Here is a 121,896-nt window from a genome sequence, read left to right as displayed (position 1 = left end):
CTCTCCTAAACCAAAGCAGTAAACCAAATAAACATCCACGGTAAGAAAGAGATCATAAAGGTTAAAAATCTTCTCAGGAACAAAAATCTAAGGAGGGAAGAGTTATCAAAAATTGGAACCAGAACAGACTAGACTTTAAAAATCTCAATTACTTTCCCAAGAGATGTGACGCTTGCATGAGTAGAAGAAGCATTCCATTAATGAGAAGCTTCCAGCATAACAAACAGCAGTACTGCCTTATAGGCTGCAACTACTTTAATCATCCATCATTCTACACTGAGTTCAAATACTGACCATAATGCTTCATCACTTACTCATTTTCATTTAATGGCAAGGGACAGAAGGGCTGGGGAATTAGAGATATCTTTAGCCAACAGAAGATGAAAACAAAGAAAAAAGGTCCAAGTCTGTCATGGATGCAGTAAGAAGACTCTAGGCTACTCATTATCTTCTTTCCCCAAGAGTAGGCTATCAGAGTCTATCCAAGCTGAATGGCAAAGCAATGGTGGACTTACATACTGACTGCACCTAACTGGAAAATTTATGATCGCAGTTAATTATGAATTGAGAAGAATTTCATAATGTACAATCACCTACAGTGTCTCTGGCTGTAGAAGCGTTGTTTAGTAAATTCATCATAAGAAGGGTCTACCCTTCTTCCATGAAAATGTGTATAGGTGCCTAATTTGAATCTTTAGATAACTACTTAATAAGAATGCAGGAGTCTGACAAATTCCTTTTTAAAAGGTACACGAAATGCTCCGTCAAGAAAACGGGCCCCTCCATGACCGCATGGTTCTGTGGTCATCTAATCTCCACAGAATAAAGGCTGACCACCCAAAACCAGTCATGAGGGGATACTAGTGACTAAGGGGGTTGGGCGGGGGGATGGTCCGCTCTACTCTTCCCTGCTGGGTCTCTTTAAGATGAGTCGAGAGGGTGTCAGACAGGAGAGGAGCCAAAGCAGCCATATTCTGTAGCGTACACTTGTACCTTGGCAGGCCACCTTTTATTCCTCTGGGGACCCACCACCACAAAAGGAAAGCATAACAGTCAGAGCTTGCCGTGGGGGGAATGCATCTTCTCCCCAGCATCCTCGTCGCCCCCCTGCCGTATTTAAGACCAAGTAGGGATTCTTTGAATATGAATTCTTCCCATCTTCCCCTGCAGGCCAGAGAACAAAACAAAACATTTTACTATTACTGTTCATATCCGCAGTGTATGACCCCAAAGTTTCCCAGCTCCGTAACTACAGGCAGTGACTGTGTCCACATGACAAGGTCCAGGACCCTGGGGACCGGGATGCATGAGGAGGAACCCCTGCTAACGCAGTGTAGGTACCATGAACCACCAGCAAACTGGCCATCACAAGAACAGGACTCTGTTGGCTCTGAAATTCTTACCAGGAAATCCTGGTGGGATTGAGGAGAAGGATGGTTTTGAGGAGGGTAGGGTCCTTAGCTTCTCCCTTCTGAACAGCTCTAACTGGCCCTGAGCCATTCCTTGACATTCGGAGCCAGACGAGGGCCACACCAACACTTACAGCCCAGACGGGAGTGACCCAGTATCCTAGGGAGCATGTTCAGCCCTGGACAACAGAGGGATTTTGCTGGGTTGTTGTTGTTTCTAAGTATTGAAACTTCCTCATCTCATAATAATTCACTTGCAGTTTTTAGGGAATCCGGGTCCAACAATATTAAATCTCGAGACACCTTTGGCTTCTGGATTTGAGCCTTGGGACCTGATGGTTTATCTATCTGAAAAGGAAAAAGGACTGAGAGGAAGGAGAGGTTTATTCTCCCCATTTCCTTAACCAAACCATCCAGGCCCCAGGTTGAATTTCACTTACTCCTTCTAAGGGATTTGTTTAGTTTTCTCATATTTTTCCTCCGGTCTGCTGCCCATTTCCCTTTCCCTGGAATCATCATCAATGGGGATTCACAATCTCCTCCCTGGTATTAGGTTTGGCTGATGACATCAGGCTGTAGGCTGCGAAACACCGGCAGGATCAGAGTTAGTCACACCATTTGTGTGGGCCTGTCTTTTTTTAAAGCGACCCAGGAACACAGGAAGGAATCCATAAAACACGCAGAGCAAAATGTCAACAGCTTTTCTCTCTCTCACTCTCTCTTTTTCCTGTTGCCAAGGAGTGTCAATCCCCTTGAGGAGTGACCATTTACTATTCACACCCAGATATTATGCAGCAGGGTCATGGTTTAGGGTGGGGGTTGGAGTCAGTGGCGGATGACCTCCCTTCCTCCTCTCTCGCCCCGCTCCGGTCTATTCTTCACTCCGCTGCCCGGCTCATCTTCCTGCAGAAACGATCTGGGCATGTCACTCCCCTTCTTAAACAACTCCAGTGGTTGCCTATCGACCTCCACTCCAAACAAAAACTCCTCACTCTAGGCTTCGAGGCTCTCCATCACCTTGCCCCTTCCTACCTCTCCTCCCTTCTCTCTTTCTACCGCCCACCCCGCACGCTCCGCTCCTCTGCCGCCCACCTCCTCGCCGTCCCTCGGTCTCGCCTATCCCGCCGTCGACCCCTGGGTCACGTCCTCCCGCGGTCCTGGAACGCCCTCCCTCCTCACCTCCGCCAAACTGATTCTCTTTCCCTCTTCAAAACCTTACTTAAAAATCACCTCCTCCAAGAGGCCTTCCCAGACTGAGCTCCTCTTCCCCCTCTACTCCCTCTGCCATCCCCCTTTACCTCTCCGCAGCTAAAGCCTCATTTTCCCCTTTTCCCTCTGCTCCTCCACCTCTCCCTTCCCATCCCCACAGCACTGTACCCGTCCGCTCAACTGTATATATTTTCGTTACCCTATTTATTTTGTTAATGAATTGTACATCGCCTTGATTCTATTTAGTTGCCATTGTTTTTACGAGATGTTCTTCCCCTTGACGCTGTTTAGTGCCATTGTTCTTGTCTGTCCGTCTCCCCCGATTAGACTGTAAGCCCGTCAAACGGCAGGGACTGTCTCTATCTGTTGCCGACTTGTTCATCCCAAGCGCTTAGTACAGTGCTCTGCACATAGTAAGCGCTCAATAAATACTATTGAATGAAAGGTCAGCCCAACCTAATGCACCCGGCCAAGAAGTTAGCTGGGCAGTGACAAAAACTGTTAAGGGTGTTCACAAGCTGGGCACCTCCAACCTGTTGACCATTAACTGCTTGGATGTCTGCTTTTAGCCAGCATGGCTTGAACAAGTAAAATGAATGAGGAGGAAGAATACGGCTAACCAAATCTAAAAACAAAACTCATGAGAGAGAAGCAGCGTGGCCTAGTGGAAAAAGCACAGACCTGAGAGCCAAAGGACCGGGGTTCTAATCTGGGCTCTGCCGCTTGCCATTTAAGTCAGTCAGTCAATCATATTTACTGAGTGCTATGTGCAGAGCACTGTAGTAAACGCTTGGGAGAGTAAAATATAACAATAAACCGACACATTTCCTGCTCACAGTGGGCTTACAGTCTCAAGTTAGAATCTGAATAACTTCTCAATGCCTCAGTCAATTAGTTAATCAAGTTAATCAGGATGGCTACAGTCCCTGTCCCCTTTGGGGCTCAAAGTCTAAGTAGGAGGGAAATCAGATATTGCATCCCCATTTTACAGATGAGGAAACTGAGGTCCAGAGAAGTTAAGTGACTTACCCAAGGTCACAAGGCAAGCAATTGGCAGAGCCATGATTAAAAACCTGACTCCCAGGCCCGTGTTCGTTCCACTAGGCCACGCCGCTACTCCGACAATCCTTGGGTCTGCTCTGCTCTGAAGAAAGTCAGCATAACCAGGCCCAGAAGAGGGGAAAAACAAAACTTTCTGCACTCTCAGAGAGCACGTTTCGCTTCAGGAATAAATATTAAAGGCTGATGGGGAGCAGAAGGGGCTGCCTCTAGGTGCTACTGCCACTGCCTTCTCCTATAGAAAACTCGTCATAGGTCTGATTTTATTCAGGTCTTTAACGGTATCAGGCACAAAGGAACTCAGTGTTTGCTCGGCAACTCCATGGGGGACACTAAGTCGGCCAGGGCAGCAACCAGTCTGGAGGATGGTAATCAAATTCAAAAGGAACTTAATAAATCAGAGAAAAGGCCCATCAGAAACAAAATGCAGCAGAATGGGAGCAGGCCGATACTCGCTTCAACCCTCTCATCTAGACCCCTTCCCTCCTGGCCCTATGGGGCCTTTGTTTGTGCTGTGACACCGCAGGTGCGAACATTCAGCTGGGCCGGTGGCTTTAGCAGCCTGGTCAATCATCATCTCATTCAGAGAGAAAAACTGCCCCATCAACCAATTTTAATAATAAATAATAAAAATAAATTTGGTATTTGTTAAGTGCTTACTATGTGCAGAGCACTGTTCTAAGCACTGGGGGGATACAAGGTGATCAGGTTGTCCCACGTGGGGCTCCCAGTCTTCATTCACATTTTGCAAATGAGGGAACTGAGGCCCAGAGAAGTGAAGTGACTTGCCCAAAGTCACACAGCTGGCAAGTGGCGGATCCGGGATTCGAACACATGACCTCTGACTCCCAAGCCCGGGCTCTTTCCACTGAGCCACACTGCTTCTCAAAAATTTTACCTTTTGACCTCTTGAAACTGCTATTTGTGGAGCACTTGCAATGCTTAGCTGCCACCATTATTATTCCCGACTGTCCAGACTTTCCATTACACACATCGACTGTGTGTTCCCTTCAATGGATGGATTAAAATCCCACTGGCAACAACAGTGACATAATCAGCTCATATAAATTCCACTGTGTTTCCTCCCTTATACAAATCACCAATTGTTTGGAATTTTTTTCATTCTCTCCTGGATAGAGTGTGGATTAAACTGTGTTAACAGTATGGAGGAGGGTTGAAAAGCAGAAAACACACGGTTCAAACACTTCCAGATCGCCCATTCTAATAGGAATAAGTTCCGTGGAAAGCATGCTGAAGGCCATATATGGATATACTTATGATCTGTTTATCCCAGAACCTTGAAGAAAACACTTATAGGGCAGACCAGTCCTCAAATCTGCCCTAGTCAATAAAAATTCAAAGGGTACAATATACTCCAAGACCTATGGAGGCTGCCTGACTCCCTCATTAGATCATAAACTCACTCTGGGCTGGAATCTGAAAGTTTGTTGTGGGCAGGAAATGTGTCTGTTTATAGTTGTACTCTCCCAAGCGCTCAGTACAGTGCTCTGCACACAGTAAGTGGTCAATAAATATGACTGACTGGTATTGTTTCTCTTCCTTTTACTGTACCCTTCCCAACATCTAGAATGCTGCTAAGCACCCAGTAGGTGCTCAATACAGATCACTGTATATATACATGCTTCCTCTAGATTCTTGGGATCTCATTGAAAAGTCCTCCCTCTGTCTCTGAGCCCTTCTTCCTGGCTGCTGGCCACAAAAGGGAAACATTACTTAACTACCCGCTAGGGAAATATGGGATATATGTTTTTTGTGCACATCAAGCAAATTCTTTCAAGAGCAAAGTTTTTCCCTACCAAGAAAAAATATCAGTGGCTTACTCCCCTGACACCTTCTGCACTGGGACACCCCAAGCTGAGAGACCATTTGCAAAACCCCAACTGAATTACTGCCCAATGTGAGTCAGATAGTCAGGCCCAGAAACCGGGCAGGGGCCGGGGGGAGTCTGGCCCCATGAGGGACCAGATTAAGCCTTCCCCAATTAAGCCCTCTAGAGAAACAGTGAGGCTTAGTGAACAGAACAAGGGCCTGGGAGTCAGAAAGACCTGGGTTCTAATGCCAGGTCTGCCACTAGTCTACTGTGTGACCTTGGGCAAGTTAATTCATTTCTCTGTGCCCCAGTTACCTCATCTGAGCTGCCTTGGACACTGTGGACCAACCCCTTCTCCTGGAAATGTTATCCAACCTTGGCTTCACCAACTGCCCTCTCCTGGTTCTCCTCATCTCTCTGGCCTTTCATTCTCAGTCTCCTCGCAGGCTTCTCCTCTGCCTCCCATCCCCTAACCGTGTGGGTCCCTCAAGGTTCAGTTCTGGGTCCCCTTCTATTCTGCAATTACATCCACTCCTTCAGAGAATTCATTTGCTTCCATGGCTTCAAATGCCACCTCTATGTGGATGATATCCAAATCTCAATTTCCAGCCCTGATCTCTCTCCCTCTCTGCACTCTCACATTTCCTCTTGTCTTCAAGACATCTCTCTACTTGGATGTCCTCCTGTCACCTCAAGCTTAACATGTCCCAAATTGAACTCCTTATCTTCCCACCCAAATCCTGTCCTCTCCCTGACTTTCCTATCACTATAGACGGCACCTCAATCCTTCCTATCTCACAAGTCTGTTACCTTAACATTATCCTTGACTCCTCTCTCTCATTCAACCCAAACAGTCAATCCTTCACTAAATCCTGTCAGTCCCACCTTCACAACATCGCTGAAATCCACTTTCCTCCCCATCCAAACTGCTACCAGTTTGGTACCAATACAATCACTCATCCTATCATGCCCAGATCACTGCATCTGCCCGCTTGCAGACCTCCAAGCCACCTGTCTCTCCCCACTCCAGTCCAGACTTCACTCTGCTGCCTGGATCATTTTTCTACAAAAATGTTCAGGATCTGTCACCCCACTCCATCCATACTCCAGTGGTTGCCCATCCACTTCTGCATTAAAGCACTTGGTCACCTTGCCCCCTCCTACCTCATCTCACTACTCTTCCACAATCTATTCCGCACACTTTGCTCCTCTAGCCTTACTGAGATCCCATCTCCTCGAGGTCTTCCTTGACTAAGTGCCTCGCCCCACTTTTCTCTTCTCCCACTCCCTTCTGTGTTGTCCTGACTTGCTCCCTCCCAATCCCACAGCACTTACATACATATCTGTAATTAATTTATTTTTATTCATTTCTCTCTCCCCCTCTAGACTGTAAGCTGGCTATGGGAAGGGAATGTGTCTGTTTATTGTTGTACTGTACTCTTCCAAGCACTTGGTACAGTACTCTGCACACAGTAAGTGCTCAATAAATACGATTGAATGACTGTGAGCCCCATGTGGGACAGGGACTGTGTCCAACCAGATTTGCTTGTCTCCACCCCAGGGCTTAGAACAGTGCCTGGCACATATTAAGGCTTACCAATACCCCATTTATTTTTATTTTCCTTGACTTCCTCTCCCTTCTTTGTCATCTACACACTTGGAGCCGCCCCCTTAGGGAATCTGATATTTACCACACCTTCAGCCCCACAGCACTTATGTAAATAGGTAAATTATTTATTTATATTGTCTGTCTCCCCTTCTAGGCTGTAGGCTCATTGTGAGCAGGCAATGTGTCTACCGACTCTGTTGTATTCTCCCAGTTGCATAGTACAGTGTCCTCTGCACACAGTGAGCACTCAATAAATGCCACTGTTTGATTGACTGATGGCTTGATGAGACCTTGTAAGTACAATCTCGAAAATCAGGACTTGTCTAAATCGATTATCTCAATTTTACAACTTATGACAACACCAGTGGGGTCCCACAATCCCTAAAGCCCCCACATTACCTTCACAGAATCAAAACCAAAGGAGTCTGTCTCACCAAGAAGGCTAAAACCTGACTAGAGAAAGAGCAGGAATGGAATATCTTTATTTCCCCTCTTCCCCACACCCCATCAACAGATATGCCATCTGACAAGTAACTTCTTCCCACCAGTTCACTTTTCTACTTTTAGTTACTGGCTCAGGCACAAGGGATTGAAGCGCTAACTTTTTCCTTAAATTCAGACCTTATTTCATTTTTTTTTTTTGCCAAGTTCCTATGGGTATTTTTATTGTGGGTTGAAGCTTTCTGATCTCATTTCCAACTTTTAAAAATAATGTAAAGAGTCCTTCTCTGGCGCATTACCCACATGGGTCTTTGCAGCCTACATCCAAGGCAAACTGTACATTTCGTTCAAATGCATGAGAAGTCTTGGATCAAATGTTTCCAATTAGCTCAACCAATCTGAAACTAAATGAAGCCAGCGATGAGTGGAAATTCAGTGGCCTAGTGGAAAGAGCACAGGCCTGGGCTCCCATCCCAGCTCCATCACTTGCTTGTTGTGAGAACTTGGGCAAGTCACTTTACTTCTCTAGACCTCCGTAACCTCATCTGTAAAATGGGGATTAAATACTTATTCTCCTTTCTACCTAGACCGTGAGCCCCATGAGGGGCAGGAACTGTTTCCAACCTGATTATCTTGTATCTACCCCAGTGCCTAGTACAATGCGGGGCACAGAGTAAACACTTAACAAATATCACAGTTATGATGTTATAAATAGTCTGTGTGAGAACTATTTTTGAAGTTTTCTTACTATTCCATAGGCTTCCGAACAAACACATCCTTTAAGCATGAACAGAGTTGTGTGCATAGTCACTTGGGGGCTACAGAATGTTGAAGTTCTTGAATAATAGCTATCTATTTAAAATTCCATGCTTCAGATGTATTTATAATCTCCATATACCATCACACTGCCAGTGATAGTCATAAAGAATAACAAAATCTTGGTGAATTAAGACTACTGAATAAGTAGTCATGAATTATTAATAGGAATGTTTGCACCATAAATACACAGTAGACATGGAAAAATGTTCCTGGAACTCCTTTTAACCTGAGCAAGACATGCTTTATATTCATTTCCTCTGCAAAAGCCTATCTCCTGCATAATGATCCAAGAAACATGACATCTAAAATAGGTGGGTGGTTACGGAAGAGACTGGAGAAAAACACCAGTCATTTCCTAGGAAAAGGGTCAACGTTTCAGCTAAGTCTCACCCACCAGAACTTGGGTTGGAAGGTCTCAAAGAGCAGCAAGGTGAAGAGGGCACCTAGAGAAACTTTCATCGTTATACTCCTCTCAACGCCATTCACCCTGACGTGGATCCCTAGGGCAGGGGAACCAAACAATCAAAAAAGCAAGAGTCAATTTTCCTCCACTTATTCCAACTGAAACAAAACAAGGAAGAGATTTACCACCCACATTACTTTAGCAGGGCGATAGGGGAGTCAGAACAAAAAATTTAGATAACTCTCTGCAAAATCAACTGTATCGAAGCCAGCTTTCTGAGGAAACTGACACCTTTGACTTGTCAAGATAATGGCCTCAGAAAATTTTTAGTTTTCCGCTGGATCCTAATGAAGCAGCATGGCCTAGTGGATAGAGCACTGGCCTGGGAATCTGGAGGCCCTAGGTTCTAATCCCGGCTCCGCCACTTATCTACTATGGGACCTTGGGTAAGTCACTTCACTTCTCCGTGCCTCAGTTATCTCATCTGTAAAATGGGGACTAAGACTGTGAGCCCCATGTGGGACATGGATTTGGCCCAACCTGATTAGCTTGTATCTATCCCAATCCTTAGTAGAGTGCCTGGCACATAATAAGTGCTTAATGATTTCCATTAGAGAAAAAAAGTTAAGTGGCTTGCCAAGGTCACACAACAGACAAGTGTCAGAAATGAGATTAGAACCCAAGTCCTCTGACCCCCAGGCCTGTGCTCTTTCTGATAGACCATATTGATCTACAGTATTTTTCTCTTCTTCAGACTGGAAAGGAACACCCTTTGTGCTGGCGTTACAGCAAAGAAGGATTGGGCAAACTTCTTTCTTTGGACATTTTCCCTTGTTGCTTCATTACACTTCAGATTAATCAAACATCACATTATTCGGTGGCAGATCGAGACTGAATGCCTTCGAATAAATTGGTGCCAAAAGAACTAGGCCTCGGTGGCTGCTTGGCCACAGTGGTGAAAGATTAGGCAAGCAAGGACTAATTAGGAAATACCAGCTTTCAGTCTATTTCAGTAGTAGTCGTAGCGAGGGTCAAAGCTGAGGGTCCCGTTTTATTTTGGAAAATAATGGTTATGCCATCTTGGCTGACTTGTACCAGAAGTAAAAGAGGCATCAGTGATCTGTGAAAAGAAGTGGGATGGAAGGGAAAAGTTCAAGGTGCAAGGTCCTTCAGTAAGTGCTTCCCACCTGGATAATCACTGTCCTACGTCCAGCCCTTTTAGACTGTGAGCCCGTTGTTGGGCAGGGATCGTCTCTATCTGTTGCCGAATTGTACATTCCACGTGCTTAGTACAGTGCTCTTCACACAGTAAGCGCTCAATAAATACGATTGAATGAATGACAGAATGAAAATGCACCAGGCGTCCTGGGGAGTCGGCTCTGAAATAATCCAACTGATGAAATTTCCATTTGGTTCCCATTTTTTTTGTTTGGTTTGGGAAACAATGAACTTCAAAATATAAACTGGGATTGATAGTTCCCAGAACTGAAACACGACTGTTGGTTTGAACTGGAAACATTTGATCAACAGCAGCCACAGGGCTGCATTGCTTATTTTCCAGAATTTCAAATTGCCTTTAAGTTTCTCTCTCCTTGAAATATCTCGATGAACTCTCTCCAGAAGGCAGGAAGATGCAGAGGCAGTTATCCCAATTAACCCCAAAGCTTCTCTTTTCTTGTGACTTTCTTCCCTTCTCCCATTAAGAGTTTTTACATTGAATCTGATTTTTGACCGAGATGAGAAAGTTAACAGGGAGATGTGAGGGTGTAGAAGGGAAGAAGAGAGGGTTTTGAACGTGTTAAGTTTGAGGTAGTGGCAGGACAGGTGAAGAGAGTTGACCTGGAGAAGAGAAATTGTGTGAGATTGGAGAGTGAATTAGAGGTTGGGACTGGAGAAGTAGACTTGGGGGTCGTTCACATAAGAGTAGGGTCAGAAGGTTCTTCCTTGGGTCTTTTGGGAAGCAGGGCGGAACCCTGAAATGCACAACTGTCCCACCTATTTTGGGCTGTCTGGTTACACCATAGTTGCTTCACGCCTCCCTGAGGGCAGCTGAGGGGAAAGAGCCTGGAAGTGGATCCCAAACAAAGATAGTTTATTTCTGGCATCACATTTTCAGGAGGACTTAAATAAGTGTCTCCCAAATGAAGACAAAGCAGCAAGTCCCAGAGACACAGAATTGCTCGGAGTTCTAAAGAATGGTTGATAGATGGTATAATGATGAAAATATTTGGACTCTTTCTACTTTGGATCAAAGCTTTCCTGTCTGTTGTGTGCAAAGTTTTGAATCCTCCTATGTAGAGGTGACTGCACTGGCCATTTGTTTATGTGGATCCATCCCAATTGCTTCCTCTCTGAATCATTTACAGTGGTGGGACAGATCTAACAGTGTTCTGGAAGCTTTTACTTAATGATTATAGCCTTGGATAGAGCCTCCCATTTGATCATTCAGACATGTTTGTAAAGGCTTTGGAAAACATATACGCAATTAGCCATGCACACTAATAACACGCTTTGGTTTATGTGTCAACAAAAAAGGATTCTGCATAAAGTAATCTGAAGTATCTTGCAGGCTGAACAGTCTAGACCCTGAAAGCATAAGGCAAATGAATGGAAGCAGGATGGAAACATCAAGGGGTAACAACGGGGAGGGAATTTACGTCAGTCGTAGATTTGACTGTAATCTCAACAGGCACAGACCGTCCCATTTTTGCAATGTTCCAAGCCTGACAGGCAGGGGCAAGTCAGACCCAGATGGGTCAGACTGGGTTTAGACCATCTCGTGGCCTTCCTTGCTCTGTCCTTTCTTTGTCACTAAGGCGGCTTTATTGTTGGTGGGAGGCAATTGGACCCTGCAGTAATCCTGCATAGGCACAGTGGTCCCCTGGGCTGCTAGAGTTACAATTCCCAGAAGCCCCCAGAGGGACCTGCACTGGCCCATTTCTGGTTTGGTCCCGACTTATTTCCAGTCAGGCCCGCATCTTGGACACCATGACCTCGGACTAGCATTGGTGAGATCACCATATCTCCAGAAACTCAAACTGGAATTGGGTTGGGCTCGGGGTATAGGACCAGAGAGACCCTACAATTGATTTCTCTTTTATAATTGTCTGTCTGTCGCCACTGAAATATCGTAAGCCCCTTGAGGAACTGTGACTCAGTTCACATTTTTGTATTTATCCCAAAACTTAGTAACTGCCCTCGGCATACAATACCACCACTACAGCCACAACTACTATAACTACTGTGGAGCATGGCCCTGGGAGTCAGGAGGTAGTGGGTTCTAATCCCGCTTCTGCCATCGGCCTGTTGTGTGACCTTGGACAAGGCACTTCACTTCCCTGTGCCTCAGATTCCTCATCTGTAAAATGGGGATTAAGGCTGTGAGCCCCATGTGGGACAGGGACTGTGTCCAACCCGATTTGCTTATCTCCACCCCAGCCCTTAGTACTGTGTCTGGCACACAGTAAGAGTCTATCAAAGACCAGAATTATTATTATTATTAACTATTACTACAACTAATAGTATGGGAAGCAGCACGGCCTAGTAGATAGAGCAGCACGGGCCTGGGAGTCAGAGGGTCATGGGTTCTAATCCCGGATCTGCCACATGTCTGCTGTGTGACCTTGGGCAAGTCACTTCACTTCTCTGTGCCTCAGTTACCTCACCTGTAAAATGGGGATGAAGACTGTGAGTCCCACGTGGGACAAGGACTGTGTCCAACCCAATTTGTATCCACCCCAGTCCGGAGAACAGCGCTTGGCAACTAGTAAACACTTAACAAATACCATTTTATTATTAATAATAATAATAATTATTATTATAACTACTATAACTACGACTACTATCGATATTACTACGGCAGAGAAAATAGAGCCAGAGAGAAAGTAAGAGAGGCCGGCAAAGAGAAAAGCAAGCAGAAAGAGGCACACAGAAGCAGAGCCATGGCAGAAGATCCACAAGGCCACCCAAAACACGGGCACATGAGGCAAACCGGTGCCAGGCTGATGCACCCGGATAAAAGAAAGATCCCAGAGGGCTGGGGACCAGGCAGGCTCCCCGGGCGGCTTCTACCCCCGAGAGGCTGCTTCCTGCTTTAGGGTTAGCAAGGACACATGAGGTGTCAGTTAGCAAAATGACAGTCAGAAGCAGAGAAGCTTCTGTTCCTTCAATCCTCCTCCTCGCTCTTCCCTCCTTCCCCTTCAGCGTTCATGCCAAGATTTCCCGGCAATGATTTCAGAGTCAGCCGGACTCTGCCTGCACACACAGAGTTTGGAACTTGTGATGAAAATGACACTGGAAGCAGAAAGGGCAGCAACAGGCAACACGGGGGCAACAATAAAGATCATTCAGTGGTATTTATTGAGTGTTAACTGTGTGCAGAGCACTGTACTAGGCGCTTGGGAGAGTACAATACAATTAGTTTTTTTTTAAAGTGGTATTTGTTATGCAGGTACTAGGTGCTGGGCACTGTTCTAAGAGCTGGGATAGATACGAGGTAATCAGGTTGGACACAGTCCGTGTCCCACTTGGGGCTCCCGGTCTTAATCCCCACTTTACAGATGAAGTAACTGAGGCACAGAGCAGTTAAGCGAGTTGTCCAAGGTCACACAGTAGACAAGCGGCAGAGCCGGGATTAGATCCAAGGTCCCTCTGACTCCTAGGCCCGTGCTCTACCCATTAGGCCACGCTACCCACGCGCAGATTCCTGCCCTCAAGTAGCTTAAAATTGAGAGGATTGTAACATGACCATGGTAAAGAGGGAGATTGCGCCATTCAGCCCAATTCTGCACCAACATTGTCCCTTCCTGCTGTGTCCCTCCATTCCTCTGTGCTATGTATAGCACTTAGGCACGCACTTTGTGCCCAGCACTGTACTAAACTCCGGAGTAGATAATAGGTAATCAGGTCAGACACAATCCCTAACCCATATGAGGCTCAGAGTAGGAGGGAGACAGCATGGCGAAGTGGATAGAGTACGAGACTGGGAGTCAGGTCATGGGTTCTAATCCAGGTTCCACTACCTGTCTACTGTGTGACCTTGGGCAGGTCACTTCACTTCTGTGGGCCTCAGTTACCTCATCTGTAAAATGGGGATTAAGACCGTGACATCCCCCCCCCCCCACCATGTGGGACTGTGTGGGACAACCTGATTACCTCGCATCTACTCCAGCACTCAGAATAGCGCTTGGCACAGAGTAAGCACTTAAATACCATAATTATTACTTCATCCCCATTTGCCAGATGAGAAAACTGAGGGCCAGAAAAGTTAAGCAACTTGCCCAAGGTCACACAGCAGGCAAAAGGGGGAGTCTAGATTAGATCGGAGTGGCTCTGACTCCCAGGCCCGGGCTCTTTCCATGAAGCCATGCAGCTTCTCAGCGTGCTGGGTTGATCGACTTCTTTCTGCTGGCTGCTGTTCCCTCCAACCACAGACATCACCAGGACTTTTCGGAGGCCCACCGGTCCTCTGTGAATGCAGGGGTGGTGGGTGACCCCAAAATGGGACGACCAAGCACTCGAGGTAAGGGGGTCTACCCAATGACCCTTCTGACCCTTTCCCCACCAGCTGCCAAGGCCCTAGAAAAAGAAGTAGGTTGGAATGTCAGCAAAGGCCCTGCTGCTGATGAGCTACAGATCTGCTTATTTAACCATGTTTCTTAAGCTACTTTAAAACCCCACAGCAAACACTGCCAGGCATTATGGGAGGAAAAAAAAAGAAGTCAAGCACTTCATTAATGCTAGTCACTGCCAACCCCAAATCCACCCCACTTCCTCTGGTTTACCTGGAAAAATAATATGCCAAAAACATCTAGCTCTTCCTCTCCTCCCTTCTTACACGGCAGGCAGAATATTCTGAGGCATTAACTGAATTATCGTCAGAAACGTAGGGCGCTGATACGCAAGTGACCATGAAAACAAGCACAGTGGAAGAACCGTGCAGGCCAGTGACTTTAACACTGGCTCCATAGATAGATATTTTAGTGCTTTATAGTTAGAGATTCCAAATGCGAAAGAGACAAACAAATAAAAGTCATCTCAATTCATTCGGTTTCAGGGAAGGACTCTCCCTTCTTTCCATTTCTGGTAAGGGAATCGTTGCAGTTCTCTCCCCCGAGCTTCACGTAATTCCAATTCCACTGGCCTTGGCTGCGGCCCAGTGGAGCCAATTATCCAGATAACTTATAAACAAGAGCACTTTTGCCTGAATTGTTGGGAAATTGGCACGGACCTCCACTTTGCTTCTACTGGCCTTCTACATTTATTCAACTACAAAAATGATGAAGCTCGGGCAGGTTTTATAAATGAAAACAGTGGGTATTGCACTTGAAAACCGTGGCTATTGCACTTGAAAACGCTGAGATGGGGACGCATGTCAAAAATGCCACTTATCACTGCGGAATATGCTTTGGCTCCACAGGTAACCCGATTAACTTGGTGGCCAAATTCAAATTCCTTTGAAACCATGAAAGCATGCCCCTTAATTGCTCCGCTATCTTTCAGTCCAAACACAAGGATGAGGAACACTTCACTCTGTGGTCAGCCTGCTTGTCTTGCAGATTACATTCTCTGTCTAAAATGCTATAAAAAAACACTGGCTTTCTTGGATCAGATACATAAATCCCTGGCAAATTTCAAGTCATCACAAGAGTCCGGCCTAGTGGAAAGAGCAAGGGACTAAGCATCAGTAGGCCTGGGTTCTAGTCCCCACTCTGCCACTTGCCTGCTGGGTGGCCTTAGGAAAGTCACTTAACTGCTTTGTGACTCAGTTTCATCATCTATAAAATGGGGATTAAAACACCTATTCTCCCTCTTAGACTGGGAGCCCCGTGTGGGATAGAAACTGTCCAATCTGATTACCTTGTATCTACCCTGGGGCATAGCAGAGTGCTTGGCACATGGTAAGCATTAATACATTCCATTTGCTATTATTATTGTGGGTGGCAGTCATTAGCTAATTTTGAGCCAATCAATTTGAGCACTTACTGTGTGCAGAGCATTGTACTAAGTGATTGGGAAAGTACAATAGAGTTGGTAGAAAGGATCTCTGCTCACAAGAAGTTCAACCCTTACTGAAATGTATTTTTTCAATGAAAGTATACTGCTAAGCTCTCATATCTCTCTGGTGAGAGGACTGCGTTTCTTTTGGCCTAAGCAACGCTGACAAACTGAATCAGTGCAACATTATTTTGGTTCGGTGGGGAGGATTTTTCCCAAATTTAGTCTGAAATTCTAATTTGTAAAGGACTTTGGTCTTAATGATTGGGATAGAGAACTGATGAGTCAGCAGTGTGAAAAGGGTTGAAATTTTGATTTTAGTATTTCCCTTGACTAACATCTCTATTTCAGCTTCTTCTAACCCTAACTACTACCAGGCTTCTCACCCTCAGCTTCAATTCCCCATTCCAGGACGCTGTCCCAAAACCATGATATCTAGTGGGGCTTGTTCCTGGCATCATGCAAAAGTGAAGTGGAGGAAGATGGGGGAGGAAAATGGCTGAGATGCGTTGAGTGTTTTGGGGACTTGAAGTTCCCCACTTTAGACTCCAGAAACACTCGTAATGGTCAGAGTCCAAGATAGTGTTCTGGGACTCCAAGTCTCAGAATCCTTGAATCCCTTGAATCTTAGTCATCTGAACGAATGCAGTGTCCGGCACACTTCGGGGAGGTGACAGGCAACAGTGACCTCAAGACCTTCAGTAAGTACCACCAGAGGGATAGTTCTGGATTCTAACAACCCAGTCCATGTCCTCCACTCCACCTGACACCCTCACAGGGCAAATGCTAACCTGTGGCTCTCACTCTACTCTCGGTTCTCCCAGGCTTAATAATAATAATTATGGTATTTGTTAAGCACTGTGTGCCCTTACTGCTCTAAGTGCTGGAATAGATACAAGTTAATCAGGTTGGACACAGTCCCTGTCCCACAGAGGGCTCACACTCTTAGCCCCCATTTTACAGTTGTGATAACTGAGGCCCAGAGAAGTTAAGTGACTTGCCCAAGGTCACACAGCAGACAAGTGGCAGAACTGGCAATTAGAACCCATGAACTGATGACTCCCAGGCCTGTGCTCTATCCACTACACCAAGCTTCCTCCCCAGTGCCTGGCACATAGGAAGCGCTTAGCAAATACCACAATCATTTACACTCAGTTGCTTCCCCTACCTGTAATTGCAGTGTTGGTCTCTGCCTCTAGATTTTAAGCTTCTTGACAGCAGGGATTGTGTCCTCTTAGTCTCTTGTACACTTCCAAGTCCTCAGCACAGTACTCAGCACCAAGTGCTCAATAAATACCATTGCACCAAACTACATATTTATCAACAAGCAAATAGGACAACTATCACAGAGCTCCTCCTACCATTTGGCTGCCATGATCAAGGACAGAATGCTGGTGTCACCCAGAAGTAGCGGTCTTGTGTTCTTATCTGATCATCTGTGTCAAGGTCATCTGACTTACAAGGCTTGGGCTCGGTCTAATTGGCTTTAAATGACGATATCCTACAACACAGAATTGCATGCGTTAGAAGCAATATGTCCCTCTTTTGATAATGATCTCAGCAATATAAAAATTCTACAGTTCACAATCACATCCAAACAAGGGATCCATTGTTTGGATTTTAATTTTATCTGGAAGATAAGAGGGGTAAATATTTATGACAAGAATACACACGAATAGACCTACGTGGTTTCAGAGCTGGACTAACTTGTTGCAAATTTCAGTTAGCATTCATTCACATTACTTAATGCTCCCATCTGAATAAAATCTCTCCTTCCTCCTCGAGGAAGCATTATTGCTCAGGTTTTTGGATCTCCTTGAATTGGCAAAGAGCTTTTTTTCCCCCCTAAAACACTGTGGGCTATGTAACCCTCTGGATTGCCGGTTTTATCTCGAGGGCCAACATTAATAAAGGACATATGATATGAGGAGTGTTCACTAGGGCCCACAATTACCAGGATATGAGACAGTGCTTACACATGGAAGATTATTCTGCATGAGGGAAAAGAAAATTGAGACATTCCAGAATTCCTTTAGCCGAAAAAGTTAAATTCTTAAATAACAAAAACTTTAGACCAATTCTCGTTCTCACTCTCTTTTGCTCATGGCTTCTAAAACATTTTCACTATAATAGGATGGAGTTAAATAGTATAACTTCTTCCAAAGCTTAAAAAAACAAGTCAGCATCTTATTCTCTGCCAGTTCAGTGGACCCAGCTGGTCATGTTCGTCAAGACATTTTAACAGTGGGTAAAAATATTCAGGCTTTTCCCCCCACATACCAGGAACACTATCTAACCTGGGATGGTACAATAGCACTACCAGGCACAATCCCTGCCCTCAAGGAGCTTATGATCTAGTGGGGGGAGGGAAGAAAGAGAATGAATGTGACTATAAAGAAATATGAAGCTTCCACATCTGCTCCAAACCTTCCACTTGACAGTTCTTTGGGGTTGGGGTTTTCTGGATAAGATCCAGATAATTTTGTGGCACCCGGGGGCTTTTCCAGATGGGCTCCAGAAACCCTCTCGCCTGAAAAGTGGCCTCTTCAGAGTTGTGATCTTCAAACTTTACACTCGGATCTAAACTCTCCTCTGCTCTTTTCTGGCTCCCTCCCTCCTCCTGGCTTGTCTTTGACACTCCTGTTTTTCCCAACAGTATCTCAAGAGGCCATCTCCCACCTCTTCTCAAAATCTACAGCCCTCCACCTGTGCTTCCAGCCCCATCCCTTCACACCAATCTAAACAAGTCTTCTCCCTTCTTCCCATCCTCAACTGCTCACTTTCCAATAGTTACTTCCACACTGCTTTCAAACATGCTCATTATTATTATTATCATTATTTTATTTGTTAAGCACTTACTATGTGTCAAACACTTCTAGACTATGAGCCCGTTGCTGGGTAGGGATTGTCTCTGTTGCCAAACTGTACTTTCCAAGCACTTAGTACAGTGCTCTGCACACAGTAAGTGCTCAATAAATACTATTGAATGAATGAATGAAACACTGTTCTAAGTGCTGCAGTAGACACAAGTGAATCTGTTCATATACTGTCCCTGTCCCACATAGGGCCCATAGACTAAGTAGCAGTAAGAACAGGCACTGAATCCCTATTTTACAGATGAGGAAACAGAGGAACAGAGAAGTTAAGTGACTTATCCAAAGTTACACAGTAGGCAAATGGTGGAGCCAGGGTAATAATAATAATGATGGTATTTGTTAAGTGCTTATTATGTGCCAGGCACTGTACGAAGCACTGGGTGGATACAAAGAAATCAGGTTGGACGGAGTCCTTGTCCCACATGGGGCTCAAAGCATTAATTCCCGTTTTACAGCTGAGGTAACTGAGGCACAGAGAAGTTGTGACTTGCCCAAGGTCTCACAGCAGACAAGTGGTGGAGCCAGGATTAGAACCCAAGTCTTTTTGACTCCCAGGCCCACGCTCTATCAACTAAGCCACATTGCTGGTCATATTTCCCCTAGCCTAATAAACCCTCCCTTGACTCCAAGGCTCCCTCCAGTTATCACCCCATCTTCCTACTACCATTCCCCCTCCAAACTCCTTGAGTTGTCTACACCCATGGCCTCCACTTCCTCTCCTCTAATTCTCTCCTTTACCCTCTCCAATCTTGCTTCTGCCTCCTTCACTCCATGAAAACTATAAGGTCACCCATGACCTTCTTGCCAAATCCAATGGCCTCTACTCCATTCTCATCATCCTCGTTCTCTTAGCTGCCTTTGACCCTGTGACCTGACCACCCACGTCCCCCGGAAATGTCATCTAACCGTGGCTTCACTGACACTGCCCTCTCCTGGTTCTCTTCCTATTTCTCTGGCCGCTCTTTTTTAGTCTTTTTCAGTGGCTCCTTCTGAGTCCCCTTCTATTCCCTACCTACACTCATTCCCTTGGAGAATTTATTCACTCCCATGGGATGGCTTCAACTACCATCCCTACGCAGATAATTCCGAAATCTCCCTTTCCAGCCATGATCTCGCTCCTTCTTTACAGGAACATTTCTCACATTTCCTCCTGGCTTCAGGACATGTGTACTTGGATTTTCCACCGATAACTCAAACTGAATATGTCTAAAACAGAAGTCACTATCTTCCCACCCAAACTCTGTCCTACCCCTGCTTTTCCCATCACTATAGACAACATCACTATCCTCCATCTCACAAGCCTGTTACCTTGGCATTATCTTCGACTCATCTCTCTCATTTGACATCAATTATCACCAATCTTGTCAGTTTTACCTTCACAACATCGCTAAAATCCATCCTTTCCTCTCTACCCATTCTGCTATGCTACTACACTGAGGCAAAGGCTTACCTTATCCCGCCTTGTCCCAGGCCCTCCCTGACCTCCCTGCCTCCTGTCTCTATCCCCACTCCAGTCTTTACTTCACTTTGTTGCCAGATCATTTTTCTAAATAAACATTCAAACCAACACTCCCCATTCCTCAAGAACCTCCAGTAGTTGTTCATCCACCTCCACATTAAACAGAAACTTCTTGTCATCAGCTTTAAAGTACTTAATCAGCTCTTAATTACCTCACTGATCTCCTACTACAACCCAGCCCACACACTTTGCTCTTTTAACACCAACCTACTCACTGTATTTGGAGCTCATCTGTCTCACTACCGACCCCTTACACATGTCCTCCCTCCGACCTGGAACTCCCCTCCCCTTCACATACTAAAGACTACAACTCTCCCCACCTTCGAAGCCTGATTATAAAAGATCTCCAAGAGGCTTTCCTTGACTTAATCCTCATTTCCCCTACTCCCTCTCCCTTCTGCAGCCCTATTCACTTGGATCTGTACCCCTTAAGCACTCGCTATTCACCCCACCTTCAACCCCATATCACATATGCGTATTCAAAATTTATTTTAATATATTTCTCTCATTACACTGTTCCACTTATGGGGCGGGGCGGGCGGGGAACATAACTACCAGCTCTGTTGAACTGAACTCTCCCAAGTGCTTAGCACAGTGTCCTGCACATAGTAAGCGCTCAATAAATACCAATGGCTGATAAGCACGTTTCCCCAGCACCATTTGGTAGAGCCATCCAGTCACTGACCCTACCTTTGTGTGGATGCAGTCAGCTTGGCCTGGAGAAGAGGTGGTCATCCACAAGCTGGTCAGGTCACTGTATTCTGAGAAGCAGCATGGCATAGTAGATAGAGCACAGGCCTGGGAGTCAGAAGGTCATGGGTTCTAATCCCGGTTCCACCACTTGTGTTCAGGCCAAAACATAGCCCCCAGACCTGATTTGAGCAACATAGAAGACACAGAGAGCAATACAATGGGCTCTGTACTATATTACGGAAGCCACGTGGCTTAGTGCAAAGAAGAACAGAATTGGGAGTCAGGGGACCCAGGTTTCAATGCTGGCTTCGCCACTTGCCTATGTGACCTTGGACAAATCGCTTAACTTATGAATGCCTCAGTTTCCTCATCTGTAAAATGGAAACTTGATACCTGTTGTTCCTCCTACTTAGACTGTGAGCCCCATGTGGGACAGGGACTGTGTTCAACCTGATTAACTCGTATCCACCCCAGTTCATAGAACAGTGCTTGGCACATAGTAAGCCCTTAACAAATCCCATAATTATTTGTTATTATTATTTTTCATTATTATTTGCAGACCTGACATCACCAACAGACTTGTAGTTTGGCAACTATTAAGCAAAGTTAGCCACCCTCAACATTCACCATCGTGGGAGAGCCTATAAATTTGGTAGGATTGAGTGGAAACTTTTCAGACTTCTTCCCAACTAACCTATGGAATAAAACAAGTGGAGTAACAAAGTTAAACCTATTCAACCAATTCTTTGCTGCCTTGCTTGAGGGTACCAGAAGAAACTTGGATGCTGGTATTAGAATCTACTTCCAATCCACAGTGAAACTCTTCTACCAACAGATTATGAGCTTTATCAAAGGTTCTGAGGTGGTCACCTAGGACTGCTCTGTGTTGGTGACCGAATGCTGGAGGCATAAGGAAACACATACGTGATGATAAATCTTTTCATCGTTGGCACAGTGTTAGAGGCTGGTAATAAACTTGAAGTCAACCAGGCTTTCTGTACCAGACTAGAAAGCCCAAGACACAAGCAACTACTTCCAATGAAGCAAAGAAATTAATGTTGACACTTCACTTTGCAACTTGGGTAAATTACCCACAAATGATGCCAACACAGACCAAGAACTGGCCTATCAGCTAAGTCAGAAACAACGTGGCCTAGTGGATAGAGTACAGGCCTGGGAATCAGAAGGACATAAATTCTAATCCTGGCTCTGCAATTTGTGTGCTGTATGACCTTGGGCAAGTCACTTCACTTCTCTGTGCCTCAGTTAACTCATCTGTACAATAGGGGCTAAGATTGTGAGCCCCACGTGGGACATGTACTCTGTGCAAACCCAGTGCTTTGTATAATGCCTGCCACCTAGTAAGTGCTAACAAGTATCATAAAGAAAGAACTAAAAACTAGGTCTTCAGAAATTGCCAGATAGGGTTTGGCAAGTTAGCAGGCCCAGTGAAAAATGCACAGAACTGGGAGTCAGGAGACTGGTTTCTAATCCCAGCTCTGTATCTGGCTTAAAGTGACAGCTTGGTCAAGTCACCCTGCCTTGACCTCAGTTTCCTCACCTGTAAAAAATTCAGAATCCCATGTGGTAAAGGGACAGTGCCTGATCTGGTTAACTTCTAACTTTCCAAACACTTAGCCCGGCACTTGCCTCATAGTTATCATTTCATATATACGACCTGAAATTTGGCATCCAGAGGGTATCAAGTTTCATACCAAACTGAAAGTTTACATGGCTGAGGTGTTCAAGCTTCTTTATGGCTGTGAGAGCTGGACCTATCACAGAAGGGGTTTTGAGGCCTGTAACCCTGTTCCCCAGATAATGACCAGAACAGAGGGCATGGAGCCCAGGGGGGAGCTAGCTACCCCCAGGTTTCTATCCAGCTGTTGATGCTAATGGTAATGGAAATTCTGGTTTACTGACCTCTGAAGGTTGTTGTGATCCCAGGCTGAGGGTCAGCCTCTGCTTTGGAAGAAGCTCTCCCACTGGGGGCTCTGGGACCAAGTCCCCCGGAGTCAGGCTGGCTGCCACCAGGCTGTGGGTCAGGGTCATTCTTGGGCTGGCCCAGACGCTGCCTCCCTTTCAGGCATCCAGTGCAGCAATATTTGGGGGCCCCTCCAGTACCCCTCAGTTTGGTTGGAGGTGACCTCTCTTCACCCTCTGCTACAAATCCTCTTCGTCTTGGGTTCCTGGAGCCTCCCCCGGAGTGGATGATTCACCTTGGTTTTGTTTGGACGCCCCCACGGCAATCCGGACACCGAGTCTATTTCATATCCAGAGGTTTTACTGAGGAGGTGGGGGTGACGCAAAACAGAATCGCCCTCCAGCTGGCTGATGGCAGTGCTGTTCAGCCACCACATGGTAGCAGAAAGCAGCTGAGTTAGGACCCCCAGTTTTATACATGTGAGCCACACCTGTCTTAGAGGAGTTTAGGATAACCTCTCAAGAAAAGAGTTTTCATTTCCCATTAACACTCAGGTTGCAGGCTGTCTGGTTTCTTCTGCATGCATATCCCTCATCTCTATCTCATCTCCGGAGGTTGGCTAGGATCCAAGGAGGCTGTAGGATCAAAATCGTGAAGGAGGTTTCTGGGCTTCTTGCTTCTTCCCATCTGTTTTGCATTACTGGACATTGCTCTGGAAAGAAAAAAAAGGTTGTGTTCAGGGGAAGTTTTTAGGCTTTCCAACCCACTCTTTCCTTTGTTCAGGCTCTTGTCAGGATGATTCTCCTCTCCTGAGAGTTTTCAATTAGTAGTGGATAGCACAGTATTTTCATTTTAGCCTGACTCTAGAAAATTGTTACCTATTTGATCAAGAGGTTGAATACCCAGAAAGATGGGGGCTTGAGGTTTTGTTTAATCTGAGGAGTTCATTCAGATCCTTCTGAAAGCGTGCCTTCGTTTCACATTTGTACATAAACACTTCCTGGGGAGTTAGGGAACGTCCTTCTGACCAACTGGGTCTGTCTGGGCAGAATGGGTTTGGGATTGGGAAAATGGTTGTGCAGTGGACAAGGAATGAATACTGCAATGTAAATTTTCCTTAGAGTGAGGTTTCCTAGGAGAGAGATTTGTCAATAGCATAATCCCTAAATTACCTCTTCAATATACATTCATTCAATCGTATTTACTGAGAGCTTGCTGTGTGCAGACCACTGTACTAAGCACTTGGAAAGTACAATTCGGCAACAGATAGAGACAATCCCTACCCAACAATGGGCTCACAGCATGACCCTGACCCATGACCCTGACTCCCAAGCTCGGGCTCTTTCCACTGAGCCATGCTGCTTCTCTAGCATCAATTAGCATTAGCATCAATTCTCCTGAAAAGATTACCTTTCCTGAAGAATTTATCTGAATTTCCTTCCTAGTCAATCATTTGCATTTAGGGTCCCTACTGTGTACAAAGCACTGTACTAAATGCTCTGGAGAGAACAATGGAGTTAGAGGACACAGTCTTTGCTGGGGAGATCTTTTAATCTAGAAGGGGTGATAGACATTAAAATAGTTTACTGATCGGAGGAAGAAGGAGGTGTTTATGAGTTAGTGTTGCTATGTACAGAAATACTGTTCTCCCTCCTACTTGAAATGTGAGCCCCATGTGTGTCTCGATTACCTTCTACCGCAGTGATTAGTATAGTGCTTGGCACATAGTAAGCTCTCAAATAGCACAATTATAATTATTGTAACTACAAGTGATTGTCCCTAATTGGCTCTATTCCCTCTAAACCTGCCTGTTTTCCCACATGACTCTTTCCAGAACTCCTAATACTTGGTTTTATATGGTGAACTAGAGACTTCCTCTCACTTATCTGGCAGATTGTAAGTTCCTTCCAAGCTCCCCACTAGATTGCAAACTCCTTGCAGGCAGGGATCATGTCTACTTACTCTTTTGCATTCTTCCAAGCGCTTAGTACAGTACAGTAAGCACTTAATAAATATCAGATTGATGGACTGATTTAGGTGACATGCTGCCGGTGCAGGCAAAGAGAGTAAAGGAGTATAAAATTCACCTAAAAGCCCTTTCTTTTCTCTTAATGGCATCTCCAAGCTTATGGGTAGTAGGAATGATGGGAAATAGATTCTAAGAATGAAGCAGCCAGACCTTTAGTTAGGCCACGAGAAGATAAAGCATGATGACCACTGTACGAGGGTGGATTTGCACAGAATAAACAAAACCAACCAGCAGGACAAAATCTGTTTACTATCTGTCAGGTACTGAACTAACGACTGGGGTTGATGTAGGAGCATCTCCCTGCCTAGATTAAAAGCTTCCCGTGGGCAGGAAATGTGTCTACCAACTCTTTTGTATTGTACTCTCCCATGCACTTAGTCCAGTGCTCTGCTACGAATAAATTTTGATAAATATGATTGATTGTTTATCAGAAAGAATATGTTGATACATGGTATGTGGTTGGAGGGCTATTTCTATGAGGAGGTTGAGTTTGGTAACATGAAACAGCCAGTAAAGAAAACAATATAACAGTAATAAAATAAAATAATAGTATTTGTTAAGCGCTTACTATGTGCTAGACACTGTTCTAAGCGCTGGGGTAGATACGAGCTAATCGGGTTGGACACAGTCCCTTGTCTGACATGGGGCTCACAATCTTAATCTCCACTGTACAGATGAGGGAACCGAAGCACAGAGAAATGAAGTGAGTTGCCCAAGGTCACAGAGCAGACAAGTGGCAGAGCTGGGATTAGAACCCATGTCCATCTGACTCCCAGGCCTGTGCTCTATCTGCGGTATTTATTCAGCGCTTACTAGGAACTGAGCATTGTAGTAAGGGGGTAAATTCAAGGTAAGCAGATCAGATCCAAAGCCTGGACCACATGGAGTTCACACTCTAAAATAGAGGGAGATCAAGGATTTTAACCTCATTTTACACGTGAGGACACTAAGGCGCAGAAGTTCAGTGACTTGCCCAAGGTCACACAGCAGCCAAATGGTGGAGCTGAAGTAGGGCACCAAGGGAGTTTTCTTAGTGTTTTAAAAGTAATTACTTGGGAAATTATCCCAGTGGCGGAGCTTAAGTAAAGTATCAAGGGAGGTTTCTTAGCCTTTTAAAACTAATTACTTAGGAAATTATCCTGGTGGAATTGAGGGTGACAAAATCAACCTTAAAAATAAGAACAAGATAAGATGGCTGCATTAATATCGTGGCCGGCATTACATTAAGTCTATTATAATAGAGAAAATACACAGTAGTCAGGGCGTCTCATGTTAGAGACCTCAATAGTGTCAACTAGTTAAGGCCCAGCCTCCAGGCAGCAGAATGCTAAACCAGCCATTAGATCAAATTTCTCAGGGGAAGTGAAGCTACTCCCAGGGTGCGAACACCTGCACAATCAGAAAGGGCTCCATTCTATCTATCCAAATCACTCATACTGCAATTCAAACCTATTTCCTTCTTATTTGATCTTCTGTAGAGTCAGAAACCGTGGTCACTTGCATGCTTCTATCATTAACCACCTTTCAGCCTTCCCTTTCTCCCCAGTCCCCGCCCCCTCCCGCCCCGCTCTACAGCCCTAATTGATGTTCGGCTTTCCTCTTTGAACCTATTTCCCTTCCCCATTTTTTTGCTCCTCCCTGGACCCTCCTGGGTTTTCCTCTTTTTCCCTTTACATCTGGATGCAAAGCTCTACTTAGTTAGAAGGAGTCCAGACCTGGACTCCAGGCCTTCAGACTCAAACGAGCTACCAAGCCACACTGCAGAATGAACTAGCACAATGCTTTTCAATCTGGAGAAAAATATCTGATGCAGCTCAGCTTTCCCCCAGTGAAAGCACCTCTCTAGATAAGCATGTGGAAGCCTGAGCTAAAACGATATGACTTCATTTCTGCCCCTCATTGGAACCGTAAGAAAGGATGTGTTAGGATTCGTAGGACTCCCTGCTTTTCACTCACTGTTTACTGCCGAGTGGAAACCTATTGGGAAGTGTGTCACCCTGCAGCTGTAAGCCACCTCCCGTCCTGAGGTTTAGACAGGAAGCTGGTCTCCTTTTTTTAGACAGAAGGCCTGCTCTCTGTGATGTCGGCAGACTGCGAGATGTCCGACTTACTCTTCGCCCCCTGGAAACGGTGGACAAAGAATCTTCTTTACCTCATCAGGTAAGACGCGCTGGAAAAGTTGACTTGCAGCGCAAAAACAGCCAAGAAAAATGGCAAAGGAAAAGGGGAAAGGAAACATCCCCCAAAGCAAGGAATGAGGCAGAGAAGTAATCCTAGGTCTGAGCGAGGGTTTTCTATTCCAGAATGTCCGAGGTTTTATGCCCAGACATGCACAAACACATTAGGAATACAAGTTGTTCAGGGCTGGGATCACAGCATCATTTACCCTGGCCCAGGCAAGCGCCTCCCTGCCCTCATCATTCCCCACATTCCATGTTGGATTTTGAGGCCAGAGGGCTGGGTTGCTGTCAGAGCAAAATCAATCCCAGTTAGAAGTAATTAAGGCTCTCCTGGGGGTTTGTCCTGAATTAAACAGTTCTTTAGTTCTTGAAGCACTATGCATCTCTTGGTAGAGTCTAGATACAAGAAAGGAATTTCAATAAATACCACTGATTTGACTGATGGAATGACTGAAAAGATGGAGAAGCTGTTGTACTGAGTCAGCTGGACCCAGGCTCTGAGATAGGGAAATACAATAATAATAACTGCGGTATTTGTTAAGTGCTTACTCTGTGCCAAGCACTCTAATATGTGCTGGGGTAGATGCAAGCTTATCACATGGGGTTTTTTAGTCTAAATAGGAGGGATAATAGGTATCCAATCCTTATTTTGCAGATGAGGGAACTGAGGTATAAAGAAGTGGAGTGACTTGCCCAAGGTCACACAGCACACAAGTGGTAGAGCCGGGATTAGAATCCAGGTTCCTTCTGACTCCCAGGCCCATGCTCTCTCCACTAGGCCATGTTGTGCTCTGCACATAGTAAGCGCTTAACAAATACCAACATTATTATTATTATTATTATTTATCAAAGGGGCAAGAAGTACCTCCTGTCCCCTCCTTTTTCATATGATGTCATTGATTTATGTCAAGTGATGACATCATATATTAGTCTCTAAACCTACAGAGGTTCCCCCATTTTTTAGCCATTGCAATCCACCCCCGGCCCCTGTCCCCAAGGCACCACTGCCAACTTGGGTTGGATACTTCTGCCACCATCTTCTGAAGCCAGCCTTAGCTGTACCCTGTCAGTCAGCAGGATCACTTCTAGGGGGTATATTTTCTGCTGTAGTCCTCTAAATGAGATCTTTGTGGTAACAGAGGAAAGCAAGAGGGCTTACCAAATTCCCGGGAGGGGTATAGTGCCATCTCGATATATGCACGGAACATTGACGTTGCTTCCGTCAGGGTCACTGCCGAGCGCTCTCATCGGCTCAGAGGTAGCTCCCATGGGTGACTGGATGGGAAAGCTGAACCACTTAGGAGGGAAGAGCAGGATCTGGGGCAGAGGGGAGTGGAATGGAGGAAGAAGGGAAGGGTCGGCACTGCTGAAGGAACAGGAGGCCCGATACTGACTCTTCAAACCCTTATTAAAATCTCATCTCCATGCTGCCTTCTCCTTCTAAATCACTTCCCTTGCTCCCTTTCCCTCCTGTGTTGCTCTTGCACTTGGATCTGTGTCCTCTGAGTACTTGATATTCACACTATCCTCCTCCCCCAGCACTAATGTACATATCCGTAAGTATTGTAGACTGTAGAACACTCACGACTGTAAGTTACTTGTGGGCAGGAGACATGTCTTGGCAACTGTTACACTGTACTCTCCCAAACACTTAGCATAATACTCTGGACACCATAAATGCTGAAAAAATACCACTGATTGGGGGCAAGAGGGCAGAGGCCCAAGGGTGCAGATGGGCGTTCTCCTAATATTCACCTAAGCATGTAAAAAGCACAGGCAGAGACCACACAAACATACTCTGTTCATCATCTGGACTGAGGTGTCAACCGAGGCTTCAGTAACTTACTAACTTACCTAAAAGGATGAGTGGGATCTGAATGTCTGTTCTTTACAGTTTCACCTTTCCTGAAGAGCAATGTGAGAATGAACAGCACTTCTGCCATCGGAGAAGAAAGGCCCACAGACATCCGAGGACAACTGAAATGAAAGGGATAATGACCTTGGAAAGTCAATTTTCTTCTAGGCTGAACTCCCTAGGAGAAGTTTACTTATTAGTGCTAGTAATTTGTTATCAAAATGGCCTCAACTCTTCCAAAAACACAAGGTTTAGCTTTCAAATTCAGCGATGGAAGATTAAATCAGGTGGAAGTTTGCCACCTACCGACCAAAAGCAAGAAGAGTTTCCCCTTTGGGGTTGAATTTGTCTCCCTCAGGCAACTTTCTGCGTCGACTTGAGATAACCGGCTTTATTTTAGAGAGAGACTTTGGCTCTCTCTGCCTGCTATGATATAACTCATCAACATAACCCTTTATTCCCTCTTCCTAGCCAAAAATTATTAGGGTCCATCTCCCCACTAGACTGAAAGCCTCTTGAGAGCAGGGATCATGTTTACTAATTCTATTATACTACTTAGTACAGTGCTCAGCCCCGAGTAAGCCCTAACCAAATACTATTGATGGATCGATTGGGAGGAAGTCGGTTTTTACGATGTTCTGTCTAAAGTGGTGTCAGGAAATCCAAGAGATATAAGATGTGCAACTGGAGAAAGCGGAGAGAGATCAGGAGGACAAAGGTAGGAACAAGAGTCATGACCGTGGATGAGAGCTCCAACTTAGAAGGAAAATAAAAAGAAAAGAGCAGTTATCTCAGCAACTAATTTGGGGGGGGCGTTAGATGGAAAGAAGGTGGGCAGATCTGCTGAAGGAGGTTCATGGAGGTATCAATCAATCATGTTTACTGAACAGTTACTGGTACTGTCCTAAACTCTCAGGAGAAAACGGTAGAGTTGGTAGCCATGATCCCTGGCCTGAAGGAGCGTACCATCTAGTAGATCGTGAAGTAGAAAGCGAACCGAGAGAGGGCAATGTGACAGAAATTTAGATTACAAGGGGATCCAGAGAGGAGTGATAGTATATTGATTTAAAGGCTTTCTGACGATTTAGGAAGGTGGTAAAACATTAGTCACTAGAGACTTTACCAAGTCAACGAAAATAAGACAAAACCTGGTCATGGTCTATGAGATGTGCCTGAATGGAGCCCGGTGTTGGCAGGGATTGTCCCTTCACTGCTCAACTGTACTTTCCAAGCACTTAGTACAGTACTATGCACAGAGTAAGAGCTCAATAAATATGACAATGAATGGGAAGGAGACAGGAGTGGTAGTGAAACTAGGCACTGTTGCTATTGGTTCAGTGACAGAGATTTAGCAGTGATTGCAGCTTCCTGGGACAATCGTGGCATTGTTCAAAATACCCTATGTTCACATTCAGAAGAATACGGATGCCTGAAAGACTTTACACCCACCAAAAAAGCCACCCTATTTTACCACCAGATGGAAGGAGTGTGAGCACAGAGGAAAAGAGAAACATTTCTTCAATTAAAAATGGAAATATAGGGTGTCTCTAGGGATATTTGTTTAGGACATTCCAAACATTTCACCCAAATGGATTGCTTTTAAGAAAGCTTTCTGTGAAAAACAGCATAATCCTAAATCCATGGGATATTCTGGAGCATAATGAGAAAATGGTTAAGTCATAGGCCACAAATACCTTCCCGCTCAAAGCAGGTACTAAGTGGGTAGTCTCATCCTGTAAACTGCGTCCATTAACCACAGAGCCATGACTTATGACTGTTGTTCAGTTGACACTGACCCAGGTTGTATCAAGACCACAAACAGGGGAGGAAGGAAGGAAACCGAAGTGGTCCGAGGCAGGACACCAATAAAATTAGTGCCAATTTGGATGCGTGGGGTTCCCTTCTCTTCACGGTGAACGGAACAGCTCTCGTCGCCTCCACCAGTTTAATGTTCTGCCTTGCCTGCTGCCTCCCTTTCCACTTCCCTCCCGCCACCCCGACTGCATACTACTCAAAAATGGATCCAGAGAACGCAGAAGACTAAGCCCCCCTTGCTTCTCTTGCTGAAAGATCCTGGAGTCCTTGGCGACAGATAATCCGTGAATAATCCTTGATTTACATATCATCTGCAAAACACATCAAGCTCTGCTGTGACCACAGAGACAGACAACAAGGAACACAGACTCCAAAAGATAAAGACATACACGAAAGGCATATCACATTTCCCTGTTTTAAAATTCAAGTTCATATGAGAAATTTAAGTAGTTCAAAAGCAACTGGTAATAATAATAATGATAATTATGGTATTTGTTAAGCGTTCACTATGTGCCAGGCACTTTACTAAGCACTGGGATGAATACAAGCAAATTGGGTTGGACACAGTCCCTGTCCCACGTGGGGCTCACAGGCTCAATCCCCATTTTACAGATGAGGTAACTGAGGCACAGAGAAGTGAAGTGACTTGCCCAGGGTCACACAGACAAGTGGCGGAGCTGGGATTAGAACCCACGACCTTCAGACTCCCAGTCCCATGCTCTTGAAGAAGTCCAAGTGGGATGAGGGAGTATAACAAGAAGTGTGTGGGACAAGAGAGAAACTTCTATTTTTCTTTTTGGCTTTTAGTGCAAAATACGTATTGTATATACATATGTGAAACTTAATAACTGCATTTGCTCATCTCACCTCTGCCAAGATTTGCTCCCCAGCTTGGCCTTCCCTCAGATAAATCACACACTGCTTTCTTTTTTAAGGACACTGAATCCCCAAAGTCAACTGGGAACAGGCAACTCCTTCACATTCTCCCAAAAGATGACAACTTGGTTAAGTGCAAATTTTGATGGAAATGCATGTTTCCTCTGGATTGTTAGCATCAATCAATCCCAACTGCTCTAAGTAAAAGTTTCAGCAGCAACCCGGAGATCAAGAATGCTTTTTCCCAGAAATCAAGGCCAAGTTTCCAGACTTCCACTGCTTTCAATTTCAGCCGTTTCACATTATTTTGGCCACAGAGACGAGAGTATTACAGGACGATATGATAGGAAATTAATCAACAATAAAATCAGAGACATATGATGCTATTACCCAATCACAGAAAGTTGTAATTAGGGCTTACCAAATGGACATCCTCATTCTTCTCCAAATACAGCATTTTGTGGTACATACTCTGCAGAAGAAATACTTTCCAATATCGAATGAGTGTAAATGAGTTAAAAAAAAAGCCAAGAGGTAACAATACCAAAAAAGAGACAAAGTATGCTTCATTTTAAAATAGTTTATTAGCAGTTCCCTCACAAAATAGCTGCTTGGATGCTTTTGAAGTCTTGTACCTTGCTATCATCTATCTAGCTGCCGACCTCTCGCCTACGTCCTGCCACTGGTCTGGAATGCCCTACCTCCTTCTATCCCACAGCCAATTACTCTTCCCACCTTCCAAGCCTTCCTGAAGGCACATCTTCTCCACGAGGCCTCCCCTGACTAAACCCTCATTTCCTCTTCTCCCACTCCCTTCTGCATCACCCTTACACTTGGATCTGTTCCCATTTTTTCACCCCTTCCTCAGTCCCACAGCACTTATGCACATATCTGTAATTTATTTATACTTATGTCTGTCTTCCCCTCTAGACTCTAAAGCTTGTTTTGAGCAGGGAACATGTCTACCAACTCTGTTATACCATACTCCCCCCAGCTCTTAGTACAGTACTCTGCACACAGAGAGTGCACAATAAATGTGATCGATGAATCACTGAAATCATATTTTTTCTATTTTGAGGTTGCACTGGGCAAAGTTTCTGCAAGTGCCCATTTCCGCACCAGGCCAAACTTAACAACTGGAAGAAGTTCCACCGATTGTTGCTGGGGCTTAACAGTTTGCTATCCAGACAACAGTAGGGGGATGTGACGATGGGAATTTTTGTTTTCAATCAGCATCGGCGGACTGAGCAGCACTACTCTGAGAACAGAGGAGGGTAGGAAAGTCACCGTTTGGGTAATCAGTAAACAGATTCCTCTCTTCCGAATGGCTGAGAATTGACTGAACACTTTTACTATGAACACTGCTGAAAATGAATTTAGTAATTGGCATTTTACTAAAAGTCGATACACTCTTCAGAAGCTTTAGGCATTTTTGGGTGCAACCATAGGCAAAAGACTAACACAGGCGAAAAATGTGCTCCCCTTCCCTAATAGTAATAATAACTTTGGTATCTGTTTAGCATTCATTATGTGCCAAGCACTCTACTAAGTGCTGGGGTAGATACAAGACAATTAGGTAGAGGCTCTCTGTCTAAGTAGCAGGGAGAAGCAGGAAGTCATAGGGGAAAGAGCATGGGCCTGGGAGTCAGAGGACCTAGGTTCCAATCTCAGCCCTGCCAATGTCTTGCATTGTGACCTTGGGTAAGTGCTTAACTTCTCTGTGCCTGTTTCCTCAACTGAAAAATCAGGATTTGACACCTGTTTCGCCCTCCTACTTAGACTGTGAGCCCCAAGTGGGACAGGGACCATCCAACCTACTTAACTTATATCTTTCCCAGTGCTTGACACACAGTAAGCACTTAAATATAATTATTAGTAGTAGTAGGAGCAGTAATAATAATAATGATATTAAAAAAACAGGTATTGAATCTCCATTTTACAGATGAAGAAACTGCGGTCCGGAAAACTTATGTGCCTTACTCAAGGCCACCCAGCAGGTAAGTGACAGAACCGAGATGAGAAGTCAGGTCCTCTCACTCCCAGACCTGGATTCTTCCCTCTAAGGCCCCAATGATTCCCTGCCAGCAAGCACCACTTCGACCACCCATCTACATTTCCAGGCTATTCAGCCTTGCACAAAGAAGACACAATGAGGTTGAACCCACGGTCTCGGCAAGACGCCGCAAAGCTATGTGGAAGATGATGATGAACAGCAATTCCTTTTACTTGACATCCTGCATGAATGTATTTTTTCCCATCCAAATGAGCTTAAAAATCAAATTCCTCTTCCTGTTCCAGTGCCTCAGCAATAATAGCCTTCCAGTTAGCTACCCTAGAGACCACATTGCTACCTGGAAGTATTTCGTTTTTTCCCTTAACCAAAGTCCTGGGAAAGTGCTTGCATTTTTCAGGAATTCTGCCAAAGTAACTCAGCCTCTGTGCTGAGGCTGAGTTCTTTTAACATCCTGAGATTCTGTCCTTAATGTCGATAGTTTCTTTTTAAGAAGCACCGTCTCTCCCCCTCACCCCCCCAAAAAAAGTACCTACTCTTCCTTCTCACTTCCAGGTCCAACTGAAGATGTGGATTGTTTTCCTCTGGATCGTTTGTTTTCTTAAAGATTCTTTGGAGAGGGTCCTGGATTCTGATATGGGATGGACTCTTTACAAATAACTATTTTCCAAGGGCTTATAATCAGGCAAAACTACAAGAACAAAAATTCCACCGACGCCGGTGAATTTAATTGTGCGCTCTCAAGCCCGGAGATAATTTCTGTGTCGGTCTGGAGCACCAAGAGCACCAAGTCCAGGGCTCTGCGCCAGGCTTCCAACTTTGGGGTGACGTTGTCGTAAACCCTCCCCAGCTCCCCCAGTTCACCCAGAATCCCAGATTGAAACGCTCCGCTAATCAGCTGGCCGTAATGACTCCGAACGTAAGATAATGGAGACCTGTGGCCCGTGGCTTTTTGGAGATGGTGGTCGATGAACGTGCGGGCTTCAAACTCAGAGGGGAAACTAGCTGCGTTACACATGATAGCTGTGAGGTAATCGTGCCACCCATTTGCCAGTGATCTGAGCACGACAGGCCTATACAGGGCTATGGATGAGGCCTGCCAGGAGGAAGCATTAGGACGCCATCCCAAATTGTGTTGGTCTCCGTTTCTCAAAGACCGCTCTTCAAGCTCCTGCAGGTGACTAAGGCACAAGAACTCAACCGCCCCACCTCCGAGGAAGACCTTCTGATCGACCAGAGCCCAGTGGAGGCGGTGAGTGCAGGTCCAGAACCGATCTTCCTTGGTTTGCATCTGGGCTGTGACGGGACCCCCGAGCACCACGGTTACCAGAGAAATCCCTTCGGCCGTGAACAAGGCGGCCACCCTGCCACCCCATTCCTCCACGGCCACTGACTCCGTCCTCCAGAGGTGCACGCAGACGCCGCTGCCCACGCACTCCGGACCCACCTGTGTGATATAAGACACCACCAAGCCTCCCGTTACCTCCGCAAAAGCCTGCAACACATTCTGAGCCACCGAGCCAATGATCACTTGGTCACTGGACAGACACCTTTCCATCAGAGTTTCACAGATACCACCTCGTACCAGAACTAGGTTCACACTGTAATGTAGTAGTACTTCCAGCGCCCGGTTGGTCCACGGCTCTGCGCTGTCCTGGTGCCGCCTCCCGCTTTCCCAAACAGTCTTCACGTTTCCAGACCGATTAAACCCCAGGTGGCGGTAACTCTCGGTGAGGTCGCCGTCCAAGAGGACGACCCGGAGAAGCCGACCCCGAAGCCTCATAATCGCTGCCGCGACAGCAGTCGACACTAGTGTCCCGAATCCTGAACGGACACAAGACCGGGACTCCGGGGCACCGGGCAAACAGCAGGTGACAATGCGTGAAATGTCAAATGAAAACGGTCTGGTGCCGCCTCCGGGCCTCACCGCCACAGCCCCGCGTTGGCATCTGACCGCTGCTTCCGCTAATTTCATACTGCCTTGGTCTCCGTGGCTAAGAGCCGCTGCAAGCTGCCCCAGATCATCACAGTCACTAAAGCTGGTTGCCGCCCCGCTGTGTGGCTCTAGAGGTCCGTCTGGTTGGTAAGTCGGATGACGGCGGTGAGTTTCCCTGCTAAAGTGTCTACTGTGAGTTAGTCTTGGTTTCCTTCTGGAAAGGTCTGGGAGCAACGTCCTCCCTGCACTTTGGAAATTGCTTTCAGCACAGACTTCTTTATCCCCGGCACCACTCTGAAGGAGCAAGTGTGAAGTCCTGCAAGGGGTTTTCCGCAGTCTGTCAAAACTGCAAGTGGCCGGTGGCTGTGGGGAAGACTCCCCTGCCTGGGTCCCTTTCTCTGACAAACTACGGTCTGTAACCGTGGGTCCAAGAAGCATCGGAACTCTGCTGGGTGTTTGGAGAACTGGCCTTCTCTCTGTGGATTCCACATTGCTCCGCACATCTCGTACAGTCACCTGAAGGGATCTTATTTCTTCACTGCAGGAGCGGAGTCCCTCCGACATCACTGCCACGATCACGGGGGCGGGAATGTCTTGCCGGAGGCATTCCAGGGCCGCGTTGCTCCAGGCCCCAGCCAGAAACAACAAGGTACTGGTCCCAGTTCCATATGTGCTGTTCTGGGCCTGGACCGTTTCGTTAAGAAGCTGTCCCACGGCACTGGTTAAATCCAAACTCTCAAGAAGCCTGACGACTGAGCAGGTGAGGACACTCTCCAATGTGCTTTCATCTACAATAAACTTTGAGGACTTTACTGGCCCGAGGAAAGTTCTACCTGTTGCTGCTAACGACGAAAGCTGCTGAAGTCCATTATGCCGCCTTCTGTTTATCACCCCGAAGGCCATGAGCCTGAGCGATTCAATCGGTACTCCTGCAACGCAAGGGTTGCGTTCTCAGACCTCGTGTCACAGAAAAACTGCATTACAGAACCTGCACCTCGACTGACACCTCGCAGCTATGCACAACTCTATCTCCTGATGCGGCAGCTACTTTTAGGCTTGTAAGTCGCATTCTATCCAGACACATGCATGTTGTGTGAAGAGCATGTCTTAATTCTTCAAAGGTGCTCTATCCAAATTGTGTAATGAAAACCAATAGTGTGGAAGAACTGATTGCACCTGCAAATAAAATAAAGGGTTATTATCTTGACACTTACTGAATGACAAGCCACAAATCACAAATTCTGCATGATTAAAAAAAAAACCCGTTCATTCTCCTATAAAGCAGGGCCCCTTGCGATCTCGAAAGAGCCCATGTTAAGTGTCCTGCGGCACTCACATCTTGACCCATGGTACATAATAGTAATTATGGTACTTGTTCAGCACTTACTATGTGCCAACCACTGTTCTAAGCACTGGGGTAGATGCAAGTTAATCAGATTGGACACAGTTCCAGTCCCACATGGGGCTCACATTCTTAACCCCCATTTTACAGATGAGGTAACTGAGGCCCAGAGAAGTTATGTGACTTGCCCAAGGTCACACAGCAGACGTGGTGGAACCAGAATTAGAACCCAGGTCCCTCTGACGCCCAGGCCTGTGCTCTATCCACTAAACCACTTTGCAACTGTTTCTTCCGACAATATTCCGTGTGCTATTCAGAAAGATGCATATTGTCCCTAATTCCCCAGCAAAACAATCTAAACCTGACAACCCACTTCAGGAGGGGACCGACTGCCCTTTGATTTACACTTGGCAAGAAATCATATCATTTATTAAAAGGTGCAAACAGAGTGAACAAAGGTGGGGTTTTTCTGAAGGGTTTCTGCCATGTACACTTTGAGAATGCTGAAGCTATACAACAGGAAAAGAAAAATTGGCATTTGAAACAAGCAACCTTTTAAAACCACTTATCCAACTGAACATTGAGGAAAATATACCAAAAACAGAAACAGAAAAGGACCTTGGTTCCAAGAAATGTACTGCCTATGGGAGAGGACAACACAAATTGAAAACAATTCTCCCAAGAACCAAAACATTCTAAAGAATCCTGTATGAAACAACATGTGAAAAACTCCCAAACAGCCTAAAGGGGAAATAAAAGCTGGTCCAGTAAGACCTAAAGTCATTACCAGTGCTGGGCCAAAAGATATTTACATTTTTAAAAAAACTTTGCAAGTATTAGTAACATGGGTTGTAGCCAATGTACCTTTCCATTTTTGGAAGAATAATGTGTGTTCTTCTCCTCCCAAAGGAATAACAATTTAAAATGCCTCCTTAGCATTAATCTCAAAAGCTCCCTATGGGCAAGGACTGTGTCTACCTACTCACTTGTATCAATCCATCAATCAGTCATTCGTAATTACTGAATGCTTACTGTGTGCAGAGCACAGCACTAAAAGCTTAGGAGATATTATACTCTCCCAAGCTTCTAGTACAGTGCTCTGCACACAGTTAGCGCTCAATAAATACCATTGGTTGATAGATTGATTGACCTTTCCACCTTATTTTTTCACCAACTTCCACTTTAGCACTGCCCCACCAAATAAACCCTCGGGTATTCCCTTATCCATAGCACTCAGGTACATATCTTTATTCTCTTTCACTCTTCCCCATCTGTAATCTATTTAATAGTTCCGCATTAGACTAAATGCTTTTTGATGGCCGGGATCATGTCTACTAATTCCACTATACTCTCCCAGGGCTTAATACAGTGCCCTGCACACAGTAGGTGCTCAATAAACATAACAGATTGCGGGAGCCCTGATTTCTCTTCCAAGTCCACCAAATCTACCAAGATTTAAAAGTCATAAATTATTTTGGATTCCGATCTATCGGGGAGAATTTCAAGGAGCAGTAGCCGACAGCCTATAAATTTTGGCTCTTTCTCTGATTTCGTCCTCAAGGAATTAAATTAATTCACCAGTCAGTGGTATTTATTGAACGCTTACTGTGTGCAGAGCATTGTAAAAGGTCTACAGGACAAGAGTAGTAATGATGGCACGTGCTGAGGATCTAAGTGCAAGTCACTGCGCTAAGCGTTTGGAAAAGTGCCAGAGAAGGGCAAGGCATATTCCTTGACCCCAAGAAGCTTACAATCTAAGCCCAGTGCTGGGGTCGCTATTCAAGCCTACTGGAAGCTTGCCTCTATTGCAATGACTCGAAGGGGAATAACGCTGCATCTTGGAAAGTGCTGAAGCAGTTTTGAACTACAATTCCAAGCACACAGGTTTTGTTCACAAAATGAAAATTTCTAGTTACTGAGATCTAGTGTCACCTCCTTCTGGGCCCCTGCTGAGACGCTCTCATGGCCACTCAACTGATGCCTCATTGGCAAGACAGGGAGAGAGGAGAGGCCCGAGCCAGGGTCGGTCTCCTTAAGAAAAGTCACTGGCAGGGGAAGTCATTGTCCTCAAATGGCACAAATGGTTTTGCTGGGTGCTGTACTTTACCAAGTTAAACAAACGCTCCTTCCCTCCAGCAGTTTAAAATCGAAAACAGACAAACTGACAGTGACCAACATGCAAAAGTAAATTCTACCCTGTGAACAAAAATCAAAGACATACACTACTGACCATACAAGAAGTAAATGCATGACTTTGATTAACTGATTAGATAAGTGTTGATTTTTTGAGCAGGTGACCAGCTTCCTAACTATTATTTAGGAGACCGATATATTCTCAAGGGTTTGTAGGAAGCAAAGGGTCTTCCAGAAATCATATCTTTGGGGGCGTGACTGTATCTAGCAGTTGTATGTTGGTTCATAATGATCAAACAAGCTGCAAAAAAAGGTTCTCCGGACTCACTAACCAACTCAAACTCTGAGAGTCAGTGAACTCAAAATCTTTTTAACAAATGCCAATACGTATTAATTTTGGGAAATACTTTTTTGATGAATAAACAATGTATTCTTTTTACCTTGAACAATGAAACCACACCTAAATTGGAAATGCTTCCCAAAATACACTTCTGACTCAATATACTATAACAGGTTTTGACAATTTCTTCTCCTCTCTTTTATTAAATAAGAGCTCCTTCACCTAAATGGCAGATTAGCAAGTGCAGATCACACAGGATAAATCTCTACTTCAGAAGCAAACTGCATCCTAAAACCTGCCTGAAGAAAAAGCCAAAGATGCTGTATTCCAGCAGTTGAAGCCATCTTAAATCTCAACTGAAAAAAAGGATCAGTTAGTTCTGGGTCCAATTGAAATTTGGAGTTCCTCCATTATCTACATCCCCCAAAGAATCCCTGCAAGGCAAAGAGGTTATTTTCTACATTTGCCTGTAATTAAAGTAAAATAAGAAATGACACAATTTAAAACAAAAGCTTTCCCCATATTCAAAAGGGTTGAGCAAGAGGAGGAGAGAGGAAAGGCTCAGAACAGAGGCCTGTGGGATAAACGGTTTCAAAGAGCCTCAGTGTCCCTGGTGACTCTTCTTGGCACAGTCCTGATGGATGCTGATACTTGTCACGCTAAGTATCGGCACCAACTTTTTCCACAGTTTGCCGTTTTCATTACGGGAATCCCAGTGACAGCACTTGCCAGCTTAGACATTGTTTTCTTGAGCTTTCAAAGTGTGTAATGGAATGCCAGAGTCAGACTGCGCCACTGAAACAACATCAGAAGAGCCTTTCATTTTGCTCTCCAAATCCATGTCTAGACTCACCGAACAAAGTGCTCTATTAAGAAAGACTTGGACATTTTGAGTCTTATTCCTCCAATGACAAGGGTTACTCCATGGTCATCATTTAGGCACTTTAGGAGAATTAACTCCTTCAGGCCACTAGGATGATATTTAGGGCATGGCTATAGCGTTTGCATAGGGGTACAAGCCACAGTTGTTAATGCTCACCCCAGAGTGCCTAATGAGAATTGGGGAGTAAATTTAGGCCCGAAGAATTCAGCTACTGACAATCGGCAGCTCCTTTTTAAAAAACAAGTTAAAATTAAATTAAAATAGAATGAACAAGGGGAGGAATTGAATGGCCTCTGTCATTCTATGAAGTAAATGGTAAATTGAGCATTCTCCTCAAATGGACCTGAACTCTCTTACCTTCGGGGGAGATGTGAGAATATTTAAGTGTGATTTGAGAGCATGCTGCAACTATAAAAACTCTATATAATAAGTAAATACCGTAACAATATTACATATAATATGGCTCCTATGTCAGAGGACCTCGTCTCTCCAGGCATCTCTTCCCTTGATGAAAAGCAATACAGTCTAACGAAAAGTACATGGGCCTGGGAGTCAGAGGACTTGCATTCTAATGCCAGCTCTGCCATTTGCTCTGTGACCTGGGGCAAGTCACTTAACTTCTCTGTGCCTCAGTTTCCTCATCTGCAAAATAGGGATTCAATAATAATAATAATTATGGTATCTGTTAAGAACTTACTGTGTGCTCGGCACTGTACTAAGCGGTGGGGTGGATACAAGAAAAGCAGGTTGGACCCGGCCCCTGTCCCTCGTGGGGCTCACAGTCTCGATCCTCATTTTACACATGAGACATGCAGAAGTGAGGTGACTTGCCCAAGGTCACACAGCAGGCAATTGGCGGAGCCGAGATTAGAACCCAAGACCTTCTGACTCCAAGGCCCGTGCTTTACCACCTACTATCCGCTACGCCATGCTGTTTAAGGATCCTACTTAGATTGTGACCTTATTTATGCGAGGCCTGATTATCTTGAATATACCTCAGTGCTTAGTACGGTGCTTGGCATATAGTAAGCGCTAAACAAATACCACAACTATCATTAGTTATTATGCTGAGAAAGATTTTTTTTCTGTTCGAGCAACAACAACAACAAAAGTTAGGTCCACAGTCTCAGAGCTAGTAACTTCCAGAGCAAGAGAGTCTGGTCTAGGAAGCCAGTCCTCTATGACCATAACTCACATACTTTTGTTATGGGCCTGCCTTGGTCTCTAGGTAGGCTCTTCAAGCTTCAAATATCCATATTTCAGGCATCCCAGGACTCAAATCACCAAGTATGGATGAGAAATAATCTTCCAGGAAAGGATTCGTTCTGTATTAAAACCAGCTGCCAATGCTGTCGGCTAACTTTGACTCCCTCAGTATATTGCAGCAAAATAACAGGGGGAAGTAATAGTCTTAGAAGTTATTCTGTTGTACTCTCCCAAGTGTTTAGTATAGTGCTCTGCATACAATAAGTGATCAATAAATACCATTGACTGATGGATTACTTTTAGGGCTTTTATGCTTCATCCACTTGGCCTGAATTTTGAGTCAGAAACTCGTTTTACTGAAGAGGTTGGCAAATACTGCGTTACCCCGAAAAGATAAAATGATCGGAAGCAGTTCGATCAGGAAAGGGGGTTTCTACTGGGGACCCTCACAATGAAACTTTTGAATGCCATAAACCATGGTCAAATCTTCGGTAAAAAGTGAAAATAATTTTCTTAACATTGTCTTAAACCACCCAAAGGCCAAAGTCTTATAGATAATTTTAAGGCCGGTTAACTCATCCGCTGCTCTATAATAGCCATATGACCATTCAGACAAGGTCTAGCGGGTATTCACTAGGAACCAGAAAGCCAAGCTGAGTGTCTAGGTCATCAATAACTCACTACAGAGTTACAGTTTTTCCTGTCTATAAGGCAGAGGGAGTTATCAGCAAGCGCAAATAACTCCTAAGTAACACGACCAGGTTGAATTACACCGATTCAAACCTGGGGATTTAATTTGTTTCCAAGTTCATTGGATTTCCCTACTAAAGTACATCTCCAATAATCCCTTCTTGGTTATTACTACCTATTTGCCCTCCTCCTGGCATCCACTATGCACTTTTCATTTCAATAGTATTGATTGAGCGCTTACTATGTGCAGAGCACTGTACTAAGCGCTTGGAATGAACAAGTCGGCAACAAGTCGGATGCACTTGCGTCCCTACCTCGTCGATATTTACGTGCTCTCCCCAGCATATCGATACAGATCCTTAAAACTGGTTGCTCAATCAATACTATTGAATGAATGAATAATAATGTTGGTATTTGTTAAGCGCTTACTATGTGCGCAGCACTGTTCTAAGCGCTGGGCTCGGGCCAAGGGACCCAGGCCTGGGGCCCAGGAGGTCAAAGGTAACACGACCACTTCCCTGTCCCCTCTTTTCTATCCCGACTCTGCCCCTTGTCAGCTGGGGGACTGTGGGCAAGTCTGGGCCTCAGTTCCCCCATCTGTAAAATGGGGATGAAGCCTGGGAGCCTCACGTGGGACAACCTGATGACCCTGGATCTCCCCCAGCGCTTAGAACAGTACTCTGCACGTAGTAAACGCTTAACAAACACCAACATTACTATTATTATTTTCTAGGGGCGGGTCAGGGCCCAAGGAGACGGGGGGCTATGTAGACGACGCCAAAGCGACCACTAACCTCGCTCCCACGGGCCCAACTGCCGCCTGCTCCTCTCGCGGCCGGGACTGCGCATGTGCACGGGGGGGGCGGGGCGGGGACGCCGTTGCTAGGAAACCAAGGGAGGCTCCTATTGGCCTCGCCTCCCCCCGGGGGTGGGCGGAGCCGTCTCGCCATTGGTCAGGAGTCCTCGGGGGCGTGGCCGAGGGGAGGCGGGGCGGGGACGCCGTTGCTAGGGAACCGAGGAAGGCTCCTATTGGTCTCGCCTCCCCGCGGGGTGGGCGTGGCCTCCTCGCCATTGGTCGGGAGGCCTAGGGGGGCGTGGCCGAGAGGAGGCGGGCTGGAGGGGGCCCGCGCAGGCGCGTTGGGCGGGGGAGCTCTGCTGCTGGGGACCATGGTGAGTCCTTCGAGCTGCCTTTCCCTCCCTCCCTCCCTCCCTATGTACTGAGCGCCTACCGAGTGCGAAGCACTGCCCTAAGCGCTTGGAAACTACAACCCGGCAGTAAAGAGAGACGATCCCTTGCAATCTAGAAGTCTCCTGGGGGGTGGAGGCAGACAGCGAAACCGTGAATGCATTAATGTGGGTATTTGCTAAGCGCTTACGACGTGCAAAGCACTGTTCTAAGCGCTGGGGGCGGGGATGCGAGGTGATGGGGGGGGGGGGTCCCACGTGGGGCTCCCAGCTTGCCTCCCCCTTTGGCAGATGAGGTCACTGAGGCCCAGCCGAGGGGAGTGCCTGGCCCAAAGCCACGCAGCTGGCAAGCGGCAGGGCCGGGATTCGAACCCATGACCTCTGACTCCCAAGCCCGGGCTCTTGCCACCCAACCACGCTGCTTCTCCGAGAAGCAGCGATGTAAATAAGCAGGATTAGAGGTCCCTAAGGGGGCTGAAGAGAGTTTAGGAGAAGGGGGCTTAATCTGGGAAGGCCTCTTTTTTGTTGTTGTTGTTGGTATTTGTTAAGCGCTTACTATGTGCAGAGCACTGTTCTAAGCGCTGGGGGAGATACAGGGTCATCAGGTTGTCCCACGTGAGGCTCCCAGTCTTCATCCCCCTTTGACAGATGAGGGAACTGAGGCACAGAGAAGTTAAGTGACTTGCCCACAGTCACACAGCTGACAAGTGGCGGAGCTGGGATTCGAACCCATGACCTCTGATTCCTAAGCTCGGGCCCTTTCCACTGAGCCACGCTGCTTCTCATGAAGACTGGGAGCCCTACGTGGGACAACCTGATGGCCTATGCCAGTGCCAGTGCTCAGAACGGTGCTTGGCATACAGTAGGTGCTTAACAAATACCAACATTATTACTATTATTATAATCCGCCCCAATTTATCACTTGCTAGCTACCCAGGGTCACCCGAACAAACCCACGAGCAAGCCCACATTCCTTGCTGTTGCCACTGACGCCCTCCCCCTGAGACTTTGAGCCCGTTGTTGGGCAGGGGTCTCCATCTGTTGCAGAATTGTCCATTCCAAGCACCAAGGACAGTGCTGTGCACACAGTAAGCGCTCAATAAATACGACTGAATGAATGAATGAATTTTTTGCTGGACAACCATGCCTTTCTCTGATTGTTCTTTTCCCATGTCCAAACAGTCTCAAATTAATAATAATAATGGTATTTGTTAAGCACTTACTATGTGCAAAGCACCGTTCTAAGCACTTGGGGGGTGGATACAAGGTGATCAGGTTGTAGTGGGCTCACAGTCTTAATCCCCATTTTACAGATGAGGTAACTGAGGCACAGAGAAGTTAAGTGACTTGCACAAAGTCACGCAGCTGACAAGTGGCAGAGCCGGGATTAGAACCGATGACCTCTGACTCCCAAGCCCAGGCTCTTTCCACTGAGCCATGCTGCGTCTCTCAAAACAACAGGGAAGCGGGGAGTTTTACAGATAAGAGGTAACTGTAAAGTCTGTAAGTAGTGTGGCTCAGTGGAAAGAGCACGGGCTTGGGAGTCAGAGGTCATGGGTTCGAATCCCTGCTCTGCCACTTGTCAGCTGTGTGACTGTGGGCAAGTCACTTCACTTCTCTGAGCCTCAGTGACCTCATCCGCAAAATGGGGATGAAGACTGTGAGACTCACGTAGGACAACCTGATGATCCTGTATCTACCCCAGCACTTAGAACAGTGCTCTGCACATAGTAAGCGTTTAACAAATACCATTATTATCATTATTATTATTAAAAGGCCCAAAAGAATCTGAGGACGCCACCTTTCACTTTGGCCGTGGGGAGAACAACCTGGACCTTAGTAGCTATTCCTCACAGGCTCTGAAGCTGTACCTACTGTAGTCATCAAAGGTCCTTTTTACTCATTCATTCAATTGTATTTATTGAGCGCTAACTATGTGTACAGCACTGTACTAAGCACTTGGAAAGTACAGTCCAGCAATAAAGAGAGACAATCACAACGGCCTTACAGTCCAAATGGTTTTCTCACTCTATTTGCGGCTCATCGATTTTTCTATTTAACCCAGAAAAAATCCACCAGAAGATGATTAGTGCTAGGGTCGGCCTCGTAAGAGCTTTCTCGCGTCTTTGAAGTTTTATCAGGGTCAAGTCGATCTTAAATTCAAGACGAGAGTAGCTCCCTTTTGATGTCTTCCAAAATGTTTGAAAAATTACTTGATGTGCCTGGTGGCCCTTTTCTGAAAGGGCAAATTAAGCATCAGAGAAGTGATAAGGGAGCATCAGAGAAGTGATAAGGGTTTGCCTATTTGATGCATTCAATATGAATACTTATAGAGGGCAAGTCAGTTACCTCATCTGTAAATTAGGGATTGCGACCGGGAGCCCAATATGGGACAGGGTTTGGGTCCAACGTGATTTGCTTGCATCTACCCCAGTGCTCAGGAGAGGGCCTGGCACACAGTAAGCACTTAACAAATACTACACTTATTATTATTATCATTATTATCATCATCATCAAAGTGCTGAAAGGATATAGGCCCAGGTGTATATTTGGGTGTAGGCTGCTTTAATAGCATTCTGTAAACCTCTGTCTTTGTAGTTCATTCACTCACTCAACCATATTTACTGAGCGCTTACTGTATGCAAAGCACTGTAGCTTTCTACTGATTCATGAGCAGTAATTTTTGATAACTAGATCACAGACAAACACTGCAAGGAAAAATCCGTGGTTAGTATGAAAAGTCTAAACTGTGTAATGCAGTATTATGAATATTTCCCTAAATAATCCTCAAAATAGCTTTCTGTTTCTTCAAGATCCTGAATGGAGGACTCTAATTCCATTTTATTAGTGTCTGATCCATTAATCTTTTTCTCTTCATCTCTTATCCTACCTCTTGCTTGTACCATAATGATTTCCTTATTTAACCAATCCCTAGATTAGTGATTTTTTAGGGTCACAATCCAAAAGCCCAAATCAGGATCTTTAATATGCTTTAGGAAAAGAATTCTTGGATTATTTCTAATTTTGGTTGTAAGAGAAGACACACTTGGCAAAATGGAACAGAAGATGACCAGAATGGAATGAGGCCTGAGATGATAATTATGGCATTTAAGTGATGGCTATGTGATGGGGTAGATATAAGATTAGATCGAACACAGTATCTGTTCCACACAGGACTCACAATCTAAAAGGCAGGGAAACCTGATATCTTATTCCTATTTTATAGATGAAGGAAATAAGACACAGAGAGGTTAAGCGCTTTGCCCACGGTCAAAAGTAACAAGCCAGTGGCAAAGTTGGGACTAGATTAGACACCGTGGAGCACACCCTTCTCCTGGAAACGTTATCTAACCTTGGATTCACTGACTGTCCTCTCCCGGCTCTCTCTTTTTCTCTGGCTGCTCCTTCTCCATCTTTTTTGCCATTTTCTCCTCTTCCTCTCACCCCTGAAGGGGTCCCTCAAGACTCAGTTCTAAGATCCCTTCTATTCTTCATCTGCACCCCCTCCCTTGGAGAACTCATTCACACCTACAGCTTCAAGTGCCATCTCTACCCGGTTGAATCCCAAATCTCCCTCCTCTTCTGCAGTCTCACATTTCCTACTGCCTTCGGGAGATCTCTACTTGGACGTTCTGCCATCACTTCAAACTCAACGTGTCCAGAACAGAACTCATCTTGTGGGCAGGGACTGTCTCTCTCTTTATTGCGGTATTGTACTTCCCAAGCGCTTAGTACAGTATTCTGCACACAGTAAGCGCTCAGTAAATACTACTGAATGAATGAATCTTCCCACTCAAATCCTGTCCTCTCCCAGCCTCACCTACCACATCAGACAGTACCACCATCCCCCCGCCTTGCAAGCCCATAACCTTGTCATGAGCCTCTACTTATCAATCATTCAGCCCACACATTCAACCCGTCACCAAATCCTGTCAGCTTTACCATCGTATCACCTCTGGAATCCACCCTTTCTTCTCCATCCAGACTCTGCTACCACATCGATCCAAGGGGATGAATCATATCCCACCTTGACTACCCATTGACCTCCTTGCTGACTACCCTGCTTCCTGTTTCTGTCCTCTCCAGTCCATCCTTCACTTTGCTGCCCGGATTGTTTTTCTAAAAAAACCGTTCGGTCCACGACTCCCCAAATACACCTCCGCACCAGACAAACTCATTACCACTGGCTTCTCAATCAGCTCTCTCCCTCCTACCTTATCTCACCGATTTCCTCCTACAACCCAGCCTGCACACGTCACTCCTCTACGCCAACCTATTCTCTGTCTCTCGATCTCACCTATCTCTCTGCTGACCCTTTCCCCAAGTCCTCCCTCTGTCCTGGAACTCCCTCCCTCTTCATATCTGACGGATCACCGTTCTCACCACCTTCAAAGCCCTAAGCTTGTTGTGGACAAGGAACCTGTCTACCAACTCACTTATACTGTTATAATGTACTCTCTCAAGCACTTAGTTCAGGGCTCTGAACACAGTCAAGCGCTCAATAAATACAACTGATTGATTAATCTTCTCCAAGGGGCCTTCCCTGACTAAGCTCTCATTTCCCCTTCCTGCCTCCCTTGCCTATGCATTTGGCCTATGCATTTAGTTAAGCACTTGCTAGTCAACCCACCCACTGCACTCACGTATATATTCCTAAACTCTTCCATTTCCCCTATCTATAATGTATTTTAATGCCTGTCTCCCCCTAAAGACTGTAAGCTTCTTGTGAGTAGGGATGGTATCTACCAACTCCATTGCATTGTACTCTCCCCAAGTGCTTAGTACAGTCTTCTGCATACATTAAGTGCTCAATAAATATCATCGATTGATCGTTTGATAGGATCTTGGTCCCCTGTCTTTCAGTCCTGGGCTCTTTCTACTAGGCAAAATTGCCTCCATGAGACGCTTAATCAGTCTTATTTATTGAGCACTTACTGTGTGCAGAGCACTGTAATAAGTGCTTGGAAGAATACATTATAACAGAGTTTGTAGAGACATTCCCTGCCCACAACAAGCTTATAGTCTAGAGGGCTTCAAGATGCCCTGATGACCTTGGAAAGAAGGGGAATGAATCCATTGCATGGGAGAAGAATTCAACAGGACAAGAAGAAAGTGACTCGAAGAAATGGAATATGATGGTGGGGAAGGGAGGGGGAGGGTAGAAGGACTAACTTTTGATGGGCTCTAGTTGGATAGGAATTAGGAGCCCTGATTCATTTATATATCTCCTTCCTCCTAGTAGCAAGTCTGTTTGGTTTTCCAGTAACGGATCTCATTCTTTTTCTCATCCACATTCATTACAGGCATCTAACTACCGAAAATCGAGCTCAAGTACAGTCCAACGGAAGAAGGTTTCTGTGAAAACTGAACTGACCGAGGAGCAAAAGCAGGAGATTCGAGAAGCCTTTGACTTGTTTGATGCGGATGGGTCTGGGAGTATAGATGTGAAAGAGTTGAAGGTTTTGCAGTTTTCTTACTATCTTGCATTTCATTTTTTTCCACTGTATTTCCTAAATACTACTGTTAATGTCCCAAACATACCATATATCAGAACACTACTCACATATGGCATAATTATTATTAAAATAGATAGATTTGCAATGTTTTATGGTGCTTCCTTCATAAAATGATTGAAGAATAAAACTTTCCAGGAAATGGGGACCGTATTTTAATCCTGGGCTTTTGAATCCTGGGCATTCACTTTCAGAGAAGCAGTGTGGCTCAGTGGAAAGAGCACGGGCTTTGGAGTCAGAGGTCATGAGTTCGAATCCCAGCTCTGCCACTTGTCAGCTGTGTGACTGTGGGCAGGTCACTTAACTTCTCTGTGCCTCAGTTACCTCATCTGTAAAATGGGGATTAAGACTGTGGGGCTCCACGTGGGACATCCTGATTCCCCTGTGTCTACCCCAGCGCTTAGAACAGTGCTCGGCACATAGTAAGTGCTTAACAAATACCAACATTATTATTATTGAACCTTAATGCAGTTTAAAAAATATATCTCTCTGGACTGGCTAAGGTATCCATTATTGACATCAAAAGTAAAGTCCGAAGGGCTCGTAGTCCATCGCTGCTGGACATTGAGGGGACTTAAAGCCCTCTCTCTAAATATGCATTCCCCTGCAGTTGCACAGTAAGTTTTTGATGATTTCCTGCCAACAAAACAAAACTGATCCTGGCTTTGATTTTTGAGAACTATGTTTGTTGGTTTGTAGGGAGACAATTACTGAGTCCAGACGAAAGCGTGAGTGTATTAATGATCCAGTGTGTATGTTCGTTGTCATGCAATCCCTGGAGCCCACTGAGTGGAAATATAGCCTGATTAAAGAGTGGTTTTACATTTTATTTTTTCAGAAGGTCCACAGAAAAGTGACCAGAAGGTTAAAGAAATGGTCTGGGAAGTCTGGACTAGTTTTCCACATTTCTGGTCCTGAATCATAGGGTAAAAAAGTATAATCACAGAAGAGGAAGTGGGGGACATGGGAAAATTTAGCAGGACACCAGGAAAAAGCCTCAACCAGCTCACCTTCAGGTTTTCCTCCTTTAGTTTCCTCCTCTCCTAAAAGAATTGAAGATCTTTCCTCTCCCGTTTTATGGTATTTGTTAAGTGCTTACTATGTATCAACCACTGTTATAAGTACTGGGGGAGATACAAGTTAATCTGGTCAGACATAATCCCTGTCCCCCAAGGGGTTCATGGTCTAAGTAGGAGGGAGAACAAGTTTTGAATCTCCATTTTGCAGTTGAAGAAACGGAGGTACAGAGAAGTTAAGTGACTTGCCCAAGGTCTCACAACAAGCAAGTGATGGAGCTGGCATTAGAACCCGGGACCTCTGGCTCCCAGGTCCATGCTTTAGCCAGTAGGCCACGCTGCTTCCCGACTACCTTTCCTTCTTCTTTTGTCCTGAGTTTGAATCCCACCTTCACTGATGGTGACATGGTTCTCAAGTTGGGCCTGCGTTCCTGTCCTAATATGGATTTCCTGACCGCCCCATCTCTTTCCGCACATCCTGTCCCTGCCATGCACTTTCCACCCTAGAGCTGGTGGGGGGGAAAGAAGGGGAGGAGTCCAGGTCATAAACTTCAGTGGAAGAAAAGTCAAGGGCTGTGCCCCTGAGGTGACTATGAGCTGTCTCATACCTTAAGGGGAAAACCTGTTGAGTAGGAGAGAAACTCTGCCCTAGAATAGGAAGAAAATGACTAAAACAGGGTAAATGGCCGGTTGGAAGGTAATTTTCTGATGACAATGGGGTGCTTCTTTTCCTTGAATGTTCATCCTCTTTTCCTTGAATGTTCCTGTACAGAGTTCAATTGGCGCAAACCCTTTACAGGGAGAAACTGCGGTGGGTTTGGCATTCGATGTTGTTTCCATTGCACCTGCTAGCATAAGCAAGTTATTGAATTGGTTTGGCTGGTTGCTATCGGAATTCATGCCCAACTGCATAGGAAACTTGTTTCAGTTACGCAGGTCTAGAGAGAGGTGAAAGTGTGAACCATTCTCAGCACGATGGGAATCGGTCCATTCTTAATTGCTGCTGAATTAGGGCAATGGTTTTGTGGGCTTCTCTTCAGTGAGTGACCGGTGAAGGGGTTGAAAGGGGAGGACATAACAAAGGAGAGGTGAGGTGGCAACCAGGAATGGGAGAATGACCTTTCACATCTGAAGAGCAAAAGCTCTTGCCACTTCTTCCATTGATAAATGGACTTAGGGTCTTCGTTTCCTCATCTGTAATTGGATATAAGATAACTGCTCTCCCTAACTCAGATAGGAAGGGTTCTGTCTCCAGGTTAAGAAAGAGATGACTTCAGGAGGTCTAGTTTGCATATGAGATGAGCATCTTCCCCTTCCTTGACTCTGTTAGCCAGATGAATAAGGGATTTCCAGAGTTTTCAAACCGAATCCCTGTAGGATCTTGGTCTTCAATTGCCAGCAAAGAGATGATAATAATAATAATAATTATGGTATTTGTTAAGCCCTTACTTTGTGCCAAGCACTGTTCTATGCACTGGGGTAGATACAAGGTAATCAGGTTGTCTCACGTGGGCTCAGTCTCAATCCCCATTTTACAGATGAGGTTACTGAAGCACAGAGAAGTAAAGTGACTTGCCCAAGGGCACACAGCAGACAAGTGGCAGAGCCGGGATTAGAACCCATGACCCTCTGATTCCCAGGCCCCGGCTCTATCCACTATGCCATGCAATCCACCATGGAGGATTGCACTCTGGCCCGAGGATACCAAGCCGTTCAGAAGCAGAGCTGGGGTCAAAACTCAGGTCTCCTGACTCTCAGCCTATGATGCTCCTTCCACTCGGTCACAAAGTCTGCTGAAACTTTGCCCTCCTTTGGCAACCATAAGTTAGATGTGCTAAGAACGCTATGCCTGAGCAGCTGAGGTGGGTTACATAATCTCTGTCTCCTCTGCAAACAAAGCTGACAATTAGGCTTCTATTACCCTATTTATTTTGTTAATGAATTGTACATCGCCTTGATTCTATTTAGTTGCCATTGTTTTTACGAGATGTTCTTCCCCTTGACTCTATTTATTGCCATTGTTCTTGTCTGTCCATCTCCCCCCATTAGACTGTAAGCCCGTCAAACGGCAGGGACTGTCTCTATCTGTTGCCGACTTGTTCATCCCAAGCGCTTAGTACAGTGCTCTGCACATAGTAAGCGCTCAATAAATACTATTGAATGAATAAATGAAAGTATCTTCTGGCCATGTAGCGAGAGAACCATTTGGTCGAGGGGGAGGGTGATATTTTTGCCTCCGATATCTACTTAACCAAGTGTGGAGCCAGGCCTGTAGGGTGCCCAGCTGTATGATCTCGACTAGTCCAAACCAGTGTTCACAACGTCTTGAGGCACAGGGACCAACTTGATGGGAGAGATGAGGGGTTATCATCCCCAAAAGTTAAAGGACAAATTCTTCATTTCACCCTCACTTAGGCCCAGAACCAGCTCTAAAGCCACAGCATCTTCCTGTCCTCAGCTACAGTTTGCCATTCAGGTGGTCAGGGCCAAGATGGGAGTTCAGAGCCAGGGAGAGCCCATCCCCATCCTGGTAAATTGAGGCAGGATATGCAGATGGGTACTCTTTAAGTGCTTGATATTCACTCCATCACAGGTCCATAGCACTTCTACTCATATCCATAATTTATTTTAATGCCCGTCTCCCCCTCTAGATTGTAAGCTTCTTGTGGGCAGAAATTGTGTCTACTAATTCTATTGTATCATTCAATCAATCCATCACTGGTATTTATTGAGTGCTTACTACACGCACAGCACTATACTAAGCGCTTGGGAGAGTATAATACAAGAGAATTAGCAGATGCACTCCCTCTCCCAAACGAGTTTATAGTCTAGAAGGGGAGACAGACATTAATGTGAATCAATAAGTAATTTATAATTTATAATTTCAAGGTACATAACTGTTGAAGGGATGGGGTGAATATGAAATGTCCAAAGGTCACAGATTCAAGTGCACTCTTCTAAGGGCCCAGTATAGTGCTCTGCACGCAGTAAGCGCTCATAAATATTAATGATTGATAGAGATGGAGATTCCTGAGACAGGCACAGCTGGAATCCCACGGAGGAGAAATGGGGGGGGGGTAAAACCCTGAAGAGGAAGCAGAGATCAAACCTAACTGGGATTTTCCCCCAAATCCCAGCAGGAGTGATTAAGGAGGCAGAATGGCTTAGAGGAAAAGAGCGTGAGATTGGAAGTCAGGAGACAACTCCTCCCTTCCCTCACTGTCCCAGCTCTGCCGTAGACCAGCTGTATTACATTACGGGAGTAATTTATCCTTTTAGTCTCACTTTTCTCATCTGTAAAACGGGGAAGGTCTCTTGTCCTGTCTTAAGTTTGGAGCTAAGGCTAATATGCATACCATTCCACTCTATCTCCCTCATCTGTGTCTCAAAATGCCTAAAGAGAAAATCCAATTATTGGTCAAGTTAGGGTTGGTTACAAAATAACCCCTTTGCTTTTGCTTACAGGTTGCCATGCGTGCTCTAGGCTTTGAGCCAAAGAAAGAGGAAATTAAAAAAATGATAGCTGATATCGACAAAGAAGGATCTGGCACCATTGATTTTGAAGATTTTTTAGCCATGATGACCCAGAAAATGGTACTGCAATGATACTGATATTTCAGAATAAGAAAGAGAAGCAACTGGAAGCACTTAGCTCCTTAAGCCCTTTTTTAAATATTAGCAAATTTGCCTCAGCTTGCTGGGAGATGAGAATAAGGGGGATGAAGTAGCGAAACAGATTTTTTTTTCTTGGTTTGTGTTTTGCACGGCAGGAGTGTAGCTGGGATTAGAAATCCCAAATTCTTGAGTCCCAGGCAGCTCTGAGGCATAGGATCTGGAATGCCCTTGACATTGGCCGATTCTCAGGGGGAAGAGGGTGGGGTCTCACTGTCCTCCATGGGTGTTGGACTGAATGTTGAAAGACTGAAGCTGGACCTGGGCTCCCCTTTTGCTGGTAATATGATACTCTGGGTGAGGGGCTGCATAGTCTGCAGGGTCAACCTACATTTCCAATATCTAAACCCTCCATGCCCCCAAATTTGAGTCTGAGAAACAAGCAGGCTAAAATGAGTAAACTAAGTTTGCAGAGGCTTGTGCTAGTTAAGTGTAAACTTGTCTTGATTTTTTGGGTTCCTCTGTAGAATGAGAAAGATTCAAAAGAAGAAATTTTGAAAGCCTTCCGATTGTTTGATGATGACGGGACTGGAAAGATTTCATTCAAAAATATTAAGAGGGTGGCCAAAGAGCTGGGGGAGAATTTAACAGATGAAGAACTGCAGGTAATTATGAAAACATGTTTTTGCTTGAGTGACCATTTAAAACTAGATCCCAATTATTTCCTTTCAACTCATTTCAAATATCGTAGTTAACTAGAAATGTGTCTGTTACAGGAAATGCTTGATGAAGCAGATCGTGATGGGGATGGAGAGATAAATGAACAAGAATTTTTGAGAATCATGAAGAAGACCAGCCTCTATTAGTGCTTTGTTGACTTTTTGAAAGGGTATTATTATCATTGTGCTACGTATTTCTGTGAATAAATCTAAAGATGTGTACTTTTAGTTTACTTGAAAATAATTAACTTTATGACCAAATATAGTGTCTGAATCAGGGGATACCATGCTCTTTCTGATTGGGTTTCTACCTCCCCTTATCAATTTGTTATTTTTGCCTTCAGAAGGTTTTCTGTGTTTTTCCTGCATTGACCACATTACACATGCATTGAACCCTAAAACGGACAATGGGTAGGCCGACCTTTACCTTTTTGGAGACTGCTCCTGTCTTGCTATTTTTTTGTGCTCTCTCCAAGCTTTTCAACTCAATGTTTCTGATGCCAATTATATCCTCAAACACCAAACATTTCCCCCTTCCTAGAATAGGAGGGAAGATGTACTCATTTTGGGACTTGATCAATAATATTTTCTGAGCAGCCACTGCTCAGAACATTCTACATTCTACAAGTAGTACTCTTAGTAGCCAAGGAAGAAATTTTAAAGGAATCAGGGCAGCTAAAAGTCACAACATTCTACAAATAGTAGAAAGGAATCAGTGCAGCTAAAACACACAACATTCTACAAGTAGTACTCCTAGTAGCCAAGGAAGAAATTTTAAAGGAATCAGTGCAGCTAAAAGTCATCGACCTGAGAGGGACGGACACAAAATGAAAATTAACTGTAAGGTTGTGGACAGGGGACATGTCTACCAACTCTGTTGTAGTATACTCTCCCAAGTGCTCAATACAGTGCTTTGCACAGAGTAAGTGCTCAATAAATGCCATTGATTGACTAATTTGAGGAGGTGCCTTCTATATATAGGCAGGTCCATGCATTTCCCTCCATCCAATATATTGAGCCACTCTTAGAGTAGGCAAGAAAGAGGAAGTATCCTACTAATGTATCAGGGAAGATAAGGATGGAGAAAGGGTATGCATTTAGCTGTGTACCCCCTTAAGCACTTTAATACTTATCCCGCCCCCAGTCCCACAGCACTTAAGTACTTAAGTACTTAATTTAATTTAATGACTGGCTCTCCAACTGGATTATAAACTTCTTCTGGGCAGGGATTATGTCTACCAAATCTATTGTACTCTCCCAAGCGCTTGGTACAGTGTTCTGCACCTAGTAAATGCTCAATAAAGACCACTGACTGATTGGCAGGCCCTCCTCCGTTCAATCTCAAAAGTCCACCTTCCTCCATCTGCAAATCCTGTATGGGTCAATGACTGGATCTGATCTAACTCTCCTCTTCTTTTCTCAGTACTTGGAACAGTTCTATCACAGAGTAAATGCCCAGTCAATTCTGACTTTATTAAAACCCCATACAAATGAAGAAAACAGCTCTCACACTCACCCCCACATTTTTCCTAATAAGGATATTATTCTAAATCCTGAATCTGAATCAAGGTGTTTGCTTTTCCCTTTTATATACAAGCGGAGAGTATGGTGTTAACATGACTGTTCTACAGAAACTCAGTCAATAGAGGGAGATGAGATTGTTTTAAAGTGTTGGAGGTGCGGGACAGAGGTCACACCCCGAGCAATTCAACTGTCCTTGCTGATGGCCAGGTAAATTTGCAACTGCGTTACAAGAATGGGGAAATTCTTCTTTTCCTTCTCCTTTGAGTTTCAGCAGCCATGATCTAATGGGGCAGAGTGCTCATGAAGTACATGTGGATAACGTGTAGCAAACGAACCATTACTTTCCCTGCTTCTTTTCCTTTGTACAACTCTAAAATTAAACGGTAAGCTTTTTTTAGAAACCAAAATGGTGTTTAATTTCGTAGAGTGTGAAATAAAACTGTTTGCAAGTGCAGAATTTTCGTGTTGCTTAGCATTCATTTTTTGGGTATTTTCCACTTTCTACAAGAAAAGAAACTCAGCAATACCAAACATCACTTCGGTTTTTTATAGCTTGAGCTTCGTAACATATACACGCACCGCAGAAGCATGATTGCCTCTTACATTAAAAGTTTCCAATCCTTTTTCAGTCACACCTATCTGAATGAATCCTTAAATCCTCTATTTGTGCTACATTCCTTTTGCTTTGCTCCCTTCCCTGTCCCCTTTCTCTATGCGTACTCACAGCTTTCAATGGCTCAGTTCCCTATTTGAAGCGCACTCAGTATTCCAAACAATAATAATAATAATTGTGGTATGTTAAATGTTTACTCTGTGCCAAGCACTGTACTAAATGTTGGGGTAGTGTAAAATAAGGAGGTCAGGCACAGTCCCTGTCCCACAGCCTAACAGCTCACACAAAGCTCACAGCCTAAGTAGGAGGGAGAACAGGTATCGAGTCCCCATTTGACAGATGAAGAAACTGAGAAGTTACTAAGAAGTGATGTGACTTGCCCATGGTCACACAGCAGGCAAGTGGTGGAGAGGGGATGGGAAAACAGGTCCCCTGACTCCCAGGCCTGGGGTCTTTCCACTAGACCACACTGCTAATGGCGGCTTCCAAGTGAGATGATATTTACTGAGTAATAATGTTACATCTAAGACTGATCTCCTAACCTTCCCTTACAAATCCATTCTTTCATTCATTCATTCAATCATATTTATTGAGCGCTTACTGTGTGCAGAGCACTATACTAAGCACTTGGAAAGTCCAATTCGGCAACAGATAGAGGCAATCCCTACCCAACAACAGACTCTTCCAACTTCCCCCATCACAGTTGACAACCCCACCATCATCCCTGTTTCTGAAGCCCAAAACCCTGGCCTTATCCTTGACTCCTCACCCTCTTTCAACTATCACACGGTTGCTCACTAAATCCTGCTGGTTTTCCTCCAAGACATCTCCGGATAACCAATCCCATCATCTGCATTCTCAAATGGTCACCTCCTTGGTCCAAGAGCTTGTTATATCCAGACTAATCTACTGTCTCATCCTCTCCCCTCTCCAGGGAAGAGGGGGAAGCAGCAGGGCCTAGTGGAAAGTCCATTGGCCTGGGAATCAGAAAGTCATGGGTCCTAATCCTGGCTCTGCCACTTGTCTGCTGTGTGGCCTTGGACAAGTCACTTTGCTTCTCTGGGCCTCAGTTTCCTCATCTGTAAAATGGGGATTAAGACTGTGAGCCCCACATGAGGCAGAAACTGTTTCCAACCTGATTACCTTGTATCTACCCCAGTGCTTAGATCACTGCTTGGCACATAGTAAGGGCTTAAGAAATACCATTATTATTAAAATATCGTCCCGGCCCCCACCATCCTTTTCCCTTCTTCCACCTAACTGTAAGCTTGTCTCTAGACTGTAAGCTCGTTGTGGGCAGGGAACTTATCTACCAACACTGTTATATTGTACCTTTCCAAGCACTTAGTACAGTGCTCTGCACACAGTAAGTGCTCAAATATGATTGATTGATCTGTAAATTATTTTAGCGTCTGCTTCTCTTGAGCACAGTAAGTGCTCAAATATGATTGATTGATCTGTAAATTATTTTAGTGTCTGCTTCTCTTGCTAGATTGTAAGCTCCCTGAGAGCAGAGATGGTGTCTGCTAACTCTAATGCACTCTAATACCCTCTAATAACGGTAATACACTTTCTCGCACAGTACAGTGCTTTGCACACTGTAGATGCTCAACAAATATCACTCATATATCTCAGCAATTTTGGACTGCCTCAGCATCTGTATACTCAAAGCCAGCCATGACCCTTTTGTGCCAAGTAACTTACCCACTCTACTCTTGGAGCACTTATCCACATCTCCACCTTTCCACTCCCTTCTCCCTGTCTATGAATTACTTCGCATCAGTCTCCCTCAATAGATTGTAAATTCCTTGAGAAAAGGGATCCTGTCTTGTACGTCCTCACAACGCTCGCTTCTCTTCAAACCTGAGGGTTGCGTTCTTGCAGAACCTTGTGTTAAGGAAAACTCACACCGTCAATCTCAAACATTTCACCACGGTGTCCACACAAGCAGGGTTTTATTTGGTTTTTTTTGGTTAGTTTTTTTATGGTATTTGTTAAGTGTTTACTATGTGCTAAGCACTGTTCTAAGCACTGGAACAGATACAAAGTAATCAGGTTGGACAGAGTCTGTGTCCCCAGTGGGGCTCAGGGTCTTAATCCACATTTTATAGATGGAGGTAATTGAGGCAAAGAGAAGTGAAGTGACTTGTCCAAAGTCACACAGCAGGCAAGTGGCAGAGCCGGGATTAGAACCAGGTCCTTCTGACTCCCAGGACCATCTTCTGTCCTCTAAGCTATGCTGCTTCTCATTACCAAGAAAGCAGTTTCTTCCAATAATGAGACTTGTGGAGCTAGAACAGCCTCTCAGTGCTGGAAGAACATTGTCTCAATCCCTAGCAGTGTCTTCATCTCCTTAAATGCGCTTTAAGGTAGAACTAAGCGTAATCTCCCAAGAGTTTAATACAGTGCTCTGCAGGCAATAGGTCCTCAATAAATCCTCTTGCTTGACAGCTACGGTGTGGAACAAATATGCCAGGATGAAATAGCAGAATGCATAACTGAATGCACGACTGACTATCCGTATCACAAAAGAGCTAAGGACGGGTAAAAATGTGTTAAGTGCTAAGGGTGGCTGTTGGACTGAAAAGACTTGCGGTTGGATGGTTTGTTAGTTTGTAAGCTTGTTGTGGGCAGGGAATGTGTCTGTTGTTATATTGTACTCTCTCAGGCACTTTGCACACAGTGCTTTGCACACAGTGAGCACTCAATAAATACGATTGAATGAATTGTTAGAGGAGGTAGGAGGATTTCAGGAGGGCTTTGAAGACAGGAAAGGCTGAGGTCTGGCACATTTGGACGAGGGGGAAGGGCGTCCCAGGATGGGGAACAACGTGAACAATGGGATGGAGCCAAGAGAGTCGATGGCGGGGACAGTTGGAAGGTCAGTTTGGGGAGAGAGAATAGGGTAAGCAGAAAAATGGCGGCTGCCGAACAACAAGGTCCGAAAGCCAGACATCCCCCAAGTCTCAGCCCAGTTGGAACGCTCACCAAACCAAGCTCTGAATACACAGTGAGGTTTACTTCAAAATAAAATGATTTTCTAAAATGGAGGGAAAGTGCCGGTTCCTCTCCATCTAAACTGCTACCATGTTAATCCAATCACTTAATCTATGCCGCCTTGATTACTGCATCAGTCTCCAGGCTGACCTCCCTGCCTTCTGTCTCTCCCCACTCCTGTCCTTACTTTACGCTACTGCCCAGATCATTTTTCTAAAAAACACTTCAGTCCATGTTTTCCACTCCTCAAGAATCTCCAGCGGTTGCCCAACCAGCTCTGAATTAAATAAAAATTCCTTACCGTCGACTTGCCCGTTACCTTGCCCCCTCTTACCTTACCCCGCTGCTCTCCTACTACAGCCCAGCCCACCCACTTCGCTCCTCTAATGCTAACCTTCTCACTGTACCTCCATCTCACCTATCTCGTCGCCGACCTCTCGCCCACATCCTCCCTCTGGCCTGCAACGCCTTCCCTCTTCATATCTGACAGAAGATCACTCTCCTCGCATTCAAAGTCTAGCTCGCTTTGATCAGAGAACATGTCTACCAGCTCTTTATTGTACTCTCCCAAGCACTTAGTACAGTGTTCTGCACACAATAAATTTCAATAAATACAATTGAGTGATTGATTCTGAACCTTCTATAGGAGAAAAATTTGCTTCGTTGATAGGTACCTGATCGATTGCTTAAAAGCACACCTTTTCCAAGAGGCCTTCCCCTACTAAACCCTCGTTTTTCCTTTTCCCATTCCCTTCTGTCACCCTGTACCTGGGTCTGTACCCTTCATTCACCTCTCCCGCAATCCCTAGAATTTATGTACATATCCATAATTAATTAATTCATATTAATATCTATATCCCCTCTAGACTGTTAGCTCGTTGTGGAAAGAATATCTGTCTACCAACTCTGTTATACTGTAGTATCCCAAGTGCTTAGTACAGTGCTCTGCACACAATAAACTCTCAATAAATATGATTGATGGATTGCTGCTACTGGCCCAAGAAATGGGATGTTGTTCTGGGGATGCAACTAGTTTTCCTAATATCTATCAATCAATGTATTTACTGAGCACTTAGTGTTCAGAGCACTGTACTAAGTCCTTGGGAGAGTACAGTAGAACAGAGACATTCCCTGCCCACAATGAGCTTACAGTCTAGATGGGGAGACAGACATTAATGAAAATAAATTCTGGATATGTACACAAGTACACAAGTGCTTGAGGCTTGGGCAGCGGGGGTGGGGAGTAGTGAGTAAAGGGAGTGAGTTAGGGTGACGCAGAAGGGAGTGGGAAAAGAGGAAATGAGGGCTTAGTCAGGGAAGGCCTATTGGAGGATGTGCCTTCGATAGGGCTTTGAAGGTGGGGAGAGTAAGGTGAAGGTGGAGAGAGTTCTACTTTTTTTAAATCCATTGAAGAATGTTCTTTAGGGCAGAGGAAAAAAAAAATGACTCTACTAAGTATTATGCACCATAAGGGGAAATTTCAGTCTTTAGAACTGGGGGGAAGGGTTGCGGGGGAGTTCCAACATTGCATTTAGTAAAATAATTTCTTTACATTTTGAATGCTCTAACAGGAAAGTGGTAATGGCTTGTGGTACCTACAGTGCATTCAATTTCTTCCCACAGTAGTTACATTACTCACAGCAGACAGGAGACTAATTCTGAGGGTTGGAAAAGGTGTTTTTGCTTCAGCGTGCTAACGTTTTCATTTGTGATGCGGTCTGAGTCTTCACCGCTCACATCAGAGCCATGGACAGAGAGCTGGATTTCCAGGGTGGATAGCGTTACTATGGGTCATTTGGGAGGAACCTATTTCTCTCTCTTTTGGAAATTACACTGCTACCTACATGCAGCAACTACAAAGACGTACTGGATACCTTAATCCCTCTGTGTTCGAATTGCTTCACAAAGTCTGTCTTACCAGCTCCTAAATTATTACCCTCTGTGGCATATTTTCCAGCTTTATTCCTTCGGAATACTGCCCCTGAAGAGACACGCAACGTAGTCTCTTTAATATGAAGTGCCCTGAAATACATTAATTTCCATTTAACCAACCCCATTTTTATTGAATGTCTTCTGTGTGCGGTACCTTGTGCTCTGTGTTTGGGACAATACAGTAAGTTTTAGGATATGGTTTATAGCATTCCTTTAAAAGATGTCAGTTGATCCTTCCCTCTCCCACCTGAAGAGTCTGTTGACTTCAAGAGGAAAAAGGAGAAAGGAAAGAGAAGGTAGAGTAGCAATCCTACGTAACATCCACCTGATAATTGGGCTATCTGTCTCCACAGTGCATACGGAAGATTGTAAATTGTAAGCTCCTTGAAATCAGGGATCATGTCTACCTACACTGTTGTATGGTACTTTCCCAAGCCCTTAGTACAGAGCTCTGCTCATAGTAAGCACTTGATAAATACCATTGATTGGTTGATGTAAGCTCATTATGGTCAGGGGACATGTCTACCAACTCTGTTATACTGTGCACTCCCAACTTCTTATTACACCGCTCTGCCCACAGTAAGCACTCAATAAATACGACTGATTGACTGATTGAAAGGAAAATCCTCATCTTTTAATATCTACCAGCTGATATCTACTATTATCTACTAAATAGTAAATAAATCTACTATTTAATATTTACCAGCTGGTAAAATCATTCTCTGTGTTAGTACATTTTGTAACCATTAGTCAACCGCTTACACCATCTTGTTGCCCATCCACCTCCACAACAAACAGAAACTCCTTGCCATCTGCTTTAAAGTGCTCAATCACCTTGCCCCCTCCTACCTCACCTCGCTACTCTCCTACTACAACCCAGCCCACATACTTCGCTCCTCTAATGCCACCCTTCTCACTGTACCTCGATCTCATCTGTCTCACCACCAACCATTCACCCACATCCTGCCTCCGGCCTGGAACACCCTCCCTCTTCATATTCGACAATTACTCTCCCACCTTCAAAGCCTTACTGAAGGGACAACACCTCCAAGAGGCCTTCCCTGACTAAGCCCTCCTCTCCTCTTCTCCCACTCCCTTCTGCATCGCCTTGACTTACTCCCTTCATTCATCCCCCCTCCCAGCCCCCACAACACTTATATACATATCTGTAATTTTATTTAGTTATATTAATGTCTGTCTTCCACTCTTGGCTGTAAGCTTGTTGTGGCCAGGAAATTTATCTGTTATGTTGTACTCTCTCAAGCATTTAGTACAGTGCTCTGCACACAGTAAGCGCTCAATATATATGATTGACTGACTGAATCCCATCTAAATGTACTTAATGTCCATGTCTTTAACTTTTAATGCATTCCCCCAAGCACCCAATTCAGTGGCCTACACAGAGTAAATACTCAAATACTATTAAATAAGGAAAAGAGTCGCCAGTTATGAAATATATTTAGATTCCCTCATGGCCAAAGATCCCATTACTTACTCAGACTACCCAAAAATTGTGATCAATCAGTCGATTAACTAATCATATTTATTGAGTACTTACTGTGTGTAGAGCACTGTACTAAGCATTTGGGAGTGTCCAACATAACAGAGTTGGTAGACTTGTTCCCTTCCCACAATGAGCTTACAGTCTGGAGGGAGAGAGACATTAATATAAATAAATAAATCATGGATTTGTACATAGGTGCTGTGTGTACCTATGTGGATAAAAATGTCCGGTCACCTCACTAATTTAATTGACTCTCTACATGGTTTTGCCTGGAAGAAACAGATGAAAAAGATCATTTAATATCAAAAGTTTGTTTTGACTCATGAAGCAGGTGACCAAATGGGAAATTATAAATCATGCTCTTTGTTAGTTCAGCAATTAGCTTTTACCATCCTCCTCCTCCTCATCAATAGTATTAATTATTTACAGTGGGCAGAGCACTGTGCCAGGGAGGACCCTACCAAAGAATTTCAAGAAGAAATCTTTACCCTCGAGGAGCTTAACAACTCACAAATACTGAAGAGGACTTTTGCCTCTATTCAGCTCCTTAGGAAACTGATAATCTTGATTCAGACTGAAACTGTTCAGAACTTCAGAATCCCCTCCAGTATTTTAAGCGTCACCACCGTCGAACTGTTCAGGGAAGCTGACTGACTGACAGATGTTCCCACTTGGAAAAATTGCCACAATCTGAACAGAAATAAAAATAAGCCCAGGGATTTATATAGCACTTTTCCTCCTATGAGCTCAAAGAACTTTTACATTTCCTCACAATCTTCTTTGTAGCACTTTCCTCATTTCCCAGTGTTCAGCTTGGAACACAGAGAGTGATCTTGGCACACAGGGGATGTTGGAGAAAGACAAAAGAGAGAAGACAATTTTCAACCTGGGAGATAAGTGAGGGTAGTAAGACTGGAAGAAAGTGATAAGGCCAGAGATAATCGACAGAGGAAACCTTTTCATCAGAGGACGTTCTAAGTCTCCGTAAGTTCAGTAGTAGAAAGTTATGATGTGGCCAAGACTAAGGAGCGTCGGAGATTGAGTCACGGCTCTGACAGAAAGAAATGTGTCTTTCATTAACTGTCGGGTGCTTCCAGAGGATGATTCTTCCTGGAATTTTTGATTGGCTTGGTTTTTATACCTCTTTTGGTATGAAAGTGCCCACTGGCCCTAAGGCGGTGTTGCAACCGGCCCCACGCTGACAGTCCCTTTGCCCATCGCGGGTTACAAATGTGATGATCTTTCCCCTTCGGTCGTTTCCCACTGTGGCTATGCCAACTGGGCTCTAGGCAACCAAGAGTCAAGAAATGAAAATTATGCCCACTAGAGGGCGCACAGGCCTTATTTCACTTTGGCAAGTGAAAATGCCACTTTGTATTCGGTTGTCCCTGAGGAGGAACTTGGGAGCTTTGGGACCATGGGGTCCCCCCTACGGGAAATTGGCCGGAAAAGCAGCCCTGCCCCATCCTTACAGGCCCTTCCCGATCATTTAAATATTCGAGGCCCTCTCCTAACCTCGTGGTGTAATGGAGAGAGAGCCTGGGAGTCGGAAGGTCTTGGGTTCTAGTCCCGGATCCTCCACTTGTCTGCTGTGTGACTTTGGGCAAGTCACCTCACTGCTCTGGGCCTCAGTTAGCTCATCTGGAAAATGGGGATTGAGACTGTGAGGCCCCACCTGGGAAAGGGACTGGGTCCTACTAGATTTGCTTGTATCCACTCAAGTGCTTAGTACTTCGCCTAACACATAGTAGGCGCTTAACAAATACCACAATTATTATTATCCCCCAACCTCCCTCACCCCCTAACCCCCCCCGTTTTATTCTAAATCTATTTTTGTGACTCTTCTCATTTTTCCAGCTTCTCCTGCTAGTCCCCTCCCAGGCCTGAGCTTCCCGGCCTTCGGGGCCTCAGTGTCGGGGGACCCCAAGGCTAGGGATGGACCTGGGGCAGAATGGGAAGAAGACAGGTGGTGTGGATTTGGGGTGTAGGGATGGACCTGGGGCAGAATGGGAAGAAGACGGGTGGTGTGGATTTGGGGTGTAGGGGGACATGAGGTAATCGGGAGGTGAGGTGGGGAGAGGGACCGGAAAGCGTTCAAAGCCGTGGAGCCTCGGGGAGAAGGACAGGAGAGGGAACAGGGCTAGAATTATATAGTTTACAGGAAAAGGGCTGAGAACATAGCTTCCGAGAGTTTCCGCAGAGACCGTAAGCTCACTGTGGGCAGGGAATGTGTCTACCAAGTCTGTTACATTGTACTCTCCCAAGCGCTTAGAACAGTGGCCTGCACAAAGTAAGTGCTCAATAAATATGATTGACTGATTTTGAACCTCCTGGAGGAGAAAAATTTGCTACTCTGATGTATACCTATTTTTCCCCAGTGACCTGCCATACCTATGAAGAAAGTTTTAAAGAAAAGCCAAAGAACTGCAATTAGGCTTTGGACCTTTAACTAAACTAGAGACTCTCTGGGGGCCCCAGAGTTGCTAATTATCACATTACTGAATGGGAAAGATAAGTTACATCTGCTACCACAGGTTCAATGTTAAAAAATGGATCAGGTGGTTTGGAAGAGCAATGTTAGAGGAAAGAAGTTACACTTCTTCGTTCCAATTTGTGAGATGTTCAACTTAAATACTTTCATACATTACATTTGATGATAATTATCTGAGGTAGAACTCTGTGGGGAGGTTTTGATCTGGAGAGGTATCTGAAACTGAACTATATTTCACTGCAGGATCTTCATTTTTCTATTATCATTATTATATCAGTTAAGCGCTTACTACATGTCAAGCATTGTTAGAAGCAGTGGAGTAGATACAAGTTAATCAAGTAAGACACACAGTAAACTCTCAACAAATATGTCTGAATGAATAAATGAACAAATGACATGTCCAATGAATGTTCCTCTTGGGGCTCCCACTAGAAGCAATGAGGCACAGAGCACAGGCCTGGAAGTCAGGAGGTCATGGATTCTAATTCTGAAACACCACTTGTCTGCTGTGTGACCTTGGTCAAGTCTCTTCACTTCTCCAGGCCTCAGTTACCTCATCTGTAAAATGGGGATCGAGACTGTGAGCTCTGTGTGGGACAGGAACTGTGTCCAACCCAATTTGCTTTGTATCCCCCGCAGCACTTAGTACAGTGCCCGACACATAGTAAGCACTTAAAATATAGCACAACTATTATTATAGGCCTGGATGTGAAAAAACAGAAAGAATAATTATTAATTCTGAAAAAAAACCTAATATCTCAAACAACTCTGTCTTAGAAGGTAATCCTGAGGGTAGGGGGAGGTATTCAGAAAAGACCAAATCAGAGTTCAATAACAGCTCCTAAACATCATTTCTTTCCATTTTCTCTCTAGCTTCCATTATCAGGTTTTACTGCAATGAAAACAAACACTAGACCCTGAAAGTATGTAAAAGAATGAGACAGAACAAGTGGATTGCAGTAATGATGGGTAGCTGCAAACTGCTTGAAATAAGTAGTACACAAATCAGGTTTAGGTTAGCCTACCTTTGGGAAGCAGCACGGCCCAGAAGCATGCGAGTCAGAGGACCTGGGATCTAATCCTGGCTCTTCTACTCATCCACTGGGTGACCTTGGATAAGTCATTTCATTTTCCTGTGCCTCAGTATCCTCATCTGCAAAATAGGGATTAAATAGCTGTTCTCTCTACTACTTGACTGTGAGTCCCATGCGGGACCTGATTACTTAGTACCTACCCCAGTGCTTCGTACAGTGCTTGGCACATATAGTAAGTGCTTAACAAATACCATTAAAAAACATTCTGGAGAAGACCAAAAAGTGTGGGTAGAGCCAGCAGGGAGCACAGCAGAACAGAGTTTGAGAGGGGCTCAAAATCTCCCCCAGGTTTCCCTCTCCACTTCCTCCCCCACCCCACCCCTGCTTTCTAGTAGAGTCGATAAGTAAACACCAAAGGGGAAAAAAGCCCTTATTGAAGTGATAATCACTTTGTAAAGTCAGTCAAAATGTGAAAATTAATCTGCTGTTCTGATGGTTTAGACCAAAGGCACGTTGACTGTCGTGGAATCTTGATTATCAGTAAAGATGAACATTTTGACTAAAGAATGAAAACATGCAAACACCAAATAACACTCATTACAGAATCAGACAATGGCAATATCCCCATGAAACTGACTTTTCAAAACAAGAACTTAAAGAAAAATAACCAGTCATGCAGAAACCTAGATAAGACAAGCTAGAGTTAGAGAGGACTTCCCTTTTTTCCCTCTCCGTTGCATTTTAATACCTAAAACGTGGCATATTTATACTAATCCATTGTTCTGCTGAATGTTAAAAGCTCAAATGTTTTCTTTCAATTGATAGCTTCATTTAAAGGGGTGGATGTTCTTGGCTTTCATGATGCAAATGTGCTCTGGACATTCTTTAAAACAGTGTTAAAAACAATACAGATGTCACAATGGGCAAGTCACTTCACTTCTTTGTGCCTCAATTCCCTCATCTGTAAAATGGGAATTAAGACTGAGCCCCTAGTGGGACAGGAACTGTGTCCAACCCAATTATCTCGTATCTACCCCAGCACTTAGAACAGTGCCTGGCACGTAGTAAGTGCTTAACAAATACCATAATTATTATTATGATTACAAATACAAATAGGAACACAAGTGTCAGGATCCTAAACAACATGCATAAAAACATCCCTCCAATTGAGAGCTAAGAATTGTAATAATAATAGTAATTATGGTATTTGTTATGTGCTTACTATGTGCCAAGCACTGTTCTAAGCACTACTGGAGATACAAGGTAATCAGGTTTGTCCCACGTGAGACTCATGGTCTTAATTTCCATTTTACAGATGAGGAACTGAGGCACAGAGAAGTTAAGCAGCTTGCCCAAGGTCACACAGCAGACAGTGGCAGAGTTGGGATTAGAACCCACAACCTCTGACTCCCAAGCCCTTGCTCTTTCCACTAAGCCACGCTGCGTCTCTAAAGATCAACTTAAGTACTAAGTAATCAGAAAGACTGAAAGCACATTGTGGGAAGGAATGTGTCTGCCAACTCTTTGGTGTTGTATTCGTCCAAGGGCTTGGTACAGGGGTCCGCACATAGCACACATAGTAAGCACTCAGTAAATATCGATGGAGATGATGAGACAGATGTGACTGGAGTCAGGTGAATAGGGCCTTAAGAAGAGGTGAGGGGTAGGAGTTGAGAGAAACAGAGAGTTAAAAGTGAGAAGGGGTAGGGGAAAAAGAGAGAGGAAATGGAGGGGGGTGGTGAGACGGAAGGGAATGAGGGAAAGAGTGGGAGGTGGGGGGAAGGGGAGAGTGGAAAGAAAGAGGAAGGAAGAACGGGGGAGGGAGAAAAAAGGGAAAGATCAGAGAAGGAGAGGTGGGGATGAGAGAGGGAGGAGAAGGAAGGAGGAATGAAGGAGGTAAAGGGTGAGAGGAGTCGGGTAAGGAGGGCGACAGGTGGGGAGTTAACTCATGTCTTCTATAATGATCTCTCCCAAGTGCTTACAACAGCACTCTGCACAAATCAGATGCTCTAACAAAACTGCTAACTGATTAGCTGCCCTAGGCCTTAAAAAAATAATGACAATAATAATAATAGCAGTGACTAAGCACGCACTATGAACTAAGCAGCGGGAAAGAGAAATAAGGATCAGTTTTGACAATCTCTGTCATCCACAGAGCTGACAATCTAACGGGAAGGAAGGCTTTGTGTTACCTGAGGAGACCGTGGCACGATGAGAGCCCTGAAGCATAGCAGCCACTGACTCCACACCCGTCACCTCCTCTGGCCTCTGGCTTGAGCAGATGATAATAATAATTGTGGTATTTGTTAAGCGCTTACCATATGCCAGCCATTGTACTAAGTGCTGGGGTAGATACATGGTAATTGGATTGGATACAGTCTCTGCCCATTTTCCGGATGAGGAAACTGAAGCACAGAGAAGTTAAGTAACTCGCTCAAGGTCACCCAGAAGACAACCCAGTTTCTTCTGATTCCCAGGCCCGTGCTCCATCCATTCATCACGAGGTCTGTGTGGGGGGTTCCCTGCCCCAACCTGAAACTGCTTGCTGGAAGGAAACTCAACCATGGAGGGAGTTGTTTGGGCGGGGAGGGAGAGAACTGCTGCTTCCCAATCTCTTCCCTATCCTCTCACACCGACACCACGCCCCAAGGCACCGGTTTCTCACTTACCGTCAGGAACTGGCTGGCCCTTGCCATCCCAGCCTCTCCCAGGTCACTCTGTAATAAACTCCAGTCTGCTCAGTGAGTGAGGTTGGTCTGGGTTAGGAGAAGGCTCATTCTCAGGCATCCCCTGGATTCTTGCTGTGAAAGAAGAGCAGAAGTGAAACATAACAGGATCAGGGAGATCCAAAGAGGTCGTTCCCTCTGCCGATTTTAAATTGCACAGGTGCTTGAGCCCAGTGGTGTGCCAACTTGGAAGGCAAAGCAGAATCCCAGCCCAAAAGGTGGGAATCAGAAAATTGGTTTCTTCCAAGTCAAAACCCAAATAATAGAAATCCAAATTTAGCTCAATGGGCTGGATGAATGAACGCCTTCCCGATGGGACTATAGAGTGGAAGGCCAGAGGCAACCCGCTGCCAGAGGCATGGGCACGGTCTCTGAACCACTGAACCCGCTGGGATCAAATGCAGATCCAGTCCTGGGCTCTGGCCTCATTCAAAGACCTGCACTGCATTTGATTTCCTTCTGGTGGGATGGTTCAGTCCTGTCACGTGGCTGGCTCTGCCGCAGAATCTGCCCTCAGAGCAGCCCCCTCGGTTGGCACGTTGGAGACCTTTCAGGTTGGTAATGCTACCTAAATGACTCATGAGGTGGAGGATGGGGGTAAGTCTGGAATTTCCTAATCCCATTGTCCTTACAGATGCTTATTATCATCATCATCGTCGTTAATAATGATAATAATCTGTTAATCTGTTATTATCATTATTACCAACGATGATGATAATAGTGTTATTTGTTAAGTGCTTACCATGTACCAAGTACTGGGCTAAGTCTGGGCTAGACAGAATCAAATCACACACAGTTCCTGTCCCAGGTGGGACTAAGGGAGAGAGAGAATAGGCACTTAATCCCCATTTTACAGATGATTGAGGCACAGAGAAGTGAAAAGACTTGCCCAAGATCCCACAGCAGACAAGTGATGGAGCCAGAATCAGAACCCAGGAACCGTTATGCCCAGGCTCCTGCTCTTTCCACTAGGCCACGCTGCTTCCTTAGCAAGCTTCCACAGAGCACGCTAGCAATCCCAGAGTGTTCGCCTTTTTTGAAAATCTCCTCAGGAACTGCCATAGAATATTACCACAATGGAAACCCTCACTGACTCCCAGACATCCCGGAGGACATGAATGAGTTTTATCAATCCAAAGGACTTTTGGATTGACATGACGTATGATTTTCTTCCTTTCACTGCTGGGCCGCTCATTCTTCTGAGCCCTCATATGAATCAGGTGTAAGACTGGCCAGGCCCAGGTTCCTTCTCACAGTATACCCAAGGGCCGCACCAGGTTCCATGGAGAAGTCAGAAAGCCGGAATGAACCGCACCGAGCACCAGTGCTGTTTCCATGGCAACCGCCTGTGAGGCCTAACACCGACAGCACTACAATTTCACTGCGGCGTCAGGCAGAAAAAGGCACTGAATCATGAGGAAAACCCCTTTTCAAAAACTTAGGTTCAAGGAACGGGGGAACCTTCGTAGAGTTCCGCGTAATTCATTTATATGTTTCAGGCTACGCATTTGCTCCATTGTGAAATTCCCTAACTAAGAGGATAAAGTGTCAAAATAAAGCTAATGTTCCCCTTGCCGGTCCCCACCTCTCTCCTGATTGTGTTTCTGACTCAGTCTCTTTCCATTCTTATGACCCTGGTAAAACAGCTTAACTCTCTGAAAGCAGGAGAAAGGTTTCACATCGAAATTGGAGGAACTGGATATGAAGGATCAAAATCAGTATGTTGTTTATGAAATACCTTTGTGTCTCTGTCCTGGGCAAAGGGATACCCAGAATTAAACCCAAATGTCATGACCCCTTACCATTAAGGATTGGCAGCAGTGGATAGAGCAATGGGCCTGGGAGTCAGAAGGTTATGGGTTCTAATCCCTGCTCCGTCAAACGTCTGCAGTGTGATCTTGGGGAAATTACTTCACTTCTCTGTGCTTCAGTTACCGCATCTGTAAAATGGGGCTTGAGACTGTGAGCCCCAGCAGACACAGGGAGTGTGTCCAACCTGATTTTGCTTGAATCCACCCCAGTGCTTAGTACAGTGCCTGGCACATAGTAAGCACTTGACAAATATTACCATTATTATTAATTATTACTATTCCCTTTGCATTTTTTGAAGCACATAGGGAACTACAATGGGGTAGCTGGGGTCCTGTCAAGGGAGGGGGGACATTCTACCATTTGGGTGATCTTCAGCCCTGAGCCCCTGAAGTGGGCAGAAGCCATCGTCAGTGACTTCACAGCAAGCATGGGGTTACAGCAGCTGGTAGCGGGGCAATCAATCAATTGATTGAGCACTTACTGTGTGCAGATCACTGTACTAAGCACTGGGGAGAGTACAATAAAACAAAGGCAGTAGACATGTTCTCTGCCCACAGTGAGCTTACAGTCTGGGTCGGGGGAGGTTCCACTGCCACCGTCTATAAATTCTCCCACTGGCGTTGAAAGCAGTTTTAGTTTTTGCCTTTGATTCTCAAATCTTCTGACATGTTGCATAAGAAGAGAGTCTGAAATTCTTCTGTAATTCACGTTCAAGGAGCTTGGCAGTTACTAAAGCTATGGGGTATGGATTTGCTACTTCCTGCAGAACATGTGTAGGTGTCTTACCAGAAACCCTCCATACCCCACAGAGTCATTTCGGTCTTTTTCTGCAGAAATGACTAGGATGCTCTGTGCCTCTTGTTTGTGTATTTAATGCTTGTCCTAGCTCCCTCTTGAGATGAAAGTAATTCAGAGGCCGAGATGATGTCTTTTCCTAACCTCAAATTTGTGGAGCACTTGCATCTTTCCAAAGTGATTTCACGTTGATGCTGTTATTTTATCCTAATAAATATAGTAATAATAATAATGGTATCTGTTAAGTGCTTACTGTGTGAGACACACTATACTAAGCGCTGGGGTAGATACAAGCAAATCAAGCAAATTGGGCTGGACAGTCCCTGTCCAACATGGGGCTCACAGTTTTCATCCTCATTTTACAGATGAGGTAACCGAGGCCCAGAGAAGTGAAGTGATTTGCCCAAGGTCATATAGCAGAGAAGTGGCAGAGCTGGATTTAGAACCCACGACCTAATGACTCTCAAGCCCGCGCTCTATCCACTACACCGTGCTACTTGATTCTATTTACTGCCATTGTTCTTGTCTGTCTGTCTCCCCGGATTAGACTGTAAGCCCGTCAAAGGGCAGGGACTGTCTCTGTTACCGATTTGTACATTCCAAGTGCTTAGTACAGTGCTCTGCACATAGTAAGCGATCAATAAATACTATTGAATGAATGAATGAATGGTACTGCAATTCCTCATTTATGTCATTTTGTGACGTCGGCTTGGAACTGCTTCAACGAGGACTCAGAAATAGTTTGGTAATGCTTAATTTAGCAGTATATTCATTCATTCATTCAATAGTATTTATTGAGCGCTTACTATGTGCTTACTATGTACTAAGCACTTGGAATGTACAAATCGGTAACAGACAAGAGACAGTCCCTGCCCTTTGACAGGCTTACAGTATATAGGACCTAAAGGAATTTCAACTAATTTTTCCAGGGGTTTTTGCAAATATCCCTATTTATCATCATGAATGACATTCACTGAGTGTTACTGTGTTCAGAGTATTGTACTAAGTGCTTGGGAGAGGACAATACTGCAGAGTTGTATTACAGTGAGCTTTCGTGTAAAGCTTAGGAGAAAAAACCCCCCATGATAAAGCCATTTGCCACACAGCCGCGTTTATGAGGAACACTTCACAGCTCTATCAAGGGGTTGGCCTGTGCTGAATGAAAGAAATCGCTTTAACCCCCAGTGAGCGTGTCTCTTGTTTGTTAATGTCACTATTTGAAAAAAACCCACACGTTTCTTTACCTTTATCACAGTTGACATTCGGATGATTAGAAATGAAAGGGTTTTTAAAAGCCATCAGAGTTATTTCTTTTCTTACCATAATTCACTTACTTCACTGGGCCCCTGAATTTTCACGAAAGACTTTCATTTCTGTAAATAGTTTTACTTTCAGGTTTCCAAAGAGGATCCCACTGTGGTACTTGTGGGTATCCCCAGCCAGTCAACAGTGCTGTTTGAGCAGCCACTGTGTGCAGAGCACTGAACCGGGGAGCGGGGAGCGGGCCAAAGGAAGAAGAGCTCCCGGTCTCTCCTTAATGAGGGGGAGGCAGAACTAATACGTTACAAACTGACGTCCAAGTATACGGTCTACATGAGAGCTCAAACGATAAATATTTGCTAAGAGGTGTACGAGTGTTATGGGCACTGTGATAACTGGAGCAAGACGGGGCGAATCTTGGAAGTCTTCTTGGAAGAGGTTGGTTTTCAGGAGAATTCTGCAGAGGGGTTGGGGGTGGTTTGGGCATTCTAGTTCGAGGGCACTAAAGAGGGAGCTAATTGAGCAACTTCTGGGGTGCAGTGCACAGACGTGGGAAAGTTTTAACTGTAAGCTCATTATGGAAAGGGACTGTGTACTGTACTCTCCCAAGCACTTAATGCAGTGATCTGCATATAGTAAGCGCTCCATAAATATGAAACGACTGATTGATTGGAGTAGGGTAAACCTTTAGGCCTTCTCGGGAAGACTTATTGTCTGTGTGTTTGGTGGTGCTTGTTGAGCACTTACTGTGTGTCAAATCCTGCTCTAAGAGTTGGGTCAGGTACAAGTCAATTAGGTCAGACACAGTCCCTGTCCTACATCGGGCTCACAGTCTTAAGGAGGGTGGAGAACAGGTACTGAGTCCCCATTTTACAGTTGAGGAAACTGAGGCACAGGGAAGTTACACGACTTGCCCAAGTTCACATAGCAAGCAAACAATTGGCAGAGCCGCGATTAGAACCCAGGGCCTCTGACTCCAGGACCGTTATTTTCAGTACTTTAACAGGCCAAAGTCTAAAAAAGATTTCTATTACCCCAAACCAGCTAATTCTCTGACCTCAGCACAGCTGAAGCACTGATGGGAGAAAAGAGCTTGTGGGTAGAGGTTAATTCAAACCAAATTTGGGTACTCCTTTCCAGCCCTGACCTCCATTTTCACTGATTTTACACCACTGCATTAACCTCAAAGGTACTGAGCCAGAAGCTTACTGAGAGCTCGATGAACTGAGTGTCAGGAGGACCTTTTGTCCTACAGATGATGCTTCTTTTCATTTTTGAAACAGTTTTCTGAAATGAATGATCACAGAAGTCTCAGCCATTTCTTACAAAACAAAGCAGAGGAGATAATCAATCAAATCAATCGATCAATAGTATTTATTAAGCACTTCCTGGGTGCAAAACACTATACTAAGTGCTTGGGATCAGTAATGCTGCTATTGTTCTGATTGTCTGCCTGAGGACTCCGAAACTTGCAGCTGAGGTGATCTGACAGCCGCTGAAGTCTTCACTTCTTTTTTATTTATGGTATTTGTTAAGTGCATACTATGTGCTGAGCACTCACCTAAGCACTGAGCTAGATACAAGCTAATTGGGTTAGACACAATCTGTGTTCCCCATGGGGCTCACAATCGTAATCCCCATTTTACAGATGAGGGAACTGAGGTACAGAGAAGCTAAGTGACTTGCCCAAGGTCACACAGCAGACAGGTGGCAGAGCTGGGGTTAGAACCCAGGTCCTCCTGAATCCCAGGTCCTTGCTCTATCCACTAGGCTACACTGCTTTCACTGAAACTCATTTCAATCAGAAAAAATTAGGGAAATCTGGGGGTGGGTGCCCCAAAACCAGTTAGACGCTGGGCAGATAGATGAATGCAGGCTACAGCCCCCCTCGCTTCCCGTTGTCTCTACTCTACTTCTAGTCAAAGAACTCTCGTGGGGGCAACTTCAGGAATAATACTAATACTAATAATTATGGTGTTTGTTAAGCGATTACTATGTGCCAAGCACTGTTTTAAGTTCTGGGGGTAGATACAAGGTTATCATGTTGTGCCACATGGGGCTCACAGTCTGAATCCCCATTTTACAGATGAGGTAACTGAGGCACAAAGAAATGCAGTGGATTGTCCAAGGTTACACAGCAGACAAGTGGAGGAACAGGGATTAGAACCCACATCCTCTGACCCTGAAGCCTGTGGTCTTCCCACTAAGCCACGCTGCTTGATAGAATCCAACAGTGTGACACCATGGAAACAGCACAGGACTGGAACTCAGAAGACCTGGATCGTAATCCCAACTCCATTTGCCTGTTGTGACCTTTACTTCGCTATCCCTCAGTTTCTTCCTCTGTAGTACAGTGCTTTGCACACAGTAAGCACTCAATAAATACGATTGAATGAATGATAAAATACCTGTCCCTCCTCTCACAAGACTGTGAGACTTGTGTGAAACAGGGACAGTATCTGATATCTGATTCTATCTTATCTACCCTGAATTTGGCACAGTGCTGGACACATAGTAAGTGCTTAACAAAAACTACAATCATCATCATCATCATCATCATCACAGGGATTGGATTTTACCATCAATCAAAAATAACAGATGGGCAGAACACCATACTAAGCATTTGGGAAGAGTACGGCAGACGGACAAGTCATGATCCCTCCCCCCTGAAGGAGCATACAATCTAATGGGGAAGACAGAATATGAAAATTCAAGCTATAAATAAAAGATACAAATGACTGAAAAAAAGGAAACAATTAAGTAAACAACTGTACCCTTTGAGTGCTAAGGCGGCTGATGGGAAGAAATCGAAGTGAGTGTGGGTGTGTGTGTTCAGGGGGGCTTTGAAAGTGGGGAGGAATATCATCTCTGAACTGGAAGCTTATGATCAGGGAATGTGTCTGTTTTTCATTATATTGCACTCTCCGAAGTGCTTTGCTCATAGTAAAGCACTCAATAAACACAATTATGGTTCGGCAGAGTTGCGAGTGAAGGAGAGAGCAGTATAAAAACGAGAACTGTAAAAGATGACACGCCTCACTGCTACAATCCTAGCCACCCAAACCAACCCATCGCATCATCCTAAATGTCATGACAGTGGTTTTTTCCTCTGGGGTATCAGGAAAAGAGACCAGGGCTGAGTCCTTGGAGCCTCAGAGGTGGGGGAACTCCTGACCGTGTCATTCTGGGCGGCAGCATTTCCACCCAGGGAGCTGGTGATGTGTCTGATTGCTCCCCGCTGAGATGGCTGTACCTGGAAGTGTGTGAGGTAAGATGATTTTCCAGGAACTCCTCCAGTCTTGATAGTGAGTGATACCTAGATTTCCTCGTCAGTGTCAAAAAATCAAAGTTCAATCATCGCCAAAATCAATCTCTGAAAAAGCCTGTGGAAGATGAGGGTTCGGACTAAGGTCACAGGCTTGGTTTAGGGTTAAGGTACACATTAGGGATGGGGATCTATCTAGGAAGATAGAAATAGAGGGTTAACGATTTAAGCCTTAATACCCGCTCCTGTTGGAAGATGCTCGAAGTTGAGTTGGTGGGCTGGTGAGAATTTCATATGGTAGCAGACGGGCAGTCAGAAGGCCAATACTGTTTTTCATGGGCTGAGGAGATGAGTCTGGGAAATTCCACCATGATTGGCACAAGAAGAAAAGAAAGTGCCTGAGTGATCTTTGCGTTAAGGAAGGGATGCTTCACAAATATTTTGATGCCTCAATACCTAAAAGACCTCTCCCCTGTTTGATGTTCTTGTTCTGTTCTTTACTTCCTTCTAATGAAACTCACCTTCTCCATGGAAGGAAATTGACAGCTGGAATATAATTCATGGTAGGTGGCATACTGATATTTAGAAGGAAATTTCATCAGTTAAAGTTTCCAAGGGATTTCCTCAATGTATTGGTAGCTATGTACAATCTTCCTAAGGGCCTCCCTCTCTAAAATATAGAATCCCTTGGAATTTTAAGAAAAAGGAAACACAATATTTACCCCACCTCAGCCGCGCAACACTTATGAACACATCCGTAATTTATTTTAATGAGTGTCTGTCCTCCTCTAGTCTGTAAGCTCCTTCTGAGCAGCAAATGTCTCTACCAACTCTGTTGCACTGTATTCTTCCAAGCGCTACAAACAGTGCTCTTCACACAGTAAGCCCTCGATAGATACCACTGATCTACCACTGATACGATTAATTGATCGATCTGTTCTCCCACTGATGGGTCATAAGAATTATAGACCCTGGCATTACTCTCTGGATCTTGGTGAAAAAATCTAAATGGAATTCATCTTATCATTCTTTGCTAGGCCTCCTGCTGGGGTCCTAGTCAAACAATCAATCAACTGTATATACTGAGTGCTGACAGTGGGCAGAGCACTGTACTAAGCACTGGGGAGAGTGCAATATAATAGAAGTCACCATAAAGAGAAGTTGGGCTCGAATTTCCTGGGGGCTTTTCTGGAAAGGGGGAGGGGAGACAGAGTCAGACCAGGAAAATATGGGGCCCTTCAATCAGGAGTCTCTTCTCATCGCTGGGTAGGGTCTTTGTTGGGCCAGAGAAGAGGGTGCTAGGAATTGAGGTCAGCCCGGCAGAACTCCCTCCCAGCCTTTGACTCCTTCTTGCTCTCCCTTCCCACCCTGTCGAACAACGGGGTTCCCTGGTACCAGGCCAAGCTTTCTGCCCAAAATGCCGATAGCTGAGGGAAGAAGGTGTGGCTAAGATGGTTGGTTAGAGTGTCCCTGGCCTGCTGATTGACACCACCCCCACCAGAGCGCTACCTTGAACATAAGGCTGTGGGTAAGGTGGCCATCGATGGCACTCGGACATCTCTTTGCCAACTCCCAACATCACCCAGATATTTTCATATGTGAGGACACTGCTGAAGACAGGATGCAAGCCCACCCTAGCTGTTGACCCGAAGGTAGTTCCTTTCGCCTACCTGCTTCTGCTGTGCCCCTTTCCCAGCTGCCCTTGGTGGGCCAAAGGCAGGGAGAGGTCACCCACAACAGGTTACCAAAAGAGGCTGGGCCAGGGGAGAGGGCTGGTGGCCGATGCTTTTTATGCTGTGACTAGCCTGGCCGGAAGGTTTCCTGCAAATCAGAAAGGCTGTCGATCGCCGCCTTAACGGTTTCGGCGACTCTGGCTCTGATGAGTAATACTAATAAGGGATGAAAGTCGGTGTCACCGAAGGTGGCTGAGGAGGGAAGCCAGTGCAAGCGTCGACATAGCCACTTAGGCACGTGGATGGGATGCTACTGTGCGGGTCAGAGAACCACGGTGAGAGTCCGTGTGTGCCTGGGCAGCCTTCCGCTGGCTGTCCTCAATGATCAGAGGCCCCTCCCCTTGGGGGAAATGCAGATGACCGATTGGAAGGCAGTGTGGACGAAAGGAAAGAGAATAGGTCTAAGAGTCAGGACACCTGTGTTCTAGATCCAGCTCTACCACTGGCCTTTCATTCTTTTCATTCCTTCAATCATTCAATCATATTGAGCATTGCACTAAGGGCTTGGGAGAGTATAATATAACAATAAACAGAACACATTCCCTGCCCACAATGAGCTTACAGTCTGCTGGATGACTTTGGATGGGTCATAAGGGAAGCTAGTGACCTAATGGAAAGAGCACAGGCTGGAGAGTCAGGAGACCTGGGATCTAATGCCAGCTCTGCCACTTGTCTGCTGTGTAATCATCATCATCATCATCATAATCATAATAATTATGGTATTTGTTAAGCATTTTCTATGTACCAGGCACTGTACTAAGCACTAGGGTAGATACAAGCAAATTGGTTTGGACACAGTCCCTGTCCCACACAGGGCTCACAGTCTCAATCCCTATTTACAGATGAGGTAACTGAGGCCCAGAGAAGTGAAATGACTTGCCCAAGCTCACACAGCAGACAAGTGGCAGAGCAGGGATCTGAACCCATGACCTTCTGACTCCCAGGTCCATTCTCTATCCACTACACCACACTGCTTCCCCACCTTGGGCAAGTCACTTAAGTCCTCTAGGTTTCGGTTTCCTACACTGTAATGGAGATTAAATACCTGCTCTCCTTCCTTCTTAGACAGCGATCCTCATGTGGGATAGGGATTATGTCCAATTTGATTAACTTGTATCTACTCCAGCACTCAGAACAGTGCTTGAAACACATTAAGCACCAAATATAATAATAATAATGATGATAAATCAACATCTCTGTTCCTCAATTCCTTCCTCTGTAAATTAGGGATAAAGAGAGATGCTTATCTTATTGCTTAGATTGTGAGCCCCGGGTGGAACGGGGCCGTTGTCCGATCTGATTATCTTATATACGCCCCAGTCCTGAGCACGCTGCTTTGGCAACATGGTGATAATACCTACAGTAATTGTGGTATTCTTTAGCTCTTACTGCACTAAGCGCTGGGGAGGCTGCAAGATAGTCAGATAGGACACAGTCCCTCTCCCACACGGGGCTCACAATCAAAGTACAAGGGAGAACAGGTTGAACTTTCATTTTGCAGAGAAGGAAACTGAGTTTAGTGACTTGCCCAAGGTCACCCAGTAGACAGCCGAGCAGTAAGCGATACCAAAATCATTATTAGCGATACCAAAATTTTGATTAGTAACGGCCTTCACTATTGAGACCCTCTCAGCCCAAGCCTTTTGGCTGGACCCAACTAGAATGGTAGAGACTCAACTCCATTCCCACCAAGACCCTCATTTATGTCAAACTCCTACCAGGGAGGAAACAGCTCCGGGCCTCATTTCACCTTTTTTTGGTGTGTTTTTTTTTTTTTTTGCTTTTGACCTCTTTTACTTCGCATAACTGGATCAAGGCTTAATTAGCCGCAAGATGGAAAACACAACCGAATAAAAGGAAATGGAAAAGCAGAACGCGTCACACACACGATGCTCATTCAGATGGCAGTATTCTCCAGAGCCCGTGGCTCTTAGCGGGGAGAATGGGAGAGGACTGCTCGGGGATCTGAAGAATGGGAGTTTTTTGACAGTGGTCGGGCTGGGTATTTTTAGGAACTGTGGAGAGACATGATACTAAAGGAATGGCTCAGAAAGACTATCCCCACCTACAGGGTTTCTTTTCCTTTACATTTACGGTAATGACAGGCGACCAGCTTTTTTTTTTTTAATTTCCCATTTGCTATTCATTGTGAAACTCGGTGATATCGGCCATGATTGAGTATAACTTCTATCCATATAGCTAGGGGATGTTTCTGACAGCCTTTTTTGCATCTTGGGTTTAATTGTTTGCTTGCTGTTTTGAGGACTTCCTGGGAGGAATCGGGGCGTTCTAGGTGGCATTGCGCAGTGCTGGTCCTCTGGCCTGATTCACTCCTTCTCGATTTAAAATCTTCCCTTCACTTAAATTTTCCATTTCAGTTGACACCACTATCACATCCTCCCCATCTTTGAGGCCTGCCACTTGGAACTTTTGTGGACTCCCTCCCACTCAAATCAATCAGCGGTATTTATTGAGCATTTACTGTGTCCGGAGAACTGTACTAAGCACTTGGGAAAGTACAACATGACAGAGTTCGTAGATGCAACTCCTGCCCCCAAGGAGCTACTCCCTATTCAATCTGTTGGCAAATCCTGTTGGTCTTTCTCCCCGATATTTCCCTCCCTCTCCATCCAAATGACTAATAGTCTGGTCCAGGCACTCGTCACATGCTGGCTTAACTAATGGGTGCACCAGCCTCGTAGTGGATAGAGCACGGGCTTGGGAGTCAGAAGGTCATGGGTTCTAATCCCAGCTCCGCCAAACATCTGCTGAGCGATCTTGGGCAAGTCACTTCATTTCTCTATGCCTCAGTTACCTCATCAGTAAAAGGGAGATTGAGACTGTGAGCCCCATGTGGGACAGGGACTGTGTCCAACCCAATTTGCTTGTATCTACCCCAGCACTTAGTACAGTGCTTGGCACATGGTAAGTGCTTAACAAATACCATTATCATTATTATTAATAATAATAATCAATCAATGGTATTTATTGAGTGCTTACTGTGTGCAAAGCACTTGGGGACAATATAACACTGTTGGTAGACATATTCCCTGCCCACAGTGACCTTACAGCCTCCACTCTGGTCTCCCTACCTCCAGTCCTATTTCACTCAATTTACCGAGATCATTTTTCAAAAATGTCAGTCTGCATCCATCTCCCCACTCCTCAAAAGCCTCCAGTCGTCATCCATTCCTCTCCTTGTATCCACTGGGCCCTTAATGAAGACCACTACTCTTCTTTTCATCAAGCAGAAGCACCAGACTGTTGGCTTCAAGGCACTAAACTAGCTCTCTCCAGCCTTATCAACTCCCTTCTTCCACTACACCCCAGCTCATCTCTTCATTCCTCTCCAGCTAATGTACTCACTGGACCTCGTTCTCATCTCTCTTACCACCAAACACTTGCTGAAGCCTATTCCCAGCTTGGAAATCAACTGTTTGGAGTCCCTCCCCCTTCAAATTTGACAAACTACAACTCTCCCCATTTTTACAGCCCTTCTGAAATCATGACATCCTCCAGATGTCCCACCTCAATTAATTTCTAATCTACCCTATTTATATCCCTCCATTCTGCCTGCTCATCATTTTAGGCCTCCTATGCACTTATGTACTCACAACCTGGTACAGTAATATTAGAAATAGTATTTATTGAGCACCCACCTGGGGCAATGGTCTGTACCACGTGCTTAGAAAGTACAAAACAAGTAAGTGACAGATTCCCTGCCACCAAGGAATGTATATGTTAATGGGGAACAGATACGAAAATATTTACAAATATAGTAATCAAAGGAAGTAACTGAATGTACAACTGAACATGGCGCAGGATGGGTGTAATAGGAGATGCAGTATGACCTAGTGGAAAGAGACACTGACTTTGGATTCAGAGGACATGGGTTCTAATCCTAGCTCTGCCACTTGCTTGCTGTGTGACCTTGGATAAGTCACTTGACTTCTCTCTGCCTGTTTCCTCAACTGTAATGTGAGGATTCCATACTTAAACTGTGAGCCCTGTGTGGGACAAGGACTGTGTCTAACATGATTACCTTGTATCTACTCCAGAGCTTAGAACAGTGCTTAACACAAAGTGAGTGATTAACAGGTGCATTAAAAAAGTGGTGGATATTTGCTGGTGATTTTTTGTACATGTTTTGCATACCCTATCACTTCAAACATTTCATGTACATACCCCCTTTCCTTCTTCTTCCTAACCATAATTTATGAGCTTCCTGTGGTCAAGGATCACCTCTGCCAATTCTATTATACTTAGTTCACTTAGTTCAGTGCTCTGCACACAGTAAGTGCTCAGTAATTACCTTTGATTAATATTTTAGTGTCTGCCTCCCATACTAGATTGGAAGCTCCATGAAGACAGAGATCTTATCTCCTAACACAACAGTACTCTCCCAAGTGCTTAATATAGTGCTCAGCATGCAGCAGGTGTTCAATGAAAACGAAAGATTGATAAAATATCTCCCGGCATGTCAGCACCTGAGAGATATCGTGGAACCAGAAGCCTTCTGATATCTCTGGTTATGACGGCTGTGAAATGCTGACCCTTTTGTAAGGAATCAGTGTCTATAGAGCCGTTGACTTCGAGCCCGAATATTATTCCATTTTTATTATTGTTTTACATTTACTCAGAGCCCCGTTGATGAGATGTCTCTATCTACTTTCCCCAACTACTTCATTACCCTGAAACATCTAAGCATCTTTCACCACATGAAGCTACTTCTGTTCCTTCAGTCACCACTAAAGTACTGTTTGGTTGGAAAAACCAGGGCCCAGAGCTGTGATGTGAAATTTATACTTTAAAAAAACCACACAGAGGCAGATTATAACATCTTTTAACTCCTAATGGGTCAAGAAAGATTCAGGATCTAATGTTTTGAAATAAATCTTATTAAGAATCACTTTCCTTGTTCTCTATTAGATCTTGAAAATAAAACATGGTTACATAGATTTCCAGGGGTCCTTAAAGTCAAGCAATCTTCGATTCTCTAGTCACTGTGACTTTAGGAGCCCTACCTCAATTTAAAGTATTTACTCTATTGCCTACTTCTACTACTAAACAGAAATGAAACCACTAAAAGCAAATTATGAGAAAATGAGAAACTATTCCAACAGGGCCTCTGTCTCTGTGCCCGTACTGCCCAAACATATACTAGAGGGAGGCAGAGATAGTAGTCTAATAGAATGAGAAGCGGTGTGGCCTAGTGGATAGAGCACAGGCCTGGAAGTCAGAGAACCTGCATTCTAATCCCGGCTCTACTGCTGGTTGGCTTGTGGCCTTGGGCAAGTCACTTCACTTCCCTGTGCCTCAGTTCCCTCGTTTGTAAAATGGAGATTAAGACTGTGAACCCTATGTGGGACAGGGACTGTGTCCAACCTGATTAGCTTGTATCTAAACCAGTGCTTGGTACAGTAACTGGCCAGTAGTAAGTGTTTAAATACCATTTTTAAAAAATGATGACCAAAGACCTGAGGTCTTTGCTGGATAATAATAATAATAATCCTGAGGAAAATAAATGCCTTGATGATCTTAGGTCCTCAGAGTCTTTAGGTCTAAAATGAGCAAAATAACCCCCCGGCCTCTCTATCCCCGACTCCTGCTCTGCTAGAGGCTGGTAAGAAGAGCAGTGCAGAGTGCTCTGTTCAGATGGAAAAAGAACCCCACTGAGGCTTCTGGGTTCCCAACTGGGTAACATTCCGCCCTGCTGCACCTGGACCTTAGGCATTGGTTTTTTATTTCCAGGAAAGTGGGGCTCCAGGCTTTTGGTTTGTGTGTGGGGGGAAGGAGGGCACCTCAAGACAAAATGGCTGATTCGAGGCAGTCTTTCAGAGGAAGCTTATGAGATGTTTTTTGAGCTTTTTCTGAGTTCCCCCTTTGACACTGGGCATTTGCACAGGGAGTTCTGAATTCTCTGCAGAAAAAGTTTTCAAGAAACTGGAATCTCTTAAAATAGAACATTCAGTTTCTTCTGCTTAAAAGAAACAACAAAAAGAAAAAAACTGCTACCCTTCCAGGATGAATCAATAAGTCTGTTAGGTCTTTTTTTAGTAAAATGATACATCCTTGCCCGACCAGCAACCACAGGGTTGTTTCACACTCACAATTCAGTGAGCAGGTCAATTTCAGAACCTCACTTCAACTTTCTACAGTGAACCATCTCTTTTTACTCTTTCTGAGCTGGAGGCTGGGCAGCCAATCACTCTCTTCTGAAACACTTATCCATGTCTGCTACTCGGGCACGTCACACTAAAATTTACATTTATTCAAGGACACCCCCAAAAGTGTTCCACTTGACAGAATTACATAAATGAAAAATAATTCACAACCGAAAGAGGAATCGAGACAGCGTTTCTGGCTGAATTTTTAAATTCTTGGAAAAGTGAGAATGTATACACGGGCAGAATGGTACAGAGTTGTTTCAGGCCAGAGGACTGTGAAATGATAGGAGGGAGAGTGTTTTAGACATTAGTGGCTGTTGGAAGGAGGAGTTATCTCCTTGTCACTGCCACTCAACTGGCCTAAGACCCCCCAAAGAGTAAGAAGATTAGGATGGACATGAGGAAAAGCCCAGGAAAACAGATCCAGGGAAAAGATGACAGCACCTGTACTCAAATGTAAGAAAGAGAAGCGGGGAAAACAAGGAAGGAAACGATGAGTAAAGAGCATGAAACTGGCGGCCCGGGACCCAGATTCTAACATCTGCTATTGGGCTGCAGTGTTACTTCTGGCAAGTTACTTAGCCTTGCTGTGCCTTGGTTTCCTTAACTATATAAGATCCCTGCTCTAAGACTGTGAGCCCTGTGTGGGACAGGGATCTGTCTTCCATCATATCTTCTTGCCTGAACCCCAGCGCTTAGCACAGTGCTTGACAAATAGTAAACTCTCAATGAATACCATTATTGAAAAAAGAGGAAAGAACGAATTGGAGAAGCAAGAAACTGAAAGGACAAATGATGTGGAAGAGAGTTCCATAGCCTGGGGAGATGATGGAGAATGGATGAGGAAGAGACAGTGGGAAACAGGGAAACAGCAAGTCGAAGGGTGACAGAGGGTGTGGGTGGGTGTGACATGATTCCAGAATGCTAAGGTCCAGGGAATTACAACTGAATCAGTCTTACTACAGGCAAAGTGACATTAGAGCTGAGGGAGACATTGGCTTTATAGAATTTATAGGATGAAGTTGGATTCCTTTGAGCATTACATCAGCAGGAGTTCTAATATTTACAGTCATTCATTAGCCTTCGGAATCAACATACATTCTGGTATCATTACTATTTTGCTCATCCCACCTGCTGGAAGCCCTGCCCGGAGGCCACCACAGGCAGCAATTAATCAATCAATCAAAGATATTTATTGGTGCTTGCTCTGTGCAAAGAGTACTGTACTAAGCACTTGGGAGAGTAGAACACAAAAGAATTGGTAGACACACTCCCTGTGCAGGAGCTTGCTGTCTAGAGGGAGAGATGGATAATAAAATAAATCATAGATTTGTGTTGTGGAACTGAGGGTGGGGTGACTATCAAGCACTTAAAGGGCACAGATCCAAAAGCACAGATCATGAAGAAAGAGGGAGTAGGGGAAATGAGGACTTTGTTAGGGAAGGCTTCTTGGAGGAAATGTGATTTCATTAAGACTTTGAAGGTAGAAAGAGTGGAATATGTTGTATATGAAGGAGGAGGGACTTCCAAACCAGTTAGAACTTCTTTTAAATTTTAGTGTCTGCTTCTCCCTCTAGACTGTAAGTTCCTTGTGGGTAGGGAATGCACCTAACCACTCTGTTGTACTGTACTCTTCCAAAAGCTTACTCTGCTTACAGTAAGTCCTCAGCATATACCACTGATTGATGGACTGGTTAATCATTAAAGTCCTGAGAATTTCTCACTTGGGCTCCTAGGACATCTTATTGCTAGCTGCTCCCTGCTCTAGGTTTAACACCTCTTCCCTCCTGAGGCCCATTTTAAATGGGGCCACCAAGCCATTTTGGTAAAAAGCATTCTGAAATGTCCCCTTCTCCTGTCCCAACCCTTCTCCAGCTTTCAGGACCTCGGGCTCCCAATTGCAGGCTATCTCTAAGTTTGCCTCTTCTGCTCTCCCGGAGCCCTATCTCCAAGACCCAACCAGCTCTTAAGTCAGGTCAGTATCCTTCCCACACCCAGCCAATAGACCTCCCTCCTGCTCCCACAGCTAAACCTTTGATCAAGCTGTGCCCTAGCCACCAACCCACTCCCTCTCCAAGCTCTGTCCCTCCTTTACTCTCAGGGCCAGTTCAAATTTCACCTTTTCCACAAAGCCTGCCCAGAATGCGCAGCATTCAGCCCATGTCCATCACTGAACCTCTGGTGCCCCCAAATTCAACATGACAAACCAAGCATCTCCACCCAACATTTTTCCTGTGCGTATCCAAGTGTGAATGTGGGTGTTTATCATGTAGCTAAACCTCTATGTGTTTGCATGACTGCCTTTCATCTGTGCCTTCTTTTGGTTAGAAGTGTGAGTTACTTGAAGGCAGGTGGATGTCTTATCCACTCTGAAAACTCTTGCACTGAGAGATGCTCAATAAATATTTACTGATGCTGCTGCTGCTGTTTGAGATGGGGGAATTGAGCCACTGGAAGAGAGGGAGCTTTGGAAGGGGTGATGGTTGCAGAAGACCATCCAAAACACAAATCACAAGGTTATTGGTAACAAATTTCCTTTGGGTGAAATGGGCAGGTAGTCCATTATTTGGTTTCTGAGGAGAAGGGTTAAAGGAAGCTGAAGAACACCAGAGATTAACTGGATTGGCGGTCTGCAGAAAAAAGTAACTGTCATTTGAAAATTGCAAAATGTGATCAGAGAGAGTGAGAGACAAAGAGAAACAGAAAGAGACAAAGAGAAACAGAGAGTGACAGAGAAAGAGAATCTCACCTTTAAGGACAAAAATCCAGTGATCTAATTCCAGATGTCTTTTATTCTGTTTTCTTCTGAGAACTATAAAGAATGTCATGGGGAAGACTGTCCCATTCAGGCAACCGATAGCCAACATAAGGGCCAAGGGACGAATGTAGAAGTAGTATTTATTGAGCGACCGCTTGGTGCCGTGCAGTGAACTAATTTCTTGGGAAGTACAGAATAAAATGACATGTCCCCTACCCTCAAGGAGCTTCCAAGTCCTGCCTGCTCCCTGCTCTTCACAAATATCACCTCCAAGCTGCTCCTGACTAACTTGCCTCCTGAGAATTCACTCCCAGCAGTTGGCTAGAGAAGACAGACTCAGGGGTTTACCCTCATCCCTTTGTTCTCTCTTTTCAACTAGGCAAAGATTCAGTCACTTGTCACTGTTGCTGATAATATCAGGACAAAAGAATTTCTTCAGGCTCACCTTCAAACCCTTTCTATAAAAAAAGTTTTGTCTTATGAGATCTGGTTTCAATTTGGTCTGAGATCAAAGGAAAAGTGAGCTTACTGGAGTCAGGTGAGTTTTCAGAAGAAATCTTCTCTTACCACAAACCACGGTGTGTGATTGGCCAGACGTTGTGGCCCCAGGAGAATGCCAAAGAGGCGCTGCAGGTCAAGAAGCAGGGCTTTCAAGGGAAATCTTGGGTAGCCACTACCAACCCAGTGCATCCCCCTAGTCATCTCTAACACCCATTTGTTTTCCTTCTCTCCTAAACTGAGAGAGCTCTTTGCAGATAATGCTTGAATGTTTTCACTACAATTATTTTAAAACCAAAAGCATTTACTAGCCAAAAAAAATCTCTAAGCACAAATGAATTTCCTACTCACACCTTCATGAATACAAAACAAAACACAGGCTCACATTCTATGGAGAGATCCTTGAATTCGAACTAATATTTCCTGCTCTCACTGCCTGTTCATTTAGCTGCAGCCACAGCAGTGAGGCTGGATCTTCCACCTCAGACCTCTCATCCACTCAGTCCTTTCAGTTTCTGAGGGCTTTCTCCACACTGAGGTGGCTTCCTCTCTCGCTGAGCATGCCAAACGGATAAGAGGAGGGATGGAAAGTTTCCATTCACCATGGAAAAATCCTTCAGGAGATTTCTCTTCATTTATACAGACTCCTTTCCATAGCTGAACCACACTGTGGGTTCTTGCCCTGACCTTGGGGGGAAGGGAGGGCCTGCCAGGTCAATGCCATCATCAGGGGTGAAGGTTTGAGGCCAAAGAACAATTTAAAGCCATTCTTCCAGGTGGGCATCCCTCAGGGATCTGGAAAAACTACTAACTTGGGTGGTAAAGACAGCAGAGAATAATAACAATAATAATAATTGTGCTATCTGTTAAGCGCTTACTCTGTGCCAGACACTGTACTAACTGCTGGGGTAAACACAAGTTAATCGGGTGGGACACAGTCCCTGTCCCACACTGGGCTCACAGTCTTAATTCCCATTTTACAGATGAGGGAACTGAGGCCCAGAGAAGTGAAGTGACTTCAGCAGCAGACAAGTGACAGAGCCAGCATTAGAACCCAGGTCCTTCTGACTCCCAGGCCCGTGCTCTATCCACTATGCTACTCTGCTACAAAGGCAACCATTTGCTGGGCTATGGCACTTTGGGACAGGCGGTATCACCACTCTTCTGGGATCCTTCAGCTGGTCCCACATGAAAAAAACCCCTGTACACACACTTGGCACTGTGCTGCGCTAACCTGCCTACTTACTCACTAGCTGCCTTCCCTGCCAGAGCGGCAGCAAGACCAACAGGGACAAGAGAGGGTTGGGAGTTTCTGATGCCCAAAGCACTTGTCCTAGAACCAATTCCTCTGCAAAAGTTCCATTTTTGAAGCCTCAGAACCAAAACTCATCTGTCATTCTTGATAGAAGACTCCAATGCTATCATTATTTTCTAACCAAAGGGTCAAAACAGACTTCATACTGTACATAACATTTTTCTTGTCAATATTTCACAGTACTGATTTTCAAGGGAATCTAAAAGCCTGAATGACAGTCCCAGGCCACACTTCGGTCTCAGCTCAATCTGTCATTTAAGATACCAGAGTAATCAATAATTGCTGGCATTCATTTCACCTCAGATCCCCAGTTCTGATTCTTACAGCTGTAAGGAGGAAATGACATTTACCTTCCACCTTCGCCAGGCAGAGTTTGTTCAAGGGTTAGGTAGGCTTTAACACTCCCGGAGTGAGCGGCCATGGTATCGTGGATGGGCACCTCGTGTATTTCACCTGCAAAGTCAGAGGGATTGGGGGTGAAATAGTATTGCTGTATTAAATGTGTTCTTGGGTGGTTTTATCTCATTAAAATAGATCACTGTTCTCTACATATACTACTTTTCTTTACATAAATTTACCTGAATAAGCATTTGTATCGATCCATCAATCATTGGTATTTATTCATTCATTTATTCATTCATTCCATCATATTTACTGAGCACTTACTATGTGCAAAGCATTGTACTAAGCATTTGGGGGAGTACATTATAACAAAAGACATATTCCCTGCCCACAGTGATCTTACAGTCTAGAGGAGGAGACAGACAATAATATAATATAAATATATTGAGGACTTACGGTGTGTAATGCACTGTACTAAGCATTTATGTACAGTGAATAAGAGGGCAACACGGAGCTTGGGGGAGGAAATTGGAACACAGCCCCTCATTTCTCACTGACAGAATACTGGCTCTGCAAACAGCTTTAAAGAACACACTTTTTTCATTTTTTGCTTGTCTCCTCCATTAGAGTGTAAGCTCCCTGTGGGCAGGGAATCTGCCACTCTCTACATACCAAGCGCATAGTACATTGCACTGCACCAAAGGGGCATTCAACAAATGATTTTACTGCTACACCGTTACCAAGAGGGAGACAAATGTATCTGGGTTGGTGCAATTACCAGACTTCTTTAAGATTTCTTGATTATTATTGTTTATTAATAATAATAACAACAACAATATTATATGTTATGTGATTACTATATGCTAGCATTGGGGATGAAATAAGATAATCAGGTCAGTTACAGTTCCTATCCCAGTCTAATGCGGGGCAGGGAGAAGGAGAACAGGTATTGAATCATCATTTTCAGATGAGGAAACTGAGGCCCAGAGAAGCCAAGTGACTTGCCCTAAGTTACCCTGCAGGCTAGTGATGGAGTGGGATTAGAACCCAGACCCATGCTGTTTCCACCAGGCCATACCACTTCTCTTTCATTCCTTTTTCCTTTTGATACATTTTTTCAAAACTTTTCCAATGAAAAGTCCCCTGGGTACATGTGAAGTTTTGCTTTACTGGGCCTTTACAACCTTTTCTCAGTCCTCTTTTCTTAGTTTCCCTTTCCAGTTTACAGTACAACCACTGTCTGTGTATCCTGCTGTCACCCATTCTCCTCCAGTGACTTATCCAGCAAAGGTGTGATTTAATGAATCCCGCTTCGATGATGATGGGCTAACTGTGTAACTGTCATTGGATGTTGAGCATGACGTAGTCAGCAGGGCTGGAGAAATGGTTCTAGAAGTCAGATGAAGTAGACTAGGGTCAATCCGGGTCTCACAGCCACCCTGGAAGTCCTGAAGATCATCATCATCTTCACCAATGGGACTTATTGAGCACTTACTATGTGCAGAACACTGTACTAAGCTTGTGAGCAGGGAACGTGTCTTATCTTCCAACTTTGTTGTACTGTACTCTCCCAAGTGCTTAGCAAGCAGTGTGGCTCAGTGGAAAGAGCATGGGCTTGGGAGTCAGAGGTCGTGGGTTCTAATCCTAGCTCTGCCACTTATCAGCTGTGTGACTTTGGGCAAGTCACTTTACTTCTCTGTGCCTCAATTACCTCGTCTGTAAAATGGGGTTGAACACTGAGCCCCACGTGGGACAACCACTTAACTTTTTTGAATGTTTCCTTCCTCATCTATTAAATGAAGGTGACACCCACTTTTCCTGTCTCTTAGATTGAGTCCAGTGTGATCATCCTCTATCTCTCCCTGCACTGGGCACAGCTGGTTAAGTACCTCACCAGTGGGGGAAGTATATTGCTTAGATCAGTGCTTGGCACATAGTAAGCACTTAACAAATACCATAATTATTATTGTTATTTTTACAGTGCTCTGCTTGGTGCTTGGAAACTTGAATGTGACCAGTTTAAAAAGCAATTTGATATTTCTGGGTATTACCTAAATACAAAAGCAACAGGGCTGGCAGCATTTTTTCCTTAACATAGACAATCAATCAATCACTTGCATTTGCTGAGCCCTTACTATGTGCAGAACGCTTCACTGAGTGTTTGGGAGAGTACATCAGAGTTGGCAGACAATAAGTACTACGCACAAATATTGTGCCACACATCAAATACAAGTATCTACGCCCTTCTTTATTTTATATCATTTTCAAGGTATTAGGTACAAACCTTGAAGTATTTAGAGTATAATGGAGATACAGAGAGAAATTATTTTCAAAGGAGGCACCACTGATGGTGAAATTTAACTATGAGGGTTACCTGGCTGAGAAGGCTAGGTAAGATCCACAGTCCCAGACACATTTTACACACAAAAAGATGGTTCTTCCTGTTGTGTTCTTACACCTAATGTTTGCGTTATCTGAAGCCATATCCTCTATTTCCTCCTTGTCTCTCATCCCTTCCAAAGCTCTTGCTCAAAAAGAGTCACTTCTTTCTGAGAGCAGGGCCATTTTAGTCCCATCATCTAACTTCCAGTTTTCAGCTGGGATGCAGCATTGCCTGAGGGTATGTTTTACCACATTCTCTCTCCCCCTCTAGACTATCAGCTCTTCGGGGCAGGGAACGTGTCTACCAACTCTGTTGCACTGTACTCTCCCAGATGCTTAGCGCAGTCCTCTATACACAATAAGCACTCAATAAAAACCACGGAATGATTTTTAAAATGCCTCCTCTGACTGGTCCCCCCCAACCCCACTTTAGGTTTTTCCCAATTTCTACCCTCCATAGAGCAGTTGTTGTCATTAATTCTCCCTAGATATACCCCCCAGCAGAGCTGAATTAGGTGAGCAGAGCTTCGATGCCAAGAGACTGTTTATGTTCCAAACGTCACTGCTTGTGATTTTGCCTTGCCATGTGATATTGAATATGGCCGTGTTAAAAGCTCAATGCGGAACTCAATAACAAAGAACTCAATCGATTGATTGATTGATAAAGGCCGTTGCCAAAATCGGCCTTAAAACTCTCAGGAGGGTTGTGAATGATTGTTTTCATGGCTTTGGTGGAAAGAGCACAGGGCTGAGAGAGTCACAAGACCTGGATTCTAATTCCGCCTTAGAGAAGCAGCGTGGCTCAATGGAAAGAGCATGGGCTTTGGAGTCAGAAGGTCATGAGTTCAAATCCCAGCTCGGCCATTTGTCAGCTGTGTGACTTTGGGCAAGTCACTTAACTTCTCGGTGCCTCAGTTACCTCATCTGTAAAATGGGGATTAAGACTGTGAGCCCCAAGTGGGACAACCTGATTCCCTTGTGTCTACCCCAGCGCTTAGAACAGTGCTCGGCACATAGTAAGCGCTTAACAAATACCAAAATTATTAGCTTGCCTGCTGGGTGACCTTGGGCAAACCACTTAACTTCCCTGGGCCTCAGTTCCTCATTTGTAAAATGGGGATTAAATATTTGTTCTCCCTTTCTCCCTTTCCCTTAGGTTATGAGCCCCACGTGGGACAGGGCCTGTTCCCAATATGATTGTATTGTATCTTCCCCAGCACTTAACACAATGCTTGGCATGAAGTGTTTAATTACCACAATTATTATTATTACTTATTATTTTGTATGTCAATTGATAATAGTTCCTATTTGCCATCATAGGGTGAATGTATAAATACAAATAAGACTACGTGCGGCTGATGAGAATGGCTCTTTCTTGGGCCAGAAACTAACCATAGCAGATTAAGAGAAGCAAACTATCGTCTCCAGAGAAAAGGAAAAGATTCAGACAGATGAAGGGTAGATGGATGGTAAAACTTGAATTTTAATTTTTCCCCCAAATTATTCTTTTGAACTACCCATTTTTCTAGAAACTCCTTACCATTGGCTTGAATGCATTCACTCACCTTGCCTCCTCCTTCCTCACCTCACTGCTCTCCTACCCAGCCCACACACTTCCCTCCTCTAATGCCAACCTACTCACTGTACCTCAACCTAATCTATCTTGCCACCAACCTCTCACCCAAACCCTGCCTCTGGCCTGAGATACGCTTCCTTTTCATATCCAACAGACAACAGACTCTCCCCCACTTCAAATCCTTATTAAAGGCATATGTCCCACAAGAAACCTTCCCGGACTAAACCCTAATTTTCTCTTCTCCCATTCTCTTCTGCCTCACCCTGATTTCTTTCCTTTACTCACTCTATCTCAGGCCCGTAGCACTTATGTCCATATCTGCAATTTTTTACTTATCTTAATGTCTGTCTCCTCCCTAGACTGTAAGCTTGTTGTGGGCAGGGAATGTGTCTGTTATAGTATTATATTGTACTTTCCCAAGCACTTAGTACAGTGCTCTACACACAATAAGTGTTCAATAAACAAGACCGATTAATTGATCTTGCGCTCTGCCACCCAAGTAAGGGTCATAATAATTCAGAGAAATGTTCTCCGGCTATTAGAGAAATTTCTCTTCCTAAACAAAAGTTAAACAAGTCCTAAAAATATCCCCATGTTTAAACCCAAAATTCAGAAACTGTCTATGTTCAATTTTCCTCCATTTCATAAAAATTGCATTTTATCACTAAGGATACATAATTTTAAATTCACGATTGCAATAACAATTACTGAACAACAAAATTGATATTGGGATCAACAAAATATAAATAAACAGAATAAACTGTGGCCTGGCTAAATACAGATTTTTGCCTTGAGAAAAGCATCCTAGGAAGCGAAATTTAAAGCATTTTTCATTAGAAGGACCAATACTTTCAATAATTAGAAGGAAAAGCATATTACTTTATGGACTTATGAACATATGACCTTTAGAGGCACTCATTTTTGTTTTTGAAATAAATTGAATTGAATCAAGTCTCAGCATATGTTTCAAAATACTGCATTTAAAACACAATCTGAATGGTTTAAGACATTCTAGGAGCTACTCCCTTCAGGAATGAAGAGGGACTCTAGCCTTGTGATAAAACAATTATTTCAGAAAAAAGGCAATTTGTTTTGATTTTCCTGGACCACTATTATTCAGAAAGTAGATAATAATTATTTCAGAGAAAAGTTCTTTTGGGCACTCACTTCTTCTAACTTTCTCTCTGAGAAGTGGTTTGACTCGGGGACATTTTTTCCCATGAGTAGAGATCATTTCAGTGTCTTATTTGATCAGATGCGATAAGGGCTTTGAATTTTAAGACTTAGCACTTCAGAGCTTTTAGTTTTAGAATAAAAGAAATAAGAAACTAGAGCATTTTGCTTTGTTTTAGTCTACTTCCTACCATCTTTTTTCTTTGGCATTTAATGCTTCAGATATGTCCGCCCTCACAACTTTCCATTTCCGTGGAATTGCATCAGTTTAATCAAACTGAAGCGAAATGTTAGTGTTATGGTCCTTGAACTTCAAAAAGATTTCCTTACTGATATATTATCTGTTAACCCATTGCATCATTCAGAAGAATAAAAAAACTCAGGCTCAGCACACAGGAAGTTTAAGAAAAGGGAAATAGAAAATATTAAGGTTTTTAAAAAGTGATGATAAATACCACTGATCGATTCAGTATTCAGGATAACGTTAAAGTATATTTTCAACCCCTTTGGCAAGACCAACGTTTGTTTAATCAGTGGAACCATACACTATTACACAGGGCTCGATACCTTTTGCCCCAGGGACTACGATGCATTGATTTAAATATAGAGGCCCTTGATAATGGTGATGAAACTATTGATGATTTTGCTAAACACGATGAAAATAAGCACACTTTAAACAGAGAAAGGTCTTCATTGGTAGACACAGAACTCATTCAACTGATAGTAATGAAAGGAAAGAAAACCTTGGAAAAATAGGTACGGATAGATTTTTTTCACTAACTTCCACCAGAACTTTCTTACTGAAATTATTTTTAACCCATGTGCGGAAGGGATATTTGAGAGCACATTTCACAACATTAATAAATTCCTGAATTTGAGATCTCTCAAGGGTAAGATAAATATGTAATACCTCCAAATTTGGCAGCCAAAGTGTCATCTCAATATGGGGGTAGAATTTAGAAACGAGCATTAAATGATCCGTTGGCTTTCGGACTCACTAAATGGACTCACTAATCAGACTCTCTAGTCGCTGGTGGAAAGGAAGTATTTAGTATTGTGCAGGAATGCTTTTCAATCACTAGAGGGACATTTCATGACTTTGGTTCTTTCTTTCGAAGACAACATGGCTGATGGTGGGATTGCATCCATGAAAGCGGGTCACACAGAGAGACAGTTTTGCACCCATTTATCCAAGGAGATACAGTAGAGGGGAGCACTGCTCAGAGTCCTGAGAATTTATTCTTCAGCATATCATACTTGCCCCAAACTCTATTATTTTTGAAATATTTCAAAAATGAAACCACACTCCACTTCTTGGTCTAGGTGAGTTGTGGGTAGCCAAATTATCTGGGGACTTTGGAAAGTCCCAATGCTTCTGCCGCATTTTGGCTGATCCGAGGCAGGGGCGCCCCCCAGACCGGGAAGCGCATCAGGTTGCGTTGTGTATCTGGCCGGGGAAGGCGGTGCCAGCCATGCCAGCGTCAGATCATGTCGTATGACCGGGAGGGGGAGGGGGTGACATGTCGGGTTCTAGTTCAATCCTTTTGCCTCAGGATTGGCAGAAACGATGGGGCGCCCAGGCAATTTTGTAAGCCAACCAAACGCCTCTTATGCAAAATCGCACCAGGGTCGAGGACTCGCTGGGTAGACAGGGAAAGAAATTCAATGAACTCTTGTTCCTGCTAAGGTTTTAGTGAACCCTAGCCTGACGACGCTTCTGCAAGACCAGAGTGGGTGAGAAAAGGGAGGCCCGAGACTAGTCAGAAAGATGTCTGCGACAGGTTCTGCGTCCGTCGGTTACCAGTTAGACTGGGTTTGGCTCACCTCAACTGGAATCACGTCTCCTCGGCTGCCAACTCGGAGAGCGAGGCCGGGGAAGAACCCACTCAGGCTCTTCTCTCCCAACATCATCAGGGCCCTGCGATTCTTCCAGGAGATGAGCGGCTCCCCAGTTTTAGACTGCTCTAACTTCAGTAAGTCCAGTGGAGAGTGCTGAGATCCCAAGACCTACTTTTTGTGCTTGTGTCTCCGACAGTCACACTTCTCCCACAGAAATATGTGCTTTATATGCTCCTGGGCCTCTAGGTACTTTCAGAGTTTGTTCTGACTCATGTTTGACAACTTTAAAAAAAAATGATTAAAAAATGACTGGCCGCGGTTTGTCTTTTAATTAAAACTGTTCAATCCCCCACCTCCACCTCCACCGACGCTGCCATGGCTTTGAAGCACACACTGAAACCTGCTGAAGAAACTGGGCCAGGCTGCATCATGTGTCGGGAAAAGGAAGGCAACCTTCCCAAAGCATGCTGCACTTGAGGTTTTGAATCTGTCCTGAGGTGCAAATAAGCCCACCCAGCCACAGGTGACCAGACATCCTGTGAAACTGACAAGCCGTCTAGGGGTGATCCTCTTCTCAGCACCCCAAATCCAGAGATGTCTCTGGGTCTGGAGTTGTCTCATGGCTTCTCCATCCTTCCATCAAATGACTATGGCGGTTCTCGGCACTTCCCACCTGTCAGGCGGATCAGACAGGTTGAAATGGCCCAGGAGCCCCCCAGAGCAGGATGGATCAGAGGACAGAGAGGGGCTCAGAGGATAATAATAATAATAATGTTGGTATTTGTTAAGCGCTTACTAGGTGCCGAGCACTGTTCTAAGCGCTGGGGTAGATACAGGGTAATCAGGTTGTCCCACGTGAGGCTCACAGTTAATCCCCATTTTACAGATGAGGTAACTGAGGCACAGAGAAGTTAAGTGACTTGCCCACAGTCACACAGCTGTCAAGTGGCAGAGCTGGGATTCGAACTCATGACCTCTGACTCCCAAGCCCGTGCTCTTTCCACTGAGCCACGCTGCTTCTGAGAAGAACTCTTCTCTTGGGAAGCAGCATGGCCTAGTGGATTGGGGATACGCCTGGAAGCCAGAAGGACCTGGGTTCTAATTCTGCTCTACCATTTTCATTCATTCATTCATTCAATCATATTTATTGAATGCTTTACTGGGTGCAAAGCACTGTACTAAGCACTAGGGAGAGTACACTATAACAACAAATAGACATATTCCCGCCCACAACAAACTCACAGTCTAGAGGGGGAGACAGACAATGCAAATCAATGAATAGATATATAAATACATACATAAATAAATTATAGATATATACATATGTGCTGGGGGAGATGGGAGGGAGGATGAATGAAGGAGCAAGTAAGAACGATGCCGAAGGGAATGGGAGAAGAGGAGAGGAGGGTTTAGTACCACTTGTCTGCTGTGTAACCTTAGGCAAGTCACTTCACGGCTCTGCGCCTCAGTTAACTCGTCTGTAAAATGGGGTTTAAGACTTTGATCCCCATGTGGGACAGGGACTGTGTCCAACCTGATTAGCTTCAATCTGTCAAACACAGCACTTTAATACAGTGCCTGGCATATAGTAAGTGCTTAACAAACACCATAAAAGAAGAAGAAGAAAAGAACGCTTCTGCACCTTATATCGACAAGGGACGGTGCCTGGGATTCAGGACTGCAAGAGTCCAAGGATCCCACAGATGGTCCTAGCCTGACCATGAGGTCTCCCTCTGTCCTCCCCAGAAAGGTCGGGTTCATTTGAGGGAGGAAGGCACCTTTTGGTCAATGCAAGAGGTAGCTTATCTACGTTGAGAGCAGCAGTAAGAGAGGGGAGGGAGTATGGAGTCAGCTCAGAATACAGAGTTAGAAGGAGGCTGGGTCTTGTGCACCCATACAGAGCTGTGGGGACAGAACACATGAGTTTTTTTGCTTTTTTTAATGGCATTTGTTAAGCGCTTACTATGTAGCAGGCACGGTACGTAGATACAAGCTAATCAGGTTGGACAGAGTCCCTGTCCCACATGGGTTCACAGTCTTAATCTCCATTTTACAGATGAGGTTACTGAGGCAAAAAGTTGAGTGACTTGCCCAAGGTCATACAGTAGACAAGTGGCGGAGCCAGGGTTAGAACCCAGATTCTTCTGACTCCCAGGCCCCAGCTCTATCCACTAGGGCATGATGCTTCTCAGGTTAGGAAGCAAACGGAGACATTCATGTCACAGGGGATTTGGGGAGTGTTTCCCAGAATGGGAATGGGAATGACAAAATGATGGAGTCCCAGACTCAGGGCTGGAAAACCTCCCTCTTGTACAATGCTGGTCTTCCAGTTCAATCTCCTTCTGCCGGGAGCCTGTCCCAGGCTTCCATAGGTACAAAAAAACCTCTTTCAGAGAATATTATAAGACACTAAGTGGACTAATTTGCAAATTCTAACAATATTTGAAGCTTTCAATATTAATTAGGTGGCATGAAATTCATTTTAGATTTTTAGAATAGTACTAAGACAACAATACTGAAAAATATTTCCAATGTATTTTCTGAAATAGTTCATTTGGGACTCAGTGAGAGCATGAAAGAGGTACCTCTGACCTATTGCTCTCAGGAATGATAAAAATCTGCCACTTTCTGGTCAGATACTCCTAGATATTCCTTGTCGATGCTGCAGGCATCTCAACACTGATCTGGAAGATGGTACCCATTTGAATGCAGTGGACTGTGTTAAGTACTTGGGAAAGCACAATAGAAGCTAAATTGTTTCCTGCTTTCAAAGAATGTACAATCTAAATTTTCAATGAGGTAGATAGAATAATATGAAGAACTAGAATCAGGTAAATAGAATGAATAAAATGGGGCAAAATAAAATACAATAGAACAAAGAATGTCTGGTTCAAAATGCTATTGCAGAACAAATTCCAGTAATTGGCATGTGCCTCTGCTGTCTGTTTCTAGAGGAGATTCTCTATGACCAAGTGTGAGATCATCGGATTAGGAGTTATGTTTCTAAAGATTATCATTCCAAGCCTTTGGTTTTGACTTGTACATGTTTTCATTGCACCAAAAGTCAGCTTTGTCTAAGTGGAAACAATAGTTTCATTCTAATGATTCTTAGAAATATCAGTGAATCCAACCACAAACGCATGGTAAATTCTTTGCCAGGGGACATGGTTTGTCATTGTCGTCTCCTCTTCCATCATTTCTTGGGACTTAACAATTTGAGTTTAAGTCTCCCAGGACCTAAAATACTCCCTGGTAGTAAAATGGGCCCAACCGAAAGAAAACTCATCCCATCAGACCAATAGGAGAGCTTTGAGTGCCCTGCGGCTGTATACTGAACATACCAATGCACCAAGGGAGCCTGAAGTAGTCATTGCTCTTTCGCAAGGCCCAGACTGCCAGAGAGAAAACTTGGGCACTGGGAGAATTGAGTACGTGATGCTTTGTGGATCCAAGTACCAGCTAGGACAAGATCGTAGACACCACATGGAAGCACAAAATAATTCTAAGTTAGTTTGAGGACAAGTTCCATAAGCAAGGCAAAGGGGAAGGAAATGTTTTTGGATTCATCTGTCAATTCTAGTAAGGCTCTGTTTGATGTCAATTATGTTTGCCCTTAAATATCCGAGACACCTGTTCCTATTATTATTATTATTATTATTATTACTATGGTATTTGTTTAGTGCTACTATTTTAGTACTTGACAAGTTTACTACTTGTCAAGCACTGCCCTAAGTATAGTAATCAGGTCAGACACAGTCCCTGTCCCACGTGGTACTCTCAGTCTAGGTAGGAAGGAGAACAAGCATTGAATGCCCATTTTTCAAATGAAGAAACCAAGGCACAGAGAAGTCTAAGGTCACCCAGCAAGCAACTGGTGAAGCAGGATTAGAACCCAGGCCTTCTGACTCCCAGGCCTGGTCTCTTTCCACTAGGCCACTCTGCTCCTCACATACCTAGTGAAAGGATAATAAAATTAAAAAAAATTATATAAGCCTCAACATTTTGGGGGGATAAGACACCTGAGCTCCCTACCTCTTAGACTGTGAGCCTAGTGTGGAGGAGGGCCCCTCTTTCAATTACCTTGGCACCTAGTAAGGGCGTAATAACAATACCAATTGTTCTTTACATTACACTATATTATAGTAGCTGAGAAAGCAAATTTCTGAAAGCTAACCTCATGGGACCAACAGGCAAGGTGGATACATGACTAACTTTCTTAGCTGGGACTTCAGTTTCTTTCTCATCATCAGTGGCATTTACTGAGCACTTACTACGTGCCGAGCACTTTCACCTGAGAAGTGCAAAGCGATGTTGTCGCAGCAGCCACTGGCTCGGTCTGAAAGAGAGGCTCCTTTTTGATGAATGGCGAAGCCCTGAAGAGTCCAGGAGCTCTTTCTTGCATTTTCCCGGCTACCTGGGCCAGCAGTTTCTACCCCTACGGCTGCCTCTGCTGAAAGAGCGGTCCATGACCACAGCCCTCTAATTTCCACTTCTGCCAGGAGGCAGAGTGACATACTAGCCTTCAACAACAGTAGTGATAGTAGCCGTAATATTTACTGGGCACTCACTGAGTACGGTACTCTGTATGAAGAGCTTGAGAAAGCCCATTCCAAAGATGGGCCCCATTCCCTGCCCTCGAGGAGTTTACATTTTAATGGGAGAAGACACATATGAGGCTATTTGCAACAGAGTTTTGGTGAGTGAGCACCTGAAAGAGATGAAGTTCAAGAAGCACCAATTCGTCCCTCACCATCTTGGGAGGAAAACATCTACACTAGGGCACAGGTTTTCATTGAAGCTACAGGAGCCCTTGTGACCCCTCAAAGCTCTGAAAGGTTTTTGGTTTTTTATTTAATGGTTTTTGTTGAGCTTTGTTTTGCCAGAACCTGTACCAAGTGCCGGGGTAGGTACAAGCTAATCAGGCTGAATACAGTCCACGTTTCACGTGGAGTTTACAGTCTTAAACCCCATTTTGCAGATGAGGCAACTGAGCCAAAAAGAATCAAATCAACTAATCAATGGTATTTATTGAGTACTTACTAAGTGCAGAGCACTGTACTAAGTGCTCGAGAAAGTACGGTCAGTTAAGGGACTTGCCTAAGGTCCTACAGCAGACAAGTGGGAGATCTGGGATTAAAACCCAGGACCTCTGACTCCCAGGTCTGTGTTCTTTCCACACAAGGCCACACTGCTTCTCTGTTCACGCGTCATGTCAAGCGATGGGGACGGAGAGTGAGAATCTGGGGAGCCCAGCCAGAAGCAGCAGCAGCAGTGATGACCGTGTCTTACTCAACCCCCCTAGGCTTTGAGCCATAAAAGAAACGATTTTCTGGTCATCGTCACCACCTGCTGCCGCTGCTTCTGCTTCAGTGATGTGGCTCGAATCAAGCGAGCACTGGAAGAATATTTGGATATGGGCGTTAAGAGAAAGGTTCTCTGCAAGACAGGGGGATAAAGGAAGGGGAGGTAGGTGCTAGGAGGTCAGGGACACTTCAGGTGAAACCTCAAGACCTCAGTAACATAGCTCTAGAAAAAGACTAAGGTACAGGTTCTCCCCCACAGTTTTCACAGAAGGTGGGTAGAATGGGCCTGAGGTAAAAGTGAATAGCCTCTGGGGCGGGGTGTGGGGTCTTCTGTGCGAAGAAAGGCGTGGAAGTTCCCCCCGGGGGGTGGGGACGAGGGGAGTGGCTTGCCGTCTGTGTCCCTGGACACAGGTGCCATAACTCCAATCCCTTCAATCCCCATTGTAAGAGAGCCAGACCTACACAAGTGATTTCTCAGTCGGCAGCACAGAGGCAGAGTGAGGATGGGAAGCTTTCACATTTCTTCTCGATTGGTGGCTTCTCTGAACCGGTTCCAGGCAGATGGGCAAAATATGGGCTAGTCAGTCAATCCATCAGTGGTATTTATTGAGCACTTACTGTGTGCAGAGCACTGCACTAAGCACTTAGGAGAGTACACTATAAAAACATAACAGATGCATTCCCTGCCCACAATGAGCTTACATTCTAGAGGGGATAGACCACAGCCTCCCACAACCAATCAATGGTATTTTAGCATTTACTGTGCAGAGCACTGTACTAAGCGCTCGAAAGAGTACAATACTTAACAGTTGAGAAGCAGTACAGCATAGTGGATAGAGCACGGGTCTGGGAGTCAGAAGCTCATGGGTTCTAATCCCGGCTCCACCACTTGTCTGCTGTGTGACCGTGGGCAAGTCACTTCACGTCCCTGGGCCTCAGTTACCTCATCTGGAAAATGGGGATTGAGACTCACGGGCTTTGGAGTCAGGGCTCATGAGTTCGAATCCCAGCTCTGCCACTTGTCAGCTGTGTGACTGTAGGCAAGTCACTTAACTTCTCTGTGCCTCAGTTCCCTCATCTGTAAAATGGGGATTAAGACTGTGAGCCCCACGTGGGATAACCTGATTCCCCTGTGTTTACCCCAGCGCTTAGAACAGTGCTCTGCACATAGTAAGCGCTTAACAAATACCAACATTATTATTATTATGTGGGACAGGGACTGTGTCCAACCTGATTTGCTTCTATTCAACCCAGCGCTTAGTACGGTGCCCGGTAAATAATAAGCGCTTAACAAATATCAAAATTATTTTTATAGTTGGTAGTGAGGATCCCTGCTTTCAAGTTTATGGTTTAGCTTATATCTCTTTGTAAGCCCCCTACAGTTCCCTGAGCGATCAGTTCAGTTCACTCACACTGGCCCATGCTAGGCCCCCCTTCCCCATCCTTCCAAACGACATCTCATTCTCCGCTTCCAAGGAAACTTGTTTACGGCACCTCTGTCCTAGGTCAGGGGAGGGTATGGGGGGTGGGAGAGGATGGGAGGCATGTTGGTGGCCTTCCCACGAACCAGGCTCTGCAGAAGGAGTGCTGTGGGTGGGGGGATATGAGGGGGAGGGGTACTGGGAAGCAGCGACTGAGCAGTATCATTTATCCAAGGGAGGGGCTGACCCACCGAGATGAAAACGTACGCACGTGGGAGTCCCCGGGTGAGAGTGTGTGACAGTGAGTCAGAGCAGTACTGGAGTCAGTGGGTGGGAGAGTGAACAAGTCGGTCGGGAGGTGGGGAAGTGAGATAAAAGAGGGGGACCGATGGAGGAAGAAAGAGAAGCAGAGGACCCAAAGGAAAGAGACTCACCATGGTACCTGTATCTTTGAGGGGTCAGGGAAAAGGGGAAAAGTGATTCATCTGAGTATCTGTTTTTCTTTCAGACCTGAACCTTCTGAGGCCAACAGGCCTGAAAACTGAGAGGAGCCTGAAAGACTCTCAGAGAGTCTTTTTATGGTGTTTGTTAAGCACATGTTTCACATAGTCCCCTACGGTCTGGGGTAGGCATAAATTAATTAGGTTGGACTCGATCCCTCTCCCGCATGGGGCTCACAGTCTAAGTAGGAGGGAGAACAGGAGAACTGAGGCCCAGATCAGTTAAGTGACTTGCACAAGGTCATACAGCAAGCAATTGGTAGAGCCGGGATTATGACCCAAGTCCTGTGACTCCTGGATCCGTCTCTTGGAGCTGCAGGATGCTCTGGTGAGCTGGGAGAAACAGACAAGCTTTTTCAAATACACAAGCGTTCCCCAGTGTCATGGGGTACAGCCAGGTGTGGATGCTCCTACCAGTCCCTTTTCTTCCCCACCCTTTTCTCAGTGACGGTCCCTAGAGGAGGTTGAAAACCACTGCAGGCCCGATGTGATGATCGTGACAATATTAGAAATAATACCAGTGGTAGCTGTTAAGTGTCCCTAAGTGCCAAGCACTGTACTAAGTGCTGGGGTAGATAAAAGACAATCTGGGGTTATCAGACGTTCCGGTTATAACGGGTTCCCACAGGCACCGGCCACTGTTCTCATTACTGGGGCTCTGCCTCAAGCTCGATAATAAAACTAACTGTGGTATTTGTTAAGCGCTTACTATGTTCCTGGCATTGTACTAAGTGCAGTGGTAGATACAAGTTTATCAGGTTGGACATAGTCCCTGTCACAAATGGGGCTCACAGGCTCAATCCCCATTTTACAGATGAGGTAAGTGAGGCACAGAGAATTGAAATGACTTGCCCAAGGTCACACAGCAGGCAAGTGGTGGGATTAGAACCCATTACCTTCTTACTCCCAGTTCCGTGCTCTAGCCACAACACCATGCTTTGGGTCGGGGAGTCCTCAATCGTGCTTTCCCCAGGGTAAAGGTGGCCCAGACTTCCTCAAGGCCCCTTTACTACCTCGACTCAATGGTACTCGCTGAATGCTTACAGGGCGCACAGCACTTTTTTAAGTGCTGGGGAAAGTACAATGCAACAGAAGTAGTCTACGTGATCGCTGTCTACAAGGAGGTTACAGTCTACAGTGGCTCCCTCCTTCTCCTGTCCTGGTGGTCCACACTGATGACCCTGCAGAGCGGCACGGGGACAGTGGTGGCCCCTTGTCCGCTTTGACAGGGTGAGGAAAGAGCTGGAGATTTCCAGCTGCTGTCCCCTGCCATTCCCTGTCTCCTAGATTCTTCTCCAAGGTCCTGATCCCAGCTCCGGGGAGGCAGGTCACCTCTGAAACGGCCGTGGGCGCGGCTCCTTTAACTCTTATTTGGGTTTGCATCACATTACCTCAAAGCAAGTAAGATCCCATTTGTGTTTTAATTGGTCTGCAGTATACTGTGCGCTCAGTCCTGTGAGGGTAGTGGGGGAAGAGTAGAAAATTAGGAATACCATCTCTTTGCTTAGGCAACTCCATTTTGAAGTAAACGTTTTTTGGCTACGGAACTTTCTGGGTAAAATTAATTTACCTCTTTCTATAAGATAGCCTTGGAGTTTTTTTTTTCCTAACACCGTGAGAGTTTAAGTGCCCACATGTAGATAGTGCCTTATGGAGTGGGGTGGCTTGTTGGGAAAATAGGTCTGTTCACTACAGTTTACAGTCCAAGCCAGGCCTCCACACCTAGGACTCTCAAAGACATATGGTCACACAAGCACACAAGCACACACAAGCAGAGAGAATGCAGAGGTAAGACATGAGTGCAGGCTAATAAGAAATAAATAGTGGATGTGGACTCCATGTGTGGGGTTTAATAGTAATAATAATAACAATAATGATGTTGATATTTGTTAAGCACTTACTATGTGCAGAGCACTGTTCCAAGCACTGGGGTAGATACAGGGTAATCAGGTTGTCCCACGTGAGGCTCTCAGTTAATCCCCATTTTACAGATGAGGTAACTGAGGCACAGAGAAGTTAAGTGACTTGCCCACAGTCACACAGCTGACAGGTGGCAGAGCCGGGAATCGAACCCTTGACCTCTGACTCCCAAGCCCGGGTTCTTTCCACTGAGCCACGCTGCTTGAAATTTGAAGTTGAAAGGGGAGTTATGGGGGATTGAGATGGGGAGAGTAGAGAACAATCATCACAACTTGCTACCTCAAGGAGAGCTTCATGGAGGAGTTGGGCTTTGTTTGAGCAGGGAAGGAAGAGAGGGGGGTGGGTGAGGTGGTGGCGGGGAGGGAAAAGGAAATGAGGGCTTAATCAAGGAAGGCCTCTTGGAGGAGATATGTCTTCGATAAGGCTTTGAAGATGGGGAGAGGAATTGTCTGTCAGATATGAAGTGGGAGGGGGTTCTACTCCAGAGGCAGGACGTGGGTGAGAGGTCATTGGCGAGATAAATGAGGTCAAAGTACAGTGAGTAGGTTGGCATTAGAGGATCAAAGGGCATGGGCAGGGTTGTAGGAGGAGAGTAGCAAGGTGAGGTAGGAGGGGGCAATGTGATTGAGGACTTAAAAGCCAATGGTAAGAAGTTACTTTTTGATGCAGAGGTGGATGGGCAACCACTGGAGATTCTTGAGGAGTGGGAAAGCGTGGACTGAAAGTTTTTGTAGAAAAATGATCCAGGCAGCAGAGTGAAGTTTGGACTGGAGTTGGGAGAGACAGAAGGCAGGGAGGTCAGAAAGGAGGCTGATGCAGTAATCAAGGAGGGACAGGATAAGTGCTTGAATTAACATGGTAGTAGTTTGGATGGAGACAAAAGGGTGGATTTTAGCAAGGTTGGGAAGGTCAGATCGAAAGGACTTAGTGATAGATTGAATAAGAGAGAGAGAGAGGAGTCAAGGATAACACTACAGTTATAAGCTTAGTAGATAGGAATGATTGTGGCGCTGTCTACAGTGATGGGAAAGTCATGGGGAGGACAGGGTTTTGGTGAAAAGATAAGGAGTTCTGTTTTGGGCATGTTAAATTTAAGGTGATGGCAGGACATCCAAGTAGAGATGTTTTAAAGGCAGGAAGGAATGTGAGACTGCAGAGAGGGAGTGAGATCAGGCCTGGAGATGTAGATTTGGGAATCAGTTGTGAAGAGATGGTAGTTGAAGCCATGTGTGTGAATGAGTTCTCCAAGGGAGAGGGTTTAAATGGAGAATATGAGGGGACCCAGAACTGAACCTTGAGGCACACCCACAGTTAGGGGGTGGGAGGCAGAAGAGGAGCCTATGAAGGAGACTGAGAATGAGACGCCAAGAGAGAAAAGTGTCAGTGAAGCCGAGTTTGGATAACGTTTCCAGGAGAAGGGGGTGGTCGACAGTGTCTAAGGCAGCTGAGAGGTTGAGGACGATTAGGAGTGGGTAGATGTTGTTGGATATGGCAAGGAGGAGATCATTTCTGACCCTTGAGGAAGTGGTTTCTGAGGAGTGAAGGGGACAGCAGCCACATTGGAGGGAGTCAGGGAGAGAAATGGAGGAGAGGAACTTGAGACAGCAGGCGTAGATAACTCGCTCAAGGAGTTTGGAGAGGAATGGTAGAAGGGAGATGGGGTGATAACTAGAGGGAGGGTTTTTTGAAGTCAGGGGAGACTTGAGCATGTTTGAAAGCAGTGGGAAGAAGCCACTGGGGAGCTAACAGTTGAAGATGGCGGTCAGGGAGAGAAGAGGGAAGGGGCAAGTGTTTTGATAGGGTGCAAAGGGATGGGGTTGGGGTGAGCAGGTGGAGGGCATGGATTTTGGGGAAAACATTTCAATTCCAATCTTAATTTCTTTTCCTTTTTTTCAGATGATCACTACTAGATTTAGTGATGGACTGACTGATTGATTGCTTCAGAGGTGGCACCTTATTCAAGTCCTGCTCAGAAATGGCACTTAATGAACTTTAAGCCCAGATGATCCTGAGCCAGGCAAGGTCTATAAGCCATAGGAAATTGGGGCATCTGATGGGATGCCATGGTTCCCTCTGCCAGTTTGTGACAGATTCCCATCTTTCACAAGAAATCAAAACAATACAAGTGAAACTCCCTTGCAAGCTGCTCTCACATCCTCCCCAGGCACAATCTCTCTCCCACCCACGGCTCTCTCCACTCACAGAAGCAATTTAGACTTTGTTCCCAGAAAGATCGGTGTCCCGGGCCTGTTCTCAGTCACCTTGGTGGCAGCAATTCGACCAATCATCCTTTGTAGCCTGGTTACTAACAGCAACCGCAGTAAAGCACAAAACTAGGAATGTGTTTCAACGGCCACCAGAAGAAAGGCGCTTCGAGAGGAAATCCAAACATTTTCTTGGTGGTCTCACCCTGCTAATGCTCAAGCACATTCCGGAATCCATAGCCACTATCTCTCTTCTCCCTTTTGTGAATTCCCAGACTCCCTCTTTTCTCCTTCCTTCCCCTCCATGTGCATGTTCCACAATGTGAAGATTAGGCACCGGACGTGGGTGTTACTGTGTGTCAGTTGTGTTTGCTCAGTACCCGAAATAAACCGAACTATCTTCATCATCCACAGGTTAGTAGATCTGTGGGGAAATCGGCCCCACCTCTGTATCTTTTAACCCACACCAACTTTACCATTTGTGAACCTGAGAAGCGAAAAGAACTAATCTAGGGAAGCAACATCGTCTAGTGGGAAAGAGTAAAGATGTCAAGGGGAGTCAAAAGGACCTGGGTTCTAATCTCGGCACTGCCACTTGCCTGCTGGGTGACCTGGGGCAAGTCACTCAACTTCTCTGGGCTTCAATTTCCTCATCTGTAAAATACCTGTTCTCCCTCCCAGGGAATGTGTCTGACCTGATTGTATTGTATCTACCCCAGCACTTAATAAGTGCTTAAGAACCACAGTTATCATTATGATTATTCTGGTCTGGTCAGAACAAGAAGATTCAAAGGGAAAGACACAAAGCACAATCTTCTCCTGTTTTTCCACTGCCGAGGCTGCTCAGCTAGTGAGAGACTGCACTGCTGAACTGAATGTCCCCCCCCGTCCTCATTAAGACCAAACTATGGAATAACCACTGGATGCACAGGGATCAACTGGACAGGCTTTCGGCTGTGAAGAACTGGAGGCATCGTAGTGAACGGAAAAAATTATCCACCATCCAGATCCTCAACCCTATAATCCATTACAACAAAAGTCGCCTTTTGGAAGCACACTCTGATCCATCAAGAGCATAATCGCCAATAAACATATTTATTATGTGGCACGAGCGTAGGCCTGCACAGCGTCAGGAAGGCATACGCAGCCCCTGAATTCGAGCTCACGAACACCCTCGTCGACAGGGCCGATTGAGTTCCTGCTGGGGACAGACCCACAGACAGACCCTATAGAAGGATCGATGTGATCCCTGCCCTTGAGAGGCATAAAAGCTAAGACAAGAACCACCAAGTCTGGCAGACATATTAAGGACCTGATGACAAATGAGTGCATGTGAAAGAAATAAAAAGGTATTTCAGCATGTGCCATCATTGAGTCAGTCACTGAGCCACACTGAGCACTTCTGTACATATTGACTGACATTTTCTACAACGTAAGTACTCACTTATTCACCTTTCCATTCTCTTTTTCCTCCTATCTATAAATGATTTTGTTTCTGTCTCTTCCGTTACAGCGTGAGCAGAGACCAAGGCTCTGGTCTCACCTTTCTTGTATGCACCCAAAGTCTGACCCACACCCCACCCAGAAATAGAAGAGTGCCTGGTAGGACTCTGCCACCAGTGCTGAAAGTTAGTGCCCACAGAACCCCTCAGTGTGTCAGTGTAGAGGTGGGCATGTTCAGCAGGGATCTTGAACACAGCTGGCAAACGTGGGTGGTGAAGACGGCGCTAGGCACCGAGGTGGCCCTTCTAGCAACCGCCTGCAGGTCTGTAGTGCTTCAGCACAACATCAGCTCTGTACTACTATGATCTTTTGGGCCATAAATGGATTTTGTATGTCTTGTCTTGTCTTTACCATTTGCTAGGTAAGTGAAACACACACGTTTCAGCCCGTGGTTGGGCAGGGATTGTCTCTGTTGCCGAATTGCGCATTACAAACGCTTAGTACAGTGCTCTGCCCACAGTGAGCGCTCAATAAATACGACTGACTGAATATTGTGCAGCAGCTTTCCTCGCCTACTTGCCTGTTGCCCTTCCAGCCCTGGTGGGAACAAGGAACATGATCGGTAGATGCAGTGTGGCTCAGTGGAAAGAGCCCGGGCTTGGGAGTCAGAGGTCATGGGTTCGAGTGCCGCCTCTGCCCCTTGTCAGCTGTGTGACTGTGGGCAAGTCACTTAACTTCTCTGTGCCTCAGTTCCCTCATCTGTAAAATGGGGTTGAAGACTGTGAGCCTCACGTGGGTCACCCTGATCACCCTGTATCTCCCCCAGCGCTTAGAACAGTGCTCTGCACATAATAAGCGCTTAACCAATACCAACATTATTATTATTATTGTTATGTCAGAGAGCGGGATGGAGAATCTGCCTCAGTTCCCTCATCTGTAAAATGGGGATGAAGACTGTGAGCCTCACGTGGGACACCCTGATCACCTTGTATCTCCCCCAGCGGTTAGCACAGTGCTCTGCACATAGTAAGCGCTTAACCAATACCGACATTATTATTATTATGTCAGAGAATGGGATGGAGAATCTGCCTCAGTTCCCTCGTCTGTAAAATGGGGACGAAGACTGTGAGCCCCACGTGGGACAACGTGATCACCTTGTATCCCCCGGCGCTTAGAACAGTGCTTTGCACACAGTAAGCGCTTAACAAATACCACCATTTATTTTTATTTTATTATTTTATCGGCACGAGGAATTGATGACCGTGCTCCAACTGGGACTCCTTGGGCCATCATCCAGAAGAAAGAAAAGAGACTCCTGGCCTAGGGTGTTAAGGGGAGGGGAGGGTTAGGACGGGGACACAGGGGGAAGGAGGAGGGGGAGAAGGAGGTGGGCAGTGGAAATGGCTACTGGAGCCTCTTCCTCCCTCACTTGGGTTTAGTTTTTTTGCCACTGTGCAGGCAGCCCTGTCCTGTAGTCTTGAGGGCAGCAGGGGGCGCCCTAGCTTCGGCCTCCCCCCCCCTCCCCCCCGGCGCTAGGAAGCCCGAGGAGGGCTCATTATTTTTGCACGGGACTTCTCCTCGTTTGGCCTAAGGCTCAAGCTTGGGCACGCTCTACAAGACTTTAAAAGGAACACATAGGCTGCCTCTGAAGAGGATTTACTCCGTAATTGGTTCATCTGTCTTCCCACTTGACTTGTAAACTACTGGATCCGTCAATGGGATATGTTGAGCAGGGCACTGTACTAAAGCGGGCCTGGAATGTCCCGAGGGGATCCTGCTTAAAGCCCAGTGGGCCCAATGCCCCTTTAGGCTGATCTGATCCTCAAGCAGGTTGCCATTTGCCCAGTCTTAGGCTGGGCTGTCCCGCGACAGTCGTATTTATTAAGCGTTACGTGCCAAGCACTGTTCTAAGCGTTAGAGCGGACACAGATAATCAGTTCAGACACAGCCTCTGTTCCATACAGGGCTCACAGTCTCAGAGGCAGAGAGAGCGGATATCATATTCCCATTTCACAGATGAGAGAACTGAGGCCCAGAGGGTTAAGTGACTTGCCCAAGATCACAAAACAGGCCACTGGCAGAGCCACGATTCAAACCTGCACTCTTTGCACTAGACCACACTGTCCCTTGTTCTGTATTAAGTGGGTTCAGGGCATCTCCATGCCCACTATTTTTATTCATTAAAACCTAGCAAAAATACAAATGTTCTGAGAATTCTCCTAAGGAACCTTCTTGAATATGTTCTTATAAGGTCCATATTTATATAAAGCAAGTCACAGAACATCCACTGCTTGTGCCACAAAGAAGATGAGTTTTGGGATCATTTCAAAACAACATCGCATGAAGGTTGCTAGGAATGGGCAGAAACCTAAGTGCCAGTCGTTCACCCTGGGTAATTAACACAGTTCTTCACCACTGATATTTTAAATAGTAGCAGTTACTTATTTAAGTTGAAATAGTGGGGACTAGTTTGAGTGTTAGCTAGGAGCCTCTGCCTGCTCTGAGAGCTTCCCCTCCTTGTTCTTGAGCCTTCATTCAGGGATTTCTCATTGAGGCTACCAGGCTGACCGGGACTTTGGCTGCTCTTCATGGAATAAACGACCAGTAGCCCCCAGCACCACACATTAGAGAGGCTAGAAGATCATTTTGATTAGAAATAGCCTTCTCCTGGATCTAGTACAGAAGAGTGCCCTGCCTCTGCCCTCAGATATTGAATAATGCCATTCCACACTCAGACATTAAAAAATTCCTTGAAAGCAGAGCTGCCACCTTATCTTGCTAATTGGCAAAATTATATCAGATCTATCAATGACTAAGCTGTAGGAAAGGCCTTTATTTAGCTGCATGTAAAGGAAAATGTGGGTGGGGGAAGTAGGTCTGATTTGTGCCTAACTCACTTAATACCTGTGTTGTCAGAGACTTAGGGGAAAGAGGAAATCCAACCCCCAACCAGGCAGGGATCTGAGGTTTTTTCAGAATTCCATGTTTGGGAAAATCCGCGGGCCCGAGTGATGCAATTTGCAGAGTAATGATGTGAGTCAGTGGGTCCCTAAGTCCCAGGCACTAGGTGACAGAGATAGGAAACACAGCTTTGGCTCATTGCCCTACGGTGACCGAGACCCTGTTGCATTTTCCCCATGACATAAATGCACAGAAAGGAAGTAGATTATAGCTCCATGCCCTCATGGATCTCCTTCCTATTAAGAAATTCTTAGTATGATTCTCACTGCTCAGGACTCCTCTGTTCCTCGAAAAGGAAACAAAACTCCACTAGTCCAATATAACCTATTCTTCCCAATAAGAATTCTTTATATTTTGTGTATGTGTACAAAATTATACTATGAGAAACAGCGTGGCTCAGTGGAAAGAGCAAAGGCTTGGGAGTCAGAGGCCATGGGTTCGGACCCCAGCTCTGCCACTTGTCAGCTGTGTGACTGTGGGCAAGTCGCTTAACTTCTCTGTGCCTCGGTTACCTCATCTGTAAAATGGGGATGAAGACTGTGAGTGAGCCTCACGTGGGACAACCTGATTACCCTGTAAATATACCCCAGCGCTTAAAACAGTACTCTGCACATAGTATGTGCTTAACAAATACCAACATTATTATTATACTTTAAAAGCTGAAGAGTTGAACTAAAAATCAGAGATTGTGATCAACCTCGCTGACCAAACTTAATACTCAGAGCTATCAAATGCCTCTTTTCTTTTCTGCCCCTCTAGACAGTAACCACATTGTGGGCAGTAAATGTGTCAGCTAACTCTCTTATATTGTACTCCTTCATTCATTCAATCGTATTTATTGAGCGCTTACTGTTTGCAGATCACTGTACTAAGCACTTAGAAAGTACAATTTGGCAACAGATAGAGACAATCCCTCCCCAACAATGGGCTCACACTCTGGGGAGGGGGGAGTGCTTAGTACAGTGTTCCGACTCTTTTATTGTACTCTTTCAAGCACTTGGTACAGTGTTCTGCACATAGTAAGTGCTCAGTAAATATTATTGATTGATTATACTCATACCTGTTAAGGCATTAGAAGACAGAGGGAGTACCTCCAGAATAAGTTTGTCAACAAAATGGTTCAATGTCCAATTCCTGAATCATCATGAGATTTGGTTCAATCATATCTATTGAGCACTCACTTCGTACAAAGCGCTGTACTAGACACTTGCAGGGAGCTCAAAGACCAGATCCCTGGGAGAGTGAGAAGTGGCCATGGCAAACTGATGCTTCTCCGAGGTGCAGCTCTCGGGAAAATACCAATTCAGTCAATCGTATTTATTGAGCGCTTACTGTGTGCAGAACACTGTACCAATTGCTTGGGAGAATACAATATAAGAGTAAACAGACACATTCCCTGCCCACAACAAGTTTACAGTCTTGAAGGGGGAAAGGAGTACTGGGAATATGGCAGGGTGGCAGTAAGACCGATTGAATGAAAACCGGTAGCCTAAAAAATTCCCCGCAGTAAGGCTACAAATAGAATGCCAGGGTTTTGTAGTTTTGATGCTCATAACCAAAGGGAGACGTGCAGGGTCCTGGAGTGAGACACGCAGATCAAGTTAAGGCACATGCAGGACCCGAGGTGACAGCCAAAGGCAGACTGACGGTCACAAAACCCAGGTTTTTCACCCATCCCTCAGAAGCCACAGAGGCCCAATCACCATACTGTCACAGTGTCACTGAAGAATACAATGAGCTCAACCCAAATAAGGAGGGTATTCAAGACAACATTTCATGATCCCCTGAACATAACTTTCAGCATTTAGAATGAGGCCCTTTAGAGGTAAAAAGGTGTGGACTTGGCCTTGGAGCCCACATTTGAAGAAGATGCTACCTCAGCCAGAGGAGGGCAACTGGCTCTGAGGGTGTTCATGCAGAAATCTAAAGGCCAGGAGAAAGCTTAGTTCCTAAGTGTCTGCGTGGGCTCTTCCTCAATGTATGGAATATGAAGATGTGGTATTTCTTAATAAAAATTATGGTATTTATTAAGCACTTATAATGTGTCAAGCACTGGGGTAGATACAAGATAATCATGTGGGTCACAGTCCCCATTTTACAGGGCTTTTTTGTATTTGTTAAGCACATACTATGTGCCAGACACTGAACTAAGCTCTGGGGTAGACACAAGCAAAACAGGTTGGACCCAGGTCATGTTTCACGTGGGTCTCACAGTCTTAATCCCCATTTTCAGGTGAGAAACTGAGGCACTGAGAAATTAAGGGATTTTCCCAAGGTCACTCACAGCAGGCAAGTGGCAGAGCTGGGATAAGAACTCAGGTCACTTGACTTCCAGAGCCTGGCTCTTTAACCAGAGGATTTTAAAGATACCACACAAAATGACCCTCTTTGAGAAGACAGGCGAGGTCCATGGCTCATGGGAACTATTCTGGGATACCTTACTGGTCTCCATGGTTAATGAGATCCTAGCCAGACTCTTAGACATCCAACCAAGTGTCAGTCTCTGGAGACTCCTTATTTTCAAACCAAACCCAAGCCCAGCAGCTCTGATCTTTACATTAGGACAGATTCTGGACAGTGAGCAGGGAGCCACAACTAGACTTCCATATTGCACTCAGAGACTTCATAAAATCCTTGGGCATCAGGTGGAGGTGACAGAACAGAGGAGGACAGCAGGGAGCACTGCCAGGGTCAGTCATGGGTCCCCCTTTCTGCTTCACTTGGCTTCACGTGTCTCCACCCTGCCATCTCCCATCCATGTCCCATTCTAAATCCTGGCTAATTTGAGTCTCTATATTTTTAGAGGGACATGGTAAGGGTTCCGTAAAGACCAACAGAAATAATGAATGGGATTTAGTATACTAATAGCTTTCACTGTTCACGTTCTGGGGGCGGGGCTCTGTACTAGAATCTGGGGTAGTACTGAACAACAAATTACAATAATTAAGATATATGTTAAGCACTTACTATTTGCCAAGTACTGTACTAAGTGATGGAATAAAGGCAAGATAATCAAGTCCCACGTAGGTCTCACAGTCTAAGTAGGAGGGAAAACAGGTATTGAATCTCCATTTTGCAGATGAGGTAACTGAGGCACAGAGAAATGAAGTGACTTGCACAAAGCCAGACAACAGATACGTGGCAGAGCTGGATTTAAAACCCATGCCCTATGCCAGGTCTGGCCTCTCTCAGGTAGGCCATGTTGCTCCTCCAAAACGACAGAGTCCCTGCCCACTAAGAGCACATACTCTAATTGGGGAGACCGGGATGGCCGAGTAAAAGTTCAAATGAGGTGAAGCTAATTAGTGTGGAGTAAAGGTCACCACTGAGACCCCTGCAGTCAATCCACTGGCCACGAGACCTCTAAATCCAGAGCATCAGAGCCCACCTATGGACCAAAGCTACCAACATTCAAAGGAGGCTGGACAAAAATCTCACTGTAATGAAATCTTTTAAAACGGGAACATTTCACTCTAATGAACATTTGGAATTAGATTGGACTACATGATAGGCTAAAAAAACTTCTTCTGATATCTCTGAATTATTCCAATGAGCAGCAACCACCCTCCGAAATAAATTCAGGCAAAGCATTCCTATTCAAACTTGCTCTTGGAAGCCGCTTATTTTTAAAAGACAAGCGCATTGCTGGCCCTGGTCCAGATCCTTATTGCTGCTACAGAAAAATGGACACATTTTAAGAATGCAGGAATCTGTGGCAAATCCACAGAGAGTCCAGAAGAGCAGTCCCTGTGGCAAACAATGAAACCTAGACATGAATCTCATCAGTGGCCCCATCCTGAGGTAAGGATTTGGCTGCACATAGAGAAGGAAGTATCCAGAACCTCTGACCCTTGGGTTCAAGACTCTCCATCACTGTTTGCTCCTTACCTACCCACTCTCTTTGTACCTCACAAGTCAGCCTTCTAAATCAATCAGTGAGAGTGACTGAGCCCTGAGCACTTGAGAGAGTACAATACAATTGAGTTGGCAAACTTGTTCCCTGCCCACAAGGAGCTTACAGACTAGAGGATAAGTCTAGAGTGGGAGACAGACATTTAAATAAATAAATAAATAGATAAATAAATAAATAGGAAATATATCTCATTCTCAACTCTCGCAGCTCACGTCCTTTCCAACAAAGAACATTCCCTTCCCATCTTCAAAACCCCTTTCCAACAAAGAACATTTCCTTTCTGCCTTCAAAACCCCACAAAAAAGTCACTTCCTCCAACAGGCTTTTCCTGATTAATCCCCACCTTCTTAGTCATGTCATCTCACAAGCCAACTTGTACTCTTATCTGTCAAATTAATTGAGGTCTAATTGTTGCTTTTCAACATTTCTAACGTTAACCCTTGTTTTTATTGTCTAGTTGCCTGATGTGTCAGGTTTACAGGTGTTGAGCAGCGTAAGTGTGAGGCAGGCAACATGTCTTTTCCTTCTAGGTATGGTTACCAAGGAGATGCTCCTTAAATGCTGCTACGTTTGAGTAGAAGAAACCACTTGGGCCACCGACACTCCTCTGAAGGGAGAAGGGATGACCACGAGAAAGAAAGGTAAATCATCCTAGACCATGAGACTTAATTGAAAACAAACTCACTAAGACTGAGCTGGGCAGCCCATGGTGTGGGTTTGGAGCAGTAGTGAAATTAATGGGGAGCAACTGGAAATTTAGAATGATTTTGCTAAAGGTGGGGAGGTAGTGAATCCTGGTAGAAAGAACAAATTCTGGAGTCAGGAGCCTCAGGTTCTAGATCCAGCTTTTTTTTTTCTTTTAACAGTATTTCTTAAGTATTGACTATATGCCAGGCACTATACTAAGTGCTGGGGTAGATATAAACTAATTTAGTTGGACACAGTCCATGTCCCACATGGGACTCAATCAATTATATTTAGTGAGTGCTCACTGCGCACCAAGCACTGTACTAAGTGGTTGGGAGAGTACAACAGAAGCGATTGATAGGCACGTTCCCTGCCCACAATGGCTCGTGGTTTTCATCCCCATTTTACCAATGATGTAACTGAGGCATGGAGAAGTTTAAGTGACTTGCCCAAGGTCACATAGAAGACAAGTGGTGGAGCCGGGATCAGAGCCCAGGTCCTCGGATGCCCAGGCTCGGGCTTTTTCCACTATATCATGCTGCTTCCCACTTTCCACTTTGCCACTTTCCTGCCTTGTGAGCTCAGGCAAGTCGCTTAACTTTTCTGTTCCTCAGTTTCCTCAAATGTAAAATCTATCAAAATTATGGGTATTGAGCACCTTCTGTGCACAGAACATAGCAGGTGTTTGAGGGCATACATAAGAAATTAGTAGACATGATCTCTGCATTCAAGGAGCTTCAAATCTAGCAGGGGAGACAGACGCCAAAAATAAATTACAGAGTGAGGGAGTATATAGGAAGTTCATTTAAAGACTATAAAGAGTTGAGTACTTACCTGTTTGGATGGTGCCAAAGTGATGCGGCACTGGAAGGATCCTGGGGGAGATGTGATTTCAGGAGGGCTCTGACGATGGAGAGAGCTCTGGTCTATCGGATATGAAGGGGGAGGGAGTTCCAGGCAGGGGGGAGGAAGTGAGCAAGAGGTCAGTGGTGGGGAAGATGAGAATGAGGTACAATGAGTGAGTAGGTTAGCTTGGTGGGGGGGAAAGAGTACGGAGCGGGGCTGTAATAGGAGAAATGAAATAAGTAGTTGAGAGAGAGCCGATTGAGAGCCTTTAAAGCTAAAAGTCAGGAGCCCCCAGGAGAAGAACAGATAACCGCTAGAGACTTTTGTGAGTTGGGGAGACGTACCCAGAATGAAGGTAGCTGACTGAAGTATGGGCTGGAGAGATGGAAAGCTGGAAGGAGGGAGGTCAGCAAGGAGGCCGAAGCACTATCCAAACTGAGAAACGATTAGTGTTGGATCGGTGTGGTGAGTGGTTGGAAGGAGAGGAAGAGACGGAACCTGGAAATGCTGTGGATGAAGAGCAGACGGGATTTGGCGACAGTCTGACTCAGAAGGTACTAAATATTTAAAGATGCTTGATTCTCCCATCATGCTAACCGACCCCATGTATCTTAGAGTAAACTAGTGATCCCCATATGGCGCTGAGGAGCATGCTTGGCATCTTGTACACGTTCTAGTCTCCCTTGCCATGCAGGCCAGGCAGGTAAGACTAGGTTGTTAGGGGAGCAGAGTGAGCCCAGAGAACTCCAGTGCCATAACATGGCTTGCTTCTATCTCAGGCTTAGACTCAGAGGGGCCCCAAGAAAGGCACCTCCAGATCAAGTCAGTTTCTGGTTTTGCGAACCGCCTTTAGGGGGGTTTCCTGACTAAGCCTTCACTTCCCTTATCTGCCCTCCCCTCTGTGTCACCTCTGCACTTGGCTCTGTCCCCTTTAAGCACTCTGAGATTCACCCCAGCCCCATAACACTCTGTAAACATCCTTATGCTCTATTATCTCCCCTATCTGTAATCTATTTTAATGAGTGTCTCCTCCTGTGGACCATCAGCATCAGCGGTGGAGGGAAGGGATTACGTCTACCAAATCTGTTGTACTGGGTATCTCCCCAAACACTTAGTAAAGTACTCTGCAGAAAGCGGTCAGTCAATCAATTAATTGTATTTATTGAGCATTTACTCTAGAATACTGTATCAAATGCTTGGGAGAGTACAGAACAACAGAAACATCGCCTGCCTGCCATGAGGCTACTGTCTAGATGGGGACACGGACATTAATATAAATAAATTATGGATATGTGCCTAAGTGCTCAATAAATTCCATTGACTGATTGACTGGGTGGGGGGGGCAGGGGTAGGGAATGATATGCCCTTTAGGAATCTGTAGTCTGGATCTATCAGCATTTCTAGGACAACCTAGAATTGAGTGCATTCATTCATTCATTGCATTCATTCATTCATACACACGCAGAAATAGAAACACAACTGAATAAAAAATTCACTGACATTGCTTTCATGCTTGCTTGGGGCAAGATTTAGATGATCAACCATGTGGGCTGGGCTTGCAGTCAAGTAGGGAATGCGGGGGTGGGAGGGTGGGGGAAGGGGTCAGCGCTTTGCTTTCCGCTTCTTGGGGACTGTTTTAGGGAGAAATCAATCAATCAATCAATCAATGGTTATTGGAAGGGGGCCTTTAATAAATTCTGGAAGGAGGAAAGATAGGTTGGACTTGAGAGAAAGGGAGTTTCCAATACCAGTTCTTTGAAGTTTTCAGTAGAGCTTTAGAGATCTGTGTTCTGCTTTGCCTCAGCACTCAATTCCTTCCATGAAAGGAGAGGTTTAAGAAAAAGACAGCTAAATGAATAATATTTTTAATGTGTACAGATGTAAATATCTAATTTTCAATGTTATCATTCAAATCCTACTCAGCAAAAAAAAACACTTTGGGCTAACATAACAGAGATGAGCCATTATCTAAGCTTAATAGGTCTGATATTACCTAATGCAAAAATTGAAATGGGCTATCATCACTCTAATCAAGCCAGCCAAAATACTGAAGAGGTCGAGGCAGAAAGGGAGGAAGGTATTTAAGATGAGGAAAACTTTGCAGCACCTCAAATTGAGAGATGAGTAGGGAATATTGGTACTAATTGCAGAAGTTTGCTAAAGGAAACATTTTAGCAGGTGCGGGCTACACACACGCACACACACATACCCACACACTCACAAATCATTCGATTAGTCAATCAGTTGTATTTTTTGAGCACTTTACTGTGTGCAGAGTGCCGAACTAAGTGTTTTGGAGAGTATAATATAACAGAGTTGGTAGACACACCACTCGTATTTATTGGCCACCTATTCTGTATAGAGTATTATTCCAAGCACTTGGCTTGGAAGAGTTCAACAGAGGTAAAAGATCCAAAACTATTTACAGTTTGAAAGAAAATCTAGAAGAAAGAGATACGGCTGGCTTTAACAAGGGGATGGAAATGTGGGTAAGCAAAAATATATTTAAATAGTAGATAACGTAACTTGCTATTTACTGTGGCCAGGAGTATTGCTATGTGCTGAGGAGGATATCACCTGGGGAGAAGAGTGTGAATGTCTGCGCATAAGACAGCACAGCTCTGCAGCAAGCCCAGTGGAAAGAACATGGTTCTGGAAACTGGGAGACCTGGGTTCCAGCCCCGGCTCTACAAGTAGGGCCACACCTGCTGGAATTAGGCCATCAGTGGTCAAGCCTTCTCACGGAAGAATCAGCTGGTGCATTCTAGAAGTGAAAGGGCCCATCGGGAATCCTGAAAAACAGCTGGCTAACATGGACCGATACACAGGGAAGTCGCCTGCTGGGTTACGGTGCTACGGCCCAGCACTGACACGATGCTATGGTCACTTCGGCCATAAATGGCTACTGCAGGTAAAAACCTCTTCGGGAGCGCGTCAGGTCTACCAACTCTGTTGTGCTGTATTTCCCTAGGCGTTCAGTACAGTGCTCTGAACATGGCAGGCGCTCAGTAAACACCATGAGTCAATTTGCCACGTGCCTCACACCTACCAGCCCGCTTCCCGGATACACCTTTTGCCCCCGGAAGGACTGCGAGTGGCAGGGACGAGAGAGGGCTAGTGGTGCTCCCCAAACCCGACCACTGTAATCAGTTCCTTCGTGATTATCCTCCTCAGCCTCGATTTCTCTGGCCCGCGGCTTGCCTACTGGTCTCAGCGGGGAGACAGCATCTTCACTTGCTAGTGCACGCAGATGACCACAGAATATTCAGCACAAGTCAAGGTTAATGTGTAGCTGAGATCAACTTTTCCTTTTCAGATGTTAGAACAAATTTCCATTTTTTGTATCAGAAATGAGAGCATCCCTCCCCATTTGGAAAATGCACCCTAAATTTTCGTTTCCTAAAAGTTATCTTTTTTCCCTGGAATGCTAGTGAGTTTCTGTCAGAATAACGAAGCTACCTCAGCAAGAAAAGTCCTCCAAAGAAGGAAATGGTGCCACTTTACTCATTGTGGTAGTGTTAGTATGAGTGTGCATCTTGTCTGTCAGAAAAGAACAGGTAAGGTGTTGTGGAAGTGAGGAAAGAAAAAAAGACATCAGAGTGTTTTTGTTTACTTGGGGTTTGATGCTCTGTGTATCTCCTGTAGACCAAACTCACTTCTTGATTCAAGCCGAAAATTGGAATTCACCCGCTTCTCTTTTTTTTTTCCTGTCTAATATGCAGATGGGGCACATTGATTGACTCCTCAATCCCTTCCCCCACGCACTAATTCATGCACACGTATGTCTTAAGCCAGTGGAAAAGAAAAAAGGGTTACTCATTCATCCATTCTACAAAGCTTTCCAAACTGAAATGGGAGGGCCTTACAGCTCTCTTCAAGGATGAATAAATAGGTGTAGGTGTACAGTCTACCTGAACACAGTTCAACTCAAACGGACCCCTGACAGGACCTCTCGCTCGACTCTGAATACTTTTGATTCCTCATACTCTGGCACTATGATGAGGACAATTTTCTGCTGCCTGATTATTATCTTCTCTGGTGTGATGGCCCCAAATCCTGCCTCCAGAGATGCTGAATCCAAGAACGTTAGACTCCGTGAAATTATAAAAATTGTTCGCCAACTCAAACAGTACGTGAACAATACGGTAAGTCCTATGGATTTAAGACAAAAGGGCATTTTTGAAGGGATTCTCAGTTGACCTTCACTAAGTCCGAAAAGAGCCTTTTCATCCGTGAAGACAACACTAATCCCATTTCCGTTCTGATTTAGGACCCTGAAGCTCTGCCTGCACCTGAAAACGTAAAGGTAAGTTGCCCTGAACTTTTGTTGAACATAGGTTCGTTAGACGCTGTTTTACAGAGGATGGTTCGCTTTAAAATGGCAGGTTGGCGATTGGCAATTAGTTCTCTGGGAAAAAGGAAAGCCTCTCGAGTGGGATGAATATCAAAGTAATTATTTAGGAGAATTGAAAGTCAATAGTCAGTAGAGGATGGCTTTTGCTGGAAAAATTGCAAGAATCCTTAATTATCCAAATCGGCTAAGGTTACAGTTTCATTTTAAAGAGCATTTGAATGAGACCCTGGAATCTCTTCCAACTTGATATAATGGTAATTGCCTTGAATTAAGAGAATGCAATTGGTTTTAAAAAAAAGTTATAAAGAAGGTGTGGCAAGATCACTCCCCCTCCTTGGGTATCAACCAGGAATGCCTAGTAGGAACCAACTGAGAGTGAGGAAGGTTTGCCTTGACTTTGGATAAAAGCCTCCTGGTTTGTCAGTCTCTGGCTTGGTATGAAACACTTTGTGTCAGTAACATCTTGGTGATTTCATTGC

The 121,896-nt window shown here is 45.0% G+C and overlaps 2 protein-coding genes and 1 long non-coding RNA gene across 5 annotated transcripts; 1 reads left to right on the top strand and 2 right to left on the bottom strand.

The window, feature by feature from the left end:
* Nucleotides 1–1,007: 1,007 nt before the first annotated feature.
* On the bottom strand, nucleotides 1,008–29,399 carry LOC114815532. Of its 3 annotated transcripts, XR_003763320.2 has the most exons (6): nucleotides 28,852–29,399; nucleotides 28,157–28,314; nucleotides 22,788–23,500; nucleotides 20,862–21,043; nucleotides 17,138–17,277; nucleotides 14,066–14,357 (listed from the first exon to the last, which is right to left on the bottom strand). It is a non-coding gene; the product is annotated as an uncharacterized LOC114815532 (long non-coding RNA). The 3 variants fall into 3 exon arrangements; XR_003763322.2 differs by lacking the exons at nucleotides 14,066–14,357; nucleotides 28,157–28,314 and adding an exon at nucleotides 1,008–1,164; XR_003763319.1 differs by lacking the exon at nucleotides 28,157–28,314.
* Nucleotides 29,400–33,424: 4,025 nt separating this feature from the next.
* On the bottom strand, nucleotides 33,425–42,935 carry BBS12 (Bardet-Biedl syndrome 12). Its single transcript, XM_029076750.1, has 2 exons — nucleotides 42,879–42,935; nucleotides 33,425–36,666 (listed from the first exon to the last, which is right to left on the bottom strand). The coding sequence occupies exon 2, from the start codon at nucleotides 36,391–36,393 to the stop codon at nucleotides 34,246–34,248; it is 2,148 nt and encodes a 715-aa protein (XP_028932583.1). The 5' UTR covers nucleotides 36,394–36,666; nucleotides 42,879–42,935; the 3' UTR covers nucleotides 33,425–34,245.
* A 255-nt stretch (nucleotides 42,936–43,190) lies between these two features.
* On the top strand, nucleotides 43,191–56,110 carry LOC100085756 (caltractin). Its single transcript, XM_029076752.2, has 5 exons — nucleotides 43,191–43,254; nucleotides 48,573–48,728; nucleotides 53,264–53,392; nucleotides 53,938–54,075; nucleotides 54,187–56,110. The coding sequence occupies exons 1-5, from the start codon at nucleotides 43,252–43,254 to the stop codon at nucleotides 54,274–54,276; spliced, it is 516 nt and encodes a 171-aa protein (XP_028932585.1). The 5' UTR covers nucleotides 43,191–43,251; the 3' UTR covers nucleotides 54,277–56,110.
* The last annotated feature ends 65,786 nt before the right edge of the window (nucleotides 56,111–121,896 follow it).

This window comes from Ornithorhynchus anatinus, chromosome 12, assembly GCF_004115215.2.
Source record: "Ornithorhynchus anatinus isolate Pmale09 chromosome 12, mOrnAna1.pri.v4, whole genome shotgun sequence".
Classification (NCBI taxonomy): domain Eukaryota; kingdom Metazoa; phylum Chordata; class Mammalia; order Monotremata; family Ornithorhynchidae; genus Ornithorhynchus; species Ornithorhynchus anatinus.
This window is presented reverse-complemented; position numbering and strand designations above follow the sequence as displayed.

Coding starts and splice junctions, on each gene's coding strand:
- LOC100085756 (XM_029076752.2), top strand. Junction 48,729..53,263: donor TAGATGTGAAAGAGTTGAAG/GTTTTGCAGTTT, acceptor TTTTGCTTACAG/GTTGCCATGCGTGCTCTAGG. Junction 53,393..53,937: donor CCATGATGACCCAGAAAATG/GTACTGCAATGA, acceptor GTTCCTCTGTAG/AATGAGAAAGATTCAAAAGA.
- BBS12 (XM_029076750.1), bottom strand. CDS start 36,393: ATGGCCTTCGGGGTGATAAACAGAAGGCGGCATAATGGACTTCAGCAG.